The sequence below is a fragment of the Aulonocara stuartgranti genome, assembly GCF_965226115.1.
Source record: "Aulonocara stuartgranti genome assembly, chromosome: 11".
Classification (NCBI taxonomy): Eukaryota; Metazoa; Chordata; class Actinopteri; order Cichliformes; family Cichlidae; genus Aulonocara; species Aulonocara stuartgranti.
The window spans coordinates 21,995,001-22,137,341 of NC_138947.1; the positions used below are offsets into that span (position 1 = coordinate 21,995,001).

General features: G+C 42.2%; 7 protein-coding genes and 1 long non-coding RNA gene across 17 annotated transcripts; 6 read left to right on the forward strand and 2 right to left on the reverse strand.

Moving 5' to 3' along the window:
- Positions 1–2,307: 2,307 nt before the first annotated feature.
- On the reverse strand, positions 2,308–4,642 carry stmn1b (stathmin 1b). The gene is made up of 5 exons (XM_082550790.1): positions 4,527–4,642; positions 3,439–3,482; positions 3,099–3,271; positions 2,802–2,993; positions 2,308–2,720 (listed from the first exon to the last, which is right to left on the reverse strand). The coding sequence occupies exons 2-5, from the start codon at positions 3,452–3,454 to the stop codon at positions 2,661–2,663; spliced, it is 441 nt and encodes a 146-aa protein (XP_082406916.1). The 5' UTR covers positions 3,455–3,482; positions 4,527–4,642; the 3' UTR covers positions 2,308–2,660.
- Positions 4,643–4,711: 69 nt separating this feature from the next.
- LOC309716878 lies at positions 4,712–9,116 on the forward strand. Its single transcript, XR_014279529.1, has 3 exons — positions 4,712–4,859; positions 6,555–6,725; positions 7,413–9,116. It is a non-coding gene; the product is annotated as an uncharacterized lncRNA (long non-coding RNA).
- A 731-nt stretch (positions 9,117–9,847) lies between these two features.
- serinc2l (serine incorporator 2, like) lies at positions 9,848–21,780 on the forward strand. The gene is made up of 10 exons (XM_082551175.1): positions 9,848–10,611; positions 11,359–11,520; positions 15,140–15,327; positions 15,438–15,517; positions 15,653–15,787; positions 16,027–16,196; positions 17,929–18,019; positions 19,109–19,259; positions 19,342–19,551; positions 20,039–21,780. Exons 1-10 carry the CDS (start codon positions 10,573–10,575, stop codon positions 20,175–20,177), a joined length of 1,365 nt encoding a protein of 454 aa, XP_082407301.1. The 5' UTR covers positions 9,848–10,572; the 3' UTR covers positions 20,178–21,780.
- A 2,908-nt stretch (positions 21,781–24,688) lies between these two features.
- On the forward strand, positions 24,689–64,224 carry hivep3b (HIVEP zinc finger 3b). 4 transcript variants are annotated; one of them, XM_082552114.1, is made up of 10 exons: positions 25,681–25,951; positions 39,527–39,697; positions 49,914–52,263; positions 52,604–52,890; positions 53,022–55,055; positions 55,390–55,538; positions 59,760–59,935; positions 60,092–60,193; positions 60,956–61,623; positions 61,808–64,224. In XM_082552114.1, the coding sequence occupies exons 3-10, from the start codon at positions 50,265–50,267 to the stop codon at positions 62,465–62,467; spliced, it is 6,075 nt and encodes a 2,024-aa protein (XP_082408240.1). In that variant the 5' UTR covers positions 25,681–25,951; positions 39,527–39,697; positions 49,914–50,264; the 3' UTR covers positions 62,468–64,224. The 4 variants fall into 4 exon arrangements, with proteins under 4 accessions (XP_082408242.1, XP_082408240.1, XP_082408239.1 ...); XM_082552116.1 differs by lacking the exons at positions 25,681–25,951; positions 39,527–39,697 and adding an exon at positions 24,689–24,708; XM_082552113.1 differs by lacking the exon at positions 39,527–39,697.
- A 3,930-nt stretch (positions 64,225–68,154) lies between these two features.
- LOC309716582 (endothelin-2) lies at positions 68,155–70,453 on the forward strand. Of its 2 annotated transcripts, none has more exons than XM_082550454.1 (5): positions 68,155–68,274; positions 68,690–68,846; positions 69,063–69,176; positions 69,796–69,849; positions 69,961–70,453. In XM_082550454.1, exons 1-5 carry the CDS (start codon positions 68,157–68,159, stop codon positions 70,037–70,039), a joined length of 522 nt encoding a protein of 173 aa, XP_082406580.1. In that variant the 5' UTR covers positions 68,155–68,156; the 3' UTR covers positions 70,040–70,453. The 2 variants fall into 2 exon arrangements, with proteins under 2 accessions (XP_082406580.1, XP_082406581.1); XM_082550455.1 differs by having other exon boundaries at positions 69,964–70,453.
- Positions 70,454–83,410: 12,957 nt separating this feature from the next.
- phactr4b (phosphatase and actin regulator 4b) lies at positions 83,411–109,373 on the forward strand. 5 transcript variants are annotated; one of them, XM_082551438.1, is made up of 16 exons: positions 83,411–83,612; positions 91,613–91,727; positions 91,985–92,029; positions 96,719–96,889; positions 97,986–98,066; positions 98,868–99,371; positions 100,679–101,002; positions 103,227–103,358; positions 104,382–104,907; positions 105,225–105,526; positions 105,646–105,844; positions 106,026–106,081; positions 106,349–106,410; positions 106,499–106,636; positions 106,837–106,913; positions 107,855–109,373. In XM_082551438.1, the coding sequence occupies exons 3-16, from the start codon at positions 92,017–92,019 to the stop codon at positions 107,868–107,870; spliced, it is 2,601 nt and encodes an 866-aa protein (XP_082407564.1). In that variant the 5' UTR covers positions 83,411–83,612; positions 91,613–91,727; positions 91,985–92,016; the 3' UTR covers positions 107,871–109,373. The 5 variants fall into 5 exon arrangements, with proteins under 5 accessions (XP_082407564.1, XP_082407565.1, XP_082407562.1 ...); XM_082551439.1 differs by lacking the exon at positions 83,411–83,612 and adding an exon at positions 84,405–84,570; XM_082551436.1 differs by lacking the exons at positions 83,411–83,612; positions 91,613–91,727; positions 91,985–92,029 and adding an exon at positions 93,299–93,553.
- A 1,629-nt stretch (positions 109,374–111,002) lies between these two features.
- On the forward strand, positions 111,003–118,023 carry rcc1 (regulator of chromosome condensation 1). The gene is made up of 10 exons (XM_082551825.1): positions 111,003–111,126; positions 112,319–112,415; positions 112,735–112,922; positions 113,035–113,214; positions 113,586–113,682; positions 113,783–113,905; positions 114,543–114,683; positions 114,788–114,907; positions 114,997–115,149; positions 117,251–118,023. Exons 2-10 carry the CDS (start codon positions 112,337–112,339, stop codon positions 117,424–117,426), a joined length of 1,257 nt encoding a protein of 418 aa, XP_082407951.1. The 5' UTR covers positions 111,003–111,126; positions 112,319–112,336; the 3' UTR covers positions 117,427–118,023.
- A 7,728-nt stretch (positions 118,024–125,751) lies between these two features.
- Positions 125,752–130,896, reverse strand: oprd1b (opioid receptor, delta 1b). 2 transcript variants are annotated; one of them, XM_082552118.1, is made up of 3 exons: positions 130,702–130,896; positions 128,637–128,992; positions 125,752–128,459 (listed from the first exon to the last, which is right to left on the reverse strand). In XM_082552118.1, the coding sequence occupies exons 2-3, from the start codon at positions 128,980–128,982 to the stop codon at positions 127,930–127,932; spliced, it is 876 nt and encodes a 291-aa protein (XP_082408244.1). In that variant the 5' UTR covers positions 128,983–128,992; positions 130,702–130,896; the 3' UTR covers positions 125,752–127,929. The 2 variants fall into 2 exon arrangements, with proteins under 2 accessions (XP_082408244.1, XP_082408243.1); XM_082552117.1 differs by having other exon boundaries at positions 130,287–130,896.
- Positions 130,897–142,341: the final 11,445 nt, after the last annotated feature.

Sequence of the window (142,341 nt, forward strand, 5' to 3'; positions counted from 1 at the left end):
CTGCTGTGATGCATAAAGATTAAAAGGACAGGAAAAGAAAAATGTGTTGACTTCTAATGGGACAAACTGGAAGATGAAGAGCTGACGTAAATTGGGGAAAAAAGGTTAATCCTTACACAGCACACAAGTCTAATACCCATGAAGCTAGACCAGTGCCAATCATTAAACTATTAACAGAGACACTATAATTTATTCTACAGAAGAAATTTTAATTTCATGTTCATTACATTCTGTAAATAACCAAGCAATAAACAGAGAATGAACTGTATTTCACAATGTGAATAAGATTCCAAAAAGAAAACAAAAATAGGGGAAAATAGGAAAAAAAAAACATCCTAATATACCAATTAAGGGAATAAAATATGTTATACACCAAAACTTGAAGCTCTTAAAACTCTAAGACTTCAATAATCAGACATGTCAAGCAGGTCACTGAACACAATCAGCACTTACCCAGTGCCACTTGGCAACCGGTTACACACTGACTGCAATTCTGTGCAAGTTGAAGCAAAGGTAAACAAACCCATAAAAACTGACGAGAATTTTATGTCCTTACACAAAGCGGAACATTATGTGGCAAGCAGGTGCTACCTTACATCAACCTGAAAAAGTCCACAGCCACAGGTTCTTTAGGAAAATGTAAAGTCAGCCGTAAATAAGAAAAAACATTAAATAAATATAAGCCTCTAAAATTTCACATAATTTTTTTCAGATCTAGCAGCTAAGAGAGCATTTGACACTCCCTGAGCTCATCTCCCGCACAAGAATGCTACTTTATGACATTTTCTAACTCCACCATGCAGTTTATGCCACTGCATTTAAAATGGCATTACAGTATATGTAAAGGTGCTCGGATACACGAGTTTTATTCTTTGGCATTTTGACCACTTAAAGAATTATTTGTTTCATTCAGAGAGTTTCACGTAATTTACAGATATTACACCATTAAAAAGAAATAGAGCAATATTTTAAAACACCATCCAGCATTTGATATCAACAAACGTGGTTAATCCCCGATCTAAAAGCTGAGGTATCAGGGAGCTCTAGGCTGTTTTTTTTCAGTGAGTTTATTTCTACTGTTCCACCTGGGTGGTTTTAAGAGAATGGATTGGGTGTTCTCCAGCAGCTTTGACTCAGAGTACAATGCACTTCAGTCACAGTTTGATAGTTTAATTTAAAATCCACTGGACCTAAGTGTAATTCAGTATATTTTCCCCCAGATTTTCCAGTCATCTAAAGAAGGGCATCGCGTGCATAACGAATTCATCATGAGATTTTTGTTGGCAGCAATCTGCATAAGTTAGAGATGAGCACATGCAGAAAATACATCCTTTCATCTGCGCTAAAAAGCACTTCTAGTGACAAAGTTTTGTCATGTTTTCCCAGACAACATGTAGCTGATGTGGAAATTGCCTTGTTGATATAAAGTATAATTCTTTTCACGTCTTGTATCAAATTATTTTTGTATTTAGAATTGCTGGCAGCACGGTGGTTAGCACTGTTGCTGCACAGCAAGAAGGTCCTGAGTTAAATTCCACCATCAGGCCGGGGTCTTTCTGTGTGGAGTTTGCATGTTCTCCCCGTGTTTGTGTGGGTTCCCTCCGGGTACTCCGGCTTCCTCCCACCGTCCAAAGACATGCAGCTTGTGGGGATAGGTTAATTTGATAATCCAAATTGCCATTAGGTGTGAATGTGCGAGTGAATGTGAGTGCGAATGGTTGTCTGTCCCTGTGTGTTGGCCCTGCGACAGACTGGCGACCTGTCCAGGGTGTACCCCGCCTCTCGCCCTATGACAGCTGGGATAGGCTCCAGCGCCCCCCAAAAGGAGAAGCGAATGGATGGATTTAGAAATGCTTTATTGACCCGTGATACCATATCAGTGGCGTGAGACAGTGTCTTTCATTCAATACACTATATCTAGTCAAGTACAGAGGCTACTGGTAACTTAGTATAGCAGAAGCTTGTGCAATATCAAGAAGATACATTACTGTTTAAGTCTTAGCTGTGATCATACCTGCACAACTACAGAATTTGGTTCATGACCTTTTTAAATAAAAATTCTTGACTCTAACATTGCTATCAGTTTGCAGTCTCACTGTTAGCTTAAGTTTGCAACCAGTTGAATTGGGGAGATTCCACTCCACTTTTTCCCATTCATATATGCCAGAAGAGTCAAAACAGCAAAAATGAGCAAAACCCTTAAAATGTAAAACTGTCAGCAGGTGTCAGAGGAGTCCTGAAACCATACAGCATGAAGCTATAACATCTTCATTATAATTAGTAGATGAATCATCACAGTACAGAAAGTTGAAAAAGGATAAAAACTTTAATGGTGTAACAATGGGACTGTACTGGACAGTCTACAATAACATCCAGCATTGCCAGCAAGAGTTTACAACAGCATGTGATGTATTAACATTAAGAAGTAGAAGGACCAATTTATTACCAGCAAATGCTTCTTTAAAGAAGGTAATATAACCAGCTGCCAAAGTGAAATCTACAGCAAGAAAGCCAGACTGCATCCTGACTCAATCTAACCAACTTAATCAGAACAGCATAATCCGAACAAAAAAAGAGCACAAAACTGCGTTTAAACGTCAGTCATGAAAATACAGCTTATCTTTGGAGGTGTGAAAACTGCGCTAGAGATCGAAAGGGGATTAATTCTCTCGCTCTTTCATTGCCTCCTTGTTCTTTCTCACTTCTTCAAGCTTCTTGTCCTGTTAAAAAATAAGAAGAAACACAACATTATTATTTTTAATGTTACACAAGCTGATGTTGGTGCACCACTGAGAGCCTACCTTCTCCTTAAACTTCTCATTGAGGGCTGCCAACCTGGCAGTGCGGTTCTCTTTGTTCGCCTCCATCTTCTGATTCAGTTTCTCCTGGGCCTGCTTGCTAAAGTTGCAGCTTTCCTCAATGGCCTTCTGGATGACCTCCTTCTCGTGCTCTCGCTTCTCGGCGAGATGTTTCAGCACTTCAGCTTCGTGGCTCTGACAGACAGACAAAACAACTGTTGCACTTTATAGAATTCTAAACACACGGGCTACACTTTTTTCCTTGTGTCTGCTTATAAAGCCAGCTGTCAATCTAGATACCCTGCGTCTTTCTTCAGCAGCATCCAGTTTCCTCTTAATCTCATCCAGTGAGGTTTCCTTTTTCTTCAACGGGGACAACAGAAAATCCACCTTAGCGTCTGGGGTCGAGGGGCTTAGGATGACCTCAAACGCTTGACCCGATGCACGCTTATTCAGCTCTTTCACTTGGATATCTGTAAAACAGGAAATACTAGAGTTGCCAGGAAGAAAGATGGAGCTGCAGGGTAACACTGAACTTCAAATATCAGCTCCACACAGCAACACACTGTAAAATTTAAAAGCAAATAAAGTGTAAAAGCTGCTAGAACAGAGCAAACCATTGCACACAATTTATACCTACCTCCAGAACTCGCCATTTTATCAGAAGTGCTGCCTTTAATACCACTGTAAGAAGATATTTTAAAAAAAAAAACATTAATTAGTATCAACTGGGAGAGCATCAATGACACTTTGAAGGATGCAGAACTTTTCATGTACTTTCCCAATGTATAGAGCTGATGGTAGCAGCTCATGTTTTGGCATTTCACTGTCATGAATGTCTTTGGAAAAATACAAACACACACAGTGGATCATCATCAGTGTGGGCTCCCAGGTGTAAACTTAAAATCTGTCAACTATGCTGGTGTGAATTGATTTATTTCCTTTTTTAAAAAGTGGGTTTGCATGTGGATAAAATGAGTTTTCTCATTAACTCTAATTATAAAACAGGCACCAACTGCATATTCAGTTATAAACGTTATATAATACGTTAACTTACCAGTCACAACATGACTTTAATTTAATTGTCTAGCAAAACAAGTTCTGCACCTCTATGATGCCCCAGGTATTCTCAGCTCAACAGAGCACAGAACAAAACTGTGTGAATAAGCCATGCTATAAGACCCCCGCCTGCCCACAGGTGGAGACTGCTGCCTTTTTTTTTTCTTTTACAGGAACTTACATAAAGGCGGGGGCGGGCCAAGACCTCGTTGATTAGACGGTGCAGTGAAAACAAAGACACAAAACTGCACTTGAAAAGTTGTCTGGAAAAATAAAAAACGAAAGAAAACGAAACCCCCAGGTTTGCTAGCAAAATGTAACGACCGATAGACGTTGCATCATAACAATAACATCAACAACAACAAAAAATGTTAGTGCAAAATAATTAATTTACTCTGAAAGTATGGATACATGTTAGCAGAACATTTTCTCGACTATACTTGTCAAAACATTTGAAATTTAAAAATCTATATTTTTCATCTACTTTAATGCAATAAAAATCCATAATTTCTGCACAGCGGCCATAGCAATTAACTCCATTAATAACTACTTCAGTGCTGTGAATCTGAACCTCAAACTACTCAAAAAAATGTTCAAAACCCGCTTAAAAGTCTGCCAGCAGTGGTCTGAACGGCTGGTTAAACACATACATGAGACCATTGTTCTCACCGTCAAGTGCTTCGTCTTGAAAAGCAGACCTCCACCACCTTATTCTTCCCTCTATTCAAACTGCTAACATCTGCACCTTGGCGCACAAAACCCACCGACCCCATACGTCATCAGTGAGGTTTGCGTTCATTGGTCTGAGTCCGCCAATCATAGCGAGTATTTGCAAGCGCGCGCGCCAGGAAAAGGAAGAGGTGAAAAAAAAACAACAGACACAGAAAAGCTGGCTCTGTGGGTAACTTAAAGCTGTACAGCTGTCAGTTAAATGATTATATAAACGGAATATGTCAGGATAAATGTGCAGCAAAGTAAATAGGAGTCTAAATAAAGCTAACGGTAAGCTCAAAGGGTACAGCTAAATAAGTGGTGTGGGTTTTACGGTACAATAAAACAGTAATAAGTTTAAAAAAAGTGTTTCATTGGCATACTCATATTAAGGTTATTTTCTCTTTTTTAGGCTAAAAAAATCTCACTGATAGAAAATAGCGTTGTGACTGCAGATCTTTGTATCAAGCCTTTACCAAGTAAATACAGGGCCAGTAGTGCCCATACCAATACTGATACTTTTAACTTATAAATGCAGCTTATGTAAGGGAGACCAGCATGCTATGACAAGATATATTAAAGCCAATAAATCACTGTGGGTTTTTAAACACAACAAAAAAAACTCCTGTTAGCTTTTCTCATATTTTGAAACTGTTTTTTACCCCACAGCTGTAAAAGGCTGATTGGGGCTATTGCTGGGTTTTCGGATGGATGAGGTGGACACCCAAGTTTTTGAATGCAATAACTCGAGAACAAGGAAATGTAAGATTTTCAAACCGATAACATAGGTGTATCTACTAAAGATCTCAGAGGTCAGTGACCTCAAGGTCAGAGGTCATGTTATCTGAAAATCTTGTGAATGTGATAAATAAAGAAGGAAGTTACCTAGGATTTATATAATACGTGCATAATCTTAAAATCTCAGACGAGTTCAAAATCTCAAGGACAGAGGTCAACTTTTATAAAAGTCACCTAGGATTTTCAAATTTATACCATAGGTGCATCTGATAGGAGGCAGAGGGGTAGCACAGGTGGCTACCAGTTTTCCAATACTACCAGTGTTTTGGAACACTTAAAATGTAAATGTACCTGTTTCCAAAGCACTGGGTCAGCTTCTGGTGTTTAAATGTGCTATAGGCTATATATAAAATAGACATGACAGTTAATGCAAAAAGGTTCAGGCAATTTTCACAGTGCACGTGTTAGGTGTATTTTTCCACTTTCAAAAAAATATGATTTCAACATGATTCAGTGCACTCCAAACTTAACTTGGAGGCTAGAAACAAAGTATCAATATGATCATGCTGGTATTTATCTGATACCAATAACAGTGTTGGTATCGATACTATAAATATTTAAATTGATCCGCTCAACTCTAATAGAAAGTTGTTGAGGTGTCAACATATGTTGAGGCTCCATATTGGGTTAAATAATAGTTACTGCTTGCATAAAAGTCATTATTTATATTTTGGGTCAGTTAACCCTAAACTCTATCTATCCTGAGATAATGCATAAAGCCCTCTGTATGTTTGATTTTGTCACTTTGGCAAAAAATATATAAAAAAAACTGATTAGTTGCTCAGGGATGCAGAGCATGAAATCAAATATAGTAATTCATTTCTGGAAAAACAGGCTATGGGCCATTTGAGAGGACCTATTTTTTCTGTCACCGTTAATGGTAGCTGAAAATATATGGAGACTTTCATCATAGCTCAAAAGAATATTAAAGTTCAAGGGTCATTTAACTAGTAATGGACTCTTTATGAACTATAAGGTATCTGCTGTTTCCAGACAACCTCACAGTGCTTTGCTCTTTTTCTTTCTTCAACCTCTGTGTCTAATATAGTAGTGTTATAACACAGCAAATGTATTCATTCATTTACTGTACCACCTTCACATTCATTTGCATTTCATCTTACAAGGCACAACAGCGAAACTTTTATGAAAACTGACATGAATGTTTTTCTGCTCTTGTGTCTCTTACAGCTCCTCCTTTAAAGAAAAGACTTCTGAGTGAGTGATGAAGAAGAAGTGATGGACGAGAGGGAAGTTGCAATCTTGGCAGCTGCTTCCTATGGAAAATAAAATAGAGAGACAGACATAAGCTGCAAACAAAGTGAGACAGAACAAAGATGTCATTATAGAGGAGTAACAGGGGTAAGTTGCTATTCCCAGCAGCTGACAAAGGTTTTACACAGAGAAGTACCCAATCACCCACCTGCGTTTTTAAAGTTGAAAATGAAGCGACTGATTCCTAATCGGAAACAGTTCCCAGGTGGCGCATTAGGAGAATAAACATTCTGACATTTGATAGATTTGGTCTTAATGTCTGTTTTTATATTTTCTTGTGACGCTTTTAAAATAACTAAAATTACACCACCTAGTCAAGAGTAAATGGATAAATCCTTTTCTTCTTTGTTTATTAGCTCTCTCCAACTGTGATTCATCTTGTCAGAGGCTTGAAAGGTCCTAAAAAAAGACATTTTGCAGCTATAAACATTCATTTCAGTATAGATTTCAGAAACATATGTGTTAGCTACATATGCTTGGCAGGGATAGCTCAGTAGGTAGAGTGGTGGCCCCCTGTTTGGAAGGTTTGGGGTGCGACTGCAGAGAGGAATTTCCCCATGCGGATCAATAAAGTATACATTGTTATTATATTATTTTTTTCATCCTAAACTAGTTGATAGATTTTTCTCTACTTGTGCTATTTCATGCCTCTGTGTAAAATGTCTCCATCTATAAATGTGAAATGTCACTTGTAGCTTCAGACTTTACTTACATAATGAAATCTGTGTACACTGTGCAAGAACAAGTGGGGAACAGGAGCTTTCCTCTCCTCAGGAACTCTCTGCAGGAGGGGGAGATACAGGAGAGGTGGAGGAAGATCTCAGCCTGGGCGTCTATTGTCTTATGTAGTCTGGAAGATGAGTGGATGGTGGGGTGGGTGCAGTTTTCTCTGTGGTGGGGTTGGGTGGACTGTCCCGGGCTCTGTGGGGCCGGGAGGCGCTGCTGCACTGGGCCCCGGTCTGGATGGGCCTGGGCCCCCTTTCCCTGGCGGGTCGCGGAGTATGGGGGTGCCTACTGGGGTCAGCGGGGGAGCTGGCTCCAGGGAGGGGTCACTTGCCCCTCCCTTCCTTCCCTCCCCATCTCCAGCTGCCTCCCTCTTCCCGCTCCACCACAACCACCCACACATGCAGGGCCTTGGAGTAGGGGTATGTCACCATGGTGCAGAGGAGGCTACCCCCCCCCCCCCCCCCCCCCCCTCTGTCCCCTTCTGGCTGCCTCTGCCTCAATTTTATCCCACAACTTAGACATTCACATTACTCACACTCTCATTACACATACATATAGGATCTTGGGGGTGGGCACGATACACGGAGTCCAAATTACCATCAGGGTGTACACCTCACCCCTGGCGTCGTTGCCCACCTCTCAATTTTGAATACACGTAGACATTGAGGGCTAGCAGGAGGGACTATGCGCTTACCTGCTGCTCTCTGGCAGGTAGCTCCATGCCCTCCTGGGTTTTAAATGCACCTTAGAACACACATGCATCAACACTACAATGAGCGGGTGGAGGGAGGTTTGGAGTCTTCTTTCACCCCCGTTCTCTGCGGCCTGCTGGAGCGGGGGGGCTAGGAGGAGTTGGCCGTCCGACTGCGGTCTGGAGTGTGGGGCCTCCCTGCTGCTGCGGAGTCGGGGCGGTCTGCCTCTCCCCACCGCAGGGAAAAGGGTAACACCACCTGGGTCTGGGTGCAGTTCCCCCCTCCAGGGGTAAGGGTACCTAGACCCGGTTCGTAGAGTACGCTTGGGGAGTGTGATCGTGTGTACAGCGTCTCTTTATGTCTGTCTCCACGTTGGTTGAGTGTGGAGTAAGTGTATATGAGAGCATGAGGGTGGGAATGGATGTTTGTGTCTGTGTGTGCCTGTATGTCTGTGTCTATATGTCAGGTTGGGTATCAGACGCCACCTCTCTGGGGACATCTCAGGCCCTCCAAGGTATGGAGGCCTATCTCCACCCACCACCACTTCCCCTGCCAGTGGCGGACTCCCTCAGGTGTCGGTGCGTTGGTGGTTCTTTGTGTCTGGGGATGGGCGTCCGGGTACACACTGGCTCACTCCTTGGCGGCCGCTTATCGGGGCCTGGAGCCTGGGGCTCGCTCGGGCCACTTCGGAGGTGGGGTGCCCCCGGCCTCTAGGCCTGGGGCTCGGTCACTCAGGCACAGCTGGCTGCCGGCGGAGCTCACGGGCGCGTCACTGCAACCCCCCCTGGCTTCTGCTCCGCGGCTGCTGAGTGAACCCTCATCTGGGACTCTCCTCAGCTCTTTCTGGAACAGTGGCGCGGCTGCCCCTCTGTTGGTCTTCCTTGGTCTCTTGTGTTCTGGGGGCCTCTGGATGTCTGGAGTTTTGATCTCCTCCATACCTGCTTCATGCCCTGGAGGACGGGGCTGTGGCTCCCCACACTCCCTAGCAGATCGTTACATGGAGAAACCTTTGGAATGCAAGCATGCTGATCCACACAGGTATGCACACAGGTGTACACACGGGTATTCACAGACGACAGACGCGGACTACAGCTTTCTTGGCTGCTGCCTCAAAGCACATTGTGCGCTGTCTATCTTGCATGCTGCACAATATTGTTTATTATTTAGTAACTATTGATATCTACTGCTAGCTAGTTTATTGTGATGGTGCCGTTTTTTTTTTTTATTATGTTGCTCTTTGTTGTTTGCTTTCTCTTCTGTTTTTTTTCTCCATACAGGTGACCCAGGTGTTTTTTTGTTTTTTTTTGTTGTTGTTTGTTTTTTTTGTTTTTTTTTCTTTCTTCCCCCCCTTCTCACCGTCTCTTCTCCCCTTTGGTTTTCTTTCTCTCCCTCTCTTTCTTTCATTCTTTCTCCCTGTCCTATCCCCCAGTCATGTCTGTCCCGTTTGTAGCAACTGTAAATAAAATAAATTCATAATTATAATAAAGGTCAATCAAATGGACCAATATGGCAAGGCCATGATGATCCACTTGGTAAAATAAATCCGCTTGGCATCTTTCTTGGCCTTAAGACAACAATTCTGATGGCTAAAGATCCAAACGGGACACAAAAAAAAGAAAAAAAAAAAAGAACAAGTGGGGATTATGTCACAGGAGCTTCTTTAGCTGAGAGAAAGTAGCATAAACTGCTGGTTAATACTGCAACCTAGTGTTGGATATAGAAATTAACTTTTCAGTAGTGTTAGGAGCAGTGCCAGTTCAGTGTGGTGATGCTATGAAGTTTGCAAATGCGATGACTAGATAACAAATAATCATGCAGTAAGTGCAGTTTCACAGCTGAGGTCTCTGAAAGGTGATTTATTGGCTGTGTATTGTTACTATAAGTACATTTTTGACAAGTATGTTTTTAATGTTCGGTGAGTTGAGAAATGTTTGAAGTAGTTACTTGGGAAAAAAACCATCTTCTATTTCTCAGTAATCACACAGATTTCATTAAGTTTTTTCCACGTTACAGGTTATATTAAAAGGACTATTAATAACCCCATCCCTGTTGGCTCCCTACTGTGCTCATGAACTAGCAATACGACAACAGCAGGGACTTTAACGAGGCTTCTTCTGCCAGCACCTGACTGGCTCTCTTTTTGCATCTACTTTTAAACAGCAGATAATGATCTCTTGCTGAGGGAGAGGACAGATGGTAGGTTTCAGAGTCCGTGTATTTACTGTCTGGTTCTGCTCTGCAAAATGTTTCTTGGTTGACAGAACTCTTCAAAATGCTTCAGACTATATATAAACTCTTCTTCTCACACTAAGAATCTATGATTTGAGTTTTTTCATATAGAGAACATAGCGTAGTCTGTAGCTATGGGGTTGATTGATGACGTTTGAAGTATGCTTTTATTTTGAAAAACTCCAGTAACTTCCGAGTGTTAGACATAGCAGCTTTTAACGGGTTAGTGAAGGAACACGAAAGGCGTCGGAACATAAATACATACGTTTCATCACATTTATGTGAAAATGGGGGCTTGCTTGGCTTTGTGCTCTTTAGCCAGCTGTGTAAGTATCGCATATGAATGTCTGTTTTAGATATTTCCGGAAGGCTTTTGTTTATTCTCCCACTGTTAGGTTAAACTAAGGATAACATTAGTAATTGGTGTCAGGTTTAAGTGTTAGTTGTGACGTTAGGCATGTGATAGCTTCAACAAATGTGAGACCATTTATAAATAGCTGATCATTACTGTTACTTGGGAAATCTGCCAATACTCGACGTTAGATTTAGGGCAGTTAGCGTAGCAAGCTAGTCAGAAGTGAACAGGCCATTTTCATCGCGTTGTTAATAAAATGGAAAGTTAGTGACGTTTGATGTTTAAAGCTGACGAGTTACTGACACCAGATGTAAGGCATGTGATTTTGATTGCCTTCGTAGGAAACCAGCTCATTTTTAGACCGGCTTAACAAGTGCAGGGTGTGTTCAACCGTTTATATATGGGAACTAGGGTATCTGTAAAGGTGGAGTGTTTTTCGTTGATGAAATAAAATACATGGAGGAACCTTGCGCTCTAATGTTTTTTTTTTGTTTGTTTGTAATTAAGCATTTAAGTGAGAGGCGCGAATTTCATGTTACTTGTATCTAAACATCAACCCTTGGAACTGCCATGTTTAAAATTTACCCACACAGTAGTTCAGCTAACCTATTTATGAGTGCCATCACACCTAAGCAGGTGATATATTTTTGTGGCTGTCTTCAGCTTCAACTCTCACGCTCTTTATCGCTCTCTCCTCCTACCCCTCCATCCTCGGCAGGCCTCATGTCTGTGTGGCTCAGCACCATGTCTTTTGTGTGGTTGCTGTCCCTCTTCAAATAACTCCACCATCACCCGCTTGGTTTTCTCCTTCTTCTTGCTGATGGGAACCTTTGTGTCTGTTATCATGATCCTTCCTGGAATGGAAACGCAGCTTCGCAAGGTAAGACCTTTGTTCTTATTGTTATATTTATGTATATAATGATATGCAATAGTATTTAACATACAACTACTCATAATATACACCATATAGTCCATACACCATGTAAGTGGTCCGCATGTGCGCATTCGCTGTCAAAATAAAAGACGTGCACCAGATAAGAAGTTGCAACGCGCGTTTGCGTCCATATAAAAAAGCACTGTTTTTGTCCGCTAGAGTGGGATTTTCTGCACCACCTCTCTGTGCGTTCATCATTTGTTTGAAGCCAGCTCACCTCCTGCAACCACTTCTCCGAGAATACACGCTTCTTTTGTGGTTCGGACTCCTTCTGACATTTCTTTGGAGGTGGAGGAACACCAAAGTAATTGCTTAAAGGAGCTTCTTCGACATCTTTAAGAGTTCTAAACAAATGTCTGTCCTCCAGAAAATCTTATGTACGCAAACACGCGTTGCAACTTCTTATCTTGTGCACGTGTTTTATTTTGACAGCGAATGCGCACCTGCGGACCACTTATGTGCAGCCCTGGTTATTTAGCTCGTCATATTGCAGCCACAGAAATTCTTTTGTCCATGAAACCATAAAGCTGCACTTTCTTTTTGCCTTATAGTCTGATTTGTCATAACTTTTCCATTTTGTGGTCGCCTCTTCACCCAGACCTGTCTTATTTGGCTCAGCAGAACTAAAATATAGATCCTGCTGCTTTTACACACGGACTCACATAAGCTCAGCGATTCTCTGCGCGATCAACCTTTCACATGTTTAAGGTTGCTGCAGGAGATTTCACTTGTCATGTTTGCATAGTAAGCTGACCATGTCAGAGGAATTGGTGCGCAAATTATCATCACTCACCAATCAGTGCTGTCGCTCTCTATACACAGTTCGCGCAATTGCAAAGTGAAAGCAAAAAACAAGCGCAAATTCAAACGCGATTTCAATATGTCACATATTGACAGTGGCTCGCCGATGCCAATGACATAATTACCCAGCTACATTTCCGAAAGAATGCAAAAGCACTGACATATATTTTTCCTTCCTCTGATAGCCCAACGGGCAGGGAAGAGAGAGATTTTGGTAGCCCAACTGGAAAAATCGCTAGCCCCAGGACGTCGGGCTAGCGATTTTGCGAGCCCTGTCAACTGCTGTCACAGTGGTAGTGAAACTGAAAAATGATGCAAACAAGAAAGACAGCACATTTGCCTGCAAAGGAGAAGTTTCTGGTTTGCGTCACACTTTTCAAGTTACACCACAGTAGAAAAGTGTTTGCAGGCAAATCATTGTATCCATGCAGACTATGGGCGACCGTGACAATCTGGTAGCAAACAACATAGTCACAAGAAAGTTTTTGCAGCACCCTCTTGATGACTGACTTCACCTGGCAACACCCAGAAACTTCCAACAGCCACTCAGTAACCTGCTGGGAAATGCGCTTTTTTTTTTCCTAGAGACTGGAGGTTGCCAGGTGGGTCACCAACCAGTCTCTGGGTTTATGTGACCAAAGCCTTACTCAAGTATGTAAAATAATGCAGATCTAATGTTGGATCCTTATCTTGTAGCTACTTTATCTCTAAATAATTTATTGTAAAGTTCTCATATCTCCATTTAAGTAATGTTACCTGAGAAGTCATATCCTGATTGTAGTGCACAAAATTAGCTGCAACAACAGCTTTTACAGTGTTGTTACAAACTAGAAAAATAGAAAAGGTCATTGTATATTGGTTTGTTTTTTTTGTTGTTTTTTTTGCCTGTCCCGTTTGGCTCTTTTGCATCAGAATTATTGTCTAAAGGCAAAGAAAGATGCCCAACGGATTTACTTTACCAAATTGATCATCCCAGCCTTGCCGTAATGGTCCATTTGATTCACCTTTTATTGTTTATTTTATTTTCACTTGCTGAATATGGGACAGACTTGACTGGGGGAAAGAAGGGGAGAAAGAAAGAGTGAAAGAGAAACAGCTGAGAAGAGGGACGGGGGAGAAGGGCAAAAGACAAAAACCAACAGAATGAGCAGAAAAAAAAAAAGAAAAAAAATGCATCTATCAATCACCTGGATCACCTGTTGAGAAAGAAAAAAGAAAACAAGCAGAAGAGAACAAGAGTAATAGAATAAACAACATCACAATGATATATGGGAATATGACAGTAAATACTAAATATTAAACATTATTGTGCAGCACATAAGATCAACAGAACACAGTGTGCTTTGAGGTAGGAGCCAAAAAGGGTGTAGTTTGTGGGTGTGATCACCCGTGTGTACACCTGTGAGCATGGACGCGCTTGTTTTTTTAAAAGGTTTCTTCATGTAATGATCTGCTAGAGGGTGTGGGGGGGCCACAGCCCCGTCCTCCAGGGTATGAAGCAGGTATGGAGGAGATCAAAACTCCAGACATCCAGAGGCCCCCAGAACACAAGAGACCAAGGAAGACCAACAGAGGGGCAGCCGCGCCACTGTCCCGGAAAGAGCTGAGGAGAGTCCCAGATGAGGGCTCACTCAGCAGCCGCGGAGCAGAAGCCAGGGGGGGTTGCAGTGACGCGCCCGTGAGCTCCGCCGGCAGCCAGCCGCGCCTGAGTGACCGAGCCCCAGGCCGAGAGGCCGGGGGCACCCCACCTCCGAAGTGGCCCGAGCGAGCCCCAGGCTCCAGGCCCCGATAAGCGGCCGCCAAGGAGTGAGCCGGTGTGTACCTGGACGCCCATCCCCAGACACAAAGAACCACCAACGCACCGATGTCTGAGGGAGTCCGCCACTGGCAGGGGAAGTGGTGGGGGGGGAGATAGGCCTCCAAACCTTGGAGGGCCTGAGATGTCCCCAGAGAGGTGGCGCCTGACACCCAACCTGACATATAGACACAGACATACAGGCACACACAGACACAAACATCCATTCCCACCCTCATGCTCTCATATGCACTTACTCCACACTCAACCAACGTGGAGACAGACATGAAGAGACGCTGTACACACGATCACACTCCCCAAGCGTACTCTACGAACCGGGTCTAGGTACCCTTACCCCTGGAGGGGGGAAGTGCACCCAGACCCAGGTGGTGTTACCCTTTTCCCTGCGGTGGGGGGAGGCAGACCGCCCCGACTCCGCAGCAGCAGGGAGGCCCCACACTCCAGACCGCAGTCGGACGGCCAACTCCTCCTCCTAGCCCCCCCGCTCCAGCAGGCCGCAGAGAACGGGGGTGAAAGAAGACTCCAAACCTCCCTCCACCCGCTCATTGTAGTGTTGATGCATGTGTGTTCTAAGGTGCATTTAAAACCCAGGAGGGCATGGAGCTACCTGCCAGAGAGCAGCAGGTAAGCGCACCATGACCACCATGGTCACCCCCCATCTTGAGGAGTTTGCCCCCTCACCTATACTAATGTGCCACAAACAGGACTTTAATATCACCAGCCATTCCCATGTTATTACGGTGTATCCATATAAATGGCCCACCCTGTACCGTAACATTGTGTTTTTTGTAACAATTAAGCTGGAAACAGTGATACGTCTAAGTCACGACTTGTATTGCAGTGCCTCTAAAAACCAGTAGTAATTGAATTGCTATTTGATACATGGTTTACTTTTTTAGTTAAGTTTAACTGCAAGCTTGTTTGATTTGACTTTCATCTGTTCCACAGATCCCAGGATTTTGCAAGGGCGGAACTTCAATACCTGGTATTGAAAACCAGGTTGACTGTAATGTCATCGTGGGGTACAAGTCTGTGTATCGAATGTGCTTTGCCATGACCTGCTTCTTCTTTCTGTTCTGTGTCATCATGATTCGTGTCCGTAGCAGTAAAGACCCACGTGCAGCTATTCAAAATGGGTGAGAACCTTTTTTTTAAATTGCAGAAGAATGGGTTCAGGGAGGGAGGTATGTGTACTGTACTACTTCTGTATTTCTTCTGTACTAATTGTAAGTTTGTAAATCTTCAGGTTCTGGTTCTTTAAGTTTCTGATCCTGGTCGGGATTACAGTGGGAGCCTTTTTCATCCCTGATGGGACATTTCACGATGGTATGAATATCTGTTTGCTGAATTACAAGAAACAGCAACTGTACTATATCCTTTTCTTGAGAAATGATAATGAGAATATACACATACCTGTTCAGCAGATTGAGGATGCTGTATCTTTTCCTTTTCATTTCACAGTGTGGTTTTACTTCGGATTGGTGGGATCCTTTATCTTCATTATAATCCAACTCATACTCCTCATTGACTTTGCCCACTCCTGGAACAAAGCCTGGGTAGAAAATGCTGAAAATGGGAACAAATGCTGGTTTGCAGGTAACGTATTCAAGAGTTTCGTGATAGACTCCATATTTGATACTGTAATGACTTTTTAAAATAATGATAGCGCACAAAATCTGATTTAGCATTGAGTTATATTGGTATGTGACATTTCTGGCATTGACACAGGATGAAGCAGAGCTTCTCTGCTGCCCGAGTCAATTTCATCATTTTTCTTAAAATAATAATCCTGTTATACCATCATTAATGTTATTGTGTATTCATTTCAATTCCAGGGCTGCTGTCTTTCACTGTCCTCCACTATGCACTGGCTATCGCTGCTGTGGTGCTTTTCTACATTTACTATACAATGCCAGATAACTGCACAGAGCACAAAGTCTTCATCAGCCTCAACCTTATCTTCTGCGTCATCGTCTCCATTGTTTCCGTCTTACCAAAGATACAGGTACAAACATGGAAACTGTATTTCTTCATGTTGGATACCGCACAGGAGCGATTGCAAGAGGTTAAAGGTATTTACTGGATTTGTAAAATGTGAACCACTAGGGAACGGTGTCTACCAGAGCTAGGCAAATGTTTTGTGTTGTAGCCCAACTCTCTTACCAGAAACAGAAAAACTGAATGTTGTCTAAGTTTGGGGCAGTGCAACAACTTCCTGGTCAGCTGGCTTTCTGAGTGTAGTTTGCATGTTCTGCAGTAACAGTAATCACAGTACAAAAACGTGTTTGTTAGGTTAACTGGTGTGTCCAAATTAGTCTTAGGTGTGGATGTGACAGTAAATGGTGGTCTGCGTTATCCCTGTGTGACACACATGTGACCTGCTCAGAAGTACCTCGTCTGTTACTCTTACAGTTGGAATAGAATACAGCCTCCTTATATGGAGGAGGTTGGTAAATGCAAACAATACCCTGGTTAATGATTTGGTACATAGCTGTTATTCACATACAGCAAACACATTGTTATTATTAGCTTAAGCAGAGTGAGGTTTTTATTTTTATAGTCAAAAAGTGTAACTTTTAATGTAAACAGCTTAGAAAATCTGAGAAGCTCTAAGAAAATTGTAATAACTTGTTCAGCCAACCTAATACCTAATTAATTACAGTAGGCTATATCCTCGTTTGCTGTGTGTGAACTCGTGTAAGCATTATTCAGTGCTCTCTAACTGATCTCCTTTTCTCTCACCTCCTGGGTTGGTAGCGACATGGCAGCTGTACCTTTGCAGCTACTTCATTTGTTTCATACACTTTAGCTTCATAGCTAACAGACAGCAGTACATTCATCGGCTGCAGCAGAAAGCCTGCCACCCTCCCTGTCGCAGTCAGCGGACTGAACTTGTTTTCTGGCAGATACCAGTGCTTGAAAGAAACCCGGATGTTTGCGTTTTGCTGCTGTTTGTATTTTTTTTTCTCTGGTTTCTTTCCAGGAATTAGTGCTGGTAGTAATAAGGGCTGCTTTCCAGGTCCTTCAGGCAATGTTTGCTGCCCTGATAACTAAAACCTTTCATATCTGCCTTGCCATCAGCATTTCCTCTTCCTCTCACATTGGACTTAGGGCAGACTGGTTGCTACACTATCTTGTGATACAAATTGGTGTATCACAAAAGTACACTACACCTATTTTTAAGTTCACTTAATGTCTCTTTTTTTATTTCTTATTTTCTTTTCCCCCATGTTTTGTATAGAAACTCATGGCAGTTGTTTCTTTGCATTCTGTTAATGGCTTTAGTTAACTTTTGATGGTTTAAGTACTTTTTAGTTTTAAGTACCTTTAAATCCTTTTAAGTACTTTTTACCACTTAGTTGTAAAAGGTTGATGGGGTATTGTCAACCTATGGGCGGGCGAATGGCGTGCACCCAAAAGATTGTAAATGTGATAACTCAAAAAACATGCAACGTAGGACTTTATTGGTAGATCAAACTATGATATTTATTTCAGTCTCAGATGAGTTAAAGTCTCTGTGGCCTAAACCTCAAGGTCAGAGGTCAGGTTTTCTGAGTGTTTTGTCAATATTCTTCCCCAAGTCTTTATGAATGAGTATTTTTTCATAGGCTCTGTTGAGTTTGTGATGCAAACAAGCAGCACATTCAAACACTGTTAAATAAACCTTCCTTTCAAAGCAGCTGAACATTTTATTTTATTATTATTTTGTTAAATATTTTTACTTTTTCTATTTACAGGCAACTCAACCGTACTCTGGTCTGCTTCAGGCTTCTATTATTTCCCTCTACACCATGTATGTCACCTGGTCTGCGATGACCAACAATCCCAGTGAGTCTTCTGACTTCTTAATCCTAAATCTACCTTCGGTTTTACCTGCATGCTTTTTTTTTTTCCTGTTTCCTGACTGTTGTCATTTATTATATGTACTTGCTGTTTATTTGTCGCAGCATTTTTATTTGAAAGGTGAGTTTTTCCCTGGGACTCTAAATAAACAAAGAGCTGCTTTTTGCTAATAGTTAGCACACCCTCTGTGTCTCATTTTCATGTGAGTTGCATGTCCCCTGTGAGTAGTCACAATGGGCAGTGTTGTGCTGACTAGTTACATTCATGTTAAGATGTAGTCATCTTAGTCCCACTGACGTGACGCTGAAGATGTAATGACTCGTCATCTCAAAGCTGTGGACGACCAATTTAGTGAATACAATAACTGGAGAACGAGGTGACGTCAGATTTTCAAATGAATACGATAGGTGTATTTGCTAAAAATCTCAGACGAGTTTGAATGTGAGTGACTTCAACCTCAAGGTCAGAGGTCAGGTTTTTTTTCCCTATTGTTCTGCTCACACTTTATCAGTACTGGCAAATGGCTGCCCATCCCTGAGCCTGGTTCTGCTGGAGGTGTCTTCCTGTTAAAAGGGAGTTTTTCATTCCTACTGTTGCCAAGTGCTTGCTTATAGGAGTTTGTGTGATTGTTGAGGTTTTCTCTGTAATATTGTCGAGTCTTTAACTTACAATATTAAAGTGCCTGACTCTTGTGATTTGCTACTATATAAATAAAATTGAAGTTGAGTTGTGAAGCAACTTTCACACCAGTGAAGCACTAGTGTGAAAGACACTGTTGAGATGAAAAACATTGAATAAATAATTAAACGTTTAAATGTTAGAAGTTTAACAGTAAAGGGAAAAAGGTGTATTCATGGATTTTTGATACTTTAAAGTTGCATCTTCAGTGCTGTTAGTTACAGAAGAGGAAAAAAAACATTAAAAAATGTGTATTGCCATTATAGTCAAGATGGAAGTCAGAGACTTTAATTCATTAATATGTCATTTTGCAGACCTTCTCACTGTATAATAATGTGCTTTTCAAATCATTTTATAATTGGTGTGTACAATTTCTTTGTGGTCTTCTGTGCACAGATCGTAAGTGTAACCCCAGCCTGTTGAGTCTAGTGTCAAACGTCAACACCACTCAACCGTCTGGTGGCAGCCCTACAGGACAGGTGCAGTGGTGGGATGCTCAGGGCATTGTGGGATTGATCATCTTCCTCTTTTGTACTCTCTATGCCAGGTAAGATTAGCAGTGCCGGAAAATAATATATGTTCTGTTTTATTTGCTTTTGTTAAACTTCCTCATTCTGTCTCTCCCTCAGTATCCGTTCATCCAGCAACACCCAGGTAAACAAGCTGATGCAGACAGAGGAGGGCGGAGGGTCAGGTGGAGAGGGTGTGGTTGGAGAGGATGGTATCCGCAGGGCTGTTGACAATGAAGAGGAGAGTGTCACTTACAACTACTCCTTTTTCCATTTCCACCTCTGTCTGGCCTCTCTGTACATCATGATGACTCTTACCAACTGGTACAAGTAAGTACTCACAGCAGACTGACAGACATGAAGCAACAGGTACGATATGAGACTTTTGACCCTGACGGTGAATTTAAAATCCATAATTTTCACCTTTATCAGTTACTTACATACAGCTACTTGTGATCGCGGCACAGTAGCAGTGGAGCTCCTTGGTAAAACATTTAAAGATAAAAAACAAAACAAAGGATAAAACATGTTTCAATGTTTATGTGGCGGTTTAAAGTTCTGACACCCTCCAATCGAACCACCAGAGGGCAGACTAGTTCACCTGAAAGTTCTTCATTCTTTCAGCACAGATTGAATGGCAGCCTCTTGAATCATCTCGGTTTAGATGAACCTCACCCACCACCAGAGTATCTTTGTTTTTTCTTTCTTTTGTGACCAATTCATGTATGTAGAGGAAGTGTGGATGAATTTCCAAACATGTGGTAGGTTGAGTTGGTGTAAACTAAATTGCTGCTTTTCACTCTGTGTCCTCCAACAGACCAGAAACCAACACCCAGGTCATGCAGAGCACTATGCCAGCTGTTTGGGTGAAGATGAGTTCCAGCTGGCTGGGCCTCGGGCTTTACCTTTGGACCCTCATTGCCCCTCTTATTTTCCCTGACAGGGATTTCAGCTGAGCGTGCATCATCTTTCACTTATATTTGATTATTTGTTTTCTGTTTTTTGGCGGCTGGTGAAGTCAAGTTGCTAAGAAGGAAACAGAAAGAATGTTATTAAGAATTTTTATTTCTTGATGTTTCTGTTTTGTTTTTGTTTTTACATTTGTATGTGTTGTTATTGTGTTTGTGTTGGTTTACACCTCTTGGTTGGCTTATTTGGTGTAATAATTAAAACAGATATTGTTTAAGAAGATTTTAAATGTTTGGTAAGTTTAGAGTCTTTACTTACCCATGGGAATTTTTCATTTTCCAGTGACTCACATTAATAGGCTTGCCGCCCTACCTTCTGTAGTGTGAGCATATAAGCACCAGTACCTCCGTTCTAAGTTTTAAATTCCATAACAACGACTCAGCAACAAGGCACTTTCTCAATACCTCAGACATTTCAGTTAGATTCCCTTTTAAAGGTCTTTCAGATCAGAGCTCTCTGATTGGCTCAATCTGGAATACCCCTGATTAGCTGTACTCCTTTACTGCAGGGGGCACCGAGGAGAGCCCTGATCGGGAGCCTCAGAATGAGGTGACTGTGAAAACTAGATAAGACTAATATGGCACGCCCTTCAGATCATAACAGGGCTTCCCCGCGGCTACTAGGCTGCAAGCAAATACATGTGATTGCACCTTGAGCAAGAGTGTCCTAATAGACAGCCAGTCTAATCTCAGCTCTTCCTCGTCTGCTCCAAGCTAAGATGATTTTTCTCCGGTGCTAAGCTTTTCCATGCCTCTGACAGCCACAGACAACAGTGTTTATGTCATGTATAGCAAACTGTTTGCAGCAAGGATTCTTGTATTGATCCGTAGCAGTCAGCGTCATGCAGTGTGCAGTGGTATGGTTCAGGAGGTGAAGCATAAATCCCACCCTACCTGCATTTACAAATGCCATTATAGTAAGGAGGTTGCACCGTGAATTATTAGGCTAAAAACTGGATTTTTAAATGTCTCAATGTACAAAACAATAATAATGCATTTTCAAATTGCTGTTATTGATTTTTATCGCTGGTATTGACTTTCGTAGTGATTCGATGGCTGTAATGGTGATACAGTACTTTTACATATGCATTATATAGTTGTTACCTCAATTTCAGTCTGACTGGAATGAGTTGAAATAAGGTGAGTATATTTTGTAATTGTGGAAAAAGTTTTTGGTACAATCCTGATTTGCAGTTGTCATTTTCAGACATTTCGCTGGACACACACATGAATCGGATGTTGTGTTTCTTTGGCTGCATATGAGTGTAGTGAATGCAGTTTTTCAAAAGTTTTCTGATTGATTTAACTGTTTTTTAACGTTTATATATTTTGTCACATTAAGGGGAATATTACAGATAAATTTCATGTTGGATCATGATTTAAAATTTCATAACACTATTAAGTGCCTTTCTGTAGTTCCACTTTTCAAAAAGTATCCTAATAGATCACTAATGCTGATGTGCTTACTACACCTTGCCTTACATCGTGGCGATCTGGTCATTGCATGCCATAAAGCACTGGTCTGTAACATAAACTGTAAACGTAATTTATGTATAGACTCAGTTTTTAATAAAGATGAAACGCTTCTCCACTCATTGTTTTAAATGAGTCTCAATACAAACTTTGGATTAAATAAATAAATCACAACTACAAACGTGGAGTTTTACACCAAAACCTGTTTGTGGGCAGAGCTGTGCTTGTTTCTTTGGTGGCTTTGCCATTGTAGGGCTATTCAGGTTTCGTGTTATAGATTGGACATGAATCCTTCATGCTTATGGGTGCTAATGGTGGACGCAGGCTGATTGCACTCTTTTCCTAACATGTAGATTAAAGTGATGAGGCACCAGAGTCTGGGACTGAGAAGGAGCTCACAGGCGCTAATGTGCTGATTTTTATCTGTCCATCAGTTGTGTGATTGGGGGACACTCATCAGCTGCTAATGCTTTGCTGATTGTACTTGTAGTTATCTTGTTGTCACACGAGTACAACGCTAAACTGAAAGTGAACCATTTCCAGTCTATAAAAGGGTTCAGCTCTCACCATGTTTTACACATTTGTTCTTAACTCGAAATCAAAGCAGCAAAATGTGTGCAATCGCTCCTCTCTGCTGGTACAGAGACAGCACAGTGTGTGCCAATTGCCGCTGTGTTATTTCCTCCTTGCCTGGCTGGTAGACAGGACATGTTGGTTTTGGCTGCTGCACTCACTCAATCCAGTCGGCTCTGAATGTGGAAATATTCAGGACATACTTCCTCCTGTGGACCTCCACCCTCCTGCAGCAACACCCCTCCATCAGCCTATCCATTTCAATCCTGAGTTGATGGATTGTGCCTGTTTGACAGACTGAAATCTGATTTATTTCACTTTAAGCTGAGGAAACAAAGACTTCCTAAACACTGTGGGGAAGATGACAACACTTCACTAAATCCTTAAAGAAAACAGCTCTGAAAATATTATGGTGTGCAAAGTGCATTCTTCCATTTCTGTAAACATGTACGTTACTTGTTGGAGTCCAATTATGACTATTCAACAGATTTAAATTTGGACAAGCCGGGAAAACACAACTGCCACAGGAGAGGACAGCAGTTGTGTGGCTGCAACATCTGCGTAAAGGACTTTACTGAAAAACTGAACAATTTTTAACTGCAGCTGCAGGCGTGATATCCAATGCTCTGTTTCTGCATTTGGCTTGTTGTGATGTGGTGATGCTGGAACACTGCGCATTGCATGCATGTTTGCCAGCCTTTCCTTTTGGCTTTTTGCAGTTTTTGTCTGCATACTTGTGCCTGACATGTGACTTCACTTCATGGAGAAACAGAGTGCATGTCAAGTCTTGTGTAATCACTGTCAAACGCACAGGCATTTGTAGTAAACTACCAAAACTGAAAGAAGCCATGTCTGTCCTCTGACAGGAGCAGGCTTGCAGCACATCCTCCAAATCTCTGACGCTTTGACCCCACAAAACTGTTTTATCTCCTATTTCTTCATTTCTCCCTCACTGACTGGAGCGTTTACATTATAAAACAATCAGACTTATTAAACAAACACTCTTCTTTCATTAGCCCCATCTGAAATGTAACAGCCTCTGAATTCAGGCAGCACCAGCACCCGAGAACAAATTAGCCAGGCGTCATAAATTTCACTTTTATTTCCCCTGCTATCATCAGGTGTACAAATGTGAGATCTGGTTTTCTCATTGAGTAGATTTAAGACTCTCCTCGTCTTCGGCCATTGGCTCCAGCGTCATAAATCTCACTTTCATTTCCTCTGTTATCATCAGATGCAATTTGTCGCCGTAATAATCGGGAGCTGTAATGTGCTGATTATGAGCCACTTAGTGTAGCTCTGCAGCCATGCTTAGTTAGGCCTGCTGGGATTTTTAATTTTAGATTGATTCAGACAATCGTTATCACTTGCAGTGTTAGCCCTGACCTTAATCTCGGCTTGCAAATGTCAGTGTTTGGCCGCATTTTAGTCAAGAACGAGTTCCGCCTCCGCACTAAAGCATGAGACTATTTCAGTTTTGTTTCGCACTTTCATATTGCAAATATTGAACAGTGAGCGGTGTTGACTTCTCCTGATGCTGATTTAGATAAGTACCGTTTTTGTTAGGGGTTATGCATCCCTGACCACCTCTTTGACGGAATGACTGGAAATGCCTGTCTGAGGTGTAATTGGGTTTTAAGAGTGGAATCCAGGCCCATTGGATTATGCACTGCATGCAGGGGAGCTAATTGAGTTTGGACCCTGCTGGCATACTGCACGAGCACTGGAAACATTTACCCAACATTAAGCCCCAATTAGGCTTTTCGGGATTGGAAACTTGTTGCTGGATGATGGGAAGATGCTGATGCCCGACAGACTGCGCTGTGCAGTTTCTCTCCACTAAATATGTATGGTCCGCTAACAGCTCTGCTCGTTCCTGTTGAACTGATGAACTTCCTCTGTATTTCCACGTTCTCGCACAGCACAGGCTACAGTGCAAAGCAGTCCCTCTGCTCTAAGCTGGAAGTCTACAAGTCTGAGTGTGTGCGCATGCTCTCCCTCAGCTCAGAGGAGCAGCTAATGCAGTTATATAATAGTTAGCGCACCCGGCGTCTGCTGTGAGCCAAATGCCAGGCCGGTCTGGTTACATAAACTCGTCAGAGTCATATTGTAGCACTCCGGAGCGCTCACACCACAGCGTGTCCCCGGTCCTTTCACTGTCTCTTCCTCCGTCTCTCACTTCCTAACGCCGTTTTTCTTTGCTTTCCCATCCTCTCGTTTCTACACCTCTCCTCGCATCCACCCCTCCCTCTCAACCTCCCTCGCACTTTTCCTTTCCTTTTCCCCTCTCCGCTGCAGAGCTGTTCTCAGCCACGAGAACAAAGAGTTTTTGTGCTGGATGCAGATGCACAGACAGCTCAGAAAATATGAGACACAAAAGAGCAGGACTAACTGTACGCTCACAAGTGCATTCTCCAGTGAAACATCAGGACATGTGCAATTCAGTTGCTGGATGCCTTGGCAGTGACGATGGGTGAGTCAGGTGAAGAGATAAGCTCCGGCTGCCAGTTACCACAACTCGTGCACTCTGATGTCCACTGGCCTTTGATTACCATTTGATCTCCAGGAATGCCTTTCTCATTGACCTTTTGCATCTACCTCCCATAAGTCCCTACTTATGGGCCCACAAATAGGAGAAGGTCAGAGAGCCATGGTCAACAGATCAGCACCCATTGCAGCCGGGTGTCTGCCAAAAACTGCAAACTAGAAGTGAGCAGATCGATCCAAATATCGATAGTGTCCATCCCTAAACTTGTATTGATATTGGAACGGTACTAGCACGATAGCAGGATAGGCTTAATACTTATGTGTCTGTCTCTGAATCATACCCAATATGATTTAGAGACAGACACATTTACATACCAGGCCTGTTATAACGTTATATCAAGCAATTATTGTGGAAAGTAAAAATCAGTAATCAATTGGCCATTAAAATGGGTTCAACTTTGGCTAACTGATGATCATTCATCTCATAAACATAACACGGTTCCCTACATAAGCTCCCTTTAAAGGTTAAAAGTATCCTTAGGGATATCGTTACATTGGCCCTGTATTTACTTGGTATCGGGTCCTAAAACTGCAGAATGGCACAGCACCCTTGCGCAATTGAAGTTAATTCATTTATGGTTTCAGCTCATAACAAATCATTGTTAAGATCTTTTGTGTGATGTCATCTCAGTCACTCGTTCAAGTAGACTGTTGTGGTACAGGATGGAGGTGTGCGGTGATGGTGTAGGTCCACGGAGGAAAACAAAGTGGATAAACGGCTCAGTTTGACTCCAGAACTCTCACGCTCACTGCGCGAGCTTGTCTAGCTAATTAGAATTAACAGCATTAACCAGGAACCGCTCCTCTCAACCAATGGCGTCCTTCTACAGCTTATGATTATTCATGAGGCTGGGCACGGCGCGCCAGCCCACTGGTGGAGGCTGACGGGAGGGCGGTGCCCACCGGACCTACCGCGCGGGGTGGTGCGGAACCGCGGAGTGTGTCTTGCGTAGGGCGAGATGTTGTTTTTTTGTGGCGATCTGCTGAACGTGGCATCGCTGTCCGGTCTGACACAACAGTGGGAAGCACAACCAGCCCCTCCGGTCCTCCCTGCACAGAAACCCGGGCGCACAGCAGCTGATCCCGGCGCATCACAATCCAGGAAATGCGGACTTCTGGCTCCTTCGCAACGGGATAAATGGCTGCAGCGCCAGCACTGTAGCAAGCTGGTAAATATGAACCGTGTCGGCTGTTTGTTACTTACTTTCATTTGGCTTGTGGTGCTCGTCAGAAAGAAAGCGCGAGAGAGACAGAGAGGGGAGGGGTACACGGTGTGAAGTTGACAGCTGATCCCGGCCGTATTTTATTTTATTTTTGGTGTTTATTTATTTTGAAAAGCGTGAGTGTGATATGAAGTTGAGCGATGCGTTTTGGTGATAAATGATTAAAGATGTGTTGCGTGTAGCGGACCCGAGCAGCAGAGCGAGTTTTTTTTCCCCCTTTTCACCAAAGTACTGTACGCTGAAGTAGCGGCAGGGGCGCTGCACATATACAGCTGACAGCATATGCTTCATCATGCACCTTCACTCACCCCGGCTGTCCTCAATAGCTAACCGGCTGAGGAGAGCAGGAGTGGTGGGGATGGGGGGCTAGCACACGCACGCTACGCATAAACACGCGATTCACGATCAGGCCTGTGAAGTTATTTGTAATGGGCTACACCTACACTTGGCAGATTTTTGGACGATGACATCATGCTTTTGTACTCTGTTGATCTGCTTTTATATGATAGATGGGCTCAGTTAACAAAACAGGGTTTTTTTTGTTGGTCTTTTCATCTACTTGAAGTTGTGTCATTGAGTTTTAGTGTAACTCTATCTGTCTGTGTAAAATCAGAAGTTGGCATAAGGCAAAGTCATGGTTTTGCACCTCTGATGTTACTTTTACAGGAAGTGAGATATGGATAGATAAGATAAGATAAGATAACCTTTATTAGTCCCACACGTGGGAAATTTGTTTTGTCACAGCAGGAAGTGGACAGTGCAAAAGTTATGAGGCAAAAATTAGAATACAATAAGAATAAATACAGTACACAACTGTACAGAATAGAATAAAATAAAATACTATATACAGTAGAATAAAATAAAATAAATATACAATAAGATAAAAATAGAATACAAATACAAATACTATATACAACTGAGTAAAAATACAACGATGACAGAAAGGATTATTGCACTTAGTATTATTGCATATGTATGGATGTGTGTGCTTGATCAGTTAAAGTCTTTATTATGGAGTCTGACAGCAGTGGGGAGGAAAGCATTGAAATCTGAAATCATAGCACTTGAAATCTGTTGTTCTGTGTAGATGAAGACCACAGCCAGCTGATGCTGTCTCGTTTTTGTTTTGTTTTGTTGTGTTTTACATAGGAGATGAGGTTCAGTACCTCATCAGTGCAAGCATTTGAAAAGGAAACAAACACAGCAGCCTCTATGCTGCAGCGTCCTTGGCGACGTCTGCCAGCTATACTCTTTTAAGTCCCACCACAAAGATACAGTAAGATGTCACACCATAGTAGTAAAGGTGGTGTGGGGTGAAAAGGGAGAGAGGCCTATATGCAATTATTTCTTAGTGAATCAGCAGAAAGTGGCGAACTTACGGTGCTCCACTCTGGCCTGGATCAAGACCAGTTTGTGGTGTTGCTGGCTGAAGGAAGGCGCTAGCTCAGCAGGCACCTGAGGAGAGCGCCGCTCCATTTCCTTGCAGAATTCCAAGACTGTTCGCGTCGTGGAGGATTTGGTCATTGGACAAAATACCTGCTGTCAGAGATTACTACGTCTTAAAGTTGGAAACGAAGGTCTTGCAGAACCTGTTTTTATATATGTGTGTGTGTGTGTGTGTGTGTGTGTGTGTGTATATACACACAAGTCAACGGATTAGCAATGCCAGTTCACTATATAAAAAATATTCAGTGTCGTAGCTGAAGTCTTGAGCAATAAGTTTGATCAGGCACAATAAGAGCAAATATAAGTGTCAGGAGTAACAGTGATTACTAAAGAACTTCGACTCTGCTCTATGTCTTGGTGTCTCTCCCACTGGCACGAGTACCACTTGAGAAAACAGGCCAGTTCTGGTCAATTAATAACAGCTTATACCCCATATCCCTACTTTCACGTGCACCCACAGTCACCTGGCATACCCTCTGCAGCTCTCGCACTCTCACTCAACCTTGCAGGTGGCAACGTGTTGATTTACTGCATGAAATGCCATTGGCAGCAAGGGGTCTTGTCGAGTTCCTGCTCAAACCTTCAGATGCATCCCCTGCAGACAGCAAGGTCTGATAAGCACTGTAGCACCGGAGCAGGAAGGTCGGGGAGCATGTGTGGTTTTTTTCAAAGCGAGCTTGGCAGTTTAGACTGAACCTTTAACGCGAAATGTTTCACGGACGGCGTCACACCTTTCTACAAAAATTCAAACCGAGCGTTGGCTCTGGTGCTGTTGGTGTGTGCGAGCAGGTTTAAGTCTTGTTTTCTTTGAGAGGATGTTGAGGGGTTTTATTGGGATCTTCATGGGGGAAAAAAGAACACATGTTGAAGATGTGTGGTAAGAGGGCACATCTTTCATCTCTCTGTGGCTGGTCACTAATCCTGTTCCTCCGAGGCACCGGAGAAGAATAGATGCACTGTAGTGCTCAGAGTAAACAGTAAACCAGGAACAAGTCTTGGATACACAAATTGCACAAATGCACACAGAGTAAAATGGAGGTCAGGAGTGCCAATCTGGCAACTTCACAAATGCCCCAGTAGCCCAATAATCCATTTGCAGGCATTCAGTAACACTGTAATGCATTCTGAATATTAAAAAGCATTTTCTTCACTTATCTAGCCCTGTGGCCTTCTGTGTAGTGCATGACTCTGCTTTGGTGTCATTTAGGTCAGTGTGTGTGTTTGTGTTTGTTTGCAGGGGTTACAGTTGTTTATCAGTGTCTGGCCTACACTCAGCCTCCTACCCGGGCCTGTGTATTGGCTGGCCCCTTCAAATGGAGTTTCTTTGTGTTTGCCAGGCAGGGACCAGAGTCTGTGCCGTATGTGTGTTAGTGCCGCCACCTGGCCCGCTCCCAGGTGTGCTCGTCCAGGTTATACAATGATAATCTTGGACGGTGATGTCCGTGCAGGCAGTGAAGGTTCTTACAGGAAGAGAAAGCGCAACAAAGTGGTTACTCGCTCGAACACTCCCTCCGTAAGCGTTAATCATTACCCACTCGAGCACCATTGGTAGCCAAGTGGAATGTCGAGAGGTTTGCTGCACGTAATGACAATCCTTCTTCGAAAATAGGCGACAAGTTGATTACATCCTAACTCCCAACTTTTCTCGAGACCCAATAAATTGCCATTATCACCAGATTTGTATTTTCTGTTGTCGTCTTTAGGATATGCAACAATCTGTGTGTTTTCTCCTTATATCAACACGGAGGGCATTTTTGTGCACGGGGTTCGCTGTCTGCAGCGGCCGGCATTTTGCAATACTTATTGTTGTAGTATGATTGTAAGCCTCTGTGCTCCACACCACAGGTATGTCTGAAAGGGGGCTCCGCCAGGATATCACTGCCGAGCTTTGTGTAATACTGGGGGCGAGGCTGATCAGTGCTTGAAAAAACACAAAAGCAAAAGTGATAACACGCACGATAAAGTTTCAGCTTTAGAGTTAGCAGTTATGTGAAAGAATTAAATCGCACTTTTTGGAGGTCAGGCATATAATCCTCCAGTTTGTTTGTTTTTTTTTTGCATCTGTTGGCTTGAAAGAAAGAGAACGCACCCAGTGTGCGTATTGATCGATGGTGCAGGCAAGTTATTATATTTCACTACCAGATATCTCCACCACTTTCCAAATCTCTCGCTTTCACTCGCCGACTCCCAAGACACCGCTCTGACCACACCCCTCAGCGTGCAATGCATCTGCACAGATTGCAATCTCCAGATGATGCCTGTTCACCGCTCTAATCTGTGTTCATTAACTGACACCTGCAAAGATAACTAGTGTTTACCTCTGCTTTAACTTCTCTGAAATCCTATTGCTGTGTCCTCAGATGCAGGCTCTCAATCTGTCTCATCTTATATCAGTCCCATGAGAGTGTGTAAACTATGCAGGCGATGCAGACACAGTGCTGAACACTTATATAGTTATATATATATATATATATATATATTTATATGTGTGTGTGCATGTCCTCATACTAGCTTTCCCTCCTCTCTTTAGAGCTGATTTCTCTCCTCTCCTCTAATGGAGTCCTTTGTCTCAGTGAGTAAGGCACTCCTGCAGGAGCAGTAAGTGAGGATTGGAGGGGATTTCTGCTCCGCAGGAGGGTAAGAGGGCTTTGGGAGGGCAGAATCCTTCCAACCCTGCCGTGGATCTGCCGAGCAAATCAAGACAGCAGGCGATGCTCCAGCACAATCCTCCCCAGCCATGTCACTGTCACTGAAGTGGGGAGGGAGGGAGAGTGCGCCGTTCTTTCTTACTTGCTGTGCCTTACATGATGTGAGCTGTGTTGGCTTACGGGGAACTCCGGGGCATGCCCTTATTTATTTATTTCTTTACATATATTTGCCATGCCCTGCGGTGTGATCCAATATATCAGTCGAACCGGTGAATACGATGCTGTATTAAAAATATAATTAATCTGAAAAATGCACATGTGGGCTGCGGGCTGCACACGTGCATCTATTTGCTGTTTCTCACAGTCTTTCTAGGCAAGCTATGCCCTGACGTTGTCAGGTAAGGTCATGCAAAGAACACCTCACTTTAGATGCTGTTAATTATGCAAGAGTGTGGTCAACTGGTGTCAGTTGGGAAGGCCATTCTCTCTTTATACTTTAAAGGTCATGAAACTCCCCACATTTTGGTCTGCGTTTGTTCTGTGTTAGCACCAAATAGCTCGTGTTTTTTGTGGTTTTGTGATGCTGCAGATGCTTTGTTGACATCCTGTTTGAGGTTAAAACTACCTTTATAAGTCTTCAGATTTTGCAGTTGTCAGTACACTGGCATTAAAAGGAGGCGTATTGACACACGATGTGTTTACATACACTCTGCACACTTAGATGTATTCTGTACGTGTTTGCCTGTACGATGTTTTTGCTGATGTCTCCATATTGCAGCCCCTAAGCGCGGGTGTCTGTTTCACCTAATTGAAGGTCAATATTTGCATGAGCATTCCTACAGATAACTTTCCTAGCTTGGCCTAGACAGAAGACAGAGCGACTGCTGTACTTCAATAAAATCAAAGTGCCTGTCATATTCCAGTGTAACACTGTCAGATGTATCTCTTCACGCTACATTGGTGCCGTTCCAAAGCAAAAGGTCTTTCCTTGCTTGCAATAAGTGCAGGGGATACGGGGGGTGGGAAATCTTCCTGGTTTGATTTTGTCGAACAGGTTTGATTTATTTAGGCAAGGTCTAAAATTTGCAAAGATTACAGGTTATTTTGTTAAATATGTCCAGGAACTGATTCAGAGGAACTTTTTTTTTCACTCGGATAATTCACCAACTTGTGGCAGTCTCCCTAATCTGATGTCGTTTTTTGTCAGGCTTTAAATGAAATAAATCCAGAAAAATGTAAAAACAAAACTTGTTTTTGTAGCACAGCTTTGAGTCACTGTTTTTAATAGTCAATCTAAGTCGAGTTAAGCTTTTAAAATAGCTCCATGTGATCAACAAACCCGTGTTTTTCACAGGCAAACAGAAAAATTATCACCCTGGCTGTCATTGTAAAATTCCACCAGTCCACAGACCCGTGTTTTCCTGTTTATTGAGGAATTAGCGTTATTATAGGTGTGCTTCACTTTCTGGCTTGGCCTCTAAATGAGGAGGGAGCTAAACAGTGGGCTTTCTGACACTCTGATTGTCTAACTGCTTGCATTTTGTTGCCTCATTTTAGAAGCAGACGGATGCAGTTTGGCCCTGAAAACTTTGGGCTGTGACAGAAATCTGTTTGTCTTCTTAGCCTGAAATAATGTTTTAGTCTCTTGTTTGTTTTTGTTTTTGTTTTGTTTTTAAGTTTAAATTTTAAATTTCAGGTCTCAAAACCACGTTTGCTTTTTTAGTTGTCTGTGTGAAAAGCCTCATAAATCCTTACTGAGACGAGTTTATCCGTCAGCCTCAGAATTAACCAGAAGGCCTGCAAATATGTGAAGGATGTCCACAACACGCCGTGGCTTTAGTGAAGTAATCTCATGACACATTTGTGACACAATCTGAGCGGATCAGCAGGCAAAGCACGAGCCCCATTATTAGGGGATGTGTGGAAAGAAGGAAGAAAACTGTCTTTTATATTTTGGCTCTTTTTTTGTTACACAATTGTAAATCTATTTCTTTCTGCACTTATCATAATGACCACGAGGTATTTGACACACACACACACACGCACGCACGCACACGACTGTCTGTACCATGCTTCCTCTAGAAACTTCCTCACCCTGGGAGAGGATACTCCCTTCCCTCTCTCCGCCTCCTGCCAGTGCAAAACCCCAGAGCTGCTGACACAGACTCACCCAGTGTAATTGGGAAAATAAACAGATGATAGAAAATGGGAAAAAAAAAAAAAAGCATGTGGATGTTTATCCACAACTGGATGCTAAAAGTCTTGGCTTTCCCGGGAGCTAAGATGAATGAGATGTGGGTAAAGTTGGGAGGAGACCCCTCCCAAAACACAGGGCAAACTGTGGAGGCTGAAAATCCTGCAAAATAAATCTATCCATCCATTCCTTATTCGCCCCTTTTAAAGGATTTGCAGTACTATTCAGCTAGCGGCACGCAGCGGTGAAATTAAATTAACTGGGTGTTATAAGTCAAGTCATAATTAAGGATTTGCCACCATAACAAAAGCAGACGACTGCGGGAGACATGAGAGCGTTTATTTTTGGAGGGAAAAGACAGAGATTGCTGTAGGAAGCTCTTCAGTCTGAGATGTTACAGTGGTTTTTATTATGTAATCCTGCTGTCCTCAACAACCTCAAACAGTCAGCAGTCCCAATGTTTGCACCCAGGTAGTCCCCCACCTCCTCCCTGTTTTTTCTCCCAGCTTTGCTCCGTCAGCACAGTGCTAGGGAGCAGCCCCAGCTTAGTCACTGCAAACGCTGTTTTGTTTTTTCTCATCAACATTCTGCAACTCTAATATGCTTAATGGTAGTGCCCTTTTCCTCTGAGGACCCCCACCTTCTCCTCCCCGTGCCTTCTATGTCTGCTTAATGACAGGTTTCCCAGCCAGGAAAGAGGCCAGAGCTAAAGGAAAAGTTGGGTCATTAAAGCAGTCTTACACCGTCACAGGGGTCCTCTGGCTCAGTCTGACACCAGCTTCCACAGAGAGCGCTTGAGATGCACGGCTGGAAGCATGCGTTGAAGTAAAAGACAGAGGGAGAGTCCTTTTCTCTTTGTTTCGCCAGGCCCAGTCTCTGTTTCGCACTCTCTCAACAGCCTCCAGGTTTTAGTGGATGCTCACAGCAAATCTGAGAAGCTGATATTCACGAGCTGGAGTGGCAGGGGCTGGATTCCCACTCGCAGCACCCTAAGTAGAGTGTCCATTACTGTGGGAGTGCCTAAATAACACAGAAGAAGGAGATCAGGAGAAACCCTAGTGAGGGTTTGGGAGAGGACGGGGGCTGGAGGGTGTAGAATGGAGAGCTGCATTCTCCACTGAGATTGTAAACCCGGACTGAAATTGCTCTGCAGGATTCGATGGTTAGGTGCATGGCGTGCACTGTCTTATGAGTGCGAGCTGTGCGTGTTGCAAGGATAGAAACTCTCTTTCACTGGTTACAGTTGTAACTACTGTTCACGGGGAGCATGGTGAAACACGTGTCATAGGTTAACTGCTGTTTTCATCAAGAAGTTGAAAACGTTTTTTTCTTCTCCTCAACTTTTTCTTCTTTCTTTCTTTCTTCCTTTTTTTTTTTTTTTGCTCATGAAGCACTAAACCCAGGAGCTGTGGTTTGTTTTGTTGAGGGTACCGGTGTTTTACCCCATCAATCTATGTAATGCACAGTTTATTGCTTTTCTGTGTAACTACAGTGTTATCAGATTATCCCCAGTGCAGTTTTTCATGGTGACTAGTGTGCTGCATTGTATTCTGCCTCTCATTTGCCAAGGCCTGCTGACTGTGTGTCATCGAAACGCGCCCAAATAGCGACGTTATCATTTTAAAGCCAAAGGTTGTAAAATGCAGCAGGTTCTTCTATGGGTGGGAGTGCAGTAACACACTTTCTACTGTAACTGCTTAACACCCTGTTACTGAAACCGTCCAATTCAGTAATCTTTTTCACATTTTAGTTAAGATTTAAGTTAAGATTCATGCCGAAGCTGACAACACATGCCAAACCACAGTTGCTGTACTCACAGGCTGGGCAGGTCTGCAAACTGATGTTCATTTTTTTAATCTATCAGTTTATGTTTATGGTATCGGTACAGGAAGTGTTCTCGCTGACTTTCAATCAGTCGTCACTCGTCCACTTGCCTTTCGCTCCATCTTCTCAATCAGAGCCTCCTTGATTTCGCCGTTTTTGCAGAGAAACTGTTTTACTTCGACGGTATGCACAGTCGATGTTTTCTTTTTTTTGAGTCAGACTGCTACAGTAATGAAAGTTATCCTATCTGAGAGTCGGCAGATTCGATTTTCTGTCTTTAGATTAGATTTTCACTCTCAGTTTAGCGGCTCACTGGAGGGCACATCTTGCCATTTGTTTGAATTTTGTGGGTTCAGACTTATGACTTGCTCATCAGCTTTTTACATGGTCTCTAAACAAGTTTCCGTACTTTTAGAAAACTCTGTCTATCTGTTACCGGAGTACACGGCCTGTTTTCATCTTTTACTCTTTTCACGATGACATTAGACACTCGGGTCCAGTTCAACCAAAATAAACCTTATTTTGGTTGAACTGATTTGTTTTAAAAATGCATTTAATTGAACTCTGGTGCTGTTCTCAATTCATGTGCTTTCTTTTAGTTGAAACTAGACTGGATCTGTAGAAGCTGACCATAAAAACCAATGAATCAAACATGCTCTTCATCAGGGTTTCCCTTATTTTTCAGCTTTCTAGAAAATGAACAGACTTTAGTGACTTATTGATTGTTTAGCTTGTAGTGTGAATGCAAACACTTGCACTTGTCTTTGTTACAGACTGAAAAGAAGACAGAAAATCAAGTCTGTATCTTTTAATCTTTGTTCCACGTTCTCCTACCTCACAATATTGACACTCTGGCAAACACCGCCTTACTGCGTTATACGTAAATACTTTATTCAGCTAGAAGAGTAACCTTCACACCATGCAGTAAACCTTCAAGGCTGCATGATGACTAAAAAAAAAGATGATCTAAATCTAATATCAAAAATAGCTCCTCCTCAAATCAAGGGCACAGATTTGTTTTGTAAATTTAGAGTTTGTTGAGTTTTCTGAGAGGTTCATCTAAAAGTGCTCTCTGGGTCCAGCAGTGGTAAATAAATGGCCTGTATTTGTATAGCGCTTTTCTAGTCCCTAAGGACCCCAAAGCGCTTTACACAACCTGTCACACACACATTCACACACTGGTGATGGCAAGCTACATTGTAGCCACAGCCACCCTGGGGCGCACTGACAGAGGCGAGGCTGCCGGACAACTGACCACCACCAGTAGGTAACAGGTGAAGTGTCTTGCCCAAGGACACAACGACCGAGACTGTCCAAGCCGGGGCTCGAACCGGCAACCTTCTGATTACAAGGCGAACTCCCAACTCTTGAGCCACGATCTCCCAGAATGGGGAAAATTAAATCAGACAATCTGTCCAGCGTGCATGAAAAGGCATCTCCTCCTGTCCAACTATGATATAAAAGCTTAGCATGTAAGCTTGTTACATGGAAGCCATCCAGTTAGAGCTTTTCTTTTCCTTAGAAGAGCAGTTCAGCAGTTTGGAAACACACTTATGAGCCTTCAGTGGATATTTAAAGTCGGAGTCGTTTGTTATGGTAAAATGCTTTAGTATAATACAGACACACAGTCAGTCACAGCTCTGTCCAGTAATAAAAACCTGCCTGATTTTTAAACAGGTTAAACAAATCACTGTTTTAAGGAGATGCCTTATGAGCTTTGTGAGAGGTGCCGAAACTGAAACAGCCCATCCGACCTTCGTACCCTTTTAAGCTGAGTGGCTTTAAGCTGTAGCCTCATGTTCAATGGTTAGATATGAGCGTGGTATCATGTTCCCTGAAACCGCTTTAACCGCATGTTTAGTCTGGAAGACACCTGTCAGCTTATCACGCTGAGCTTCACCTCTCAGTTAGCCTGCCATCCAATTATTGTTGAGCGTGCAGGATTTCCCCATCATCCAGTGATGATTTTAACCACCTTATTTGCTTCATTTCTCACTGCTGTCTCTACAGTTTATGCTGCACAGAGCTTTGCTCCTTCACCTGGTCTGTGAAACTCCAAGGGGATCTCTGATTGGTTGCTATTTATAAGACTTTGTCCCTAAACACTTTGATTTAATCTGCAGGGTTGGAAAAGCCTCTGTGTTCATGCCACTAAGTATCTATGTACTTATTTAAAAGGTGGACGGTACGCAAAGCAAATGGTGCCAGGCAGCTAGTTTTTTCCAAATTCTCCGGTGGAACCGGAGTACCACATTTAAACAGGGAGATGTAAGAGTCTGAGTTTTGTGACTTGCATTGTCAAGGTGTTGTTTTCAGGTGTTGTTGTGCCTGTGTTAAACTGCAGTAAGAGTATTGGTTAGGATAGCATTTAATTAATTGGTGATAGAATTGATACTTTTGCTTCGTCATGCACTCTATCATGCTCGATTCTCACAGAAAACATTCTGAGCGGTAACATAATGATCCACTGTGTGTATACTGAGACAGAGAAGCCTGTGAAGCCCGGCTTAGGGCAAGTTCAGAGACCGTGCTTCAACCTGGATTGGATGACAAATCAGCCGTACATAACCAGAGAAGAACTAGCAGGAAATCAATGTGTCTGTCCACCTATCCTACATCAATACAGTGTCTCATTTGCTCACCATATGCCTGTTGTTTTTGCTGTCTTTCTCTCCTTCTTGTTCTTTCCCTTTCCCCCCCCTCTCATCCTCTCTCTATTTTCTCGCTCTCTCTGCAGTGTGGTTCTTTGAAAGCACACTGCAGACAGCATCTCTATTTTAAGGACACCTTTGTTTCTCTGCTTTGTATTCAAATGATCAGGCTCGCAGGCAGAAGGATGCAACTCTGGAGACGGGAGGGATGGAGGGAGAGGAGGGAGAAGAGGTGGCGAGTTGGCTTTTGGAGTCAGGTTTCCCTTAGAGGAGATCTTTACGGGCCGATAACAAATGGAGGAATGCACAGTTAATACCCCTAAAGCGGGTCACATGACCTTTGGGCTCAATTACCTCTAGTTTGGGTGGTCAGGAGAGAGAATAATGCTCATCTACAGCGCGTGTGTCACATACCGTAAACGCACAATATGACACTTCATGAGCAGCGTGTCTTTGTAGTGATACGGCAGCGTTACCATCCCAAACGGCCAAACTAGACTGTACATCCCAGCGTGAGTGAGTGTAGCCAGTGACACATTTCTGTCTGTCTGGGGCATTTGGTTTGCAGGAGTTTTTGCCATGGTTCATCTAAAGCGTAAACAAAGGCATCACACATAAATTCTGGATCTCTCACACACTTGTTAATAGCAAATTACCTCCGTAAAGTAGCACTCAGATTTTGGTATTGGAATGAGAGACAAGTGCAAGTGTTTGCTCAATGCTGGCACTTTGTTTCTAAGCAGCGTGCAAGTGTTGACACACTCATCTTGACATCTTAATTCTTCCTACCACGTGTTTACAGTACAGTGAAGCTATGTTTCTTTAGCTCTCTAGGGTTTTCAGCTGGAAAGACGAGATGAACGCAGGGAAAGCAGCACGATGATTATGCACGTTTGTTCTCATTAAACCTTCAGTATATCCATATTCCATCTGTCTTGTGTTATCAGACTGGATATGATTTCATCAAGCAAAAACGACAAGCTTTCCAGTTGAAAACTTACAGTATAGTGAGATAAAAACATATCAGGGCAGGTAGATGCTTTATTTGATGCTCTGGTTTGGTTTAAATACAATCTGAATACATTTCTTTACTTTCAGCGCAACGGTGGTCAAATATTTCTGTATTTATTCATTGTGACAATTGTTTTTCACCTTGTTAGTGTGCAAGGAGTGCGGCCGATTGGCAGCCTGTCCCAAGGTCTCGCCCTATGATAACTTTACCCTCCCTCGGACCTTAAATTGGATACGCTGAAGCTGGATGGACTGATGGATGTTTGTGGGCATCATTCAGTTTCCAGGTTTTGGAAAGGTGGTTTGTGGCATTTGATCGCAGATGTTGAGGATGGGGTGCAATGCTGACAGCGTTAATGCTCACGGAGCTGGGAAAATTAAAAATCTCATCACTGTCATTCATAATTGCTTAAGGGAAAAGTAAAAACTTATAACACTTTTCTGCATCTGTACATGTTCATGACTCCACAAAGAAAACGTGCAGTTTGACTTTTTGTTTCGATTTCTGTGCGTGATTGACTAACTGTTTCATTCAGACCGGGGGCATTGGTCTCAAGACACAGAGGCTGAATATTGTAAATGCATTTGACAGCCTTTTAAAGTTGGTCTCAGATGGCAAATGGATCATTGAGGACAGGTTGTAGGCACTTTATGAAAACACGAAATGACCACATGCGAGAGCCTTCTCTCTCTCTCTGTCCCTGCCTTTCTCCTACGCATTTGCACATTCTGTTCTTCTCTGTCTTGTTATTCTGCGTCTCGCACTCTTTCCTTCTCTCTCCATAACACACACCTCCACTTTCAGAGAAATAAACACACAAACAGACGGGTTGTGGCACACGGCGTTTGTATATAAGCGCATCGGGTCTGGAGGCTGACGAGGCGTTGATGCGTCAGGAGAGGCTCTGCTGACAGGCCACTAATGCAGCGTGGCACCAAGCAGAATGGTCAGCAGGGCCTCGCAGTGGAGGAGGGAGAGTAAACTGTAAACCGACACTTAGACTGAATGGAGTTGTTTGTCACTGTGGGTAGCAATTACTTGGCCTGGGCTAGCTTTGAGTAAACTCCCTGATCAGAAGAATGCCCTTCTGCCAACCGAGCAACAGGAAGGTGGGGACCGAGGTTTGCTGTGTTGATACTTTCTGTAGGCCAACTGTCATGTTTGAACACACTCAGGGTGAGCGTCCACCTGTTGACTCTTCCCCCGTGTCTGTGTTTGTGTAGGCCTCAGTAAAAGCACGAGCAGCTCCAGCATGGCGGCGTGAATTAACAAAATAACCCCTTACTTAGATGTGCAGATAAAGCTTGATGCCGGGTCACGCACCAAGCAGCCAGCGCTAAGTCGTACCTGTTGCAGCTTCACACAGGATGCAGTACAGCAGCTGCAAAAAGAGGAACTAGCACCGGCTTTTCCATCGCTGGGGAGCAATCCACTTGGGTGACTTCATCGAGAAAAATAGATCGATTCAGCAAAAACAAAAGTAACCGCACCAAGGGATCGCTGTCACAAGATAAAAAATCGCTTGATGTGGGAATCTATAAACGCAATCAGGGTGCTCTTTGACTATAGCATATTTCCCCCCTCATTGTTGGGTAATCTGAGAACTTTCTAACCTTTTTATACAGGTAACCTGCCAAGAGATTCAGGTGGATGCTTTTCACGTGCTCGTCACATGGCTTTAATACCAAGAGCTGCATCTTTGTCCCCTTTCCTTTCAATTAACTGGACACCTTCATCTCATCGCAGGTTTGCCTCGAGCCAACACTTTTCAGTTCGCACCACAACTAAGAGAGCAAATTTAAAGCAGCCAAGTGTGAACGGCGGGTACGGTGGGCTGCGTGGGAGACTGTGCACTGTGATCTTGACATCTACGCATCACTGAAACTTGCGAGCGCTGGGAGGACAGCTTTTGAAAATGTCAGTTCCTCTTTCTATATTTATCTGCTCAAGCTAACCCCTCCCTCCCTCCCTCCACAATGCTTTGTCACTCTTGTATGTCATTTGCATGCTGCAAGTTATGCATTCAGATGTGTGGCACTGAGCTGTCCGAAGACAGGTTTTGTTTCTTTTTTTCCGTTTGTTTCACTTCTGTTACAGTAACTCCCCATTCAGCTGCAATGCGTTTGCTCACTTTGAAGTTGTTACATGTCAGAAGACCCTTTTTGCCTTTGAAGTGTGAGTCAAAATGATCTCAGAAGACTTTTACTAATACTGTGCAGATATATAATAACCGGGTTTAGCCGTTACACTAGAAATTGCAAATGATATATTGCCTCTATATATGGTAACACTTACCAATGAGCACCAAGCTACTTTCCATAATCACTACCCTCTGCAGCCATGCGGACGCGATTTCCTGGTAGCTGTCCTCACAATATAAAGCTTACTTTGTCAGATATATAGACACTGGCACTTAATGATGCTACAGCAGCGTGGTAAAGAAAAAGATAATGAGTATGCTGTGCGTGGCTAAAGTTTACCTTCTTTTGTTTCTCAGAAAAGTTAGAGGAATAGCCAGCAAGAAAGGGATTTAGCATTATATTATTTAATATTTAGATTATTTGTTTAAAAAATAAAATGCAGAGGTGCTGAGTGGAAAAAAAAAAGGCTATGAATGCTTTGCAGGGTCACATATCACATCTGCTCTGGGTATGTATCGATCGGCATTAACAAAAGACTTGCATGTTCAACTCCATTAGCTGGCCGCTTGGTTCCCTTTCTGTAACTGGTCATTATAAGATCAATGGGGTTTTTTGATACTTTGGATTTGTAAATTTGGCTTTGCTACACTATATGGACAAAAGTACAGCTATTAATCTTTGAAGTCAGGTGTTTTCAGTCCCATCGCCACTGAGTGTCTTTACAAACATTTGTGAAAGGATAGGTCAATCTAAAGAGCTCATTGGATTCAATTCAGTTCATTGGTGGCATAAAACTGATCATTTTCTTCAAGTTTTCTTTAGATGTTGAAATGATTACAGTGTCGTCTGCATACCTCAGGTTATTAATTAGGCGCCACTGACCACAATTCCTGGCTTCATTCAATCTTGCACATGATGTGCTCGCTGTACAGAGAAAATAGGCCAGGTGGCAGCACACACCCTTGCCGTACACCTCTTCTGATGTTGACAAATTCTCCAATTTCATTGTTGCTTCTGATTGCCGGACTTTGTTCCTAGTAAAACTTCTCCATAATTCTGAGGTCTTTTCCATCATCGTTCAAAGCTAATAATAACTTGATCAAATGTTTATGGCTTCACATAATCAAAACACAAGTACAGATCTTTTTGGACTTGAGTTGCTATTTCTGCAAGAGTTCTCAATATTTATATAGCGTTTGTTGTTCTTTTGCCATCGTCCAGAGCTCCTCTGGCATTAACATCAGAACAGAAACTGAGTGCAGGGAGCTTCATGGCGTGACTTTCATGCTCCTATAGGTGGAGCAGCACTTCTGTCAATACAGTTTATTTCCTTAATCCTGTTGAATGCCAACAAGCAGGTACCCTCGGGAAAAACATGTCCAAAATAGTTATGCTGACAGTTTGTTTTAGATTTATGGATATTTTTCATCGATCAGATATTTATTGATTTAAACCACACATTTATTTTGCTGCTTCAGGCGACATTAGCAGCCACTGGTGGAAGGCACACAAATCTCCAATCTTCCATCGTCTGGAAAATAGTACCAAATGTGCTAAAATGTAGCAATTTCACGTTTTCAGGAAGTGCCTACAACCTGACCTCGACATCCGAATATCATCTCGACATCGCATCAGCATCTTAGTTTGCGATGGATGGATGGATGGACATTTAGAAATGGATGTTGCATTTTAAACTTTGGGTATCACATTAACTGCTGGAGCCTTTGCATGTGGAGTTTCTCCAGGTACAGTTTCCTTTGCTTCCCTCCAGCTTAATGACATGCAGGTTACTTTCGCTGCATGCAGCCCTGAATGTCAGAGCAGTGAACAGGGCAGGCAGCAGATTATCGTCACAAAGCATGTATAACATTATTTAACTCAGGTTAATTGAAGATTCTAAATCGGCCATACGCGTGGATGTAAGCCTGAATGACTGTGCTGCTCTATAATGAGCCAGTGTTCGTTGCCCAGGAGGTACCCAACCCCTGGCCCATCATCAGCTGGGAAAGGTTTAACTCCCCTGCCACCTTAGTGGGATAAGCAGTTCAGAGAATGGATGCATGTTTACACTAAGCCAAGGGATTGTCCAGCAATCCTTTTTCCTTTTAAAATGACTCCATTTGACCTCAGCTGAGCAGTGCTCACTGTTTATTGGAGTCCTACAGTCAGGAGTATAACCTGACGTGTGGCCTGTCAGAGATATTGCTGTGATTAAACTTGTCATACAAAGTTTATATTCTGAAGTGGAGGCTGAGCATGAAACAGTGACACAGTCAGAGTGTATTTTTTTGATTAATGACCAGATTTAGTGGTTTAGTTCTCAAAAGGCACTCTTCTTCTTTGTTTTGTTTTTTTGTCTTCCAAATATAAACAAACAGGTAGATCAACACCGAGCCACTGCAGCTTTTGTAGACTAGGTACGCTCCCTCTTTAAATGACTCTTATTTCTATCATAATACCACAGCTTTATGGACAGAGGGGTTCAGTTTACTGGAAGACCACAAGTCTGAAATAATCTGCCCGTGGAACAGAGAGAACCCTCTCTACATACTACCGTGTTTGCCCACTTTACTGCCTATGTCTGCAGTTTATGAGGTGAAAGTCCAAAAATATGCCATCTGTATGGTTGTCTGTAAATGCGCAAACCACTCATTTGGTCTAAATTATAGTCTGTGGCCGATTCAAAACGGCACAGTGTTTCTTATAATACAATGTTTGCATTTTAGGTGTTTCTTGTCCCTGCATTATGTTATATATGAAGGTGTCTGCAGTACACATGAAGCTGCCTCGTGTGACCGTACCACAGGGGAGCCTTTGTTTCCATTTACTGTAAATGAGCGCAGCTTTGCATACTGTAAGTCTTGCTTGCTTTGGGCCAGTGGGTAGTATACAGTTACCATTTATTATAGCCTAATGAAAGCTTTATGTCCCACCTTCACAGTTGCTGCACTTCCCATTTTAATTTACTTTTCAAAATATGATCTGTCCTGTTCTCCTTAAGCCATCCTAGCTTTCTTTCTTGCTCCAAATCCGACTGTTTATCTGCTGCTCGTTCCCTGGCCTCACTAATCATTAGGTCTGCGTAAAGCGACTTCCCTGTCAATCACTGCCATAGTGGCAGTTTTGTTCCCAGGCGTCAGCCTCCACCCCCGACATCCCCACCTTCCCGTCAGAAGTCTTCAGTCTTAGGAACAGAGGACAAAGGGATGACGGATGGGTGAAGGTCCCTCACAGGGAAGTACAGTATAGAAGGTGCGTGCTGTAAATGGTGACAATGAGCACATTCAGGGAGACACAATACAGTGCCTCGGCCAGCAGCCTGTGAGAGTAGCCCAGCATCAGGCTAGCACAGTCCCCTTACAGCAGTCAGCCGCACAGAGCCAGGGGTAATCACCAAGTCCTGAACAAAACTGCTATTGAATGCGACCAAATAAAACAAGAGAGGAAACACGAACCAGAGGAGGAAGAATGGGGAGACATGTGGACAATCCAGCCGTGGTGCATGTGGAAGAGGTGACGTAAGCAAAAAAAAACGTGAAGAGGGGAATAAAAAGATGGTGTGTGGCAGAGAAGGTTGAAAAGAGAAGCATGAAAAGAAATATGGAGAGCAATTAGAGCTGGAGACAATCCTCTTTTTCCAGGCGGTGAATCCCAACCAGGTCAGCACGTGTTGCTGGCCTGCATGGATCCATGTTCTCTCTGCCTGCCTTCTGATCAGCGGGCCAGCCATCCGCTCGTTCTGTGTGCCGGCTCGACGCCGTGCGAGTGTGTTTATTTTAGAGTGTGTGACTCACACTTCCTGTGCTCTGCCAGTGAGGCAAAGCTCTGTGGAACAGCAGGACCTCCGTTCATTCTAAATTCTCTCTTTCTCTTTCTGTTTCTCTCTCCCTCGTGTTGCACTGCTGATAGGCCTAGCCCGAGTTCTGCGTAATGCGGGGGCTTGCTTGAATGGATGCCACTCTGGAATTCATTTACAGATGCGGCACAGTGGCACTCTGGCTGGAACTGGAAGGTTTACGTAAACGAGACACGTCCATGTCAGCAAAAGATTTGTCACTTAGGAACGAAGGCTGCTGCTGTGGCACAGTTGCCACTACAATAAGATAAGTTTGTAGATAAGGAGGCGATAATTGCAAGGAATCGCCTCCAGGGTTCTGCGTTGAAGGGAAAACCCCGTGCAAGACCTGTTTGTAATCCTGTCTGTCGAGGTGTGCCACAGCCGCGCAATGTGACGAGTTAAAGAAACAGCAGCCGACGATCCTGTCCTGATCGTGTAAGCCGGAGGGTTTTGGTTTCACTGTGACGGTTCTGTTGGCACTAAGAAATGTGGCAATTAATGATGTTACTGCAATGAGGCGATTTTTTTTTTTCAGATGCTCTGTGAGTGTGAGTCGCCTTTACTTTCTTCTCGCCACATCTTTTTCCTCCTCCCTTTGCATTTGTACAGTGGAAACATTCATTTAGTGTCTTTCTCGCTCCCTCTTTCTCCATCTCTCCTTTTTTGCTTCACCCCAAGCCTCTCCCTCTCTCCCTCTCTCTCTCTCCGTCTCTCACTGCAATACACCCACTCAAACAGTCATATCCGCTCTCACTCTCTGGCTCTCCCAGCTTGTCTCACAGTGCCTGTGAAGCGTCTCTAAGGGGGAAGACCAGACTGCTCTGTCAGGTAATCTAAACTCTGTCTGTTTCTTTCCCTCTCACGCTCTCTCTCTTTCTCTATTTGCACCCCACTCACCCTATCCTTTTCTTCCAGCCTTCCTCTCTTATTTTGATCCATCTAATCCATTTAATCTTCCTCGTTTCACCTTCTCTTTCCCTCATCATTACTTTAGTGTACTTGTTAGCCACAGCAAACAGGCTAGTTAGTTATTAAGAGTCACATTGTTGGTTATTGTGTTTGAAATATTTTTTATTGAAATTTAAAAGTTTAGTTTCTTATTTTTGAGTAGTCAATAACCAGAAGAGTTTTTTTTTTTAGTTGAAGGATTCAAGTAGTTGTCAATAAGTCTTTTTCTGTGGTTTCTCATTAAGCAAATTACAGTATGCAGACATTACGATACAACTTACAGATTTAGTTAATGTCAGAGTCTCCCTCACCATCTGAGTCTCTGAGGAAGTTTTGTGGAAAAGTGGATGTAAGTGTAGGTTGTCGCCAATTAAAGGTGAAGACTTCTGAGTCAAATTCTGGGTTATAATTCAAACTAAGTCGCTACAAAAGAAACAGATGATTTAAATCCGAGAAGGTGTCAGCCATAAATAAAACAATGCAAACCTGGCAGCCTGCAATTAGCCCAAGTTGTAGTCAGTTAATTGTTGTGGTTGATTTTTGTGAGCAGAGCGGCAGATTTTGTGCTGCCAGAGATGTAATTCAAACACGGAGGTGTGCATTACCCAGCTGAGCTCTCCCTTGTTTGATTTAAAGACCGGTATTGACCTGCAGTTCGCTGGCTTGTGTTTAATCAAAATGAACACGGCGACAGTTTGTGAACTGCCAGTCTTGTTGAAGCCCTGCGAAATCCTTCTTTACACCCAGAGGTACGGCGATCCCAGCGCGTCCCGCAAAGAGCTCAGCGAGGGAGGGAGTGAGTGAGTGAGGACTCTGGTATGTGGTGTTTTGTCAGACAGCGTTTTCCTTACCACGCGGCTGACAGCGCTGATATCCCTTGGCGAGTGTGATTTTCAGCATCCGTGGGTTTTTTTCCCCCTCTTGTCTATCAAATCAAACTATTCCTGCCTACGTTTCAGACTATTGTAGCATTTTGGGTCCAAGTTTGATCGACAGTTTTTGGCGATGATGGCAGGGGTATTAGGACTTTTCTCATTTTCCAGTTACCTTACAATTTTAGGAATGCAGTAAAACGTCTGTGAATGCTGAAAATGATCAATTATTGGTTCAAGCTGTCATTAAAAAGAGGTGGGTCAGGGGTGGGAGGGGTGGAGTTAGATGTCAAGGGTCATGCCAACTTGTCAGTGCGTGCACAGGCCAAGCAGTACCTCTCCTCACTTCCTGCTGCCAGTGTGCGTCTGTAGTCAGAGAGGATGCTGGGAGATAAATTTAGACCTCCAGCTCCCTCTCCATCTGCCATTGCTCAGAGTAGGCTGGTTTCCATGGGAACCTGCACCAGGCTGCTGCCAGTAAGAAAGAATGGGATGGGGTGAGATCTGTGTGTTTGTGTGTTTGAAGGGTATGACAGCAGATTTTTTTTAGACAGCACGTAAAAAGGTTTATTAGTTATCAGAGTGCAAAGTATTCCTATGCATTAATCTTATCCGTCATAACCAGCTACATGAATATGTCAGAGTCTCGATGAGGATATGACGAAGGAACACAAAACCCTCCTCGTGGGTCAAGTTTGAACTTTTGACAAAGCTCCTGTGGTGGTTATTGAGCTAAGTGACGGATATACTGAAAGTCAGAATGAAAGTTAGTTGCGTTGTTGTACATGTTAATCGAAACCAGTACAGGGAAAAAAAAAAAGTAATTAACAGCCAAACATATTATTTTGCAGATATTTAGCGTTATTTGAAAGACAAGTTATCTGAAATAATGTTTTTCTCTGGAATTTTAGCATTTACTTATATATAGATAAAAAAAAAGGTAAAGCTGCAATGTGTAACCACAGCTAAGTACATGCATTTTCTGGTGAGGGTTTTACAGTTTTAGAAGTATAACTGCTGGGCAGAGATGATGAGTGGAGACAGGGTGTGACGGTGTGTTACAGCACGTGTGTGTGTGTGTGTGTGTGTGTGTGTGTGTGTGTGTGTGTGTGAAAGAGATGGAGTGTGAGCTCTTCCGTGTGTCAGGGCTCCCTTGGGTACCTGCAGTAACGTCTGTTTCTGCTGACAAAGCCCCTTTTGCACGCACACACACGCACACACTCTGCACTTGTTGCTCACTCATTCTGCCCTCTCGTCTTTTTGAGCTGGTTGGTTATCGCATTTTTGGAGCAGATATAAAAAACTAGTTCACGCCACAAATCTCTGAATGCACCATAAGGCTGCTACAATGGTTCAGGACAGATGAAATCTTTTTTTTTTTTTTGGGGGGTGGGGTTTGATCTGACATCACCGATAAAAAGAATATAACACTGTATGACAGCTGCGCTGGCAACTTCCTGCTCGCACCTCAGTCTAGAAATAGAGCAAAGATCGACCTTGCTTCACCCTCATCAGTATGATACAAGGTCTTAATGTGATCTTTTTTTTTTGTTAAGTACACTAGTGTATGTATTAGAATCATGAGGAAGGAAAACCCCTCATCAAACTACAGGAGGATCGGTTGACGGGGGTAGGTCACCTCGGGGCGCTGCGGCTGATTGGTCGGTCAGATCTGTCAGAGTGGATTTGGGGCTACTAAGTATTATAAGGCATTGCTGTGAGGAGGCTAGTGCTGTTCACTGTATGTACTCTGTAAGCGGAAGAGTCTGTGCGTCTGTGTGTGTGTGTGTTAGGGTTTAATGTCACCTAGACTTTTGCATTCCTTTCCCTCGTCTTCCTGGGAAGGCCTTAACTGTGTGCTTCCCCATTCAAACCTGGCAGTCTAGACTGCCATGAATAATGTAAGCAGTGCTCTTCCCAACCTTAAAGCCTTCTAATTGCCCTGTTTAAGGGCTGCATCAACAGCTATGCTTGGGATCATTAAAATTACACCCTGATAGCCGACTACATGAAGAGAGACATTTATTACGGCAGGGTTAAGGAAGGCTATTTGTCTGCTTTTCTCATGCTCACTGCACAGAATCGTCCTTCTACACACTTTCTTTTTAACTGTCTGTCTGGCTACATTTTTCCTTGTCCTTTTCTTTCTCTCTTTTCTTTAACCCACTATATTTGTTTGTCATTTTTCTTTTCTTAAGCGTGTCGGTATTTACCCTTCAGTCTGTCAACTCTTCATTTACTCACAATCTAACTCATTTTAATTTGGGCCTGGGGAGTAATGTGTCCCCATGACTTAACACACAAAAGCTATTGCTGAACCCTAGACAAAGTCCTCGCGTAAAACTGAGAATATGGAAGCCAGAAAAGTGAAGATGGAGAATTTTAATGCTGTTTTGGTTTGTTATGTCGTGTAATTGCTGAGTGTTGATGGTGAAAGTCTGCTGTAATCAAAGCACTAGTCTGCTTAGAGAAACACACACTGTACAGATAGATGATGGGCCCTTAGCAGATGTGTGGAAACGTGGAAATGGAGCTGAGAATCTGGCGAGCTTTTTTTCCAGGAGGAAGAGTGATTCACTTTCTTTTTATTCCACTTTAAACTGGCTCTAATGAAGGCTGACTGTGCTGTGTTTTTCTAGACATATGGAGAGAGTAAAAGCGTAGCTCGTTATAAAGAACTGTCATTGCTGCCTTGCCACCCCTTGCACCTTAAGCCGCAGTCTTCTGCAGGGTCTGTTTATTCAGCCACTGGATCACTGATTCAGTCTTTTCTCTCTTCCTCATTCCTCAGCTCTCTCCTTCCTAGTACTTTATATGCATGTATAATAGGAAATAGGTACATTTTCACCCCCTTTCAGTCGGTATCTGTGCGGCACGTTAGGTGCATGCTGTCTGCACTGTTGCAGAGGTCTGCAGCTGTGAAGTGAACACACGTGGTGTTCTCCTTCAATGAGCAGTGAAGCGCAGATTCCGACACAGGGAGCTGTAAGCACTATCAGCGTCTTAGATGGTGACTGATACTCTGGACGTGACTGTGCTGGGACTGTAAGCAGTTGGGCACGGCTGCTCAGCAATAATGTTATGATTGACCCAATCCATTCCCACAGTGTGTTTTGATTGGCTTTGGTACAAGAATCCCGTGTCTTGAGTTGAGATGGAGTGCAGGCTTGGCAGTAAGTGGGGAAATATTGCAGTACATACATCTTGATAAAATATGAAATTTCATCATAGCGTCATCTCTGACTCTCTGATGAGCTATACTTGGCTCCTCATAAACACAGCTTTTTAGTAGTGTAAGTGTGAAAGAGCAGATGAAAGGTCTTACAGGACCGTGTCACTGTAGACTCTGTGTGAAGACACTACTCATAAACACTGCACCCTGGTGGCAGTGTAGTGCGAGAGGCTAACACTGACACCCAGCTGCTGTCAAGTTCTTCTTCTCCACTAGAAAACAACCCCCTTCATTTACACCCTTGAGCTTCGGTGCCAGATCAGATATGCAAGGACTATATTTCGAACATTTGTTTTGACTCTTTGCCCTGACACTGCGGTCTCCTTTTCTGGTGCCTGTAGTTTGGATGTTGACTTTCTGGCCTCGGGCTCCTCAGACTCCTGCCCAGTAAGCAGGCCGTCAGTTAGATATGATTGTGATTCCACTGTTTGGAGTAGAAGTCTTAATTTCTAATTTGTCACAGTCTAAGGAACTCAAGAGCTGTGCACACACCTTGGGGTTGTGTGCATACATCAGATGAGCACATGCTCAGTTTCCCATGTAGAACAGCTTGACCTTGCATTTTAATATAGATTTGCAGTACCCACTATCTTAATAAGAGTTTAAGTGAGGACAGATGAGAGCAATAACTTATTGATGCACTTACCTTGTCAGTGTCGTCATGACAACACTGACCCAATTCAGTAGCAAGAAAGGTAGCCCAATTTCTCATAATATGATATGTGGAAGTATATTTTAATATGACATTTGCTAATAAGACACCAATGATTTTGACCTTCCCCTTTATCGGTGTAACTCTTTTGGTTTTTAAAAGCACACTAAGTCTTCCTCACAGGGCCCACTGTGTTTTCTGTTTCTAAATATGATCTGTTGATTTCTTACTTTTGACTGCAGTCAAAACAGCAGGACCTTAATTGCTACTTTGTCTTGTTTTGTTGGTTTTATTTAGAGGAACTTTGCTGGAAAGTGAAGAAGGGAAATGTTATGTTTACAGTATTTTCACATGGACCTTTTTTGAAAGAAATCTGCTTGATGATTGATTAATTTTCCTTTTTCTCATTCAGTGCTTTCATTGCTTCCTTTGCTTTTTCTGTTTCTCTAGACCCATTTAAAAGACGAACAACTAACAGTCTTGCCAACGAACAAAAAAGATGCAAAAAAGACCTTGGGAGGACTTTTAAAATGGCTGAGGCTAGATAGAAGCAGAGCTGCTTTGAACGGAGAAATGATCCATGTTTACCTGCATCCATGTGGCTCCAGGGCACCTTTTAATGATGCCTCATTTTGTCCTCTTGCATAACTTTTGGCCCACTCTGAAAAAGGTGCTCCATTTTGATTTACAACTTAGTCTGTCAATGTTCCTATGCCTCTGACCTCTCTGCTGCCATGCGGTTAGACCAATGAGGCTCCGAGAGCCTTTCGTTACGAGTCTGTGAGGTCTCCTCCCCACTCTATGGAGGCTGAGCCCAGCCATCCGGCTGATGGGGAGCGCTCTGGAAGGCAAGCGCAACAGCATGTGACATCTGAATCTTCATTGGGCTCTTGTCCACCTCAGCAACCCCAGCAGCCTTCTAATCCTCGTCCTGTACACAGAGCCTTGGGCCGCCTACAAAACCGCCAACCCAAGCGCACTGACCTGCTTCGGTTACAGCAGCAGCAAGCAGTAGCATGGCAGCGTTCAGATACCCCAGGTCCCTCAGGAGGCAGCTTCTTCTCTACAAGCTCCTCGTCAACCTTATCCCTCCCCTCTACGTCCTCCACCCAGGGTGAGCATGCTCACGGCGTTCCAACTCACTCCAGTCAACAGGGCCTAGAAGGGGTTAGCTCACCTAGGAAAGGGGAGAAGAAACCACAAAAACCAGGGAAATATGTGTGCACTTACTGTGGCCGTCCATGTGCCAAGCCAAGCGTTCTTCAGAAACACATACGATCACATACAGGAGAAAGACCCTACCCATGTGCGCCCTGTGGGTTTTCCTTTAAGACCAAGAGCAACTTATACAAACACCGCAAGTCCCATGCCCATCGTATTAAAGCGGGTCTGGCATCCAGTCGAGATGAGCCCAGTTTGAGTGGTGCAGAAGGCAGTGGCGCTGGAGAAGACCCTGAGGAACACACAGAGGGAGAAAGCACTGAGTCTGAGGACGAGACTGGCCAGCACAGAAAATCCTCTAAAGAGATGCTGGGGCAGCATAGGAAAGGAGGTAAGGAGCGCCTGAGAAGCTCAGAGGAGAGCCAGAGGCCTGAAGACTCCCACGCTGTCAAGCAAAGACTTGCACTGAGGCTTAGTGAGAGAAAACGTGGGCCCATGGCTTCTCCAGATGACCCACCCTCTTCCCTCTCCACATCATCTTCTTCTATTGGGCCTGGCAGTAAAGGCAGCACAGAGTCGGGCTACTTCTCCGGTTCAGGCAGTACTGACATATGCCAAGTTAGCCCTCCTAGTTCCAGTGCCAAAACCTACGCAGAAATTATTTTAGGGAAATATGGAAGGCTGGGAGGGCAGCAGCGGAGTCCCCACCAGCAGCAGCCTCATCCCTCACATTCCTCACCCTCAGGAACCGAGGAGAAGAACATCTCCTTCGCCGTACCCAAAACCCAAGTAATAGAACACATTACCAAGCTCATCACTATCAATGAAGCAGTAGTAGACACGAGTGAGATTGACAGCGTTAAGCCTCGACGCTCCTCCCTGTCACGGAAGAGCAGCATGGAGTCACCCAAATTTACTGCCCCCAAAGACCCCTATGCCTTTGATCCCAAAGGAGAAGCCGCAGGCCCCAGTGGTTTGAGGCACATCCATAATCCTGACGCTGATCCACCGGGTACGCAGGACCAGTCAGCAGTGCCTCTGCTTAGAAGCCACTCAATGCCAATATCAACCAGCCAAGGAGAGCCCTTTGTCTCTGGCACCATGTCACCCAGAGGTTACCGCCTCTGCCAATCTTTTGATGAGCAGCAAGCAGTGGTCGCAGAGATGAGGATCGGCCATGCGCAGCGTATGCTCAAGCGCCAGCCTGCCATAGAGGTTCCCCTGGGAGCCGAGTCAATGTTGGAGGAGCCCAGTCCCACCACATCCTCCTCCTCCTCAACAAGAGGCACCGAACTACCCAGACAGCCACAGCAACAACAACAACAGCAAAAGAGTCCCGCCGTGTTTGAATGTGGAACATGTGGGGCCCGCTTTCAAGAGAGTGAAGTCTTCGAGGCCCACAGAAGCATCTGCCCAGGGCAGGAGCAAGAGAGCAGGGATGCAAGCAAAGCGTGCAGTGTAGATCGCCCGCTGATGATGCACCATAAGTTTCGAGCGTTAGCCATGGCTGTGAGGAAGCGGAGGAAAGAGGAGAGTCTGGAGGAGGATCCTCCCAGTCCTGGATCTGTAGCTGTGTCTGGCAGCTCTGGAGGCCTCATTCCAGTACCACGCAGACCAGAGCAGAAGCAGGCCCTCTCAGGTTTGTCTCTCATACATACAAAATATGGTTTTTTTTAGCTAAAATCATTATGTTAAGTTGCATAATCGATACAGCTATTCTCTTGAAGACCTTTTCTATGCCATTTTAGCATCTGAGACATGCAGATTATCATATACCTAAAAGTTAAAGCAATGAATATCTAAAACTACATCACTGTCTTAACATAGTTAAACAGAAAGCGGGAAAAACTACTACCATGTAACCCGTAGCACTGTACAGTAGATGGGAATAGAATCCACAAAATGCTAAGTTGCATCACTCAAAAGCACAATACTGATGCCCTATAATGGGAGCTAATTTTTCTACTGTTTGTGTCTAGGTGTTTCCTTACAGACTGAACCAAACCAACAGCAGCAGCAGGACAGGAAGGGTGTGTCTGTCATCCAACACACTAGCTCTTTTGAGAAGCAAGAGAGTATATCTATGGAAAGTCAAGATCCAGACCTCAGAGAGAGTCAGCAAACACAACCTGAGCCAAAACCATCACCCTCTACATCTCGCCTCATCCGCCAGCCAAATATTCAAGTGCCGGAGATACTTGTTACTGTGGAGCCCGATGCTGAAATGCCACCTGTGTCACCCCCGCTGACAGCATCCTCATCAAAGGTAAATGTACCTTTTTGAATTATGTTTTTTTTTCTTGCTTGTTTACAGTCTTCATACAATGCATTTGTCCAAGTTAGCATCATTACCATTGACTTAAATACTAAATTTATAAAAAAATGTATCTGTCCTAGGAGGCAGAGAGAGTAGAGGAGTTCCACTGGCCTCAACGAAGTCAGACATTGGCCCAGCTCCCTGCAGAGAAGCTGCCACCAAAGAAGAAAAGACTCAGGCTGGCAGAAGCTGCCCAGTCCTCTGGAGAGTCCAGCTTTGAGTCTATGTCTTTGCCTCGCAGCCCCAGTCAAGAAAGCAACATTTCAAACTTTTCTGTTTCTTTTGAGGATGTAGCACAATCAGAGCAAGCTGCCCGAGCTCCCAGTAGCCAAAGTTCCCAGATGTTGATGGTGCCATCTGCTTCTCACCAACACCACCAAAGCCACAAGGAGATGAGGCGCTCAGCCTCAGAGCAGGCCCCAGCTAGTCCACAACAAACGGAGCAGATCCCAGAGATCAGAAGTAAGTCCTTTGACTATGGATCCCTGTCTCCTCAGCAGTCTGCATCCTCCTGGAAGGAAAGGAGAAAGTGTCTTCTAGTGAAGCATGCTCCATTAGGGGAACCAGAACAGGAAGTAGGAGGCAGAACTAGTCAGCTGCCCAGAGCAGAGAGTCCGCAACCTGGTCCTTCCTACTCTAATCTTTCTCCTCTGTACTCCACTGGAGTAAGCTCCCAGTTTAGCCTCGATGCCACTGGAAAGGCTTTGCAGCTGTTACAGCCACAAATTTCTTTATCCTCTCAGGAGGTGCTTCCTTTGCACCCCAGAGGGCATCAAGCATTTCCCCCAGGGTCTTTGTCCCAGCTCCTCCCGGTCACCACAGCCATATCGGAAGTACTATCCACCCAAATCATTCAAAGAGCATTTCTACAGTCACACACAGAATCCCCGCCTGTACAGATACATCCAGTACAAATCCACATGGCTGAAAGGTTGGGAATACCCCTCCATCAGCTTCCTCCCCCTTTTCCTCGCCATTTTTCTTCCAGGAATACATCGAGCCAGGCCATGTACTTGCCCGTTCCTCCAAGATTTACCACACACATTTCTTCTCCTCAAACTACAGAAAGCAGACCCCCCATTTCTTCTGTGTCTTCTTCACTGACTCAGGAGTCCCTTGTGACAATCTCCTACCACCACCCGAGGCCGGTCATCGCCACATGCCTGGCACAGCTTGCACCAGTAGTGTCTCTCGTGGTGCCAGTACGCCTCCAGACTCATATACCCACATATGCCAGTGCAATGTATACCACACTTTCCCAGATTCTGGTTTCCACCCGCTCACAGGAACCAGTTTCTTGCACGGCTATGGTCATCATGGGCCAGGTGGAACGGGAGACACTGCAAAGGAGCTACTTGAAAGTCCCCTCTCCAGATGTCAAGAGCCTTCTTCCTCTGTCTCTGTCATCAGAGCTGGCCTCAGGATCTGGAGATGGATACGGTCCACTAGGGGCAGGAGGAAGTAAGCGCATGCTGTCCCCTGCAGCCAGTCTTGAGCTCAGCACAGAAGCCCAGCGTCACCAGAAAAGAGTTAAAGAGGAGGAAGAAGAGGAGGAAGAGGAGGAGGGCCACCATAAGGAAGAAGAGGAGGAGGGCCGTGTGGAACCAAAGGTAGTACAGGAAGAAGAAAGGAAGGCAACTGGGAAAAAGCTGGAAAAGGAAAAGAAGAAATCGGATACATTAGAAGTAACGAGTGTGGATGTGCATGGGCAGCCAGAAGACCAGCCAAGGAAAAATGACAGGGAAGAAAAGGTGGAAGAGAAGGAAACAACTGAGAAGATCACCCAAAAAAAGGAAGCTGTGTCAGCTGTGGAGGTGGGCGCAAGCGCATCTTCGTTCCCCAGCCTCCACACTTCAACCTCAGTCAACTGGTGCTACCAGAAGTATGTTAAACCCAACCCATCTGCCCAGAGGGACCCCCGCACTTCAGTTTATTCAACCTGGAGCGTCAGCGCTCACAACCCCAACTTGCCAGGCATCAGCACAAAGGTCGCCCTGTCTCTGCTCTGCTCTAAACAGAAGCACACTTCTGAGATTTATACCATGGCTACGGCCCCTACTCCAGCCGAAGTCAAAGTGGCCCCTGAAAACAGCAGGACGCCGCATGTGTCAGAGGTAAACATAAACACAATAAACATACATTTCCACTTAAATGTTGACCATGTTTAATTTGCTTACATCAGAACATTTCACAGTCTGTTTTTCTCTTGAATACTTCTACATCTTAGAAGTCAAAGCTCTGCGGTCTTCATCTCTTTAGGTTGCTAGCATAGTAGCATACTAGCATAGTAGCATACTATGCTAGTATTTTCTAACATGGTCACCAATTGTGCCATTAGAAAAACATAATGATAAACAACTGGAATTATACTGAATCTTGCTTTAACAGCACTTAACATTTTATTATAAGTTGTTTTGAATTTTTTTCCCATGTGTGTCTTGAGTGTAGGTACATGCCACCCCACCCAGCACCCTCACTGAAGTAAAGGAACAGCAGCAGCCTGAAAAGAAGGAAGAAAATAAAGAGATGCGAGAAGTGGAGAGACCATCCACCTCCAAGCAGAGCGAGCCTTCTCGGGTTTGCATCTTTGAAGGAGGGTAAGAATTGTTTAATTCTATAGTTTCAAAATATGGCAGCTCCTCATTACACTTCTTCATAAACCAATGCCCGCTGACTGCAAAACAGCCTATGGAGAGCTGACAAGAGTGCATGGAGAAAATACAATAACAGATGGGAGGCCACGAGTCCAGAGGGACTTCATTTGTACCTGTAGCCAAGCTTTTTCCTCTCACTGCTGGCACGAATGTCTGTGTTTTAGAGGTGTTAATTTGGAGAGCTAGCAGCGTCTGTGTGTGTATGTGTGGGTTTGTGTGTGTGAGAGGGCGGAAAAGGTTGTCTCCAACTTTGTGAGGCTCTCATTAATATTTTTATGGCTATAAAAAGTCACACGGAGGCACAGTATGAAGCAGTCTGCAAGCAGTCAGAGTCACAGTCGAGGCTGTCATATTTGTCTACAGACCAGATCAGGATAACACATAAATGCTTTCCACAAATGTCTGAGTGATTTTTCCTCCAGCACCAAGTGCTTTATTCCCGAGGTTTGAGTATTCCGAGCTAAAGTTTCCCCATTAAATGTATCTGATTAAATCTTTATTTTATGATTTCCTCCTGTTTGTCCACTAAGCCTTTCATGGTTTGACTCGTTCCTTACACTCCTATTCAGCTTTCAGGTCCCCCCAGTCAGCTGATGACCGTCCCTCGGTCTAGATTTAAACTCAGAGGAGTCTGGGAATTTTCTGTGTTTGCCCCCAAACTGTGCAGTCAAATCTGCTCCCTCCACTGAGATTTTGAAAGCTAGACTTAAAACTTGTTTTTACGTAATGTCATTCGAGTCTGCCTACTTGCTCACTGTGTCTCCCGTGCCTTTTTTGACTGTGACTGCATGTTTAGCACCCACTATATCTCATATCTATGTACTTCTTATCTATTCCCTTGTTGTTTTCTGTACAGCACTTTGAAAAACGTGGGTTTTTTTAAAATTTGAATTGAGTGGAAAAGAATAAAAGGAAGGTATACAATGTTGCCTTACGTGGATAATTTCCTATGATACTGGTTTTCTTTTTGGTTTGGTTTGGTTTTGGTAAATTTTCTATTTTTGAGTTTTTCTCTTCCAGAGTGTTAACACTTGGCACACCCTGCATTTCCTGCTTAGGTGCATGAATGTCAGGTGTAAAGAAGCTGTCCGTGTAACAGTAGATAAGGCACTGAACTTCAGGAAGTGCACTTTCATCCACAAAAAAACCCCAGAGGTGTTGCCCATTTCTCTCTGGCAGCTCTTCCAGTTTCACTTACCTGCACATTATTTTGTTTTCATTCCCTCCAAAACCTCCTCTGTGTCCTTCCTGTCTCTCATCCCTGCTCCTTGATGTTCTCCTGCGTTTCCACCATGCATGCAAATGGTCACAGCTACTCAATCTTGAAGAGAACAGAATGCTTTTCATCCCGACTCATTATCCCTGTCTCCCTTTTGTCAAGACTTTGAAATCATAGCTGTGTGCCACTCATTTCATTCTAGAAAGCAGTCTTTTATGAATATGTATCATGCAGCTTTGTTTATGTTCCAGTGGCTTGCCAGATTTTATCTGCTTCCAGGCTTCTCTGGAGTTTAATAGTACCACACTGTCATCTCAATAATCGATTTCAGGAAATGGGCAACAATAAATGCTTTTTACTAGTCATGGTGAAAGTCTGGGGAAGTTTATGTGGGCAGCAGCTGAACTGATTCAGTGAAAAACATGATTGTTTTCTTTGGTGCAAATGGTTAACCATGCATGTTTTGTTACACCCTGTAACACTTTACCCGTGCCCCTCAGACAGACTGAGGACAAAAATATTAGTTTATTCTGTTTCTTTCTGTTCAAATGAGGATTAAATATGTTTTAATCATCTTTAGTAGCTCCTTTTGGTTAGAAGCATTATTCTTCCCAGCATCCAACAAGGCTCTCATAAAGCTAAAACATGATTTTTGACTGAATGTACCGAGAGATATGCTGCTGATTTAATGCTAGATAACTGAAGTGAAGTTCTCTTACTTTACTTTTTTTTCTTTTCGGATATGTGGGTGGATATTTTTAGCAGTAGCAAGAAATACACGGCAGGTAAACAGTAGCCAGCTCCTGAATGAACACAACACATTCTCACTGTTGAGGCTATTTTACAGTTGTGTAACAATTTGTTATGATTTGCCGTTACTGGTTCTGTTATACAACGGGGAACATTCACAGCCTGGTGTCTCGTAGATGTCGTGACATCCTGTAATTAGACACAGTCGGCACAGATTGGATATTTACAATTCAGAATGATTTGTGAGTTTCCCCATGAGTAGTGGATTTTTCATAGAGGACAATTCATTCAGATATAAGACCTCTGTGCCACGCCGTGTCTACAAATAGCCTTTTGGTAAACATGAAGTTTGTGCATAAACAATGTTTTTTATAGAGTAGACCTAAATGTGTTGCTTGATTTTTATATGTAGTATCTATTTTAGGTTGGTGGCCATAGCCAGGCTTCCCTTCCCTCTCTTTAGCCGCTGATGTTGTTGGCAGGGCCACCCGTTCAGAGCAGAATAGCTGCTATTCTTTGCACCAGGGTGTAGTGGAGGGACTCAGTGCTGAAGGGGTTTTGGTGGGGCTTCCCCAACCTGCACCATAAAGAAAGCCTTGTTTCTCAGTTTTGTGTGTGTGTGTGTGTTTGTGCATGTATCTGTGCTGCAATCACTAACTTCCACAGTTATCTTTGTTATTATCACTGAATTTGCTCGCAGTGCAATGTGAAAGAAGAAAGAATGATGACTGCACTCTGCAGTAATCCTCCAAGTATCTTTGAGTGCATATTTTGGGCTTTGGGGTTTGCAGCTTTCATTATCACCTTCTGGGCTCCTAGCAGCTGTTTTCAGGGTTTAACTGAAAACTAGCTGGCGAACATAATGCTCTGTCTCTCAGATAAATCAAGAAATATGTGTATGTGTGTCTGGCTGTCTTATCTCATCCTATCTCGTCAAACATTCATCAGATCCACTTTAAACTTGGCAGGTGCGCTGCCGAGGACACGAGTAAGTGCAGTGCCAAATTTGAGGTTATCTGGATGAGCGGGTCTCATATTTTATCTGCGGTTTTCTATTACCTTTGTTTTCCTCAGGTTGGCCGTTCTGCTCTGTGCTGAATGGGTTGTCATTGTGAATACATTCGTTGCCCTGTTGCAATCTCAAGGCCCATACCGCAAAGCTAAAACATCACAACTAAGTGCCAAATCGACTTTAAAAGGTTAAAAAAATACACAGTCTGAAGTTTTTATGTTTTTTAAGTGTTAATGAACAACGATCAAAGCTGAATTATATTGACATAAAAATAAAAAAAGCTTTTTAAAATCACGCAGGAAGGAAAAACACACAAACTGAACGCTGAGCAGAAGGTTTGAAGATGGGTATTTCTTGCTGTGAGGCCACAGTCGTACTCCGGGTACTCCCACACCTCAACGACATGCAGTTAGTGGGGTTAGGTTAACTGCTGATTCTAATCTAACCCTTCTCATTCTAATATTTTTGCTAATAATTGTTTTCTGTTATGCTTTCACACCCTGCTTAGCGGACCTTTGTATATATTGTAGAAATGCCTGAACATTTGGACACAGTTTCAGAAAAAATGGCTCTCATCACTGATTACTTAGTCCCCAGTTGTTATGTAATGGCAAATAGTAAATGAATTGGTTCTTATATAGCGCTTTATGCAATATGCCTCATTCACTCATTCATTTCTTCCATGCTTAAGTGTTTTCTGTCTGTCAGAGTGTGACTGTCGAAGCAAACATCTAAACAAGTCGACTTCCTGTTTGATTATTTTGCATCTGCCTCGGTTGGTTCTGGTCTCAAGTTCACTTTATGAGTATTTATTAGCAGTAACACACACACACTCATTCAGTGAATGTATGCTTATAGTGGTGCTGTTTTCAGTACAGAAATAACCGGTCTTGTCGCTTTCACATCAAGCGACACATTCAGGGACTGCACCAGTTTAGAAGATAAAGAGGAAAATGTTTTTTCGAGATGAGACAGAGACATAAAATCAGAAAGAGGAGGTATTACTGGACTTAAATGTTATGTTGCCCTGCATCTGCTCACCATAACCGTGATAAATTTGCAAATGGGGTAATGTGAATGTTGTGCTTACAGCTTGTTCCGGTTTTCCTCAAGTGACCTAAAATCTAATAAATGCAGCTTTAAAATTGCTGTCTCTGATCTCTTACCTGTCTGTTTCTCATAGGTATAAGTCCAACGAGGAGTATGTTTACGTGAGAGGTCGCGGCAGGGGAAAGTACATATGCGGAGAGTGCGGCATCCGCTGCAAGAAGCCAAGCATGCTGAAAAAGCACATCAAAACGCACACCGATGTCCGTCCATACATTTGCAAACACTGCAACTTTGCCTTCAAAACCAAAGGTGAATGGAAACTTTGGGTTCTGTTTATTAAAACGTGATGAGCTCTTTGGTCCTAAATGTAAAAATGCTGTTTTTGCCCAGTGATCACATTATTGGCTGTGCTGCTAAAATGATCATCTCATTTGTCTTAAACTCTCTTTCTTTTTCTCTTCCTAGGAAACCTTACAAAACACATGAAGTCAAAGGCTCATGGGAAAAAATGCCAGGCAATGGGTGTATCTGAGTCATCATTGGATGAGCCGGAGAGCGAGGAAACAGGTACTTCAGGTGGTGGATGAATCTCACATACTTGCCTTCCCCCTGTGGAGAAATCTTGGTACACAGCTGGATGAACTCCTGCCTGTGAAGAATAGTAGCTGTTCAGCACTGACAGCTTATGCAACACGATGTTCTATTCTCCTCCCTCTGGCCTTGCATAAGAAATTTGAAAAAGTATAAGATAAATAAATGAAGAATACAGAACATGCCACAGCGTCCTGATGTTGTTGCAACAGTCTGGCTGCTGTAACCTGTCCTTAAGGATGAGTTCTTGGTATATAACGAAACAAAGCTGAGCCCTTTTGCCACAGCTGACACCTCCCCGTCAAAGCTGGAAAAAAAGCCTCAAAGCCTTCACGATCTCCTCCCTAACCTTCCTCTGCAACCCCTCCTCTCTCTCGCTGTCTCTTTCTTGCCAACAGACTACACTCATCACAGCCAAGGATGCGCCATTTAAACTGTCTTTCCATTCACAAGGCTGCTGAGATAGTTTGTGAATAGAGGCATGGCGCTTTTCAATTAAATTCCTTTTCATTCTCAGTCTATTTATAAAGTGCGTTTGAAGGGTGCCGGGTTTGGTTTGTCCTTTGCTTTGACTGTCCTCACGCTTTGTGCTTGTTCCTGTAAATCGCTGTTTTGTGACTTTTGTGTGAGGATTTATTGCACGACTTTGCGCATCCAGTAAATGAGATTTTAGGGCCCATGGTGTTGGCATGAATAGATATCTAAAGTCTGCGTGTTTTTCTGTGTCTGCACAAACAGCAGGGAGTGAAGAGCGTGTGTGCGGCTCGGAGGAACAGGAGGAGCATCAGTTTTCTGACGTGGAGGAGTCGGATGACGACGAAGACAACGACGACGACGATGACGAAGAAGAGGAAGAGGAGTCCACGTCCCACGAGAACCCACCGTCCTCTGTATCATCTGACACCCACCCATCAACAGGGGGGCGTTCAAGCTCCAGCAGGCACTCGAAGCAAGGCACTCCTGACCCCGAGCCTCCGGGTCCCATTCCCTGCACCAGTCAGGAGCCCTCCCCACGTGGAGTTTGGCCCGGCAGAAGAGCTGCCTCGCCGGGGAGCAGGAGAGCAGTGTTCTCCCGGCGAGGCTGGAAAGCATCTCCAAGAGCCTTCTCCCCAAGCAGTGAGAGCTGTTCCCCCAGCCGCAGCCTCTCCCCCCGCCTGGAGTATTCGTCACCCATCCAGAGCCTCTCTCCGAGGACAGAGCTCCCCTCACCCAGCCGACATGTCTCACCTTCCCCCGAACGAGGACCTTCTCCCATCAGACCCCTTTCTCCTCTCCTTCCCCTTTCACCCAGCTGCTACCGATCGTCACAGGTTCCAACGCCTCCCTCGCCCCTGGGGATGCAGCACAGAACCCCTGGGTACTTACCGTGGGAGAACCCTGGTACATCAGGTAGTCACATGAGAGTGGTAAGTCTATTTTCTAATTAGTTCATAGACGAGTCACAGATATGTGGCTGCACTTTTAACCAGAGAAACATTAAGCAATCCATATGTCTTCTCTACACTGTCTCTCAAAAAGCTCTCAGGACTTTGTGTACTAGAGGAGCAGGCTCATGAGCTAGCAATAACATAGTCTTTGCTCCACCTACAGGAGAAAAGCAGAACAGCAGGAGAAGGGCCAACATGGTCAGACACCAGCTTGTTTCCACCTGCTTTTCGCATTTCCACTTGTGAGGGTTATCCTGGCCTCCAGACAACAGACAACATCTTCAGCCATCTTCCCATGCACTCCCAGCAAGCCAAGGTCCCTTATTCGATGATCCCAATAGGAGGGATCCAAATTGTACAGGCAAGACCAAGGTCCCACGCTACTACCCCGACGTCCCCAACATCACCCCCAATGGAGGGGCCATCACTGGCCAGGTTTGAAACATACTGGGGCGGGACCCCCAGGACTCAAGGGCTTAGGACTCCTGGAGACCACTGGTCAGAGCACCAGACAGCAGGAACCAGCCAGTCAGGGCAGCAAGGTCTTAGCACAGCACTAACATTTTCCAAACCAGAGTTGGAGGCCACAGACTCAAAGCAATATGGCAGCTCGCACAGCTCCGTCCACACCCACGGGTCCTCTACTGAGACCACTGAGCACTGCGCCAGTGACGACCGTTCAAGAGCACCCCCTAGTCTAACACCCCCGGTAGCCTCGAGTGTCATCGGACAACAGCCAGAGAGGGAGGAACGAACATCTGGTAGTGATATGGTGGCGGGAGGAGCTAAAGGAGACTCCGCCACAAGAGACCAGAGAACTTGACAGCGTCTACACTTCGATGCATCGTGTATCCCATTTTGCTTTATTGTTTGCTACACTAGTCTGTTTTGTTTGTTTGTTTGTTTTTTTGTAATTGCTTTGGGTTTTATACATTTTCAATACTATTGTTCATTTAAATGTTTGTTTTGGCAATATTCAGGTTTGTTATAAAGATGCACTTTTTTCTTTATGAAAACAATGTTTGTGCATATATATATATATATATATATGTGTGTATATGTATATGTATATATACATATATATATGGTAATAATGTAAATACAACCCTGTTTCCAAAGGAAGCTGGTACACTTTGACACTTTGTAAAATGTACGGTAAAATAAAAACAGAATACAGTGATTTGCAAATGATTTAAATCTCACATTAAACTGAAAATTGGTGACAATATAACAAATGTTGAAAGTAGAAACATTAATTTTTTGAATTGTATATGCACATTTTTAAGTTGAAGTCATGTTAAGCACCATCTTTAAAGAACTTCGGGACAGCAGCACAACCCTTTAAAACACCAAGTGTTGTGGAAAGGAGGGCACCGCGTTCTATAACTCTGAGAGCACCTTTTTTTCTTAGTTTTGCTTTAAACACAATTTTAATACTCAGAACATTTTGGGATCATTTTGCTATATTTATTTCTACATTTCTTAAGAAAAATATTTGCAGCAGTCTGAGTGAGAGGCGGGCAGCGCTGGCACCTGGATGGAGCCTCGGTGCCTTCATGGTCATATGCAGAATGTATATCACCATGCCTAAAAAAAGACAATCCACATAGCACCACATGCTGATCCTAAACCTGATTTAGCACAAGCCAGATGTATATGTCTTTAGCCTGCAGGACACCGCATCCATGATTTACAGAAGAATTTAAAGAAGTTTTTGAGTATTCGAACCATAGCACCAGTTTTTCACGTCATGGTTGCCTGTCTGTGTGTTGATTTCTTTTATCTAGCATAACAAAAACCACAGTAAGAATATAAAGTAATAAAAGTTTTGCTATTCTCATATTAGGGTACAAAACGTGCACATTTAACTGCACTCTGTTTTTATGCACATTTTTATCCAGGTCCTGACTTTGTTGGAAACAGGGCTGTCAATGTGAAAGGAATAGAAATACATTTGTAAATGACCAAAATTGTTCATCAAAAAGAATTCCATTTTTGTTTGTCCAGTATTACTGAAAATTGTAGTTACTTGTGCCTTTTATGTCCAGGTTTGTGTTTTTGAGATGTATAGTAAAGAGAAGGCTGTGAAATTTTATATCAGCTTTTTTAAAAATGTTCTTCTGGAGGGTTAATACTTTGTCCCTTGATTGTTTCTTTTGTAAAGGCCATTGCTTTAATGCCAGGATAACTAAGAGTTGTATCGCAGACGTGCTGAAGGGGCAGCAGAAATGTGTCAAAGGAAATGCACTGAAGTTCTATTTTTATTACAAGAGATTTTAGACTAGAATATATGTCTGTACAGGGAAGAGTGCTTCTTATTTATTATTCTTTGATGATAATTATTATTGTTTCAAGGTTTTTTGTTTTTTGGGGGGATTTTTAAACTTTTTGTTATTGGGGGGGGGAAGAAACTTTTTATTACATCTGTGTGTCTTTTTCATGATGTTCTTGTATCTTGAACTGGTGACAAAAAGTTAAGACGCCGAGTCGTCGGCTGGTACCAGAAGATCAAGTGCCCTGCGGATTTCACACAGCAAAATTTCTAGTCATTAAAGAAATAAAAACAAAAAATGCACCAGACTCTGAGGTCGTGACTTTCTTCTTTTTGGCCTTAGCGGAACATTTTGAACAGAACAGTTTGTCAAGTTTAGGACAAATTGTTTTCACACATTTGATGATTTCTTAACATTATCAGCATTGGCTTCAGTTGAAAAGCAGACAAAACGTTAAAATCATATGATAAATATCTACTGTTGCCAAAGTGCTTACTCAGAGGGGGTCATATGATTGTCTGGGATTTTAGCTTTGTACTATTGTAGGGTCTTTACCTTACAATACAAAAGCGCCTTGAGGTGACTGTTGTTGTCATTTGGTGCTATATAAATAAAATGCAATTGAAGTTATTTTGATGGGAAAATGGGAAATGGATGCAGTGATTTATTGGAACATGCAGTGCATGAGGCACAAACAGAGCTTGTACAATCTAACCTTTATTCATCAAGACATGCTGGACGCTCTTAGGCAAGCTTGTAATTTCTGTAAGTATAGAGCATAGACCTTCAGCACAGATGCTTTAGCCCAGGGGTGTCAGACAGAAGGCCCACACCTCATGCATGTCCCCTGCACCACTAGCCGTTTCTTCTCGTTTTTAATGCCCTACCTTACCTCCTTTTTTAAATAAACATTCATTCACCTCTCTTTAATATGTGGGGATCTGCCTGGCCTTCCCCAAACTGCATTTTTAATCTGTGCTCAAACCATGTGCCATTATCTATTAGAAATGCAGTCAAAACTAGATGAGGATGTGGTGAGTAAATGTGTAGTTAAACATTTTTATACTGACAGAAAGGGGAATTTCACTGGTCTGGCCCACTTAGGATCTCCTCCAGTTTTCTTCTGTTTTATAATGACATGACTTAAGATACTGTTCATCTGCGGAAGGTTGTTTTTTAGACCTGAAACCCGTGTTTGCCTTGCACTTATCAAGTTTCCTCAATTTTCTATGGAGCACACTGTGCTGAGATAACCTATGGCATGTGCCACAGATTTAACTAAACAAATGGGAACAAATGATGTTTTTTTTTTATGACAGTCTCCTCTTAACAGGTAAAGATTATATTTAAAACTGAAAATGAGTGAAAAAGCAGCCAACTTCCAAAGAAAACCACTGAAAAAACCTTCAGAAAGCTCAAGACTTTTGCACAGTTCAATATGTGTTAAGGTGTGTTAAGATCTAGGGTTTGTTCACAATATGTTCGTGCAGATTATCCTTTGAGCTCTCGTGCCTGTAAAGCAGCAAGCACAGTAATCACAATCAAACTGAGTGTTCGAGATGTTTCTGTCAGCGAGCCAGGCAGCTGTACAGCTTCAGCACCCCCACTAGATGTCACCAGTTTCAGATGAAAAATATATTTCTCTTCCATGAAGCTGCTATGCTAGAATCAGGGCGTACTCCTAAGCCTCAGCTCAGAACCACTGGAGCAAGTCTGCTTCCTGGTCTCACTGGCTTTAGATTTCATTGGGGTCAGCAGGTGACACACCTTCTAATTCTTAACCAGAAGTTATAAGTTCCAAGAACTGTAACTGTCTATATGTGTCATTCTGTTACTCCCATTTTTTTTATTATGAAAGCACATATATTTATCACTTCTAAAGAATTAGTTTGAGATTATGAAGATCAGCTTTATCAAGCCTCACAATCTTCTGATCACGCTGGCACGCGCAACTCTCGGTGTGCGTCGGGCAGTGTAAAACAAGATCAACACACAGGGCAATATTCAGATAAACAGTATCTCTCCCATCGCGTCTCAGGCCATCCGGTGTTTTTGGTCTTACTTTTAGTTTGCACAGCAATGTTTAATCACACAACCAGCAAGAGATTACGTAAAGCTTACTCAGCCGTTACACGCCAGTTTTTTTGACGAGGAGCCAAAAACCTGAGAGCTGGTGTGAATAAAATGTTGCACAGAAAGTATTAAAAAACAGGCAGCAGTGGGGCACTTTTATTTTTAGACACTTAGTCCATCAAAAGCAGTCTGAAGCAACAGATTCGTCTTCCTCCTCCGAAACATTGCAGATGCCAACGCCTTACGGAGCCCTGCTGGGATAGTAGGAAGTTTTATCAAGGAGTCAACTGAGGAGGGTGGATTTTTAATTAAAAGTAAACAGCTTCCAGGACAGAAGCCTGCAAAGACATCATTGTGTGGTTTAATATAAAGACACTCTCTGGCTATTCCTCTTGCTTGCTGTCTTTTCCACTGCTTTGCATGCAGTGATGCAGAGGGCTGCCTAATGTGACACGTCGATCCCCGGGGGTGTGCTTTAGGAGGACACATCTGTGTTTCTCAGGGAGCTGAACTACTAACCTCTGGGAGACAAATGTGAAGAATTCCCCCAATCACAAAGCAGCAGTGATAGCGGTCACACCACATCACACAATCCCCACATTTTTATGTAAGAGGAAAATGTGTTCCCCTCCCCTAAACAAGACTGTCAGATTACATCTAGACACTTGATAGACTTGTGCCAAGTTGGTGTAAAAGAGGCTGAGCCGTAGAGTGCACCACGTATTGGGGCGACTGTGGTTCAGAGGGTTGGGAAGCTCGTCTTGTAACCGGAAGGTTGCTGGTTCGATCCCCTGCTCTGTCTGTCCTGGTCGTTGTGTCCTTGGGCAAGACACTTCACCTACCACCTACTGGTGTTGGCGCGATATGGCAGCCTCGCTTCTGTCAGTCTGTGGCTACCACTGTAGGTTCACCTCTTCCTATTTTATGTTTAAGTCGCTGTCTTGTGTTTTTTCCAGCATACTTTCCATATCCAAGTGTTTTCCGGGCATGCCTGCCCTACAGAGGAAAAGTGCTGTCTGCTTCCTGCTTGTTCTGCACATTCATGTGTAAGCTTTCATCAGCTCTTATAGCAAACAAACAGTAGATTCTGTCATCCTCTCATGTCCATCTGTCACTGGCAGCTTTGCATGCTTCCTCTGTCATTAGAATGGGGAAAAAACAATGGCTAAAATGTATTGTTTCATCATAACAGCTTGACGTACTCAAAATTTTGCTATTCATTACTTCATTTTCCTATCAGATAGCTGATGAGCATTTGGGAAATGACAGCAATGAAGCGCAATAGTGATAATCCAACGTGTACTTAATGTATTTACATGTTTGAAGGCGGCCATTTGGCTATCTGCGTGACTCTGGCACGGCTGACCTGCCTTGGCTTGACTTGACCGAGAGACCAAGTGCATGTGGGCAGGGATGAGCCACACTATCTGTGTGCTCAACTTCACCACGGATTGAGGATGGAGGGGCGTGATTTTGATCTGGTGTCACAAGTTTTCAAAGCACACCCACGGTTTCATGTTATACTTCTTTGGGTTAGAGTTACAGCCTTGATTACTCAAGAAAAAGGGTCACAGTGTCTCTGATATATCTGCATGTTAATCTTTGGAAACAAAAAGCATTGTGCTGGGATTCTGGAAATCAATTAACCTTTATTCTATTGATCATTTGATACAATACAGAAACTGTTACTGAGAAGACAAAGTTAGTTTAATTTAAAATGTCTCCATTGCATACCAGCATATCGCAGCATCTCCCCTCCCACAGTGGTCACAGTGATCCATTGTCTTGTTCCTCCTCCCCGTGTTTCCGCTTTATTAGATAAACAACTCTTCAGACCTCACGTCTTCCTCCATCCCCTTCTTCCACCTCTCACCTTATCCACCAGCACAAAGCCAGGCAATCCCTCATTCAAAATCAGACCGGTATCATAAATGTCATTCAAATGTAATCTCTAAATGACATTTACCTCTGTTACAGATGACTGCCAGAGCAGCAGATACTTGGAAAATGTGCCACAAGCTCACACATCCTGGGGTCCTACACTGAAAGTCCATGACAGGCAGATGTGGGTGGAGCTTTCAATGTGTCATCAAGTGAGAGGGGCGAGGAGATGTATAAAAAAGAGTGGCACAGTTCAGACAGCTTCAGACCAGACACTGGCAGCACATGAAGAACACAGTTGCAACTGTATGGATAACAGTCTCTGCAGAGCTCTATCCGTCCACTATGTCTGCTCAGAGCAGCGTTCTGCTTCTCGTCACTCTTTGGGCTTCAGTGCAAGATGGTAAGTGCTATATATTCTTTTTCAGTGGGGTGTTCATGGCACAGTTTTTTGTAAGACAACAGCCTACAATCAAATATTTACACTGGCATTAATCACATGACATGTTAAATATGCAACATACAGCCGCTTGTTTGTAACACCTTTAAAGCTGCTGCTGTTTTTAAACCTAAAATCACAAAGAGAAACTGGAGTGTTTGTGAGTCCTTATTATGCCAAAGTATTCATAGATTCATTTGCTTGGTCATTGTAAATGATCAGAATCAATTTGAATCTAGATCGGTGTTTCTCTCTCTCTATATATATATATCTTTTTAAATATGTGGAAAATAACGAAAGTGAGCCAGACTACTGACAGGTATTGTTACTTAGCTGGAGCTGATGTTGTGTTTGGTTAACCCTTCCCATCTCTGACTAGGTTTAGGTCTACCAGTGATGAACCAGATGGAGGTGGAGGTTCAAGAAAGAGTCCCAACACATCGATTGAGGACCAAACGCTGTGCCTGCTCTAACTCGCTGGACTCAGAGTGTCACTATTTCTGCCACCTGGACATCATATGGATCAACACACCCAGGTGAGCTTAAAAGGAAGCGCCGTGAAAAATGCCTGAAGGCTCTGAGCATATTTTCCTGTATAGTAGTGACACATCTCACAGCCTTGCAGCCCAGACGCTGCAGAACAACTTTGCTGTCATTATCACTGTAGTCGGCAGCAGTGAGATATCAAAGAGCAAAGTCTGCAGGCTGGTTATATCACGAGCAAGGCACTGACTTTGTATTTCTCTCTACAGCAAGACGACAGTTTATGGTCTTGGTGGTGCTTTTTCTCGACGCAGACGATCCACTGGCCGCTGCACATGTGCCAATCGCGATGACCAACCCTGCACCAAATTCTGCTATCTCAGGTGAGCACCTCATACAGCCTCAAAACCTCAATGTAAAGCACTAGATTAAAGGCAAAGCTGAGAATATATGTTTAGCTCACTGTAGGTAAAGGCAGGTAATATTTCCCTTTGAGGATGACAGGGAGAAGTAGGTATAAGGAAACAGCTCGTGCTATTATTAGCCTAAATATGTTTTCACTGAGTCCCACTTGTCCAAGGGTGTGACTGTCAAAACAATGCAGCTGGAGCTGAGGGAGTGGAGTAAGCGTACAAAGTTCAAGCAGGTTGTTTCTGATCGGCTTAGATGTGCAGATTACACAGATCGTGTAATAAAGCCGGCCTGGTCCCTGTCCTGTGATTTATGTATCTGGATCTGGATATCAGTGAAGCGCTAAACAGAGAACACAAGAAGAGGCATGGTTGAATGGCAGCATTCTTCAAACCTTGACAGAAACGATAACTGCTGATTGTGGGCCTGGAACATAAAACATTTAGTGAGCCTGTAAAGATAAGAGTCTTTTAGGTCAACACAGAGTGCTAAAAAATAAGCAGCGCTGGATCATGATCAATAAAAGTTTTTAAAGTGACAACCTTCAGCTTAAGCATGACTATTGGTGTTTTATTGGCTCTTTCTCTGCAGCCCTGAAATCAAATCTCTGCAAAGACAAAAACGGCACTCAGTCAGCATTCTCAGGTGAGCTGTGAAAGTTTTTAAAATGCCTTTAAAACCGATATATAAGTTATATTATGATGATTATGATGATATTTGAAGTTGGTGGCTGACGTTTGTCTTTTTTGTGTGCAGCAGAGTGAAGAGGGCGCAGGGTGCACATGATTCAGACAGAGGCAAGTCTCCGTGGGCTCAGGTGAAGCGCGCTGGCTAAACAGTGGAGCTACTGGAGCAGGGGGAAAATGAGAGAGAGAGCAGTGAGCACCTGAACAAATTACCCTCCTTTGATACAGAGGAGGGGAAACAAAGGGCTGAGAGATGAGTCCCACACAGAAAGGCCATGGAGAAAAGCCAAAGCGCCACAAAGATCGTCTGTTCGTACCTGCAATTAGGGAGCGGAAAATATGCCGCCAGTTCTGCAGGCGTAATGGAAACAGAAGAAGAGGATCGCAGCTGATATGAGTTATCAGGTCATGTGTGACTTTTGCCTTTTGGTGTGTCAGAGCTGTGTGACTGTGCAGACAGGCCAGGCCAGCACCGACTAAGAAGACAGAAAGAGGAAGAGGAGACTTGTACTTCGTATGTACGAGTCATATTTTTGCTGTTGCATAAGACTCTATTTACTATATTATAGAGCTCTAATACTACAGCTTATAAAATTAACTTTTTCACTATCATTGGGGGTTTTTGACTTTGTTAAATGAAGTTTTTTTTTCAAGGATATTACAAGATTTCTGTACAAAAGCATATTGTGTGTAAAAGTAAATACATTTATAAAGCTGTCAGTTCTTTTAATCAAACAATAAAGAAAATGCACATGACGTTGTGTGCGTTGTCTTATGTTATGTCTCTTACGTTTCACTTTGTGGCGTCCTGTGTTTGCTTCAGGAAAGCAGAGAGGTGATTACTCTTAATAAATCACATGGGAAAATTGATCTGAGGGAACCATATTTAGCAGCTGTTGCTATTCAATTGTGTGTGGATCAAACATATTGTCAGAGATCAAACAGAGGCCTGACATGGGTGAATGGTTCAGGAATCTGCGCTTCACATCAGTTATAAGTTTACCTGCTGTTCAAAGGCAGCACAGGCTTTGTTTTCATAAGGATCTATGGAAAGAATGCATGTTTTTGTAAACCAGAGGGTGAGAACACGCTTTGAAATTCCCACTCGCTCCGTGTTCCTTACCGACTGTTTGTACAGCACATACTCTCCGTTCACACGTGAATATGTAAGAGGGCAGATGAGCGTCAAAGTCCCAAAGGAAGCAATTATCAGAGATGATTTATCCGGCCCTCACTTTCTAATCAAAAAACACTAACAGCTACACACGAGTGATAGTATGCCTTTTTATTTCTGGAGTAGGATTTCCTGCTTGACTGCATTTCTTTTCAGGTCATAACTTCCCTTCAACGCTTTCTGGGGAGACCCCCTGCAGCCCACTTTTCCAAACAGGCCTGAACACAGTCTCAGCTTTTCCTCACAAACAGACTGCCTGAATCCACAGTGGACACAGTAATAGCAGACATCTTCAGATGCAGTTTCACAACGCTTCACACAGCTCTGATACTCTGCTTTATCCTTGCCTTACAAGCTACCTGCAATACATGAAAGAAGAAGTGAGAGCAGGGAAATGACAGGAAGTCTATATACGTTCATTCGGGGTTGATGTTGTGGTCATGCATTTTAAATTAGGGCATTTCCTCATTCTGCTTGCCAAGAGGGACCAACAGCAGTAATAAACAACTGTAATGACTCTGCTGTAACGCAATACAGAGATAAAGATGATTAAAAAAAACATTCACATGATTAATAATTAACTTACAAAGAAATATGACTGTGTCAGCTAAGCTGTGAGAAAGCACAGGCTGTCTCAGTGCAGAACTCTGTCCATGGTGCTGGAACAGGAGAGGCTCTAGTAAACCACGTTACTGCTGATGGATGAGCTTTACTGGTTTCCACCAACACTCTGGCAGTATTTCTCCATTGCCAGTAGAGAGTGCGCTACTCAGGCCTTTTCTAAATGATCAGCTTTTGTCCTTCAATATAAATTGCTTTCCAATTTCATTCAGATACAGAAAATAAAAGCATGGTGCATAAAATAAAAAAGTTAGTAAATTAAGATGTAAAATTGAAATGTGTGTATGAAAACAGGCTGGAAAAATCCAAAACAGTGGACATGCACTATGCCCTAAATTGCACGTGAGTGAGTTATCTCTTGATCTAAAAAAAAAGAAAAGAAAGTCTGACAAACATTAAACTGAATTTTATGCACTTGCCAATTTTGTGTTTAATTGGTTTCCACAAAGACAAAAGCCGTTTGGGTGTAGCTGTTATGTTTCAGTGGTGTGTCTTACAGATACCTTGTGGGAGGTGTAATAGACAAGTGGCTGTACAATAATAATACAATAACAATGTTTCTCCAATTTTGTGTCAAATGATGATTAAAAAAAGAATCATGTGTCGATGTACAAACACCTGACCTTTGATTTTGTGAAACTTTGTAGTGGTTGTGTAGCTGTTCTGCAACTTCAGTGTCTTAGTACAGCGTCACTGCACTTGTAACCACATCAGGATGCTGTTTTTTCAGTCCTATAAAGCCACACTACAGGGATTAATAATGGTGAGCAGGTAGATTGCCCTTCATTTCCAATTATTTTATGAATATTTTTAAAATAAAATAGATAAAGTGGTTAAAGCTGTGGCAAGAGAAGAAACAATTCATCTACAATCAATCAAATTATAGGTAATAGCTCATAGTGCACTGAGCAAATACACTATATTGCCATTGCTCACCTACACATATGAACTTGATGTGCATTCCATTCTTAATCCAGTGGGATTATTATGATGTTCACCCCTTTGCAGTTATAACAGCCTAAACTGTGCAGGAGTGTTTATGGAAATTTCTGACCATGTTACCTGAAGTCTGTTTGTGAGGTCAGACGCTGATGTTGAACGGAAGCTGTTCCATCAGGTCGAGGTCAGCACTCTGGGAAGTTCTTTCACACCAAACTTGGTCATCCATGTCTTTATGGACTTTGCGCACTGGTGCGCAGTCATGTTGGAACAGGAAGGGGCCATCCCAAATGTCTTGGTACGCTGAAACATTAAGAGTTCCTTTCACTGGAACTAAGGGGCCAAGCCCAACTCCTAAAGCACAAGCTCACACCATAACCCCCCTTCCACCAAACTTTATACTTGGCACAGTGCAGTCAGACAAATACTGTCCCCCCAGCAATTACCAAACCCTGGATTGCCAGCGTGATTCGTTGTTCCAGTTCTGTTCAATTCAGTTTTATTTATATCTTGACAAATTACAATAAGAGTTGCCTCAAGGCCAGAGAACACATCTCACTGCAGCTGGCTCTGTGATTTTTCCGTGGACTACTGCTTTGTTGCTGTTGTTCCCAGTTGCTTCCATTTTGCTATAATGCCACTAACAACTGACTGTGGAATATTTAGTGGTGAAGAAATTTCATGACTGGACTTGTTGCATCCTATCACGGTACCACGCTTGAATTCACTAAGCTCCTGTGAATTCAAGCGTCAAAAATATAAAATGATTGTAAAACAAGTGTAAAGTACCATGCACAAATGTTTGTAGAAGCAGCCTGCAGGCTTGGTGGTTTGATGTTATACACTTGTGACCTGGATGGGTCAGGGAAAAATGATGGCAGTACCGTGTATTTTATCGCCAGTTCTTCTGCCTTTATTGTGACTTATTGATCATGATTATGCTGTGCACAGAGATATACAATACAAATACCAAGGTCTTGCTTCTGCCATCTTCAGCCATCTCCAATGCAGGAAGTTCCTCTTTACCAATCAGACAAACTCTCTTTATCTCAGTGATAAGTCCAATTGTCCATTATTCTCCCGGTTCTTCACTCCTTCTGTGTCACATTCAGCATTGTGTTGCATACATGAGCACTGATTTGCCCATTGACGACTGAAGGCTACACACACCTAAAGTCAGTACGAGTTACATATCATGGTCACCTGGTTTATTGATTGAGTACAGCTGTGTTTTAACCTTTGACAAAGTGGTGAAGATGTGGACCGTACTGTCACGGCGGCGTGGGAGATTCTAGCTTGCGCTGCAACGTTTGTGCTTTATATTGAAACGTTGTTTTAATTAAACACAAGAGCACAAATAGTTTCTACAGTGTGCTTCTTTCTGAAAAGCCAGTTTGTCTGTGAAGCTGCTCCTTCCACTAACACGCAACGTACAGCAGAATTCAGGCTTGACATAAGTACCTCTCAGAGCCATAGTTTTCCACAGATATAATTTCCTGCCTATTCCTTTAATCATCTTTCATGGGATGCAGAGTTTTGGTGAGGAACTGTAGTTCGTGGAATGATGACTCAATAATTGATCAGAATAAATGCATGTCTGGGATACAGAGCATTTCTTCACCTGCAGGTATGTGACGAAGCTGTTAAACCCCTCTAAAGTCATAATTATTACTTGTGTTCTCCTAATACCAATACTTTCAGCTGACAGCTCTCCTAATATGAGTTATGTAAGTGACAGATTGTGTTTGGGTTCATGCTTTTGTAACGTGAGAGTTGTTTTCTCAGCAAACACAGACGCTGACCTGTCAGCTGAAATATTTCATACCTGTCTGTGTATATTTCACAACTAGGCAGACATCATACAGTCAACACCGGTTTCCTGAAAATCCATCTTGTTTATTCATATGGTAAGCATGATGCAGTTGCACAACACTGAATTCTCCAAATGACTCATTCACCGCACCGGCAGTGACCCTGGAGTTTAATTAGCTTCAAATGATCACATAACATAACACACAGCCCCTACTGATTCAGCACACTCTGTAAACATTCCTGAAATGCTTTGGCTGTCTGCACTCCGCTTTACTTCAGAAGGCATTTTCTGGGTCACAGCCAACTGGCATTGATCAGGATCGTTAACAGCATGTTCCCTCTCTTAAAATAGCCTGCTGTATCACCCATCCTTAACCAAGAATAAAAGCTCAGCAGTAAATCAAGAAAATGTGGACATGTTAAATGTGTAAGATAATTGCATAGGAATTGAAAAGCCCTCTGTCCTCCTTCTGTTCATCCTGGGCACCATTAAGTGCGTTTAATGGTGTTTGCTACTATAAAGGAGTGCAACCTTGTCAGTTTGATTTAACCTCCTAGGACCTGGCGTCCACATATGTGGACATCACATTTTTGGTTGTCTAGACCAAAATACTAAATTTTGCTCTACAAGTGCCTGATATCCACTTACGAGGACATTATACTGCCTCTGTTTCATCAAAATTTAAAACAAACATCCTCATATGTGGCTCTCATTTTTCTTAGAAACAAAAATTAAGTTAAAAAAAAATCTGGTGATTCTTTGTTTTTGCATTCATCGGATCTCAATATGCCCAAATATCAAAGAGAAATTAAAAATGCATGCCATGGAAGAGTTCAGGTCTTAGGAGGTTAAAGAAAGAAAAAGCTAGTGTTCTGTTTAAAGTGTAAATAAAAACAGAATGTAGTCATCTGCAAATCATTTAAAGACTCTTTGAAAATACAACATAACAAGCTGAACTGTGTGCTGACGGCAGATGTTGAAAATAAGACATTTTTCATTTTGGAAAGAATGCATCACTTGGAAAAAGCTGGCAGAGGAGCATGTTTGTCACTGTGTTGCATCAAATCTTCTTGTAGCAAGTTTCGTCTGTCATACTTTGTCAATGGTTGACTGCTTTAGCTCCTAAACTTTTTTTTATGACTGAGCCATGCTGGTCCATCCTGTAAAAATCTTTCACCATAATACTGTTGCAGATGTTTGCTTTAAACCTGTTTGCAAAGAACACACCACGTGGCCCTTCTCTTTAGTCTAGAGGACACAGTCTCCTTCATTTTCAGGAGAAAATCTGAATTTACTTGGTTGGACCACAGGACTTCAGTCCACTTTAAATGATCTCTGTTACACAAAAGGTGGCGTGTTATGTTCTTGCTTAAACCTTATTTTACAAAATGTATCGCAAAGAAGCATTTCAGCGTGCAAGAACTGTATTCAGAAGTATTTCCAACCCCAAGCACCAATTTCAAATAGCACTGAGAAATGTTATTGTTAAATTGCTGAACCACTCATGCGTGAAATATTTCACAGCTTGGTGAACCTCTTCCCATCTTTTCACCTGATACACTCTCAGATCACATTATTAAATAACTTAGTTTTCACATACTCCAGCGTGTTAAGCATTACTAAGTATTGTATAGGAAGTATACCATCTCAAGTTCTTAATGTGCTGCAGGCATCAAATTCAGAATGAGTATATTCTTGTTTTTCTTGGTTTCAACTTTTAATGTGTTGCTTTTGTGCACTTTTCAATTAAATCTGGAGTTTAAACGATTTTACAAATAACTGCATTGTGTTTTTGTTGTTGTTGTTTTTAAACAGGACTGTATTAGGTATTCATAAAAATTCTTATCAACAACTACAGACTGATGTTGTCACATACACAACTGTTCTCTGGGTATGTAGACAAGTCAAGCCAACTTTATTTATAAACAGCTTTAAAACAGCAAGCACTGACCAAGGTGCTTAACATTAAGGAATACATTAATACTAATACTACTGATAATAATAAGAATAAGAAGAATATATTTAAAAACGGGGAAAAGTACATTAAAGCACAATTTGCATATATGTATAAAATACACAGCAATAGCCCAGTATGTTAGCCACATACAGTACAGACACATACACATTACGCTCATATATGCACACAGCTGTTCCTTTATAAGGGATGGTTTTGTTTTGTTTTTGTTTTTATTTCCAGTCTGTTTACTGAATCTTGCGATCAAAAACACAAAATAACCTTTACAGTAAATCAAGTGTGAGTTTTACCCTCCATTGTGCACTGCAGTCATTCTTTACCACCAGAGCACAGGATCATTTTTCTGTATTTTGGCTGAAACAGCTGCCTGTCCCATTCATGTCAACATATGCACCACTTAACCCGTGGAGGAGTCCACGCTGTGCAGTACCTAGCTGTTTTTTTTAAACTTGGCTCAGAGAAATCAGCAAAAAATTAGGATAAAGGACAAAATGCAAAGACCTGTTTGAGAGAAGGATAAACTGATCCTTTATGAAAGCAGAAATGTGCTCTGTTGACTTTTTCAACGACTCTTTCGCTTTGAGTTGTTACGAGATCTTGTCATGATTGTGGAGTAAATCCAAGAAAAGCCATTTTCAAGGAAGGTTATCCATTGGTTATTTTATGCTCAGTTTATCAGTGATAGCAGACCTTAGCAATATTAGCAGATTAAAGCCTCTACAGAGGCTCTAAAGAGATTTCTCAGTGAAAAACACTGAGAAATCTCTCAGTGATCATTTGAACATTACAGAATGTGGCTTTTCTTAGTCATCTGTTTCTTGATAGGCTTTATTGCTGTAGATATGCCCTCAGCACTCCCTTAACTAGGAACACCTAAAACATCTAAAGCAGTCATGATGTCATAAATACCTGTGTTTGGGATGTATAAACAGTTCAGAATTTGCTGATGTGACCACAGTGGTATACAGTCAGACTTTCCACACAAAGTGTGCAGTGCTGGGGTTATATTAATTAGAGATAACACCTCATACACTCCCCTCCTAAACTGTACTCATTTTCGTTTTCTTTCTTATCTTACACAGTGAGGATTTTGCTGATTGCACGCACTAGATAAACAACTGAAAGAGGATTTAAGACATTTATAATAATATAGTTATATAGTTATTTTTTGTTGTTGTTTATAACAGCCTTGAACCGTGCTGTTGTTATGTTATTAAATTGTTGGCACACTTTTACAAAATAGACATAAGAATACGCTCAAGGAAACCAAGTTGCATTGTGATGATAAAGTTATAGTGAAAGTGAAAACTGTGTATTTGTTGATTGGAGTGAAGAAGCATGTCATCACTGCAGTTGACCAGTAGATGGCCTCTGGTTATCATTATTTCACTTGAGAAAATAATAAGAAACAGGTACTTACTATTGACTTGCTGCTCAGACTTAAAGCTTGTGCTTTCAATTAAAAATAGGGGAAAGTAAATCTGGAAAAGTTTGTCATTAAAACAAAACAAAACAAAAAAACTGCCCCACCCCAAACACAGAGTATTTGAACACTGCCGGGACACACATTGGCTGATAATTTGATTCATATTGAAGATATATAATTTTTAAAATAAATAAATAATAGTCCAATAAAAATTCTCAACAGAAAGATTGTTTAATCAAAAAGGTTTTAAACTATTTATTATCAAAGTCAGCTGAATGTACTGGTATACTGTTCCAGAGCTTTGGTGTCACAGACTAAAACGCTCTGTCTTCCCTGGTCTTTAGTCAGGTTTGAAGAACAACTAACAAATTCTGAGCCTGTGAACAAAGAGCAGCAGTGAGCAGCAGTGTGTTTTGTAAAATGGATATTAAAATAAAATAAAAAATATTTGAAACGATTCCTAAGATCTATTGGGAGCAGGGGCGGCTCTAGAGGAATTTTCTTTGGGTGGCATGGAAATCAGGTGGGGTGGCAAAATCAAAGCCATTTCTTTACACGTATGCAGGTGTTACATTCTGTAGTCTATATGGTTAAAATGCATCAAATGCAGCAAGTATATGCATGTTGCATGTAGAAATGGTCTGTATGATTCCTAATGGATTTAACCTGAATAATTAAACATTTCAGTTCAGTAAAATCCAGAAAACAACACAACATGAAGTGGCTCATTTTAAGAAATAATCAGAGATCTGCTCTGTCATGAAAAAAATGGATGTATATTTCACCAGAATTTTTAACATTAATTACACACACCTTCACGGCATTGTCATTGTAACAATCAAAACCTGTGTTGAAATCTGAAGTGCCCATGATTGATTCAAAATGTGCTCTGGTGTTGGTTTGTTATGAAAACAAGAAATAAAGCAGCTTTGGATGCTATGGGTTCAACAATTTTTTAATGGGGTTGGGGGCAGGGTAACATTATGCAATATATTAAGTTTTAGAATTTATGTTCAATGTTAAATGTAGCCAGGCTCAAAGTATCAATTTTAGCTTATTTAAATAAAAAACATGAAAAAATTTTTCCAGTTCAGCTGAGGAGACTCTAGAGAAGAATTAAATATTCTATTTTGATGGCTGGATTTAGCTTTTGAACAAAAAGAAGCAAGACCCTTATTGATTTAGGATATAGTTCAAGAGGAGTGTCTTGATGCTCAATCATCCAGGTAAAGAAATCCCAAAAAGTTGATTCTGTTCATCTGGATGTAGAATTTTTGGTGGCAGAAACATTTCGTCACTCATCCAAGTGGCTTTTTCGGTCTCAGCTGACTGCAGGTTTCCTCAACGTTATAAACAGTACATTACACAATGACTGAAACCAGATCACTGGCAAGCAACGGGCTGTGAAGTCAGTTTCTTGATCATTAATATGCAAAATGTCATGACCATTGATCAACAACCACTGATCAAAGACTATTGATCAATGATCAATGGCCATGAGTACCATTCACAGAGAGTTGGGGAATGGCTGCAATCACAGCATTGTAAGATGGCGACAGATGTACCCTTAGGCCCCCTCCTCGATTCAGAGATGGTCTTTCCCTTTTCACCTAAATGGCCTCCTTGACTCCACGCTCAAACCAGCGTTCCTCCCTGTCCAGGATGTGCACATCCTCGTCATTGAAAGAGTGTCCACTGGCCTGTAGGTGTGAATAGACTGCGGAGTCCTGGCCTGACGAGTTAGCTCTTCTGTGTTGTGTCATACGCTTCGCCAGAGGTTGTTTAGGTTCCCAGATGTATAAATCCCGGCAATCCTTCTGGCAATCAACAGCGTACACTACATTACTCTGTTTGTGCCAGGAGACCCGATCCTTGGGGTGGACCAATTTTTGACTCAATGTGCTTTGGGGTTTAAAAGCCACAGAGACTCTGTGTTTAGAGAAAAATACGTCTCAGCTGTTCCGATACTCCTGACACATAAGGGATCGCTAAGGGTTTTCGTTTAAACAACAGTTGTCCTTCTCTCCTGGATTGTCTGGAGCTTTCTGTAGGTGCCTTCCTAGCTTTGACAAAGCTGGGATAACCTCATTTACTCAGGGCCTTCTTGATATGATTCTTCTACTTCCCTGGTCGCTGTATCTGTGGGGATGGTGTTTACTCTGTGTTGTAGCGTCCTGATGACACCCGTAGGTTTACGGTGAACATCGACTTTTAAATGTGCCCCATTACTGATGGAAATCTCACAGTCTAAGAAGGCTAACCTGCCTTTTCATTATCCTCCCTGATGAATTTGATGTGTTGGTCCACCGACTTAATGTGAATAGCGAATAGTGGTACATCCTGAGATCTGATTTTCACCCAGGTGTTATCCACATACCTGAACCAATGACTTGGTGGTGTTCCAGGGTAGGACTATGATCAATCGTCATGACAGTTTGCATATTAATGATCAAGAAACTGACCTCCCAGCCCATTGTTCATCAGTGGTGTTAGTTTCATTCATTGTGCAAACGTACTGTTTATAAGGCTGAGGAAACCTGCAGTCAGCTGAGACTGAAGAAGTCAGTTGGATGAGTGACGAAATGTATCTCCCACTGAAAACGCTACGTCCAGATGAACTGAATCAGCTTTTTGGCAGTTCAAGAGGAGCTACCACCGTGGTCTCCATCTTGTTGAAAAAAGGTAACAGATCCAGTAGGTAACCTGGATTTTTAGTGGACTAGGGTCAACAGCCTATCCAGCTTATGAGGCTTAAAAGACATATACAACTGAATGTCATCGGCATATAACTGATAAGAAATGTCATTAAAACAATAAATAATGACAGTTAATGGAAGCAAGCAAGCAAGAAAATAATAATGGTCCCAAAACTAACCCTTGTGGGACCCCATATGTTAGAGAAGCATTGTTAGAGGTTAAGGTTTATGGTTAAGGGTAGGGTTATGTTTATCCATTTGGCACACCCAAAATGAAAAACAAAACAAAAGAAGTGAAAGGTCCCATTAATACAAATATTTCAGAGCATTTTTTAAAGGTAAAAGTATCTAGTTTTTTAAAAGAAAAAAAAATGTCCTTAACAAGTAAAGCAACTGTATTGGTGAGGTTGTGGATGTTAAGAGATAACTGATAACAGTTCTATCCCACCTCGAGAAATATATATGCACTATATACTAAAATGCTCCCATTACACAGACAGCTTTTATACACAGTACATAAACAGTTAAAGCTGAAAGATTTGTTAAGGAATTAATTCTCGAATTCACTACTTTATACTTTATACTAATTTATCTGTTTTCATCAGACAGTTAGCATGAGGGCCCAGACTGCATTATGCTGTGGCTGTGTGGACCTATCTTTACATATGTGGCACTAGCTACATTCAAAAGAGAACAAATGCACATACATCTGCCAAGTGTACTTATTCAGTTACAGTTGAGCAACTGAGCGCAATCTCATGTCTAACTTTGTTTGAGGGTAGTTTGTGAACTTGGTGCCTCCTCTAGGGAAACAACAGTGTTCTTATCTGATTCACTGTCAGCAGAACATGCTGGTCCGCTCACTCAGATAGAGATTTGATCTGGGGATGTAACCTGTGATACCCAAAGGTTTGAAAAAGACAGTTTGTGGAAATTCTGGGGAAGCTGTTTAAATGACCCATGCTGTGTGTTTACTGCTGCCAGCAAATGATGAGGTGTTGTTATATGCATTCACAGCCTTCTCTACCCTCAGTTTGGTGGGTGTGCCATGAGCAGGTGTTACCCTGCAGTCTTTTCTGATTTTTAAACGCAATTCAAAGTTTATCCAGATGGAATGCATGAAAGTTAGCAAGTACAGTTTTAATGATACTGACAGGTCAACTGATCTAGATCCTCTCATGGACACTTTATTAGCAATATGGTAAGCCTTTTTCACTTCTCCATGAGCAGAAATTTATGTTTATTCTCTTTGTGTAGTTTGAGGTCTGTGGTAAAATTGCAGTCAGAGAACAGGACTTCCCCAGATGCCTGAGAAACTAGAATAAGGTGTAACGGCCATTTTTCAATACTGGAAGAAAATGTTCCCATTCCCAGAACTTTTTTCATCCCTCAACATGCCTGCTGTTTTATATCGAAATGTGTATGAAGTCATGTGAAAAAGAAAGTATAGCTGCTTTCAATTCTAAGGTTTTACTTATCAGGACAAAAAATAATCTGATGTTGAAAGTAAATGTGATGTGTTGCACCATATCATTATCTATTTTATAACAACTAAGCCGAAAAGCAGTGAGTTATTGCTCCCATAGTAATTAAGAGGGTAAGTAGCAGCCAGGTGCTTCTAGTTAAATGTTTCATTAACTGGTCATCAACAAGGAGGAAAGACAATAGCAACTCTGCAGTTACTTCAGGTTATTGCTGCTTAGGGTGGATCTACAAGCTTTTAAATCATTTTTTTTTAATTTTCTGATAAATCCTTGAAATTGAAAGAGTGTGTCCAGTTCCTCTGCATGATGCAGGCGTCATTGTTTCAGAGTTTGAACAGCTGCTGTCAGACTGCCATTCAGCTGGGTCCATAATTTGCTGGACTCTGTTCACAACTGATCAAAAAAATCAATATTTGAGCAAAGTGAAGACTTTAAGCTTTTATTTAAGGAATTTGACATGAATTTTGAATGAAGTGTTTATTTACTATCATTTTATACACAGTCCCCCGTTTTCAGTAGAGAATTGACTGTAATTTCATATCCTTATTACTGCTGAAACAGAGTTAAGTAAAGTTGATTCTGAATTTTCACTATGGGGCCAAAAGAGCAGGAATAAAAAGGATACATCTGTTAGCTCAGAGGAATACATTGTTTAAAGAATGCTCTTTTCTTTAGTTTTCTTTTTTTATGACTTGGGAGTAAAATTTTGAAGATTTTTTTCCCACACTGTTGGTTAATTGGTCCGCTTTACTCCTCCCATTTACTCAACTAAAGAAGATTTTTTGATATTTTTTTGTGACAAATCATCAAATAATTCAAAAAGCATCAAACATAAGCGCCCCCAAAATGGAAGCAGCCAATCGATTTAGTGAGAATGGTCTCTATGAAGAGATACTGGAAAAACAAGAACAATACAGAATTTCACAGAGCATATAATACACTGAGATTATTGCTTTACAACAATCCCATCAATAACTTAATGTAGTTTATTATTATTATTATTATAGTTGTTGTTGTTGTCACTGTTATTATTATTAAATGTTTAAATGGTTGTATTTTATTTTCGGCATCAGTCTCATTCTTACAGCGTTATAACTCAGGGTGTGTGTTTAATAAAATGTCATATGGGGGTTAAAATGATAGCAGGCTCAATCTGTACGTCAGGGCTGCCTTTATTATTTTGTTATTTTTAAGGAAGGGAAGAGAGGGTCTTCATCCTGAGAGTGTGAAGCTGGACAACATAACGGTATGCCCCTCCACCCCCTTCCCACCCCAGAGCTGTGGACTGCAAAGCCTGGTGGGTATTGAAGTCTTCACAACAAAGAGAGAAGCCGTATTCGCAACGGCTAATGCGGCGCTGTCGCTCCCACTGAGGACTACCGGTACCGAGATGCGCAGCTCGGGATGGTTTCCGGTAAGTGCGCAAAATGTTTGGACCGGGCACTGGAAGAAGGGGAAAGTGTGAGGTGAGGAAATGACCGGGCTGCTATTTTTAAGTCGGCTGTAAGTACTTTCAAAAGAGGAGGCGGCGGAGGAGGGACGTTCGTCAGGAGGGATGTAGGGCTGCTGATTCCCGAGCAGCGAGTACAACACGGTGAGTTTGCTGCAGAGATGTCTGCACAGACAATAACCTGCAAGTTGCGCTCTCAAGTTGGTCAGTGCGAAGCAGCCGTTTTCAGAAAGCGATTTGCACGTTCACAGTGCGATGCTGCGCGTGAAAGTGCTGTGTTTCTGCACAAAGCGAGTGCCACAGGGTCAGCACACATCTTTGCTCCTGCTGCAATTGTTTCACACCCTGGAACTCCATTTTCCCCGCTGATGCTCTGCTCAGGAGACCGTGCACAACAAAGGATCTGGATGATCAGGATGTGCATGGTGTGTGCCGATGAATGTCGTCGGAAGGTCCGCAGACCGGTTATTTATCCGCGTCATATTGTGCCATATATGCTACATCTAAACTATATATACTGAGAAAGAGAAATGGCCAAAACGATTGTCCCTATAGCTGTCTTATCTCTGTGTAAGTGTTGGTGCTGGTGTGCAAAAGAAAAAGAAAAAAACATGGATTACTTTTAAGGACATATGATGCATTTATGGTGGGGTGTAACACCTATAGGCCCAGCTTCAGCTCACAGTAATAATTAAAAGGGTAATACATTGCCTCAGGGCCTGCATCTGTAGGCTTGATAAATCACAGCATGGCGGAAATGTCAGGAACAATGACAAATCGGGGGATAACAGACCCCACTCTATTTATGTTTATTTGTTTATTTACTCTATTTCATAAAATGTGTCTACCGGCAGAGTTTTTATTTTGAGGTGTGACACCGGAAGTCGCCGTTTTCGCTGCGTGGCTGACTTGACTCCGGTCTCTCGTTCACTCAGCAGCATCTTGACTCCACTGGCGCGAGATCCGCTCGCGGGGAGAGAGAGGGCAGGTCGGTGCCGCGAGCCTTCTCGCACGGGCTCCCGTTTTTCCTCTCCTGGTGCCGGGGAGTAGCAGCTGTTTAATTTCATGCTTTTTTACGACATTGCCCGATTCAACCTCTCAGGTAATTTTGTATTTTTGTCTCGGGAATGAAAACCGGTTAAGTAAGAGTCAGTTTAATCTCGGCGATACAATTAGAAATCCGCTGTCCGTGTAGGTCTAATTAGGACATGGATTGTTAGGGCAGCGATGAAAGATGTGCATGTGTCTGACATCAAAGTGTGATTGGAGAAATGGCAGTCTGGCAGGGCAATTTATATTTATTGTAATTTTTTCTTTTCTTATACGGATTCATCGCAGCCCATTATTATGGAGAGTGCATACTTCTTCAAGGACGTTATAAGCTATACTGCCATGAGGAAATGAGAGTGAAGTAAATTATTCAGTTTTACTCCAGACCAGGCTGATAAACTTCCATCTCAGAGAGCCTCCTGATGGAGAGGAATAAAAATGTGTTTATAATAAGGCTATTATTTTATTGTCTCAATTTCTTTTCAATGCATTCAATGCAGCTACTGAATCTGACACACGATAAAACTTGGCTAATGGTCTCATCAGGTGTTTTCTCTCCTTAAACATGCAATGAAATCCATTTCCTGTGGTTCCATCCACCATAATAACTCTTGAAGTTAATGTGCTCTTGCAGAAAAAAAGAAGCTCATGGCTTGTGTTCGGGCTCTTTCCACTTCCCACTGGAAGCCTCCTCTTTAATGGACCATTAAGAGGAGAACCACAATGGTTAAGCTGTCGACTGTGCCTGATTCATTTGGTTAAACCGCGCAGATGAGACTAGTCTGAGCATCACATTCCTTAAAAGCTCTTTGCTGAATGTCTCAGATCAATCCTCGTTCACAGGGCATCCGCTGGCAGGGAGCAGAAGTGGGCGGCCTGCTCCGGTGTGTAAACATGCATGTGCGCCATGGCAGAGCTTGTCGCCGATAATCAAATAACTTCACTTAAGTTATGCTTGGTTCCCCTGCAGTGCAGCCTTCACGCAGGTGGAAGGACACTACAGAAGAAAAGTTTAGCAAAGGCGAGGAGCTTTTTGGGCTCCTTGTAAAAGTGGGGCACTGGTCCCTGTGGTGAGAGGCACTTTTCTGGGGCAGGCTCTGATGACGCTCTCCCAGCACAGATTGGGAACAGACGCCCTCGTCCATCCATTTCGGAAAGAGGTGTAGAAACTGTGCAGCCCGGGACAGACAGCTACAGAAAGGTCCAAGCGTAGACACAGCAACATGGGTTCGATCGCCATGTTCTGTTTTACAATCCTTATTTCTTTTTGATACCTCACTGGAATTGGCCTGTAAGTATGCCTCAGCTCAGCCTACCTGCTGCACATAATAACTTGTATTCAAACATTTGCTCGTTGTGTTCAGTTTGTTAGAGTCTACCTTGTTAGGACTTAAGCATGGAGTTAATTACTTTCTTCCAGTGATTTGGCAGCTTTTTGTGCCCAGAACCCTGGAGTGAGAAGCAGACTGCTATTTAAAGATGGCATAACTCAGCCAGCTGCTGCCGTTTCCGCTCCCATCGTAATTGAATCAACACTAGTAGACTGCGCCAGTGAGGGTGTGTGCACTCCGCAGAAGATTACACAGTCGGGACCTCTAGGCGGTCTTTAACAGTCACTTTCACATACCTGGTTGGTGCATTTGGGATTTGGAAGCCAGGCTGAAATAATCGGCCATGCAGGGATGTAGTTTGTGAATAGTGATTGATAAAGTGGGCAGGTAAGTTAGGCTTTTTTATGTATTCTTCTCTCCGAAGAGGTCAGCTCGAATTAAGAGTTTGTGTCATTAATTGATTGTGTGCATCCCGTTTTCTTCGATCTGCTTGTCCAGCTGTGTGAAGCGATATATGGCATCTGTTAGGGGCCTCTGAGAAGGTATCTTTCATGGTTAAAACTCAGAGGTCCTGCATAGTTTCGATAAACACATTACTTTCATATCGATCTGTTCTGTACAATCAAAAAGCAGGTACAGGGTTAACAACTCAATAAGGAACTAGGCCATGAACATCCCTTTTTTATATCTGTGACTGGCTGTGAGCGTGACAACAGCAAGTGAAACAGAACAATATTTTCCTGTGGAACGTATCTCCTCAAGCCAGTTCTTTATTTATGAAAAGCCTGAAGTGAAGTGTAGTCGAATAATCCTGTTTATATGTATAGATTTATATGGAAAAGTCCCAGTATTTTAATTTCCACCCCCTGCCTTTAATCCGCTCGTACTTTGAAGACCTAGAGATATTTTCTCTTTCCGTGGAACACTCACCGCACAGCTCGATTATTTTGAGTCATCTAGCCAAGGCTGTGGCACTGGGCGGGAGTGTAAAAAATTTCATCTCTGACCACAAATGCATCTGCCTCGTCTCAGTGGTGTTAGGGTTCTCATCCAGTCTCTGTGAGTCTGTATGCGAATGGCTGCACTACGAAGGCTACAGTAATTTCAGGCTTTCAGGCAGTGCTGTTTGGCCTGTTTGATGTGCAAGTGATGTTACTTACACTTCTTCTTTTGAAAGGGAAGCTGACCTCTGACCTGCCAGAAAATTGCCCTAGAGGAGAAATAGAGAAGAATTCCAAACTGAATATCCAGAATTATATATGTAGTGAACTGTTTGCGTTTATATATGTGATATTTGGATTATTTTGCAATACGATCACAGCTTCCTTAGACTGACAGAGCTTACCTTCAGGGTAGGACATTGGCCAGTGATAATGTTAATGATCTAGTCAAGGGCCTCCGGTAACAAAAGCCAGCACACTTTCTCTTAATATATCCCTCACTGGCAAAACCATTAGATTTCAAGGCAATAAAGCTGCAGTTTGCCTAATTTACTCAAATGTAAGATGATATGAAGGCCATTAAAACCCAGAATTTTGCCTTGCAGTGAGGCTCATCAGTAGTATTTAAGAGCAAGAAGGAATTTTGTGGCCCAAAGCCAAACTTTATGGTCTGGGTTTGGGCCACTTCGTACACTGACAATTATAACCAGCGTTTTTGTTTGGTTTTTTTCACATTAGATTGCTTGTGGTTTTCTCACTGCAGAAAACATTTGTGCCTGATTTTCTCTAAAAGATGTGGCTTCCATAGCATTTCAGCTATTTTATTGCTAAGAATGTCTAATTTGCGCTCTGCTGTACAATCATGCTTGCATGTCTTGTTCTGTCATTGAACCATTTAAACAATCAACAAACACACTGTCTTGAATTATTAATCAGGTTCAGCTGGGACTAGAACTAATGAATTAATTAGAAAATAACAACTTATTTTCTTTATAGCTGAAACTTTAAATCATTTCAATTTAATTGTATTAATATTGTGCAAAATCACAACAATAGTCACCTGAAGGAGATTTAAAGATGCCATAACAGACTCGTAATATTGTTTTATTTATAACTTTCTAGAAATGTCAGAAATGTATGAAATAATTCCCCACCATTCAGATGTTGTCATGTGCAAAGAAAGTATATGATTCCTGCAGTATATGACTAAGAAACCCACCAACACAGTAGATTTGAGAGGGTGGAGTTCTGCCTTAGTTCATTCTGTCTCATCTCACCAACAGGCTTTAATCTATACCTAGCCCTTTGATATTATCATTCCACTAAGCATGTGACAATTAACTTGTCAGCCAATTTGGAGGTTGTTGGCATATGCTAGGAAAGTGGTTACTATATCCCCAGTCACACAAAATCTGTATTCCCTTTCTGGTTGGCAAAAACCTCCTTGTGCTTGCTTTGGTTGCTAGCATATTGCTGCAGTCACCCTGAGTTTGCATGGAAATGGTTGTTAGCGAGTGTTTACAGACAAACATGAAAAACTGCAGTCAACCATGGAAGTCTGCCTGAAACCAAAGCAGTCGCTAGGAAGAGTTTTTCAATCGTAATTTGATTCAGCGAGAGCCAGCAACCTCCAGGAACCAGTGCCAACCAGTCGGCGAATGCACATTTTTTCATAGCAACTGGTCATTATGACACGTCCAAGATGGCAAACAAATCTCAAGCAAAGTGTGCATGACATCAACACCTGGTCCCCCCAAAATTCCCGACAGTTTACATACTTTAGATCAGCGATCCGCAACCTTTTTTGCGCCACGGACCGCTTTAATGTCAGACAATATTTTCACGGACCGGCCTTTAATGTGTCGCGGATAAATACAACAAAATAAAATGATACGACCAAGACAAAAACTGTGGTATTTTGTAAATATAATGATAAGCGCAAATTCACTGTGTAATTGTGTAACTTTATTAGCAGCGCCCTCCTGAAATGTGCCAACAACATCCTCCTCTCTGCCCCTTAATCCTCTCTGGTTGCTATGGTAACGCGTCAATATTTATTTCAAAATAAGACACACAACTACAACACGGGAAAAGACCCAGGGAAACCGAGTTAATGATAAAAACTCTGAAAACCATAAATTTCACACACGAGCTTCAACTCTCGCGGCCCGGTACCAAATGACTTGCAGACCATGGCCCTGGGGTTGGGGACCGCTGCTTTAAATAATATACCCAGTATGTGTATGATTGATTTAATCCATTTGATTAAAACTGCAGTAGATTGGTCCAAACCAGTGTGGTTGTAAAGTCTTTGCAGTCTTGTGTTAGTATTTGAAGGCAACATGACAGAAGATGGACCAAATGAAGGACGATTCCCAAAAACATAGTGTTGACTCAATGTGCTACAAAGCTTAGCTACAGTGGGGCAAAAAAGTATTTAGTCAGCCACCGATTGTGCAAGTTCCCGCACTTAAAATGATGACAGAGGTCAGTAATTTGCACCAGAAGTACACTTCAACTGTGAGAGACAGAATGTGAAAAAAAAAATCCATGAATTCACATGGTAGGATTTGTAAAGAATTTATTCGTAAATCAGGGTGGAAAATAAGTATTTGGTCACCTCAAACAAGGAAAATCTCTGGCTCTCACAGACCTGTAACGTCTTCTGTAAGAAGCTTTTCTGTCCCCCACTCGTTACCTGTATGAATGGCACCTATTTGAACTCATCATCTGTATAAAAGACACCTGTCCACAGCCTCAAACAGTCAGACTCCAAACTCCGCCATGGCCAAGACCAAAGAGCTGTGGAAGGACACCAGGAAAAGTATTGTAGACCTGCACCAGACTGGGAAGAGTGAATCTACAATAGGCAAGCAGCTTGGTGTGAAAAAATCAACTGTGGGAGCAATCATCAGAAAATGGAAGACATACAAGACCACTGATAATCTCCCTCGATCTGGGGCTCCACGCAAGATCTCATCCCGTGGGGTCAAAATGATCATGAGAACGGTGAGCAAAGATCCCAGAACCACACGGGGGGACCTGGTGAATGACCTGCAGAGAGCTGGGACCAAAGTAACAAAGGTCACCATCAGTAACACACTACAACGGCAGGGAATCAAATCCCGCAGTGCCAGACGTGTTCCGCTGCTGAAGCCAGTGCATGTCCAGGCCCGTCTGAAGTTTGCCAGAGAGCACATGGATGATACAGCAGAGGATTGGGAGAATGTCATGTGGTCAGATGAAACCAAAGTAGAACTTTTTGGTATAAACTCAACTCGTCGTGTTTGGAGGAAGAAGAATACTGAGTTGCATCCCAAGAACACCATACCTACTGTGAAGCATGGCGGTGGAAACATCATGCTATGGGGCTGTTTTTCTGCCAAGGGGACAGGACGACTGATCCGTGTTAAGGACAGAATGAATGGGGCCATGTATCGTGAGATTTTGAGCCAAAACCTCCTTCCATCAGTGAGAACTTTGAAGATGAAACGAGGCTGGGTCTTCCAACATGACAATGATCCAAAACACACCGCCCGGGCAACAAAGGAGTGGCTCCGTAAGAAGCATTTGAAAGTCCTGGAGTGGCCTAGCCAGTCTCCAGACCTCAACCCCATAGAAAATCTGTGGCGGGAGTTGAAAGTCCGTGTTGCTCGGCGACAGCCCCAAAACATCACTGCTCTCGAGAAGATCTGCATGGAGGAATGGGCCAAAATACCAGCTACTGTGTGTGCAAACCTGGTAAAGACCTATAGTAAACGTTTGACCTCTGTTATTGCCAACAAAGGTTATGTTACAAAGTATTGAGTTGTATTTTTGTTATTGACCAAATACTTATTTTCCACCCTGATTTACGAATAAATTCTTTACAAATCCTACCATGTGGATTCATGGATTTTTTTTTTTTTCACATTCTGTCTCTCACAGTTGAAGTGTACCTCTGGTGCAAATTACTGACCTCTGTCATCATTTTAGGTGGGGGAACTTGCACAATCGGTGGCTGACTAAATACTTTTTTGCCCCACTGTAGATGTGCATCAACACTATATCGTTGACAATGTATTTTTACTTCTAATTATACAGCAGTTATACTTGTTAATCAGTCAGTACTGCAAAAGTAAATATTTCTGCTTGGTTTTCTTTGCTGCCTTAATTATCAAAGCTTTTGTGTTGTGATTTTGCTTCTGTTTTCCAGCTTTTCTATTGCAAAGAATGGACGGTGCACCACTTTGAGTACATAAAATTGCTATTTGTGAGCTTGTCCATGAGCGGTTACATAACTGAAGTGTCATTTTACACACGACTCTGATTTGAATGAATGCCAGAAAGCCATTTACTCATTACCGTCACCATGTATACATCAATGGATACAAACTGTGGCATCAGACCTTTTGTGATTTAGTGGACTGGAGCTATAGTCTGCTTTAAGCTCTGTAAAGTCTGACCAAATTGTATCAGTTTTTGTTACACAGGGGCTTCTAAAGGCCTTTGTAGTATTTCCTTCTGCTTTCTTTCTCCTACAGCACGCACCTTCAAATACACAATAGATTCAGTCTGGTATTAGAAATTACTTTTTTTGCTTCATCCAAACTCATAGATACATCTTTTCCGGACATTTATTCCCGGACAGGTTCAAGCTCTGAGATATGGAGTATTATTTGTCTAGTTGTGACTTTTAGTCGGTGTGCCTGTATTTTCACGCCCAGGTGTAATCGGTTTCTCTTCGCAGTCTTATCGGAAAATTCCTGGGAAGTGTGGATCTCCTAGTTGTGTGTTGTATGTCAGACTGTGATGTGATCGACCTTGTTTTTCTCTCTTTCAGAGTGGATAGGATGGTTGGAGGTGGCATCGTCAACATGCTAGAGACCTGAAAAAATACTGCTGTACTGTTGCCAAGAACCCCGACCACCCACACCCCTCCCATGACTTTGTGTAGTGTATGTGTACGACTTTTTGCAGTTGCACAAATCCAATTAAATATACAGAAGTCAATGCACAGGAGTTTTATTTATATATCATATGCTTTATATCTGAAGGCAATCTAAAATGTTATAGCTAATACATAAAAGGGAAAAATTGCATTAAAAACTATAAATTGAAATAACAGAATAAAATGAATTATATAAAGGTATAAAATGAAACAAATGTAGAGCTGAGAATGTGTCTGCTCATGTATTAAACTTGTGTTTTTCAGGAGATGTTGATTGGTGTGCCTCAAACTCTGTAATGGAAAATCGTGGTGAGTACCGAGTTACGCGTTGTGGTTTTTTTAAATGCAGTGTTAATGCTGTGTTTCACTTTATTCCCCCATCGTGAATGACTCATTGCACACTCTTGTCAGACAGGGCTGGGGATGTTTATGTACATATGTGCGTACCTGACTTAGTCTCCCTCCCTGCTGAAGTAGCCTGTCCCAGTCTGTTATCCAGGTCAGGCCAACAGGTTCTGGAGTCATGCGGATTGGCTCAGTTCTCGCTGGAAGCCAGCCCGGCGTGGTGGCTTTATGTGGGGCACAGGAAGAGAAAAGGAACGCTGCCGAACACACTAGCTCTCCATCTTTAGAAGCAGCTCGAGATGCAGCCAAATGCTCACAAAGCTCTGATCTATCCAGGCATAATGACACAGCACAGTGCTCTGGATTCCTCTGAGGCTCAGATGAGATTTTTTTTTTCTTCTAAAGACACTCGAACGTCAAACGAAATCAAAGCACTAATTCAGGGGGTCCACTCCCGCTTTTCTTCTCATTTACAGAAAGTGCTCACTTTTTCTTTGCCTCTCCTCTCTATTTTCAAGCCTGATACAAGACTGTGCTTCTTGGCAAACATATTTCAAAGTCATGCTAATCCTTCCAAGTCTTTTTAAAATGTGATATAAGGGAGTTAAAAAAGTGTATAAAATGGTGCCTGGAGACATTAAAGGAGGCGAGCAGCATGATAAACACCCTGCACTAACATTAGGTTACTGAGCAGGAGTCAGCTAATGTTAGCGTGCAAACCCTGTATAGAAAGTGCAATGTTTATTTCTCTGATCAAACTGTCCACTCAACCTGGTCAGTGTCATTCTGTTGATGGCGATGAGAGCATACTGGACCTTTCCTTAGAAACAGTAATGCATCTGATCTTGCAAAGCATTTCTACTGGTCAAGGGTACTGATTGAAATTACATTACTATAGTTGCATTATAGTTGTGTATATATAACTATATCTTGTGTGTTGTGGTCTGAGATCTGCAGCTTCAGGTCTAGTGTCTTCTGTGTTGGTTAACTCTTTTTAATTCACTATAAAGGAATATTTTACATTGTACGGATATTACTGAGTACACGCACTGCACCGCATACTACAACACGCGCCGTATTGAAAACAAAACATGTCTTTTCCCTGGAATGGTAGGCATCTTTCAGTGAATGCTGACCTGTGCTATGAGCCAAGGAGGGAGGGTCAGCAAGGAAGGGGGAGTCCAACTCCAGGAGGGAGGGAGGGGAGGTCTGAGGATATTGTGCGAAGGAGGGATGGGGGAAGGATTGAAGAAAAGGCACAGAAGGCGGCTAGATGACAGACACAGAGAAGCATAAAAGATCTTAGGGCATACGGGGACTTTGTCGCAGAAGAAGCACGGCAGGTGAAGGAGTTGATCTGTATCGTGTAAGGCGCACACTTAAAGGTGCAGGACAGGTAGGGGCCCCTCGGGGGCTGGATCATGGGACAGAGCCTCCGTGTGGAGATCTCAGCTCAGGACCCACAACAACAACAACATAGCCGCAGTGGTGAGTTTCTGGGCTTACATTCTTGGTGTACTTTACACAGCTGTGGTTTCCTCCATCGCTAACATCAACAACATGAAACTATTTTCTCGTTTACTAGTTTTCAAGGATAGAGGATAGAGCAGAGCTGAGGATTGGTGATTGTGTAATAAACTTTGCACAAATGTTGCGTAGCCTCCCTCCTAATTCTGCCCCTCATTCATGTTTACCACCACAAGGAATGCTAAATCACTGGGATCATGTGGCTAATTCTCTACAGTGTTTTTAACACACTCATGCATGACTTGTGCACTTATTTTCTTATGTTACACTGCACAGGAACATCAGATTGCATATGTTGTCTGGCTCAGAGGTTTTACATAATTTTGTACCGCACCAATTATTCCAAGTTTCTAAGCGCCGCACGATGTTATATGATCGTGCATTTTATGCAAGTAGTGAGTAAAAAGATATGTACAGCAGTAAAACGTTACTCATATTACAGTGTCATGTAATGACATTTATTTCTACTGGATCTTAAATTGTTGAAAATGTTAGGGAACACGTTTTTTCGCAGGAAACAGTCAGCGCTCGTAAGTGGATTAAATGTCATAATCGGCCCTGACAAAGGTAACTGTTACACCGAGGTTGGAGGTATTTCCTAATATTTATCCGCCTGGACTTTTGGTTTTTGTGTTAGCGATCGGGATAGCATGCTCCTTTACAGCAACAATCTCCTTTACCCACATGCTCACCTGACCAGCCTGCCATGACTCAGTGAATCATGAGGTTAGAGGGAAATCTGGCCAGTTGCATGGGGGAGTAGTAGGTGTGCCTTCTGGATATGGCTATGTCATAGGAAGACACCAGCACAGTCACACACTCTCGTGTTTCCTGTCTGCTGTGGCTTATCTGGGCAGACTTTCTCATTAGAGTAACACTATTAAGAATGTAGCTCTGTTATGAATGGAGCTATTTTTTTATATATCATCATTCATTAGTTTCCCTGTTGTACCTTCGAGCATAGTGTTTCCATGAGCTGTACAGTGGACTATGTTATTGAATATGAGGGGAAGAGGCTGCCTTTGTTCTCTGGGAGGAAACGGCACTCCACCCTGATTCTGTGACTGCGTTTCCAGCCCCCCCATCCCAGCCCGCCACATTATGTCTGCACTTTTTCTCTCTTTGTAGCCCTTTTTTTACCCTCTACTCCAATTCCAAAACCCACAGTCACTCAGCTATAGTGTCACAACATGCCAGACCTCTTCACACTACAGCTGAAACAATGGCATGTTGGAGAGTTTTTCTCTGTATCTGTGAAGAATAATTTGGAGTGGATCTACAAGCTCTCTTGAACGTGACAGCTGATTTGGGTCTTCTGTACTTGTTTCTTTTTTGAGGACCTTTTTTTTGTACTAGTGGATTGGCACCTTTTATAATCGAGCTTCACTGGCTAACGGAAAAGACCGCTGAGGATATGGTCAGTCGTAGCTTTCAAATAGATGCCTGCTGCATGGGCTGAGTCCTCTGCCATCGTCATCTCTGCAGTGCTTTGGAGTGTGCAGGCCTGGCACAGCCAGCTCTTATCCTGCTTCACTGGCTTCAGCTGAGCCACTGTGGCAGAGGCGTCTCTGACAGAACGGTCTGCTGTGTGTGAGAACCTCAGTTCTGGATCGCGGAGAAGCTGCCTTAAGCAATGCTTAATCTGGATGTTATGGCAGCTGGTCTGAGTCCTCAGATTTCTACCTCGCAGAGATAAGCTGGATTTCCACAGCATGGACATGTCTCTCGACTCCGGACTCTCTGCTGTAGTTTCCGTCAACTCTCTGCAACTTGGTCTCCTGCGTTTTCGTCATCTGTGATTTGATGCTGGCATATACACAGGACAGTAGATTTTTGGTTGCTGAATGCTCCTTGCGTCCTCATGGCGTGCTGTTTTAAGTCCCACCACCATGCAAGCTGGACACTTAGCACCCCTCTTCAAGGTAGATTAGTGTCTGCTTTTTAACTACTTGTCAAAAATGCCATTTTTAAACTCACAGTAGGGTATGAAGTTGAAGTATTGTGATTAAAACTGTTTTCCTATCCGAGGTTTACAGTCTGTCAGGCTTCTGAGGTCTGTGTAAACACTCAACTCAAATTTTACACCGCCAGCAGTGTGGAGTTAATGTGCCTGTCCTTCAGCTGCAAAAAATGGGTTTGAATCTTGTGTCAGCAACCATTCGCCTTTCTGTAGTGTCACTTAGCAAGATACTGAAACCCTGCCAGCTCCAGGGGTGCTGGACTGCAGCTAGCTGATACTGATGTATGCGTATCAGTGTGTGTGTGTGTCTCAAATAAAGAAAAAGTTTCTATCCAGGAATAACGTTTTGTTGTTTTAGTGTTCCCTGGACTGCTAAGTAAGCCACATCAGTATTGTGTGAGAGCATATTGTTGTGGGAATCAGACTGCAGGGCATTACTGTCGCCAAGACATCCTGTGTGAGCCCGAGACTGGATGTTTTACATCGGACTCTGTTCTCTCTCTGCTGGTAAATATTATGTCTGCTGAATACAGCAGCTGCAGCCTGTTTGAAAGCCTCTCCAAGCTCAGCGCGCTGTCAGTTGGCCTGTCAGTCATGTGACCCAGAGTATGTAGCCATGTCTGCAGATTGCTTTTTAGTTGAGTTCTTGAAGCCTTGGTGACACCTAATGATAATTAGTGGTTTTTAAAGAGCTTTTGCTTCTTGTTACCTGTATGTGTGGGTGTGTACATGTGTATATATTTTATATATGTATGCAGAATGACTGACAACCTTTTTCTGCTGCTTATGTCTGCATTCGTGTGTGCCCCTCTTCTCTATGGGAGCAGCGAGGGCTGAAAGGCTGATAAGGCACTAGACTCCATCCGGTTAAGGAATGTGAGTACTTGACAGCGAGAAATCCTGGCTCAGAGCCAGTGTTAGGCTTCTCCTGTTAGCTGTGGATACGTGGAGGAGTCCGTGAGCTCTCAGCGTCACCCTGCCAAAGCACGCTCGGCCCCCGAGAACTAACAGCTAAAGATAATAACCGCCATAATGATCCTGGCCCTCGTTAAAAAGCAGCAGATGAGCTCAGTTAAAATAGAAAGCGCCGCTGCTGAGTGGGGTGTCTATAATTTCATGTTATAAGTTCTATTGTATTTGTTTTAAATTTGTGCTTTCTGTTTTAGATGATGAAGCTGAGCAGCACCACAGCACAATGGTGGGAGAGGGAGGCAGCACCGGGGACAGCACCCCTCCCCCGAAGCGCAAGGGCAAGTTCTCGACCCTTGGCAAGATCTTCAAGCCGTGGAAGTGGAGGAAGAAAAAAAGCAGCGAGAAGTTCAAAGAAACTTCTGAAGGTTTGTGCTGCAAACTTGTTCTCTTTGCGAATGCCACCTCTCCTTTCACCCCAGCGGCCGTATCAGTTGTATTCAAATGTCATTAAAATTCCTCTGTGAACATGTTTCCGCCCAAATGTTACAAGCAAGTTTGTCTCTCGCTATTTTCAGTGCACATAATACAATAAGATGAATACAAGATGTCTCGTTAAGAGATGACGTGTATATCATGGTGCCCTTGCGTTTTGAAGCGTCCTTTTTGGCTAATTAATCGTCTCTTTAGCAGTGTGGCACATGCCAGCTGTGAACATTTAGAGGGTGGAGTTCTAACATATCATCTAATGCAGGTTTAGGCAACTCCTGGCCTCGAGTGCCGTTGTTCTGCAGGTTTTAGATCTCACCCTGTGTCAACACACCTGAATCAAATGATTAGTTCATTCCCAGGCCTCTGGAGAACTTCAAGACATATTGAGGAGGTCATTTAGCCATTTGAATCAGCTGTGTTGGATCAAGGACACATCTAAAACCTGCAGGACAGGAAAGTCGTGTCCATATACTGTATATGAAAGATGGATGTTTTTACTGTGACACCTGCTGGTTACTGAAGTTCTAGACTTTTGGCTGTCTCCTCGATGGTTTGATGCCGGACGTGATAAGAGACAGCTGCATCTGTACGAAAAACCGAGAGCAAAGTATCGCAGAAACTTGACAGTTACAGGGTGTTTATCCTTTTGTAGAGTACTATGTACTTTTGTACAATCTGACTTCTTTCTGCAACCAGTAGAGTTGCCCTTGCTGGTCATTAAAAGTATACTGATTTAAGACACTTCTGAATTGGCTTCACTTTTCAGGCCTAGAAGCCACACCCACATGTTATATACAGTATGTTATATATAAAGATACTTGCTAACTGATTCTAAGTGTTACTGAATAATATGGGAAACTTACAACCAGAAAGCATGGTGAAGAGGTCCAGTTCAGTGACTCGAATTAGCACAACATATATATATCTATATATATTGCTTCTGGTGCATGAGATCACAGTGAAAATTTTAAATCATAAATATCTTGGTGAAAAAATGGTCTATAAAATGTCATTTCCTTTTGCTCTTGACAGAACTAGAGAGGCAGATGTCGACAAGGCGCACCCGACAGGAGCTTATAGAACAGGGGGTGCTGAAGGAGGTCCCGGACAGTGGTGAGGAGACTTGTGTGATTCAAAATGTGATATCTTTGCAAAGCTTTGTCTGCGTCTGACAGCAGCAGCCCCGAGGCAATAACGCCCACTCAGACGGTACAGTTAAGTCTTCAGCACATGATAGCAGGAACGCTGTCTTCCCATGCAGCAGGTGCCTGAGACAAATTTAGAAAAACAAATTTGAGAAAAAACTGCTTTCACCTTGCTGTTTCTCAAAGTAATGCAATGTCTGTTTAAAATTACTTGCCACTCTCCAGAGCTGAGGAAAAGTGGAACAAATTGTGCCTTGCAGCAAAATAGCTTAGAAAGGGGGGGTGTGCAAACGTTCTGCTGGTCCCGCTGTTGCAGGAGCCCATTTATTAAATCTACAGCAGCTTCTTCATCACGGCAAACACTGACTGTCCATGGGGCTTGAGTTAAGGGCACATTTTATTACTGTGGGAAAGAAAACTGCAAATAGCAATTATTTTTGAACAGTTTCTGTATTGATTTTGTAGTCTTTAAAATCTCCCCAAAAATCACCCCTCACTGTATCTGAAATCCAGATTTAAAGAAGAAATAAGCAGCAAAAAGTATGTTTAACAGTGTTATGGCTCAGTTGGATAGTTATCAGTTATCTTGCCATGCATCAGGTTAATTGTAGAATATTGAACACAGCACTACCAGTATGTAAAACTTTAAAAGATGTATCAATTTAGCATGTAATGTCCTTCCGCACTTTCTCAGTAGCTCAGAATATCATTCAGTCTTCTAATGTATTTATTTGAGTATTCACCAAGTGTTTTTGACCAATCTTTTTAGATGGAGAAGCACAAAATGTGAAGCAGTCGTATGTAAAGAATGGCCACACTCTGCCTGTTGGAGGAGGAGGAGTCATCAGTGGTGTCAGGAGCCCATGCAACCAGGGCCAACTCCCCTCAGATTCAGATTTTAGGATGAACCCTGCATGGCTCGCCCAGCCAGATGACCGAAGGGGCCGTTGTTCTCCCTCAGATGGAGACCGCCGTGGAGCTTTGGGCTCCAGGGGAACAGGACTGCATGACGATGGACGGAGAAGCGCAGGGATTGGGGCACGGGCGCAAGGGGAGGGCGAGTGGAAGTCTAATATGGCCTGGCAGGGCCACATTCACGGACAAATGGAAGAGAGCAGACATGGTGGCAGGCTTCACCCTGACGACGGGCAAAAGAGGCCAGGACTGCAGAAGGCCCCATCCGAGGACGGCAGGAGGAGTCGGCCTGCAGAAGGAGACTGGAAGCCTACACTCCCTCGGCATGCATCTGCTGAGGAGGGGAGGGCCCGGAGAGGTGAGTCACTTCCAGTAGTTGTCCTCCCTGCAATCTGAATTTTTCCACCAATTTTTACAAGTTGCAATCATAGCAGCACTGCTGTTGTCAGTGTAAGGCCATAACCGATGAAGTGCACACCTTTTACACCTTAACCTCCTTCATATTCGAAAAGTCGGTGATTCTTGGGTACCTTATCCCCTCCCTTTTGCTGTCACTTTTCTGCTTATATGCTGTCCTCCCAGATATAGACGGGCTCCTGTCAGCTCCCGGGAGGCCTGCTCCAGCTATGCTTCTTATTCAGGAACATGAGGGAATAGCTCGTCCTCTCTTCTCCTCTCCTAATTAATGTGGCGCGATCGCTATACTCATTATTGCCCTTTAAGGCTAGCACAGTGAGCTCAGTGATAATTGGTAAAGTGCCACAGCTAATTGATTTCCCAGAAAAATAGAATTTGTTCAAAAATAATGGTGTTTAGCTCTGTTTTTAGATCTCAGCTGTGTGGTTATCGCTCACGTGACAGGTTATTCTGTGCCAATGTGTAAACATGCTAGGAGTTGAAAAGTATGCAAACACTATAGCACGTCATTGCAGCAAAGAAGAAAGAAAATTTTGTCCACTTTCCTTCATGTGTCATTGCTCTGCTCTTCTTTTCATCTTACCTTGTTTTTTTCTTTTTTATGATGCTACTTTTTTTTACCTCTCCCACTCGCATTTCTATCTTTATCACATCTCCTGCTTCCTCTCTCTCTGTTCTTCAGTCTGACTTCCTGCTTTCCCCTGGATTAGTTCCTCTTTGATTTACATGGCATCACACTGATAACACTTCTGTAAATAAATAGCCCCGAACCTGAGAGCGGCAGGAATGGCGTGGGCGCAGCGGTGGGAACAGCGTGGGGGCCGGCTCGCGGGTATAGTGGGGTGGGCAGATGGAGGTTGGTTTTTTTTGGTGGTAATTGCAGCCGCCTACTCTGTTTATCTTCACAGCTGATCCCTAGATAATGCCATTCTCAAACAAGTGCTATCACAGAGAGTGCTTGGAGTGCTTAGAGCTGTAGAAAAGTGGCTCATCGCTGAGTCTCTGAGCTGAAACATTTATAGCAATCCACTGGGATATTTGGTGAGATTTTGCTAATTCACTGAAGTGTATTTCTTATGATCATGCATAAATAGAATACAGTATATGCACTGCAGCTGAAAACCAATCATGTATTGCTTAAGTTTATCAGTCTCAGTTGACGTGCTGTAACTTTTAAAATTATATAAGCAGAATTACATGTTATGATATAAAACTATATGGTTAGCTGCTTTTTCCTTTTTTTTTTAGAATCAGACAGCCATTTTGCTCCTGACCTGGACACCCTACGTGAACCTCTGCCACCCAAACAGGTGATCATGCCTCCAAAATGGCTGGTGAGCTCCACCCCTGAACCTGGCAGCGAGTGTCCACCTCGAACTCCATCCAACCACCCCACGAGCCAGTTCTCTTCTCCGTCGGGTGTGACGTCCAAACCTGTTCGATCGGTGTCTTCTGCGTGTTCCAACACTCAGCAGTCTTCGGCCGCTGCCCTTACCCCCACTTCTCAGCCCGCCAAGCAGCCCCCTCTGCCTCCACCCAAGCCTGTGAACAGGGGCAACGCGGCCATGCTGGGTAAGCTTTTACTAACAGTAGCTTCTTAGGTTAACAGATGTTGCAGGGACAGGATGCATACATCAACAATCCAACCCCTGCTCAGTTAGCGTGTAGTTTTCCAGCTGGCGTATACAGTATGTACATTTATGCGTCAGTGCACTACTGATGGTAAACTCTTCAGCACAACATCCTGTATACGATACTATCTTAACAGCACGAGCTGCTTTTCCCCAGTTAATTACTTATTAAGCCTGGATTATTGTAGCAGAAACGTATTCCAGCATTTTACGCTATGAGGATAACAAGGACTCCTGTGGCTGTGGGCCACTGCTTCCACAGATACAGTGTAGCGGTTCTGTGGTTTTGCCTCATCTGGGATCGTGTTTTAATTCCCAGTAGGGGGGGAGGGGGGGATTACAAAAATGCCCCATTTGTCATCAGTTTATTATACTAATTGTTGTTCTTGACACAAATAGAATACAAAATGAGTCAGTTAAGAACTTAAACTAGTTTCAGGTTAACATTTACACTACAGAGAACTCCTCGAAATCTAATTTCTCAGTACACTTGTTGACAGTTTACTATGAAGTGACTGTATTTTAAAAGCCAGGAGGCTTCTTTGCTTTGTGGCCAAGTTTATGGACAAAGAACAACTGAGACAAAAGGTGTTAATAAAACACACCGTGAAGCGGATACTGTTACAGTTACAAGGATAGTAATCATGTTCTTACCTATGTGTTTGTTTAGTGATTATCACTTCGGGAAACAGTACCATTCCCTCATAGTGCAACTCTGTTTATATACAGTTGTGTTCAAAAGATTGCATCTGCTCATCACTGGCATCGTCATGATCATCCAGGGTGGAATGATCGTAGAGCGTACGTGTGTAATGACTTTAAAAACACGAATTTGGGGCACAAGTTTGATTTTATTCTGGGTTTTCTCGATCCACTCGATCAGAAGTATACATACAGGCTCAAATATATACACTCACCCCCACTAATGTTGGGATAAATGTTCCTCAGCAAGTTACACCTCAACCAGACACTTTACTTACATAAGATCATGTTATATGGATATGTAACTACTTTGCCAAGTTTTGGAAAAAGACCGAAACTGTCAATATGAAATTCAATTCAATTCAATTTTATTTATATAGTGCCAAATCGCAACAACAGTTGCCTCAAGGCTCTTTGTATTGTAAGGTAGACCCTACAATAATACATACAGAGAAAAAACCCCAACAATCATGTGACCCCCCCTATGAGCAAGCACTTTGGCGACAGTGGGAAGGAAAAACTCCCTTTTAATAGGAAGAAACCTCCAGCTCAGGAGGGGCGGGGCCATCTGCTGTGACCGGTTGGGGTGAGAGAAGGAAGACAGGATAAAGACATGCTGTGGAAGACAGCCAGAGATTAATAAAAGGTATGACTCAGCAGAGAGGTCTATTAACACATGTTGAGTGAGAAAGGTGACCGAATATGATATGAATGACGGTAAACTGGTTTTACTGGACTGAGAGGATATCGACAAAGAAAAAACCGACACCTTGAAGCTCGACTGAAATTTTCAGCTGCCCACATGGACAAACCAAATTCCTTCTAGACAAATGTTTTGTAGTCAGACAAGACCTAGGAACATGGTACTGTCGAGCATGGTGTTGGTAGCATCATGCTCTGGGGCTGTTTTGCTGTCAGGGGTACTGGTACATCGCATAAAGTGGATGGAATAATGAAGAAGAATGACTACCTCTAAATTCTTCAACTTCTTCAACCTCAAATCAGCAGCTAGATGGTTGAAATTCCAACAAGACAATGATCCCAACACACAACAAAACTGGTTTTGGGATGGATAAAGCAGGATAACATTAAGCTTCTCGAATGGCCTTTCCAAAGACCCGACCTCAGTCAGGAAAATCTGTAGACTACACTTAAAAGTCAGATCCGTGACTCTGTGTGGATTAGAGGAAACCCAAAATAATTTAAATTGTGTGCACCAAATTCTTTTTTTTTTAACTCATTAAAGATGTTTGCTGCACAATCATTCCACCCTGGAAAAAGAAAAGTTGAAACAGTTCAAATCAATCATTAAATGCCCAGAATTACTATGAAATTCATGCCCACGATGAGTGGATGTAAACTTCTGACCACAGCCGTAACTTATGAAATCAACAACACGACACCAGAAAGTAGCTGCATTCATTAAACATACAAGCTGAAGGCCTCCATCTCGTCCCTGTTAGTCTCCGCCCTGCAGGGGGGAGAAAACGCTCAGCTTCCACTCTACTGGTCCTGCTGGAAGCGAGAGTGCGACTATGATGTCTACCTGTCCCTGCCTGTCTACCTGTGCCGGCGGGCTGGAGGCCTGCGCTCAGGTAAAAGGATGCCCCCCTGGTATTTCTTTGGCTGGGGTGCCAATTTCTGGAATGCCCTCTTCAGAGTCTGCACACTTCATCATGTCGCATCCTTTCCTGCTGCCAACATATGTCTTCTGAAAAGCCTTTAACTTGTTCACCGGCCTTCATTGCTTTGGACCTGGTATATAAGAGCCGCATGCATATAACAAGCTGATAATGAGTGTGCTTACTGTATGCAGGAGACAACTTCTGTGTGAGTGCAGTTGAGTGTATTTTGCCTCTGAATAAGGGAGGGCCTTTAGCGGGTTCCAGCTGTGTTCTGCTATGCATCAAATGAATTTTATGTCTCTAATCCACTCAGCTCTCACTCAAATGGGATGGATGGGTGGACTTGAATGGATGACTGAATGGGTCGAAGAATAAAAAGGCAAAATGTTTCTAACATAAGGGCTCGACTTATTATAGAGAGGAAGTCCATTACAGTGTAGGTTACTGCATGTTGTAAGTCTGTCAGCACTGTTCACTTATTATGTCTGCTTTTAACAGAAATGTTGCCTTAAAGCTGTCCTCTGAAGTCTTAAGAGCCAAATAGCAAATATGCAAATGTGCATGCAAAACTGGAAGGTTTGCATTTGAGCTTTTTGTTTAGGAGCTTCAGGAGCTTTACTACGCTAATAGAAAAAGTGTCGGTGCGGGGTTAGTCTGGCTGTGAAGAGCATGGATGCATCTTTTTTGTCTCTGTGACCTGGAGCACTCGCTGCACACTGGTCTTTTAGAGCAAAGTGTGCGTTCATGGCCGTCATGTGAACCAACTTGCTGTACGGATGCAGTAATGCTCAGTCAGACATGTAATCCCAGCATTCGTGTGTCTTCTGTCATACCGGGTATGTTATACATGTGTGACTGATGCTTGTGCACTTGCGTCACAGTGACAAACTAGATTCAAAAGTAAAGCACTTGCTAGCAAATCACTCACACGCCTAAGCTGTAGCTGTTTTTCTTTAGCAGTTATGGTTGGATTAGCTCTTTTTCGTTTTGCAGGTGACTTCACCCAAGCAACAGGGGGCGCTAGCCTTGTTCCGGCCAAACCCTCTCCTCCGATGCCTCCTAAGAGGACCACCCCAGTCACCAAACGCAACACAGAGGACTCTGCTTCAAGCCATCCCATCATCCCCTCACCACTTTCTCTGGAGGAACACAGCAGCCTCCCCTTGGGCTTCCAGCTGCCTCCCCCTCCTCCGTCCCCTCCCCTGCCGACTCACATACCACCTTCTCCACCCCGCCAACACATACAGACCCACCACCTCCACCATCAGCACTCCTACCCCCATCCGCTCCCCCAACCCATACCAATGCTTTTCGACCCACCGAGCCCGACCAATGAGTCTCCCCAGCGCCCGGCTCCCGTACCGCTGCACATCATGATCCAGCGAGCCCTGTCCAGTCCCGGCCCGGCTCAGCCACATCCAGATGGGTCGCAGCGGGCACACACACTGCTTTTCGAAACACCTCTAGAGTACCAAGGAGGAGGTCGCCCTCTGCCTGTCAGCATTCAACCACTAAAACTGTAAGTTTCTCTGCACAGAAAAGTCTATGAATCAGTGTATACAAAGACAGTACATGGTGAAGAAGTATGGAGTCTGCACGTGATCTGTCTTTGCATGTAGCTTTCGGATCTTTTTCATCCATTTTCTAAGCTGTGTACACTTTGGACTTACTTGTATATCCATTTCAAGCTGAAAAAAAGTCCAGTCTTCATCATTGTAAAGTCAGATATAGCTGGAGGGACATATTTCAGTTAAATTCATTGAAAAACACGTCTTCAGGATTAGCCCAAAAAAACCAGAAAAAATGTTTTATATGCATGTATTTTTTTCCTGTTAGATCTGAGGATGACTACTCAGAGGAAGAAGAAGAGGAAGAAGATGATGAGGAAGAGGAGGAGTATGATGGGGAGATTCCACAGCCAGAGCTGGAGCCAAGGAGTCGCCGGTGCTTGGTCGGTGACGCTGGCATTTGTGTGATCCCACGGGGAAACGGCAATGACGACGACGAGGAAGAAGATGAGGAGGATGAGGATGAGGAAGGCGAACACGACATGCACGGGGAGGACAGTGATTCAGATGGTCCTGTGCCTCATAAAGATGAAGACTCAGATGAAGATGAGGAGGATGAGCCCCCGATGAGTAAGCATAACAAACTGATTCGGAGGTCATTTAGTGGCTTTTCTGGACTCTTTGTAAACCTGTGCAGTGTTGCTGCTCCTTCTCAGCTTACTGCATCTCTCCGCTTGGCTTTTATCCAGGCGCACTGGCCAGCAGGGTGAAGAGAAAGGACACCCTGGCTCTGAAGCTGAGCAGCCGTCCCTCTGCTCCCGACAGGGATAGGTTTACGCAGGAGAGAAGCAGCCGAGATGACCACCCTCCAGGACAGACCGGCCTCACCTGGCAGAGCAGAGAGCAGTGGGAAGCCATTCGCACACAAATCGGCACTGCACTCACGAGGTAAAGATGAGCGGTATCATTGTATTGTTTAAAATGACAGCAGTGAAACTGCATTTCCTGAAGAAATTAGACCAATTTTTAAAAGATCCTTGACCTGCTTATTACCTGAATGTCCAAGTGAAGTAAATGTGTAAAAATAGGACTCCATTTTTCTTTTTTCTTTTCTTTTTTTTTATTTCAGGCGACTAAGTCAGAGACCCACTGCTGAGGAACTCGAGCAAAGAAACATCCTCCAGCGTTAGTATTAACTCTCTCTGTCTTTGTTCATGATCCTTGACTTGTTTGGACTCCTTTGTTTCTGGGTTTTAGCAAAACCCCTCCTCATTCTTTCGTCTGATGCTTTTGCCTCAGCATTTGTCAACAAAGTACATTTCACATCTGTCAACAACAAGCACATATCTAATTTTAGAAATTGCTTTTAAACCTGCCATCAAACCAAGCCTTTTATGCCAAAGTCTAAATTTGGCTCTGCTATTCTTTCTCCCATCTTTGTTCTCCCCTCAGCTAAAAATCAGGCTGACAGACAAGCCGAAGTTCGAGAGATCAAGCGACGGCTGACCAGAAAGGTGAAGCAGCACGCCGGCAAACATCCCAGTGTTAAACCATGTATTTACCTGATATTAAACTGACATAAAAAAAACATCTTTATTGTAGCTGAGTCAAAGACCCACGGTTGCAGAACTACAGGCAAGAAAAATCTTGCGATTCCACGAGTATGTGGAAGTCACAGATGCCCAGGACTACGATAGAAGAGCAGACAAGCCGTGGACTAAGCTCACTCCTGCCGACAAGGTAATCAGCTGCATATAAAGGCTTTATCGGCACACCCGCTTTCTGATACAGCACTTTACAAAATGTCCAAGACAGTGTTACAAACATATGATTTTAAATGTTAAACATGTGCAACTCCTTTAGGTTAATGTAATTTTTAGCAGTATATTGTCTCGTTTTCTTTCTGAGTTCATGTTTAACCAAATTGCTGTTTTGTCTAGGCGGCCATCCGGAAGGAGCTCAATGATTATAAGAGCACTGAAATGGAGGTTCATGAAGAGAGCAGAATTTACACAAGGTAGACCTTTTAGTTGAAACTTGACTGGCTGATTGATTGCTTTGGTCAAATGAGTGAGGTACTGTGTTTTGCTGATTTGTTTTTCTACACCACTACTTCATATTGGTGGGGTACGGAGTCTATCTCAGCTGTTATAAACCGAGAAACTGGTTTATAACACTCTGGACAGCTCATGAGTCCATCGCAGAGCTAAAGGAGAGACAGATGAACCTCTCACACTCGCGTTCACATCTACGGCCAATTTAGAATCACCCATTAAGCTAACATGCATGACCACCCAAAACCTAGGCCTTTGGGAGGAAGACGGGTACCTGGAGCACAGGGAAGCCATGCAAACACCACACAGTTTTGTTTTTGTTGTTATTTATTTCTCCTGGTTGTGTCAGGGAAACAATGAAATATGTAATGCACACTTGAGAGTGATGCATCTTTGAACACTTCCTGCCATTTGCAGCCAACCTTGGCGCTCATCCTGAAGACATCTACCCCCCAACAGCAGGTTTTAGCCAAAGGAGTTTGTTACCTTGCTACTGTGTCAACACTGTTTATTTCATACTCCTTCAATTGTTAACGACCTTCAGGATGTCACTTATTTTAGTCTGTAGACATCGGCTGCCTTAGCTACACATGCACTGTGTCCTGTGATTGCTTTACACTTAAAGCCATCTTGTGTTGCTTGCACCTAAACACTTTAAATATGAATTAGCAGCAGTGGTGATCTGCTACTACATTAATAGAGTTGTGACCAGTAAACATCCATGTAGTCATCTTTCTTGTGCATGCCTGGTTGAATGGCAGAATCCAGCACTAACAACGGGCAGAAGAAGACTTTTAGAGCAAAATCTGTACCTTAAATAGCAATATAATGAATTTCCGTGCATTAAAAGCTTAAGGATTACAAAGGTGTGATCTTGCCTCATGAGAGCTGTTTGTTTCTTTAGGTTCCATCGGCCTTAACATCCCTGCTTCCGGATAAAGAAGCACTTAAGATCTCCGGCAAAGAAGCAGCTGCTCCCTATGCAGACAGATCGCCCTTTTGCGCCTCTTGAATGTACTGTTATCAGGGAAAGCCTGGAACCGACTCCACACGAGAATGCTTCTTGCTTGTCCTCCATCGCCCTCTCACTACATTGCTTTCACTGAACCGAGGTGTTGGTGGGTGGAGACCAGATGCAGTATTTCTCCCAGACGGCAGGGGGAACCACGTGCCAATAAAGTGGAGAAGTGGCAAAGGACCTACAGGGCTTACTCTCACTCTGCTGTTGTGTGGTGCCCCTCAGGGACTCGGATATAGTTACAACCTTTAATGCGGCCTCGTTCTGTGTTGCCTTTTTCTTTTTTCTTCTTCTTCTTTACTGTATATGGAAACGCTAACTCATCTTTGCTAATGTAATAACGTAGAATAAAAATGGTAACAATAATGATGACCTATAACACTTCACACAGTAATAATAGACACAAACGGTCAGGAGTTGGCTGAAGACTTAAATATTCTGTTTTAGAACTGGACATCTCTGGGATATCGTGTGTTTGTTATCCACTCTACAGACTGCTGCTGTGATACGTTAGAGTGAAACTGGAAGAGATCTCATTGCAAAATATTCTGTAATGCACAAAATATTTTCTATTACAATTTTGATCACAAGGGTAGTGACAGCTTTTCTTTGAGCCTTCTTTATTATTATGATTATTATTATTATTATTATTTGGCTTGCCTGTGTTTGTGGTTGTGATGTGAGTCGGCCTTTTAATAGCTATAGAAAAAGGTCAGGAGGCTGTTGGTGTTTTAATGCGTGCCAACACACCCAATACTGGTTTTCATATCACTGATTTCTGCAACCCACTGCATGAGCCATTACAAAATCCAGTGCCACCGCGTCTGGATAATCTCTCTTCATTTATACTTTTTTCTTTTGTAAGTTTTTGTACTTCCCTTTAAAGATTGAACATGCAATACATTCTGTAGCCATTTTAAATAAGGTCGTTACGATAGTGTCTAAACTAAGAGTTAAATGTAAGTTGCTTCAAGTGTAGATCAGGGATTTATCACAAAAAAAAGAAAAAAACCACACCTGAAAACGCATAATCGGTCAACAGAAACTCAGTTTGGCTGGAACTTTTTGAAACTGCAGAAGTGTTTTACCTTGTCTTGTCTGGCCAGTAGCTTACAGGGTTCTCAGTGCTGTGTGTATAAGTTGATATAGGTTTATCTGATGCTTCTGTATATCTTGTCTTCCTTTTATTTGAAAAGAAATTTTAAATATAAAAGTATTATAGGTTGCTATTTTTTTAAGCAGAACATGAGTTTATGATTAAATGCTACAAGAATGGGAATATGAAAGTGCACCTTTCTGTAAATCTGAGTTCATTTTTAATTGAATGTGGAGTTGTATGAGCTGACAGTCTTCTTTTTAATTGTAAATAGTCTGGATCTAATTAAAAATCTTGCAATTCCTCGAACCTTCTTGTGAAACAACTCTGCAACTGAGGTCCAGTAGACCCAATGACTGTTCAGGTTGAGTCTTTTGTCTAAGCTGGAACGCCTAAAGAAACAGTGGGTTTGCAGCAACACCTGGTGGCGATTTAAGTTTTTGCACTGTCTTTTGATTATTTTATTTTTTTAAATTGCTGGTTTAAAGGCCTTTAGTGTAATTTAAAATGTATTTTAAGTAATAGGTTATATTTTAGATTGACACCAAAGGGTGGAGGTGTCAAACATGAGCCCTGGGGGCCAGATTTGTTCCCGCAAAGACTCCAATCTGGGCCACTTGATGGTAGTTTTGGAATATGTGAAGGAGGGAATAGATTTTAAACTTTTAACTATATTTTTTAGAAATTTTACAGGTTTTCCTACTGATAAAATCTCCCATATGAGAGTAATTAAGCCATAGATAAATAATCAAAAGTTCCTGCTTTTTCATATGGACTATAGTCATTTATTTTTACAATGGGCCCACAGTAAAAATAAGTAAATAATTAGAACAATGAAAAACTAATCTTGTGTGAATTACCAACATCTTTCAATTTTGTAATTACTGAAAAGTCTGGACAGTTAGCTGCCAGAACCTTTTCTGTAATTTTACTTGTTTATTTGTTTGTGCTAATAGATTTCTTTCATTTACTACAGCAGTATGTCTTCATCGTGTACAAAAAACCGAGAGGTATAGTTGAAATTGCACTTTTCATATTATTGGGATTAAATGTGTAGGTAAAGGTCTTCACAGTGAGAAAATTGAGAGTTTTGCTAGTAGCTTTAGCGTCAGCTAAAGAAAGAAAGACAAGACTGAAGGTAAAATATGTTCACAGATCTTTAAGGTCTGGGTTGGACAAAAGGAAATCTAGTTACAAAATATACAACAGATAAGGGACAACCTAAAAAAAAAGGTTTGTAGGTTACTGATAAATTTTTATCTCTTAATATCAATTAGACATAAAAGTGATACAAGATGGATTAAGGTGAAAATCAAAAGATTCCCAACAGTCTCTGTGTTAATATCAGCTGGTCAGCATTTTCTTTACATTACATACAGCTTGCTTAATTATTGAGCTGTACAAGATAACAGAAATATTAACTATATAAGGTAAAGGTTTTATATTACGCATTCAACTTTAGATGAAAATACCACTACTTTTACATTGTTGTTGTTGGGTGTTTTTGTTTGTTAACAATAATACACTGCCCTATTACAGCTATTGACGTGTACCTTTACCTAAATTCTGCACTTTTTGAAGTACTTGAGGTACTGAGGGTGAGATGGAGCCAGATGATCTGCTGTGGCGACCCCTAAAGGAAACAGCCAAAATAAGAAGAAGTAGGAGTAGAAAATACTCTCATATCTTTGGTTATAATAAAAACTGAGTGTTCCACCAGACGTTAGTACTTTTACATTTATAACTGATCTGTAGCCCGATTCATTCACCAGAGCTACCTGTCCCAGTTCTGAGAAAGATGATAGGAGTACTTCCTCCAGCACCAAGTATTACTTAATTTACGCAGATACATGGCTTCGCCGGATGCACTTTATCATAGATAGATAGACATATATACATGTAAACATCTGTCTGTGTCCATCTTCCTGTGGCTCTGAGTGTTACTGTCTCTTTAATGAGGCGGGCGTTCCAAAGGTTCCACAGAACGTAACGTAGCACGTCTCGAGACCGGGAACCAGGCTGTGCACGTTCACTTCAAACTGCACTCTTCAACATTTCACAGGTCAGTTAATTATCACCTCCTACACTTTACAGATGGAGAAATACTGCACCACTGAATCGCACGCAGTTACATTGTTAAATTATGTTTCTCGGTTTCATTCATTCAATGTCACGCTAACACCCTAGCTAGCCAGCTAGCATTGGCTAGCAAACAGTTAGCCGGCATTTGGCTGAAAAGCTTTACTTTCAATGCCGGCCAACTAACTTTGGTTAAGCTGTAACAACTTATATTTACTATCTTGCTTTCTCGCTGTGTTCGTTGCTCGTTGTGACACGATCATTTACAGTCAATGTTTTAAACCACATACAACTCGTTCAGCAGCCAAGTTAACTGAATGTTAGCAAGGGCACATGGGCACTGCCAGCGTTAGATCACGCAGCTTAATTTAAACTGTCCAGCGCTGTAAAGGAGATGATAGCACTATCCAAGCACTTCCTTATGAAATCCCAGCGTCTGTCGTACGATCTATAGTGGGGACCAAAAGCTAAAACTGACTCTCATTTCAAACTGTACCACGTGTCCTTATTTTTGTGGGCAGTGGTCTCTTATCAGCATGAGAAGCAGGGGTGACTGAAGCGCAGCTGTTTGTGGGGTGAAAGAACCATTGAAGTTAGGCTCCGACAGCTGTTGAACCCTAAGAACTGCTGGGCAGTCTTAGAACAACAACAAAAGGCTTTTTGTGTATTATGTTGGTCTGCTGGCTAGTCTGTAGTGCTGTCTAAGAGTCAGGACCACTGTGGTCTGGACTCTGGTTTGAGGGTGATTGTGGTCTATAAACGCTTTTGTATTTAGAGAGATCATACTAGTGTAGCCTGGTTTTCTCCAGGTTACACTAGTGTTTTGTTATTGTGGTCCACGTTTCTTTTCTGTCTGCAATTAAAATACTCATTATGAGTATCGGTAAGTAATATAGAGAGATGGATGTATACTTTACTCATCCCCAGGGTAGACATGCAAATGACTTTTAGGTTAAATGTCGGCTGTTCATGTACTTAATTATCTGCCTTGCCTTGTAAATTTGAGACATTTGTGGTATCTAATAACTATCTGTTTAGCCTTTTTGTTTCTTTTATTTTGTGTGGTGTAAGAATTCTAGCGTACTTTAAATTACTTTGTTGTACTGTTTAACTCACATTATCCATTTAGTTAAGAAACTTACCCAATTTACACACAACCTTATATTTTCTTAAAGTCCAAAAGTGTTGCTATCATGCCTGCCAAAAAGACAACCACCAAGAGAAAGTCTGCTGCTATTGTGGAAGATGATAAAGACTCCAAAAAGGTGAAAGGTAAGTCACTTCCCTTTTCAAAACAGGAGTTTATAAAGGTGTAACCAGATTCAGTTTGAACAACTGATAGTCCAGCTAAAAAGTGGCATTGCATTTAAACATGTACACCACTTGTATTTGAGTTTGCTGAAGTAAGATATTTCTGTTAAGCAAGTATTATGGACATATGTGAGAGGAAGGCTTTTGACTCCCAAGTGTATCACACTGCATTGTCAGTGTTTTTACTAACTTTTTACTAATTTCATCATTTTCCATGTGTTTTCCATCAAACCAATAAAATTCAGTGCTCACTATGAAACTGGTTGTATATGTGTTTCAGTTTCACACAGGAGTCATTTCAAAGAGGCGGGGCAGGTTCTTGTTTTGGGCCAAGGTGATGTTGGACAGTTGGGTTTAGGGGAAGATGTCATTGAAAGGAAGAAGCCAGCACTTCTGTCCCTGCCAGAGAAAATTGTTCAGGTGACAGCTGGAGGCATGCACACCGTGTGCCTCGGCGAAACTGGAAATGTAAGCAAACATCTGTCTTATTTCTCACTTCAAAAAAATGTAATGGCAACCTGTTTGTAGCGTTTAACAAAGAGCTTCTTAGTTTCTCATGTAAACTGTTTTCTTTGTTTAGATTTACACGTTTGGCTGTAATGACGAAGGGGCTCTTGGTCGGGACACATCAGAGGAGGGGTCTGAGATGATCCCGGGAAAGGTGACGCTGAATGAGAAGGTGGTCCAGGTATCGGCAGGGGACAGCCACACAGCCGCACTCACAGAGGATGGATCGGTGTACATCTGGGGCTCTTTCAGGGTTAGTGCTATCCCTGCTAGTTAGGGAGTCTGGTCCTGTGTGCTGTCTCAGCAACTATTTTTATCACCCTTCCATTACTTTCTATGTAATTGTTTTTGTTCAGAGGTTTCAAATCATTTTTCCTTCAGCACTATATTATTATCCAAACCCTAAATGTTGTTCCTAAACATTTATTAACGCTGTAAAATGAATGTATAAAAACTATTTTAGTATATTGTAGTATGTATGCAGTGGAATCAGAAAGCATTTAATTTTAATGAATAAAATCATAATCTTCTTGTAATTCTACACAATGTAGGGAAAAGACTTTGAAATTTATTTAATGTTTTGACTGTCTAACATGTTGTCTGCATATTACCCTGTTTTCTTAGGATAATAATGGAGTTATTGGTCTTCTGGAGCCGATGAAAACGTGTGCTCTACCAGTTAAAGTCCCTTTAACAGAACACGTTGTTAAAATAGTTTCAGGTAAAAAAGAAAAGGTTTTTGTTTAGTGCTTTATGTTACTATGTGTGCACTATAAATGAGTTTCTAACTGGGATATTTGTGTAACTGATTTCTTTACTAGGTAATGATCACGTGGTAATGGTGACGCTGGAAGGAAATCTATACACGTCTGGCTCAGCTGAGCAGGGGCAGCTGGGAAGAGTGCCTGAACACTTTTCAAACAGAGGAGGCAGGAAAGGCCTTGGTACGTAGCACACACCTTTTCTGTTTTTTGGTGGATCAAAAACTGTAGATTTATGTTAATATAATAATAATAATAACAAGACAAGAACTAACAGACTTAAAAACTCCTTTGTCCCACACGCCATCAAACTGTTTAACTCCTCTCTGGAGGGGAGAGGGAGGGGAAACAGGAGGACAAAGGAGGGGGGAACAACTAAGCTGTAGTGCCTCTTCACCTCACTGTACAATACCTTGTGCAATACTTTTGTAAATAGTCAACGGTGCAATAGACCTCAATACTTGAAATGTGCAATTCACTTGTATTTTTATTTTTTATTCCTATTTATTCTATTTATCCCCTTTGTATATTTTATTTATATTTGTCTCTGTATTTATATATGTGTGTGTGTGTGTGTGTGTGTGTGTATATATATATATATATATATATATATATATATATATATATAACAGTTCTGTAACTGTAACTTTGGTCGTTGCTGTGCTTTTTTTGGAAGTCGAATTTCCCAGAGGAACCCACCCGAGGGATTAATAAAGTTCTATCTTATCTTATCTTATATCTGATTACATACATAAATGTTTCTTTTTTATACTGTCTTTAATGTTCTATACATCACTCCTGTTTATTTTTGTGATCTCAGAGCGGCTGCTGGTTCCACAGATGGTAAAAGTGAAAGGGAAAGTTCACTTCGTTGACGCCTTCTGTGGAGCGTACGTCACCTTTGCTGTGTCAAAAGAGGGCCATGTGTATGGATTTGGCCTCTCAAACTATCACCAGCTGGGTCAGTGTGACTCGTCACTCCTGCGTTATCCTTTGTAAACTCTACTGCCATGTACTATTTGTGACTGCGACAGTGACTGTATCATTTCAAATGAATCTTTTTAGGCACCAAAAGCACCAAGATGTGTTTTGTCCCTGTAAAGCTTACATGTTTCAAGAACTCGACCACTGCCTGGGTAGACTTCTCTGGAGGACAGCATCACACACTTTGCCTTGATGCTGAAGGTAAGCTGGCTGTGTGTAATTGCAGGCAGATGTTACGCATCATCTGTTAGCACTCAAGTCAGCTGGAGTGTTGGACTCTTGTCTTTCAGGGCAGGTATATAGCCTGGGAAGAGCAGAGTATGGTCGTCTTGGTCTGGGAGAAGGGGCTGAAGAGAAGAGCGAGCCCACACCTGTGATGGGGATAGAGCTGGCTAAAGGAGTGTCATGCGGGGCGTCTGTCAGCTATGCAGTTACCAGAGAAGGTGAGAACCAAGGCAATCAGGATGGGAAGAGTAAAACAACTGAGTCTGTTTGCGGCCCCTTTTTTTTTGTTATTATTTTCTTCTGAAGCATTGAAGTGCAATGAGACACTATGCTTTGCCCTAAATCGTCCTAGCTTTAAATTTATCTTACAAACACATGACCCCTCATTTCCTGTTTGTTTAGACATTGCTGCTGGTGACAGTGAGATGGCAGCAAGTTTAATCCAACTTTAGGCATGAAGAGAAAGTAATGTGAGGTTTATTAGCAGGAGATCACAGTTAACCTTGTTTTGTAGGGATACTTGAAGCTATTACTGTACGTTAACTACCAGTTGTAACTTACACTACCAGTCACATCTGCACACACCTTCTTATTTAATGGTTTTTCTTTATTTTCATGACTATTTATATTGAAGATTCTCACTGAAGGCATGAAAACTATGAATGAACACACATGGAATTATGTAGGAAACAAAAAAGTGTGAAGTAACTCAACATGTTTTATATTTGAGATTCTTTAAAATAGCCACCCTTTGCTTTGATTACTGCTTTGGACACTCTTGGCGTTCTCTCTATGAGCTTCATGAGGTAGTCACCTTGAACAGTCTCCTTCAACAGTATTGAAGGAGTTCATAGAGATGCTGAGCGCTTGTTGGCACTTTTGCCTTCACCCTGCCATCCATCTCATCCCAAACCATCTTGGTTGGGTTTAGGTCAGGTGACTGTGGAGGCCAGGCCATCTGATGCAGCACTCCATCACTCTCCTTCTTGGTCAAATAACCCTTACACAGCCTGGAGGTGTGTTTTCGGTCATTGTCCTGTTGAAGAATAATTTGGGTCCAACTAATCGCAAACTGGATGGGATGGCATGTGGCTGCAGGGTGCTGTGGTAGCCATGCTGGTTCAGTTTTGAATAAATTCCAAACAGTGTCACCAGCAAAGCACCCCCAAACCATCACACCATCGTTGGGAACCCTACATGTAGACACCATCCGTTCACCTTTTCTACATCACACAAAGACACAGCGGGTGGAAGCAAAGATCTTAATTTGGACTCATCAGACCCAAAGCACAGATTTCCACTGGTCTAATGTCCATTCCTTGTGTTTCTTGATGTTTTTTGCTTAGTCGTGGTTTCTTAGCAGCTATTTGACCACAAAGGCCTGATTCGTCTCCTCTGAACAGTTGATGTAGAGATGTGTCTGCTACTGGAACTCTGTGTGGCATTTATCTGGGCTCTAATCTGAAGTGCTGTTAACTTGCGGTTTCTGAGGCTGGTGACTCGGATGAATTTATCCTCAGCAGCAGAGGTGACTCTTGGTCTTCCTTTCCTGGGGCGGACCTTATATGAACCAGTTTTGTTATAGTTCTTGATGGTTTTTGCGACTGGACTTTGGGGACACATTTAGAGTTTTTGCAGTTTTCTGGACTGACTGACCTTTAGTTCTTAAAGTAATGATGGACTGTCGTTTCTCTTTATTTAGCTGATTGGTTCTTGCCATAACATGAATTCTAACAGTTGCCAAATAGGGCTGTCAGCTGTGTACCAACCTGACTTCTGCACAACACAACTGATGGTCCCAACTCTGTTAAGAAAGCAAGAAATTTCAGAAATGAACCCTGACAAGGCACAACTGTGAAGTAAAAACCATTTCAGGTGACTACATCATGAAGCTCATTAAGAGAAGGCCAAGAGTTTACAACACTGTTAACAAAGCAAAAAGTGGCTACTTTGAGGAATCTGAAATATAAAACATATTTAGAATAATTTATCAATTTTTTCTTTGCAAAATAATTCTATATATCTTGCCTCATATATTTGATGTCTTCAGTTTGTATCTATATAAAATAATGAAAAAACATTCAATAATGTGTCCAAACTTATTCTTTAATGGTTAGAAAGTTTTTAGATATGGAAAAAAGTCTTCAGTAAATGTGTGACTGACTGTCTGACACAAAATTGTGAAGCAGGATTCTTATCAGAGCCATCACTCACAGTGCAACAAGTACTAAACTTTCACTCCTGGGTTTTCACACAGTCGACACCCTTAGAGAATAAAAGGTTGCTCGCTCTCCTTACTGTCACTTTTTCCTACTCCAGGATCTGTGTATGCCTGGGGCATGGGCACCAACCTGCAGCTTGGCACTGGAGAGGAAGATGATGAGTGGAGTCCTGTGAAGATGACAGGCAAACAGCTGGAGAACCGTGAAGTACTGATGGCCTCCAGTGGAGGGCAGCACACCGTCCTTTTGGTCAAAGACAAGCAGGAGAGCTGATGTCCTGCACTGACAGAGAGTGAAGGGGGCGCTTCAAGGTGGGGCCAGGGTGCCTAAATCAGGGGAAGGGTGTTGATGAATGTGACTTCCTATGCTGAGCCGAGGGAGTGTGAGACGTGCGTGATAGAGGGGAGAGGTGAGGTTTGTCCTCTTTTATGGAAGCTCCTGTGCCCTTGGCATTGGGGAATGTTGTGATGTTTTTGGTAGATCATGACAAATGAAAGACTATTTTTTTTAAAGCTAGTTTTTGACAGTCCTTTAAAGTCTTTTCATCTGGTCATTTGTATGACTCTAAGATGTTATATGTGATGTTTATGACTGTGCATGTACATAAAGGAAATGGCAGTGCAGGATGTTTAAGGACATAAAATAGTCTTTTTAATGTTTTCATTAAAGCAATAAGTAGATTAGATCTTTGTCAGACAGGACCTGTACGCCTGGTGAGTTTAACATGTGCGACTACTGTTCGTTCTACCCAGTGCACACAAATTTGTTGTAACTGTTTGGACATTTGGTAACACATCATACTGTATCCTGTATTTTGTTGCATTTCCTGTCTGAAAAATAAAGCTGATTTCTTTTTTAAGGAAAATACAAGACACATTTACTTCATTTCATTTACTGTGTATTAATAAGATCCTGGTTACAGCTTTTTGATAGTAAACCCTTGCTGCTTTTCTTTAACTGTAAAAAGAACATTTGTCTGTGTGCGTGTGTGTGTTTGTGCTACAGAAAAGGCAAATAGAGGCCCACTCACTGAGCTGTTTATTGTTGAATACTCGTGCAACACAATGCTGGAAACATTGCTAAGAGATTTTAGTCCATGTTGACATGACAGCATCACACAGTTACTGCAGATTTATAAATTGTACATTCATGATGAGAATCTGCGTTTCCAATGCATCCCAATGTTGCTTTACTGGATTGAGATCTGGTGACTGTGGAGGCCATTCAAGTACAGTGAACTCAAGCAGTCTTCAGCAGATGGATACGCGATATAAAATGTTCCCCACACCATTACAACACCACCAGCAGCCTGAATTGATGATACAAGGCAGGATGGATCTATGTTTTCATGTCGCTACGAGTTACTGTTGCCTTTCTATCACCTTGTAGCAGTCTGGCCTTTCTCCTCTGACTTCATCAAGGTATTTTTTCCCCGAGAACTGCCGCTCATAGGATAGATTTTTTGTTTTTGTTTTTCAGACCATTCTCTGTAAAGCTTATATTTGTGCGGGAAGTCACTTAAATCACTTTTCTCCCTCATTCTAATGTTTGGTTTCAACTTGAGGTCATCTTCCCCTTGTTGCTGCCAAGTAATTGGCTGATTAGATATTTGCATTAAGGAGACGTTGGACACGTGTAGCTAATAAAGTCCCTGTGGGTGAACAAAGCATTGCAGTTCTGCATCAATATCACTAATGTTTCCTTATTTCGTTAATCCAATGTAAGACCTGAAACATTTATTCTGTGTGTAATGTTATTTCTAATTAAATAACCATTAATTATTTATTTATTTTACTTGTTAAAGAACCTCCAGTGTAGATCACATAAAGATCCTTGATTCTGTAATAAATATAGTGTTCCTTTGATGCACCTTCAGGGCATCAGTGGGCTAAATGTTAGAGATTGAATCTGCAGAGTTTGGAAAGGTTGCCAGGAGATGTCAAGGATTGATGCTTTTATCAGCTTTCCACATACTGAAGCATTCATCTTATTATAGTCCAAAAGCTTCTCAGCACAAAGACTCACATTCATACAGGAAGTCGGCAGTGACATCCTGCCATTAGTTCCTTTCACTTTTGGCTCTGATCCTCTTCATTTCACAAATAAAAGAGGAGAACAGCTACTCTCACACACCTGCACACGTGCACAGTCACTCGGAGATCTACATACGTCTCTCATAAGCTCATATTTGGGTACCACTCTCTGCAGGGCTTTAGACTACACACCTCTGACAGACTCTTCATGAGCAGCATCACGTGAAAAAAAAAAAAAGATGAAAACATCACAAATTTAGCATCATGTAGCTCTGCATCAATCTGGGATGTAGCAGCTCTTGAGTTACCCTGCTGCTTTTTTTAATTAACATGCTATTTCATAAAGTCTTGAGTGCTATTTCTCAAGTGTGACCTAATCATGAAAATCCAAAGTGGGCTGATGACTTGAATTCTTTGGAGAGGCTTTTCTCCGAGTTTCTTTCATTTGCTGGTAAGAATCTGTTAAATGCGTGCAGCAGGAAGCAGTTGTCCAAATCAATCCGTCTTTATATCGAATTTCTGCCTCATATAGAATTAACACAGTTTGGATAATATGCATCTGAATGTGTGTTTAGGCAGGTTAAATGTAGAGAGGAGAAGGAGCAGCCTCAGAAACACTGATATCGACCAAACGGCACACTTCACACTGATGTGTGTTTTTATTCAACTTAAAGCACTTTAAAGATGCACTGCTTAATGACTTGCATTTAGCAAGTGGAAAGAGACTACATTCAGTAGGTGCAGATATTGTCTTTAAGCAGGCACATGGTTCATGTTAGGATGTTGTTTGGTGTCAGGCTTTAATAGGAGGAGAGTCTCACTTGGAGAAAACATGCCTGAGAGCATGTGCGCTGGCGAACCGAAATCAGATCTTATTAGTGAATAAATGACTCTCTTGCTGTTAAGCTGCTGGTCTTCCGTCCTCTGTGATCCATGCTAGGAGTTATTAGTGACTGCCTTGATAGGTTGAACTGCTCATCCGCTGGTATGAGGGGATCTCCTGAGGCCCACAGCAGTGAATCAAGAGCCGTGCAGAGGCTTAAAAGAACGCAACATCTTTTGAAAATAATGCTTTTTTTAAAAGACGTCTTGTCCCGATAGGATAACACAACACATTAAACACTAGCAAAGCACAATTGTATGCAACGCATCACTTCAACAAGATGTGATGTATCTGTCTTATGGACTGTGTTTAGCACTGGGTTTAAGTCACCTTCATGGACAGCAGCTAACTGACAGCAGGGAAGAGGGAAGCTGAGACAGTCTCGTGACGGAATTGAGTAATTAAGGCTCAAACCACATCTTTAAACTGTTATTCTGACCTGAACTGGTTGCTTGTAAAGTTTCACGACTGTATCCTCTTCATTCTAGTACCTACACCATCCAGCCAGGCCTCCTATGTAGGATAGGTCCCTGACTCAATGACTTATATACAAACCACTGTGTAAAATGTAAATAAAAACATAATGCATTGATTTGGAAATCCCATAAATCCAGATTTTATTCACTATACCACACAAAAACTATCTGATGTTTAAACCGAGACATTTAACAGTTTCTTTAAAAAAAGAAAGAGAGAGAGAGATGGCTCATATTCTGCCCAGTTCTGCATTGTCAGCCTAGATGAGATTGTAAAGTGAAAACACGCTGTCAGCCATGCAGACATGTTTTTTATACTGAAAGATTTACATGACTGCATCATCGCGATATAATAGAGCTCAAGTTGTGTATTTATCCCAGTTTCCCAAACAAGATGATTGTCTTTTATTAAGCCAAACAACAAATCTGAGCTTTTGCTCCCAGCAAAGCGATATGAGCAGGGACACACACAATGCAGCGCTGTTGTGAATGCTTCAGTGAGATTTTCTCTGTTCTCCATTCTGTTGAGCATATGAGCCGCCGTGAGCGAGGGTTAAAACACCAAAGCACTTCATTAAGCGTGTGTCACTCTGCAGCTAGACCACAGCATCTCAGTGTTTGACTGTACTTGTTTTATAGAAAATGTGAAACAATGAAAAAATTAAGCAAATGTCACAGTTGTGGCAGTGCTGTAAATCTGGGTGCTTGAGGGGTGAGCATGCAGTCACGTCAGAAGCCAGACAAATGTTTTTAACTAAATTCTTTATATTTTTTTAATGCTTTGTCTTTTAAATAGCGAACGTGCAGGCAGAGCCATGTGACTGTCAGAAGGAGCACGCTTCTAGTGAGGTTTCAAAGAAATCTTCAGCAAGCTCTGCTCTCCTTCACTCTCCCAATCACAGATGTGTCTGGTCTGTCTTTGTTAGCACTGTGATGTAATACACAGGACCGTCTGAGACATCAAGACTGAACATTTCTCACTCCAGGCGTTTGAGTGACATATTTCAACTTTCAGCAGAGAGCCTGATGCCATCTAAGGTTTCTGTTTTCTAAGACATCATCAGTCATTCTGGGCAGAGAATCTTATCAGTCTTTAAAAAAATGAACATTTGAACACACAATCCATCAGCCACAATAAATAAATATATATGGCCAAGATGTTGTTGTGTTCGCCTCATCTTCCCGAAGCCTAGCTGACGTTCGCTGCAAGCATGTGTCACTTAAGTGTTAAATGTGTCTGTAGTGTTTTCTTCTCAGGCAGTTGCTCAGCGAGAGTCTTAATTGTTTTGAATGCACTGCGGCGCAATTCGTCCTGTCCTTGTATTCTTCAAGATGAGTACCAGTTAGTCGAGTAAATAAAATTAAAAAATAAAATATAATTAAAAACACATCGCTAGAGCCAGCACAACATTAGCACATTATCAATCACAAGGACACGTTATTTCTTTAATTTTGATTTGCTATAGAGCCAAAGAGGCGCAGCAGAAGACATTAAGTTGTGGGGAGTTAAACTAGCATGTTGATTTAGGTCTTCTCATGGGATTTGTTAACAATAGCATAATACAGTATTGTGCAAAAGTCTTGAACCAACACTTGTTTCTTTATGTTTTGCTTCTTTTTTTTAAGCGCTCCTGAACAATAGTTCGTCTTTCACTTATTTGCAGAAGAGTGATTTTTGTTTTTGTTTGTTTACTTAACAAGATTTAACACTGACCTATGAATCACTGAAACATAGAAAGGCAAGGGATGAACCAGCGTTGTGTCTACACATGACAGAGATAACAGAACAAATTCTAAATAGCATCATTAGCCTCTGTGTTACTAGCCACATGTCACAAAAACAGATCATTTGTTCCCATTTCTTTAGTTAAATCTATTTAAAAATGCAGAATAAAACACAGTTCGACAGCTATAAAATAGTATTTTTTTCCCCAAAAAAACTCTGCCAAATTGAAACGAGACAGAGAGACAGATTTTGTCAAGATTGATGGAATTATGAACGCAGAAAAGTTTAATCAGATCTGGACTTGATACATCCTGCAATATCATCTAGACGCTTACATTTTCAGCATGACAGTGATCCCAAACTCACTGCAGTAAAAAAATATACCTGGATAGAAAAACGCACAATGGACCACCATCAAATCATGGATGTGCCTCCCCGAAGCCTCGACCTCAGTATTAGTGAAGCAGTGTAAGACGCCCTTAACAGAGATCAGAGCAAAAGGCAGCAAACATCCCAAGAAGAGCTCTGAGTGTCCTTCAAGAAGCCTGGAGAACTATTCCTGAAGACTGCTTAAAGAAATGACGTTCAGGGTGTGTTGAAGAATAAATCTTGTCAAATTTCGACTTTCAAACTCAGTATTTGCTTCGTATACTGTATTTCCAGTCACCTCAAATTCAACTCTGGAGCTACTAGGGTCCTGATCAATTCAAGTTTGAAGGAGATCAGGCTAACACTTATCAAAAAGTGGCAGACCCAGAGACAGTGACACCAGTGACAAAACAAAAAACACCTTGAAAGTAAGACTTGATTACATTTTATTTTTTACATTTTAAAAAATTAACAAAAAACAGTTGCTTCAAGGCGTTTTATACTGTAGAGTAAAGACCCCACAATATAAGAAAGAAACCCCAACAATCTGATGATCCCCTGTGAGCAAGCACTTTGGCAACAGTGGACAGGAAAAAACTCCCTTTTAACAGGAAGAAACCTGTGACAGAACCAGGCCATCTGCCATGACCGGTTGGGGAGGGTTGATGGTAAAGAATTTAAGTTTCTTCAATTTTTGAAGAAAAGCCAACTAGCCTTAAGAAAAAGTTTTTGACCCCTTTCCGTAATGAAATCCAACGTTTAGCAGGATCTCTATTGACTGTTCCTTCTCCCCTGTCTGTACTTGTACAGGTACTTGTACTTTCCATGCTAGAATCATTGGATTCTACCAGATTTTTGGGGGGGTTATCCCAGGTTTGACACCCAGCCTCTGCTGATCTGATTTATCTGCAGAGACTGGTTTGACCTTTTTACCCCAAGACATGTCATCTTCTGCATGCTATGCAAGCCTTCTAAATGCGGGCTGATCCTGTTGCGTGCAGCTGCTCTATTTTGTCGGTTTCTTTGGATTTCAGCTGCAATCGCACGGTTGTCAGAAGTGGATGACAGTCTAGACTGCTTTGTTTTCTGTTTTTTATGATTTCACTTGAGGTAACAAAGTTTTCGATTTCATTTTCTGGACTGAGGAGTGGGCACACTTTCATGCTCATGTGGGATGACTCCACATAGCAATCTACTGCAGGGTCCTTGGGAAGATGTTTCATCGTAATAAAACGATGTCCCAGACCTTCAACAGGTGTGATTCTTTTTACAGAATCCAAACACAGCATCCACTCGAGCAGGCTTAAAAATGCCAGTGTGTCTTCCACTTTGGATTCTGTGTGTGGCTGTAGGTGGTGTTTGGGTAAATCTTCTATGCATTTGTCTGTGATTGTTTTACTGTGTTTGATCAAAGTGCCTGTAGATACTGAATACTGAACTGGTGTCTTCAGTACCCATGTGTGTTTCATTACCTCTTTTCTCTTCCAGAAATATTTCTTGGTGTGCTGACCAAGCATCTAGCATTTCCATTGAAATGAAAGTCTCTGCGACATAACCGAATGACGCATTACGTCATGGGACGTAATGGAAAGGCTGCTTTGAGATGGAGCAGCGGTTAAGAGCTTAAGAATGCAAAGGTCTCTGAAAAGAAATACAAGTTAGGAACATAAACTCTGGTTTGTAAGCAGGACTTGTAGAAACCAGAATGTAATTTGAAGGTGTAGACGGCCGCTGTAGCCAGCTGACTGAATGTAAGAGCACTGGACATGAATTCACACATTGTGGATCTGTCATCAGTGCTGTGGCTTTGAAGTTGAGCAAAACTGATGGTAGAAGTTTCTTCTGAATTCTTCAATTCAGGATTCTGAGTGCAACCCATTTGAACTAGCTACCCAGAATGCATTGCAGCGTTAGCCGTGGTAGCCTGTAAGTGAAATGTTTAGTTTTTAAAAGTACATGAAACTAAAACCATATAAACTATATAAAAGTGCTTGTATAAGTTGGTGAATGCGTCAGTATAGTGCAGAATAAAAACTATATAAGAACCAGTCCATTTCCCACTGCACACCAGGTGTTACCACTGTGAACAAACCACGCTTCATATGCTGCCCCTGCAAAAGGACAGCATTCAAACCAGCTGAAAGGTAGGCTGTGGAAAGGCTTGTTGATATAGCTATCAAATAAATATCCCACATGAACAAAGTCTTTCAGAAATGTGTTTGAACTGACACACTGTTCTTATCTGATATTCCAGAGCATGAGTGAATGCTGGCGTTCAGTTTCATTTGGTGCAGGATTGAGCTGTCAAATGTACAAATAAATTTGATTGTGGAATTTCTATAAAATGCAGAAGTTAGTAGTCTTTGAGCAAAGTTTCATCAAAATTGGTCCACTTGTCTAGGAGGAGATATACAGACATACAAAAGCGACAGTCATTATATAATCAGGTGCAGCTAAATGATTTGTAATCAGTGTATTACAGCTTCATTTACATTTGAAGTGTATAACTTGTGCGAATACAGAATTGTATGCCTTTTTATTATGTGACAAGAAAAGCAGATTATTTTTAATAATCAGAATATGATTAGACTGTTAACCTAAATAAATATAAAAAGGTAGATAAATATCAAAATCCAGACAACAAACCAGTTTTAACCAGTTGTTGTTATGACTTCACTGCATGAAATCGTAATTTGCATCAGTGGGAACAAGAGCTGGCTATTAATTTTCACAGAACAGAACAAATAACCGCAAATGTTCACGTGTGTTTCAATACATATCCCATACAATTTTCCCAATAAATTTCCCATTTTCCTAGCAAAATATAAAGAAGTGAGTGGTGTCTCGAGACTTTTGCACAGTGCTGTATAGGGGATTACCAGCCTCAGCCTTCCATTCATACAAAGATCACAGGATTACTCCACACTTATTTCAAATTGTGCTTAATTTAAAGATGGACTTTAAATGTGTTGTGCCTACCCCAACGCCCTACGCTCAGGCAACCAGATGACACTATGTCCCATCTGCATTGCCTGCTCATTACACTCAATCCAACCAAGAGATCACATGTGAAACTTCCACAGTGTCAGTAATTTTTAACAGGATCTGTAATAATGATCACATACAGGTGGATGTTTTATTGAAACAGTGATGATAATCAACAATATTTCAAAATAAAAGTCCAAGATACAACTTATACTAGTCTGTATGACAGTGGGGCTTTTTTTTGTTTTTCAAAAACAAAAGCAGTTATTACATATGCACATTAAAGTACTTTAGATACTGCAGAATATAAACAGATTTTAAAGATCAAGCACAGACAGTCAAACATCTGTCTGCAAAAACACAGAAACACAAGTTGAAAAAGGCATTACTTACTTTCATTCAGCTGAAAATACTATCATCCACACTGCAGGACATTTTTACTGTGCCTATAAAAAAAACCCAGTTAGAGATTGTCCAGACAGGAGACAGAGACCTATTTCCTTTCAAGATCTGGAATACTTCTCCTCACATTTTAACTATGTGTATATAGTTATATCAGATTTGACTCGATGGTACGACAGCTAAACAGCACACTGAAATAAAATAAATCACAATCAAAATACTGAAAAATATCATTACACCGTGATATTATGTACAGATCTGACACAGTTCGTACTCGTGTATATACACAATACTGCCAAAGCAACACTACATTGCTGCACTATCAAAACGAGAGGCATCAATTTGAATTCTCTCTCTTGTGTAAATGTCCAGCAATCATCACTGGAAAATTGTCCATTAGGTTTAATATGTTTAAGAAGATTCTTCCTGCCCACTAATGCATTTGATCTAATTCAGATTTTCCTCCAGGTCAATTTGAGGCTATTTAGTGATCTATCGCTGACTTGAAACAGCATTTCCACGGCATTTCCATTGTCCCCTTCAGCTTGTCACCCATCTGCCAGCTGAACAGCTTTTTGGTTATTGCCTAACTACTACAGGAGCGGAAACATAGAGTCAGCCAAACAGTCATCGCTGCTTATTCACGAAGGCAGTATTTTCATGTTTTTTGATATCTCTTTAACCGGCATCTTTCCTTATGTGAAACATCTGCTAGTTCAAATATCACAGACAGAAAGCAAATAAAGCCTCAACCTTACATTCATGATATTAGTGAGTTTTTAAACGTGTTGACATGAAAGAATCTGCTTTTAGTGACCAGCCCACGGAGAATTATCACTCAGCTCAACAGCAATAAGATAGTGGAGGTTTTACTAGCTAACAGAGCTAACGAAAGAGAATAAACATGCAATTTATAATTGTTAAATTGCAAGAATAAACATTTGTAAATGAAAAAATAAGATGTTAGAAAACTAGTGCACATTCTGAACAGTTGTTGAGACACTTTTTAGACTTCCAACAAAAATGCCAAACAAAAAGGAACCTCTACCTCACTCTGATGACATGGCCAGCTAAAGTGGCAGAGTGCACATTGGCTAAAACGGTCACCAGCTTTGAAAGAGCTTTATCAAATCAACCTTTGTGTGTAAGATTAACAGATTGGTAGCCCTTTTATGAAACGATCCCACAATTTTAGTGTTAGATGAATAACAAGCGGCAATCAATAAAGTCCCCGGGTCTGATATTTGTCTGTAAATCAGTGAAAGTCTGTGCTCCACACATGTGAGGAGACAGCAGTGTTTCCTCTGCCAGCAACGACTGGCATCATCAGTCAGTCTGGTTTTCAGTAAGGAAAACATATGATCTTTTTGATTGTGGTCAGCTGACTGACTCGGCCAATCACACAATCGCCACCGCTTGGCCATAAAAATACACCTTGCTGGCAATGTCTGTATGCTTAGGATCAACGTCCTTCTTGATATCCTGCTAATTTATGGACTGAGCACATATGGTGCAATGACTCCCATTGTTTACCTAATATGTGAAATCCCACAAACACAGTTAAAGCTAAAAGTCAGCTTGTTGGCTTCCCAGTGCGCATGTACTGTTGAGATAGGTGCATTATTGGTGTGTATTTTTTTACACACTGCAGTAATTTATATGCATTTTTAAATACATATTATCATACACAGGGACACACGGGGATGTTTGTGATTGTCCTGAAAGAACCCCCCACCCCAAAACCTTGTGACACATAAAAGTTTCAAAAACAATCAATCATTCATTTAAACAGCAGCTCAGAAGCCTGCATGTTTAAATTCAGACTCCTGTGGTGGAGAACTGCGTGACTTCAGTCTGGAGGTCATCATGCACTGCTCTCCCACCCAGCTGATCCATACCTAGTCAGGCGGGCGGCTTCGCTGTCGGCGCAGGGGCACAAACGGACGCGGGCTCCCGCGTGCTGTTGCGGACTCTGGAGAAGCTGCTCTGCTCCGGGCGGGAGCGATAAGGCAGGCAGAAATCCCTGAAGCACCTTTTGAAGTTCTCATCCATCAAGGCATACAGCACAGGGTTCAGACTGCTGTTGGTGTAGCCCAGAGCTATGCAAATATGCCAGCAGGCCATGGTCAGGAGATTCTTGCGGTCAATTTTCACAGCGGTCTTGACAATGACGAAGATGTGAATGGGAGTCCAGCAGATTATGAAAACCGCCACGACAACCAGGACCATCCGGGTGATCCGCCGCAGGTTCTTGTCCTTCTCTTTGGAGCCAGAAAGCAGACGGACACTCTTAAGACGCAGGATCATCAGCCCATAGCAAACGGTGATGACCAGGATGGGCACCACGAAGGCAAAAATGAATACACAGATTTTTGTCACCGTGTCCCAGTACCTTTCCGGTTCAGGAAATCCAAGAGAGCACAAAGTGACTCCTGAGGAGGTAAAACAATTGCAAGTTTAATAAAAGAAGGAGAGGCTAACTGAAATTAATAACACAACTCAAAAGTCTGTTTTATTTTTCCTTTTAAACAGCCAGTATGTTTTCACAGAGCAATAGTATTTTCCAGCGCCTCTTTTTTTTTTAACAGCAGCAATGAAAATTCCCTCACCTTCTTCTGTCACCTTGGTAACAGCCATGATCATCACGGGGACTCCGATAGCAGAGGAGAGGATCCAGATGGCGACGTTGATAAGCTTGGCTTTGGCGGGCGTGCGGAAGTCCAGGGCCTTGACCGGATGACACACAGCGATGTAGCGATCCACGCTCATCATGGTGAGCGTGAAGATGCTGGTGAACATGTTGTAGTAGTCAATGGCTATCACCACTTTACACAGGAGCTCCCCAAACGGCCACGTGCTCATCAGGTACTTGGCGCTCTGGAAAGGAAGGGTGCTGGTGGCGAGAGCGTCGGCCAGAGCCAAGTTGAAGATGTAAATGTTTGTGGCTGTCTTCATCTTCGTGTACCTGTTTGGTGGGAAGAAAAGTGCAGAGCACACTTTAAACAGATTGTGACACACAGCGGATGGGAACAATTGTCAGCTGGAGGAGACTGGATTTCTTCCCAAGGTCTGGCTGTTGCTATAACACAAAGAGGATGTCTCGTGTGGCTGACTCACGACTTCCATTAAAATTTTAAAAGTTACAAAGTTTTATTTAATTCATTTAACCATAAAACCAATAATCTGCTATTTCCTCTAAATAAATAAGATTTTTTTAGGTGCATAATGTCATTAGAGCGCTACACTAAATGCACAGCAGCTCGTCAGCTTCTCTGGAGCCTCCATTAAAACACATTTCCATGTAATGAATTGATTATAGCTCAAAGCCCTCCAAACTCCTACTTGATTTTAGATTAAAATTATTTTGTGTGTGTGTGTTTTTTTTTCTGAGTGCCAGCTTAACATTTGCCTGGCTCTTTTAATATGGATTGCTCCACATCAGCCCACAACATGACACTCTGTGGGTCACATTTGATTAAATTATGTTTCTGAAGTGTTTTGCTGTAAAATATCAGACTCTGAAAGGATTGTGGGAGACACATCTTATTCCCAGGTATTAAGACATCTATGTATTACAGCACTGATCTCATCATGTAACTGCTTTGCCTGGGAGTGTGAGTGATATATTTAAAGTTTTCTTCATTTCTTTTTCAAAAATTAAAAAAGAAATCCCCAAAATCGAGAATACATCATATCGACACAGTATCGCTTTTTAAGGTTGAGCTTTGGTTTATCATCTCAATTTACAACCCCACTCTCTTACAGGAATAATTGGTGCAATTAAATAATTTCAGGGCTAAACTGTAGATTACGCTCCATCCTCTTCTTACATGTGGGAGGTGTGTGTGTGTGTGTGTGTGTGTGTGTGTGTGTGTGTGTGTGTGTGTGTGTGTGTGTGTGTGTGTGTGTGTGTGGGTGGGTGGGTGGATGTGATGGAGAGCGGCTCTCAGGCGCAACTGGCACTGTGGGCAGTTCACAAATAAAGTACGAGAGTGAAAATGGATTTCCCTCGAATAGAAATATGTGAAATTGTTCTGCTATATTTTAATACGTAACATACAGAGTACTTTATGGTCATTTAAAATAAACCCTGATCACATGAAAACATATTTATCCTATCCATATTGGGGTTTCTGTCATATGTGCATGAGTGTGTCGCTTTTCACCTTTTAAAACGTGTCGAGCAAGTAAATTATTTTGTCTTCCTTTCAACACATTCCCTTTGGGTTATCGTTATCTGAATAGCGTGTCCTTCTTACCTGACCACCCCGTACATTACAAGCACGTTTCCCACCAGTCCCACCACGCAGACGAGAGAGTAGAGAGCCGTGATGCAAACGTGGATGACAAGTCTTCTGTCCTTGTTGGTCTCGTTGCCAGGAATGGAAAGCAGATCCTCAGAGCGCGTAACATTGAAAGGAGTTACTGAGACCGAGTAGAAATAGTCCGGGAGAAGAGTGGAAAACTCCATTGCGGGGATCCAGGTGCGAACAGAGCGCAATAATTCGAGAAGTACGAGCGCACGAAAACTGTGCGACAAATTAAGTCATCGGGCGCTCGGAGGATGTGAGAGCTGTGCCTCTGCGTCTCGCCCGCCCGCGTGTGAGTGGCGCGTGCGTCTCTGCGCACTGGCGCACAAAGAACAAGCAGACCGTTTCCCTGACAAGTTCTTACCTTGCCTAAAGAGACTTTTTTTCAGAACGCGTGAATTAAAAATGCTTCATCATCAGACGATTGCCAGTCATAACCAAGATGCCATAACATGTTCTACAGCCTGACTCTTCTCACCGGGCGGTCACCATCACGTTACCACCTGACAGCACCAGGGAAACATTTAGCTTGCTTTTGATGGCATTACTGCATAGCAGCAAGTGCGTGGATGTTAGGGAATTACAAATGAAGTCATGTGATTTGGAACCGCCTTTGGGAGGTCGTTGTGAAAACCCCATGGAAGTCTGCAGATCTTAAGTGATACTTTGATAACTTTTTATTGATTTTGATATTTTTGAAAGAAAAAACACGCTGCCAAGTGAAACACTTTAAGAACTTTACACATTAATGATGTATTAGTAAACGAGGAAGTCAGCCGATGTTAAAAACGACACCAGATCACCAGCTTTATTAACAACTCAATTATGTTAACTGTTTTTTAATGGTTAAACCAGTTTATCATTTCACTCATGAATCCTATCAGTGACCTTTGCACCCTAATTTAGTAATTTTGCCTAAATAGATCTCGCCAAACACGCTCTGTAAACCTGTGGTTTTCCTGCTGTTCCTGTCATCCATCCTAGTTATGGCAGATCAGTCAATAACTGTTTAGCGATGGGTTGCAAATGTTTAAAGAGTCTAAGTTGTAAAACCCTAATGTCCCAAATTACCGGCTTATGACCCTCACAGTACTGATCACAGCTATATGAGCAAACACACTGACACAAGCCTACAAATACATATGCGCCTCCATTTGAGAACTGTGTATTTACTCTGGGTGAATATTTAATAAGTGGGGGCCATTTTTTAGTAATATAAATGTGATGAAGCTTTTCTTGTCCCTGGATATCACTGTATCACTGTTGTGTTTTTACTTATTAGAGCATTTAATTTGTTTACTAACATTAGATTTACTGAAGCTTTACAGCCTAACATGTACAGCTGGCAGCAGATCATAGGTCCTTCATTACTCTTTTTCTAAGAGTGCCAAGCAGACATCTTTTTCCAATTTTAATGAAAGCATTCATTTATCTGTAGCTGCCTTTCCATTAACCTGGACATCAAAAACCATTACAAACAGGCTGCAGCATGTAATGCTTTATGGCTCCTGAAATTGAGTGTGTCATGCATTTGAGTCTTTCTCTAACATGTGGGGTTTTTTTTGAACATGCACAGATACAGATTCTCCTGTGGCTGTATTAAAATTGCAATAATCGATGCACTCTGCAGACTGACCTTTAAGGAACGGCCATCAGCGCAGCACAAAGCAGTGAACGGGCAGCATTTAAATGGTAAATGGACTGCATTTATTTAGTGCTTACTTACTAGGAACATTCACACAGTGTGTTTGTGCTATACATACAGCATTTGTCCTACTAATGGACATGCTGGAGAACATGTTAGGTTTTCAGTATCTTGCCCATGGAAACTCTGCCATACAGACAGGCAATGATCAAACCATCACCTCCAGTTAATGGAAGAGCCATAATCTCTGGTAAGCCATAGCAGGTAACACCTTTGCAGTGTCTTTGAAATAGACTATTTGTGTCTCCCTAAGAAAAGAGCATTTTTAGATTTCACAAGCTTGTGTTTTGTACTGGACTGATCTGCCAGTTGTTCAGTGTTTGAGTGCTATGAAGTCTAGTGAGGAGGACTGTTCCTTGAGAGCAGCCAGGTTAACATTTCTGATGTTCAGTCAAATGTCTGTTGATTCTGACTTGTAGTGATCCTTTACTTTTCCATCATTTTCTAACTTGCTGTTCTTTTCCTTTAAAATCTCTGTGAGATTTCCCATTGTCTTTTTTGTACTCTTTAAAACTGACATGCTCTGTCTAACACAGCTGCACAATTCAATTTAGTGGTGCAGGTGGCAAAAACAAAAACTGCTGGGACCAAAGTTAGGCTTCTGACACAAGAGTCACACTAAGGCTTCCTCACTATTTTCATTCCTTCCCATGAAACTTGAACCAATTCCTGCAACATAAGGCTAAAAAACATTCAGTTCTCAAACCCTGGAAAATGTAAGCTGAGAGTATCGAACAGGTGCTTTTCTGGGATTTTTAAAATATATGTTGCTGTTACAGATCATTTGAATAATCTTTATTATGTGGTGCAACTTTATCTATAATAATGTGGAAAAATGATTATTAGACTAATATATTAAAATATGAAAAGTAACTTAAGGTTTTAAACAAACAGAAAGTAAAATATTTGCATCCAAAGTATAATTGAGCAGAAGCAGAAAGATGCTAACTGGGAAATATTAACACAAAATGCTGTCACAGATATATGCTGATATATGCTAAGACTCACACTACTGCATTCCAATTCAGTTCAATTTACATGGAACCAATTCACAACAACAGTTGCCTCAAGGTGCTTATTATTATAAGGTAAAGACCCCACAATCATGCAGAGAAAACACCAACAATCAGACAAACCCCTATGAGCAACCACTTGGCAACAGTGGGAAGGAAAAACTCCCTTTTAACAGGAAGACACCTCTGGCAGTTCCAGGCTCAGGGAGGGTCAACCATCTCGTTGGCTTGGTTCTGCACTGCCAGTGGCACCTGCACCATAACTAGGCCTCCTCCTTTTCTTGGTGGCTGTAATGACCATTTTAACGTCAATGAAGAGAATTGCATTGTGGGATAGTTATCTTGTGGTATTTTTGTGCTGTATATTAAAAATGAGTAATTCTGCACAATCTTTATTTTCATGCCCAACCTTTATGATTAAATGGCTCGTATAAACAAGTTTGAAAGCACTACAGCTTTGTCATTCTCAACAGAGTACCGTGCTAAAGTGTCATGTGCTGATATAAAAGTGCCTCAAAAGTGAGCGTAAGCTGATAGGAAGGAGGCGCGTAGGTGGAGAGGTCACAGTTACTGTCACACAGACATTTTCCTTCAAACATTTCATTAAATTCAGCCCACAAACTCTGCTGAGGGCTCTGTGTATATCTAGCTTATATACTTACACACTTCTGGCGGCCACGATCACAGCAATCAATCTCAAAACAATAGTTCAAGTGGGACAGCACATCCCACCAGCATTAAATGACTTACTCAGCAGTTCAGAAACAAAACTCACTCCATTTAATTTCTGGGTGGGAGAACAATGTATGCCACAGAGCTTACGTTGGAGGACTATCTACTCTGTTAATGAATAGGACTAAAAATACTGTAGTGTGTTAGTTCTGTGCAGGTGCTTCCTATAATCAAAGAGTGTGCACGTTGAGATGCATGTTTCTCTGTAGACAGTTGTTATAACTGGTGGAAATATGCTGCAAAGGAGACAGAATTGGGTCTGGACATAGAGTCACCAGCAGGAACAAAATGCTGCTGTTGCTCTTGTTTATATTCTCCTCGCTCCTCTGGGAGAATCACTCATGATTAGTGTGTACAGGCAGTGTGATTACCCGCATCACTCATCAGCCCAATGGAAACCTTGGGAAACATTATGCTGCTTTCCTGAACCCATTCATAGCAGGGAATACAGAGTACGGGCAAATGAAAGTGAACTCGTTGTTGGGTTTTTGCATAAACATACAACGATGATGTTGCATATTTGATTTCATAATGATTGCATAAGACAGGCAGACTCCTGTCAGCTCCCAACAGATTGTTTAGTTTTAACGAATAATTTTAAATAGATTAACTTTTCAGTGTCTATACATTGCATTTTCACATTGTATTGTGTGGAATTAGTCCCCTGTTTCGTGCACGCAACAGCAGTTCTGATGTGAGCCAGAATACTTTAACTTCTTAAAGGTCAGAGAATAAAGTACATGGCTTGACATTTTATTTCCTCACGTCGTGAGTTTCTCTTCTGTTATTACATGGATGAGAAACTAAAATGAAAATATATGGAGGCTTTTTTAAATAATATTATCATTTAGCTGTACGTTCTGAATCTGTCAGAGCTGAAGGACAGTGGAAGCAATTACTCGTGCTCTGTCTTAGCTGTAAGATTAAAGGACATTTTGTTAGTTACACCTTGTGTTACTACCTGATTAAACCTCCTTTTGCCTTTAGACCTGTTTTAATTACAGGGTTCTGGAAACATTGCTCAGCAACAACATTGGTCCATATTGCCGGGATAGCATCCGACACGTGCTGCAGAGTTGTTATCTTGGAATCTCTCAAATCATCCCAAAGGTAGTCTGTTGGATTGATTTCTGGTGACTGTGGAGGTAATTTGTGCATAGTGAACTCATTTTCACATCCAAGAAGCCGTGTTCAAAGTGACTGAAATCGCTTTTCTTCCCCATTCTCTTTTTTTTTTTTTTTTTTGCCTGTCCCGTTTGGCTCTTTTGCCATCAGAATTGTTGTCTAAAGGCAAAGAAAGATGCCCAACAGATTTACTTTACCAAATTGACCATCCCAGCCTTGCCGTAATGGTCCATTTGATTCACCTTTTATTGTTTATTTTATTTTCACTTGCTGAATACGGGACAGACTTGACTGGGGGAAAGAAGGGGAGAAAGAAAGAGGGAAAGAGAAACAGCTGAGAAGAGGGACGGGGGAGAAGGGCAAAAAACAAAAACCAACAGAATGAGCAGGAAAAAAAATGCATCTATCAATCACCTGGGTCACCTGTTGAGAAAGAAAAAAGAAAACAAGCAGAAGAGAACAAGAGTAATAGAATAAACAACATCACAATGATATATGGGAATATGACAGTAAATACTAAATATTAAACATTATTGTGCAGCACATAAGATCAACAGAACACAGTGTGCTTTGAGGTAGGAGCCAAAAAGGGTGTAGTTTGTGGGTGTGATCACCCGTGTGTACACCTGTGAGCATGGACGCGCTTGTTTTTTTAAAAGGTTCCTTCATGTAATGATCTGCTAGAGGGTGTGGGGGGGCATCCAGAGGCCCCCAGAACACAAGAGACCAAGGAAGACCAACAGAGGGGCAGCCGCGCCACTGTCCCAGAAAGAGCTGAGGAGAGTCCCAGATGAGGGCTCACTCAGCAGCCGCGGAGCAGAAGCCAGGGGGGGTTGCAGTGACGTGCCCGTGAGCTCCGCCGGCAGCCAGCCGCGCCTGAGTGACCGAGCCCCAGGCCGAGAGGCCGGGGGCACCCCACCTCCGAAGTGGCCCGAGCGAGCCCCAGGCTCCAGGCCCCGATAAGCGGCCGCCAAGGAGTGAGCCGGTGTGTACCTGGACGCCCACCCCCAGACACAAAGAACCACCAACACACCGATGTCTGAGGGAGTCCGCCACTGGCAGGGGAAGTGGTGGTGGGGGGAGATAGGCCTCCAAACCTTGGAGGGCCTGAGATGTCCCCAGAGAGGTGGCGCCTGACACCCAACCTGACATATAGACACAGACATACAGGCACACACATATACAAACATCCATTCCCACCCTCATGTTCTCATATGCACTTACTCCACACTCAACCAACGTGGAGACAGACATAAAGAGACGCTGTACACACGATCACACTCCCAGCGCCGCCCGGCCCCACAGAGCCCGGGACAGTCCACCCAACCCCACCACAGAGAAAACTGCACCCACCCCACCATCCACTCATCTTCCAGACTACATAAGACAATAGACGCCCAGGCTGAGATCTTCCTCCACCTCTCCTGTATCTCCCCCTCCTGCAGAGAGAGTTCCTGAAGAGAGGAAAGCTCCTGCAAGATGTGACAACCTCCCTCACCAGTTGAAGAGCCCCCCAGGTGGCTCGACGCACCGGCGGCACCCCCATTCTCAAGCACAGTTCAAACTTCAGCAGGTTATCTTTATCATGTCTACATACCGAAATGCAATGAGTTGCTGCCAGAGGAGACATTTGCATAAATGGGCAACCGAACAAGTGCACATAACAAAACTGTGTAAACAGACTGAAGGTAAAACATTGTCTATATAAAATAATACTTCACCTAAATTATGGCAATTTCCGATATGAATCCATGCTTGTAGTGTTATTGATGCACATCTATTAGACTTTATTTCTTGTACTATCTGCACTTCCTGTTCTGTCAGAAAAAGTTATTGCATGATCAACATGTCCTCTTAGTATGCTTTTTAATGGATGAGCAGTGACAAAAACAACTCAATCATTTCAAGAAAAAGATAGGAGCAGATTTCATTCACAGCAGTCAGCAGCCTGGTAAATTTACGACTTTGTAATAAAGTCAAAACTTTAAGCCTGATATAGTGTGGCAAATGAAAACTGTGTGTGAGCGTGTCTTAAATGCAACCAGAACAGCATCATTAACTGCTGTGCAGAATTGAACAGGAATACACACTTTTTATCTTTTACATGTGCCAGCTAAAAATGCATTTCCCTCGTTGCAGTGACAGTGCTTATGGCCAACGTTTTTAATTTGCAGGGAAGTACACAGACACCCTGCTGTGCTTTCATTCAGTCATGGTGCACAACAAAGCTGCTCTGGTCTACAAATCATCTCACACCTGTTTATTCTGCTTTAGCACCAGAGTTTAAAACTAAACAGAACATCTTTAAATCACGTTTGAGAAAGATTTGGATAAGCGCAACATATTTATATCATATTATACTGAACACAGATTAATAATAGTTGATGGTGCTAATGAAGGTAGGGCAAGTCGGAGGTTTGTAGTTTTAATATTTATGATTTGGGGTGTGAGAAATAATTGATGAAGGCGAGGAGCTTAGAAAGGGGTGTATTTGCTCAGTTTTTTGCATTTAAACAGAAAGTGTTTCAATATATTTAATTGAATGCAGTGGGGAGGAAAATGCTAATACTTGGTTGAAAACCCTTTGCTGGCACTGACAGCCTGAAGTCTTGAACTCATGGACATCAGCAGACGCTGCTTTCCTTCTTTTTAATGCTCTGCCATATGTAGCAGTTTCTTTTCTGTTTTCGCAGTTTAAGGACGGCTTGTTTCACCTACACAGAGCGATCCTTTGACCACATGTTGTCTGTTCACTGCAAAGTCTTCCAAATGGAAGCACCACACCTCAAACCAACTCCAGGCCTTTTATCTGCTTAATTGATGACATAACGAAGGAACTGCCCACACTTGCCATGAAAGACACTTTGAGTCAATTACTTCTGGTCCCTTTAAAGAGAGGGTGGCACATGTTAAGGAGCAGAAATTCCTAAACTCTTCATCCAATTTAAAAGTGGACACCCTCAAATAAAAGCTGACAGTCCACACATTATGTCCATGTTCATTATAAACTACAATTAGAACACGTTTCAGTAAACAGATTTATATGGACCTCACTGTATGAGTTCAGGATAGTGATGGTGGTGTAATGGGTGGGGGGCAGAGTTGGGAAGCAAAGAAGTACCAATAGTTTGTTACTGTAATAAAGTACAATTTTTGGGTACTTTTCTTCAGTACGTTTTCAAAAACTTAGTTTTGGTTTAATGTATTTGAGGGGAGTTATTATTTCACCTCCAAACATCAAACAGACTTGAGCCTAAACAGAACCACAGGAAAGGCAGACCTGTTCGTTTATTAATCACCAGAGGATGTTGCATAAAACAGGATGAGTCAGGATTTAAAAGATTAATTTTTTTTGTTTGCTTTGTTTTTGTCACAACACCAGAAGGACTGCAGGTGCATAAAGGGAGTAACATTTTTTGAGTTTCAGGTAATTTCAGCGTTTCTATCAGCTCAACAAATATCAGCAAACACACAAAGTGTTTGTGGGCAGCCTGTCACACAGTGTGTTGCTAGCTGTTGGACTTTTGTCTGTACTTTTGTCAACTCTGTTGAGAGGGATGTTTTCTTGGCACACTCTGGACTGTTTAATACCAACTAAGCATCATTTAAGCACCACAGCCTGGTTGAGTGTTGTTGCTGATGATATCCATCCCTTATGACCACAGTCATCTATGGATGGCTGCTTTCTGCAGTATAACATTTCTCTAAACTCAAATAATCTCAAACTATTTGTTTTCAACAATGACAATGAGTGAAAATATTAATAATGCTGTCAATTGTCAGTTTTCCAAATACAGTATGTAAAATTCAGCCTCACTTACTGCTATATTAATTTGAATGTTCTTTCGCCTTCTTCCACAACGATTTTATGATTATAATTTGACAGTCAAATTTGAAGTGAACTACCGCAGAAGTTAGCTGCTCACGATTTTTATGAGCCTGTAAACTACTGAGCTGTCAGCTCAGCCTGGTAGTCATTTTCAGGATATTGAAGAATATTATTTGTGCTATAGCGTCCTTGGAGAGGTTTAGTCTTCTCCTTCGTTTTATGTCTGTGGTCTTTTCCTTCATAACTTGATAAATAGTGGGCATAAATACACTCAGAGAACACACAGTCAAATATATTTCCCTCCATTATTAAATTCCAACCTCGTGTCTTATGAATACAGAGTTTTACTTGGTCGACTGGTGTGCACAAAATTAATTACTCGGACTAATTCAAGCTATCACTTCAAACAATAATGAAAGCATTGGTGCCAAATCCATTCAGTGTTTTCCCCCTTTCTTAACAATATTGAGGTAATAATATTTTCTTATGTAAAGAGAACGTCTCCCCTGACATGATAGCTGTGACTGACAATCTTCTGTCTGATTATGGACGAGCTAAATGAAAATCCACAAGATGCTTTTTTCTTCTGAGTGTGTGTGTGTGTGTTTTTCCATTCACAGCCATATTTAGTAATAATGGATAATGAGTTTCAGCAGTTTCTGTTGATAATTATGCAACAGTGATTTGTTTGGGTCTAGGACTTGATGAGCTTTTCTGATTTCCACCGGGAAGAGACAGCCCGCACAATGTGGATTTGACAAGACCCAGGCAGCATGTGCTAATTTAAAATGCTTTCAGCACTCGTTGTGTCAGCCGTTAACGTGAGCTTTGTAGTCAAGCTTTTATGGTGAGAGCGATGAGAGCCTAAAATCACAGTTTTTATTTAGGGGGACATGATTTGTTGTAATGCTGCGTGACCAGAGGCAACACAGCAAACCAAAGAGGAGGCAGAAACAGCCTTCAATTGGGAAGTCAGGCATTTTTTTTAATATATCTTTTTTTAAAGGTTCAAATTCTGGAGCAGCTCTCCTTCTGGAAAAACATTATTCACTCAGGGTTATGTGACAAGCCCGACTTCAGTGTTTATTTAGCTATTTCCTGTTATATGTTGTTTACTTAGTTCCTTGAGTGCTTTTGGGCTTTTATCCTGGATTTGTCTGCTCCGTGTCTTTTAATTTGTGTTTTCTTTTCTGTGTTTATCCAGTTATCTGTTCACTTCCATTAGTCTTCTTGATCCTATTGACCTCGCCTGTTAAACACTCACAGATAGGAAGACAGCACGAAAAATTGTTCTCATCTGAATCGTTATCATGGCTGAGATTGAAATCTCACTGCTAAATTAATGTCGGATCAACATTAAAATACTGATGAAACCTGGCAGTGTGACAGGAATGACATTGATTCATAGTACTGCTCATAAGTGACAGCGGATCAGGTGACAATGATGAGATTGACAAGTCACTGATTTATAGTTGCCCGGGAGATGATCTCGTGGTAGACAATATTACCATACTCCATAAATCTCCTCTGTGAATACATCAGAGTTAATAATGTATTTATTTAATCAGTAATATACATCACTGCCTGCTTATGCCATTAAAGCTGCTATCGTCAGGATTATTACCCACATATCTCTTGTTTTTATCTATAATAGAACAGGACATATTGTTTTTTATTGCCCTTTTATTCTAATGGTCTGACTGTTGATATTTGTTTATATGCACCAACTATAGCAGTAATTTAATTGTATGCTTGTGTTTAATGACAGCAAAGCTTATCTTATCTTATTTTGTATGTGTATTTAAAACACTCATTATATTTATGGCTGTCAGAGTGCTCACTATCAGATACTTCTAAAATGTCATTTAGTGAAGTTTCCTTGGTAACGAAACTGATAGAACCTAGAATGACTATGTTTGCTAGGATGAATTAGGGAAAAAGATATATACAAATTGGAAAATCTAAGCAAAGTGTGGTCCTATCATATTTTTTTCACGTGCTTATTCAGTTTTTTTCCTTTATGTCTTCTGACTCAGCAAACTGGCCGTTTCCCCTGGCAGTTCACAGCTTCGATCCAGACCGGGTGGAGGCAGGACAAGATGTAGGAGCGAATTCACCAAATGTGACGTTAAAAAGATGAAATAGACTTGTGTTTTGAACTGACTTGAAGTTGTCTGTTGTCATTTACATGTTACATCAGGCCTAATGTTACTTTGGTACTTTGCTGAAATACCACTGAGGCTCTGTTAATCTTCTTTTGTGATGTATCTGCTTCAGTATTAATCAATCAATAATCAATGACAGAATTTGACGTCGAATTTGAAGTGGTAAGTGTATTAGTAAAATAATATTGATTCAGTGAAATTTATGTTGACAATACGATGTTGGTTTAAAATAGTTTCAGCTCCTGTTGCTCTCTGTATTCACCCGTTGTGTTGACTCCTCCCCACTGGCCTTGGGCATCTGTCGTATCAAGTCGTTGCAAAAGTTTGCATAAATTCGTCACGGGCATGAACGTCGTGGTGTTTTTTGGACTTTTAATGATTCCTTTGAACTGTTTTTGTTCACAGATTGAATAATTGTACAGGATACACCTTTAATGACTTAGTAGCCACCAACAATCTTCTTGTCACGATCCCTCTGTCCTCGCCATGCTGGCTCACCACCTTTTGTCCATTTCCTCTCGCTCGTGTGTGTGTGTTTTGGTTTTGATGCTGAAACGGGGCCTTCCTAAACTTCCCACCTTTTGCTTCCACAAACACGATGCAGTCACACACCTGTTCCTGCTGTCCTCGTCCGTGGCCACTAGTTAATGCGGTGGAAGACCTTCAGTCTTTGGTGTAAAGAGAGCAGCTGGTGTGATCTGGTGCTTTTATCTCTGTGTTGGTGCTTACCTGTTTCCTTGTCAGCAGATTCTGGAGACACCCTGACTAAAGAGCAGTGAGCTGTTTTGTGTTCTTGTGACTGAAGCTTTGGATCTGTGTGGATTTGTGGATTATCCCTGTTGTATGGAAGCCCTGGATCTTCCCTAGAGTTTATCTTCTGTTTGAACAGTTTTGGCACTGTGAATAAGTCACTGAACCGTCTGAGTAAGTCCTGCCTCACCTGTTACACCTCTGGCTGCATATTTGAGCACTCCTCTTGGCAGAATTGCTCTGTCCTACTTCCCATCCTGCTCTGCTCCTGGACTCTGCTCTGCTATGTAGCTTCCTCACAGTCTAAACAACAAATGGTTTATTACTCAAACTCTGTACTTCAATAAATCCTGTTTGTTTCTTTTAGTTTCCCTTTTGTCTTTTGCTTTGGAAGCTCCTTATATACCTGTTTGTTTCCCTTTGCTTTCCTCCCTGTGGTTTATTTGACACTTTTGGGCCACTTTTGAAGAATTATGGAATTAGAATCGCTGCTTTGTGTTTCTCATTCGACTCCTCCAAAATCTGAATAAAATGTAACTCTGCCTGCCTTTTAAATCATGCATTTAGGTACTTTACCAGCACATTAAGGCACTTCTGACTTCTGCAGCAGAGATGGTGGTTCTGGGCTGTTAACATATGCCTGAGTAATGGTTTGAAAAAAGGAATAATAAATGGTTTTGTAATT

Bases quoted from the DNA above. Each gene is read 5' to 3' on its own strand.
- stmn1b (XM_082550790.1), bottom strand. The intron at 2,994-3,098 runs GTATCTAGATTG...TCTGTCTGTCAG, and splicing joins CTGCTGAAGAAAGACGCAGG to AGCCACGAAGCTGAAGTGCT. The intron at 2,721-2,801 runs GTAGGCTCTCAG...ATTTTTTAACAG, and splicing joins ATGAGAAGTTTAAGGAGAAG to GACAAGAAGCTTGAAGAAGT.
- serinc2l (XM_082551175.1), top strand. From the start codon at position 10,573: ATGGGGGCTTGCTTGGCTTTGTGCTCTTTAGCCAGCTGT. The intron at 16,197-17,928 runs GTACAAACATGG...TTCTATTTACAG, and splicing joins CCGTCTTACCAAAGATACAG to GCAACTCAACCGTACTCTGG. The intron at 18,020-19,108 runs GTGAGTCTTCTG...TTCTGTGCACAG, and splicing joins TGCGATGACCAACAATCCCA to ATCGTAAGTGTAACCCCAGC.
- hivep3b (XM_082552116.1), top strand. From the start codon at position 50,265: ATGGAGGCTGAGCCCAGCCATCCGGCTGATGGGGAGCGCTCTGGAAGG. The intron at 55,056-55,389 runs GTAAACATAAAC...TCTTGAGTGTAG, and splicing joins GGACGCCGCATGTGTCAGAG to GTACATGCCACCCCACCCAG. The intron at 59,936-60,091 runs GTGAATGGAAAC...TTCTCTTCCTAG, and splicing joins CTTTGCCTTCAAAACCAAAG to GAAACCTTACAAAACACATG.
- LOC309716582 (XM_082550454.1), top strand. From the start codon at position 68,157: ATGAAGAACACAGTTGCAACTGTATGGATAACAGTCTCTGCAGAGCTC. The intron at 68,847-69,062 runs GTGAGCTTAAAA...TTCTCTCTACAG, and splicing joins ATATGGATCAACACACCCAG to CAAGACGACAGTTTATGGTC. The intron at 69,177-69,795 runs GTGAGCACCTCA...CTTTCTCTGCAG, and splicing joins ACCAAATTCTGCTATCTCAG to CCCTGAAATCAAATCTCTGC.
- phactr4b (XM_082551436.1), top strand. From the start codon at position 93,487: ATGGGACAGAGCCTCCGTGTGGAGATCTCAGCTCAGGACCCACAACAA. The intron at 101,003-103,226 runs GTAAGCTTTTAC...CGTCCCTGTTAG, and splicing joins GGGCAACGCGGCCATGCTGG to TCTCCGCCCTGCAGGGGGGA. The intron at 106,082-106,348 runs GTTAGTATTAAC...TTCTCCCCTCAG, and splicing joins GCAAAGAAACATCCTCCAGC to CTAAAAATCAGGCTGACAGA.
- rcc1 (XM_082551825.1), top strand. From the start codon at position 112,337: ATGCCTGCCAAAAAGACAACCACCAAGAGAAAGTCTGCTGCTATTGTG. The intron at 113,215-113,585 runs GTTAGTGCTATC...CTGTTTTCTTAG, and splicing joins ACATCTGGGGCTCTTTCAGG to GATAATAATGGAGTTATTGG. The intron at 113,906-114,542 runs GTACGTAGCACA...TTGTGATCTCAG, and splicing joins AGGAGGCAGGAAAGGCCTTG to AGCGGCTGCTGGTTCCACAG.
- oprd1b (XM_082552117.1), bottom strand. From the start codon at position 130,498: ATGGAGTTTTCCACTCTTCTCCCGGACTATTTCTACTCGGTCTCAGTA. The intron at 128,993-130,286 runs GTAAGAAGGACA...CCCACCAAACAG, and splicing joins GTAATGTACGGGGTGGTCAG to GTACACGAAGATGAAGACAG. The intron at 128,460-128,636 runs GTGAGGGAATTT...TTACCTCCTCAG, and splicing joins TACCAAGGTGACAGAAGAAG to GAGTCACTTTGTGCTCTCTT.